Genomic DNA, 144179 nt, shown 5'->3' on the forward strand with positions numbered 1-144179 from the left:
TGCCTTCTTTCCCAGCCCTCCTCATTAACTGGGATATTTTTCAAGTTGAAGAAGAGAAAAATTAGAAATAGTATTCCATTATTCACAAGTTCTTTAAGATCTAACTTTTTCTTCACAATTATTTCTCATATCAAACATGCTTATTTATTATATATACATGCTTACATATGAATTTCTTGGCTAAAACACATGCAACCAACATAAAAAAGCAAATACTAAACCATCCTCACAATCCTAAGAATGCCCTTTTTCAATAAGGCACTCATATTTGAAAGTAGGATATAACCACCAAATTAAATAAGATGTTTAAAAGAAGCCTTTTATTAAGCACAATTTTAATACATTATTAATACAACTAGGAAAATGTCTTTTAATGAATATGATATATCAAAGATTTGAAGAGTTTTCTTCATACCAACACAATAAAAATAATCAGTTTTGAAGAATTACAAACTAAAATTTTAAGGACACCATTGTCTACTAATAATAGGTTAACTACAAGTCTAAACTTACTACATCACCTGGGGAGGAAGGGCAACCGCTTTTTTTATAGAGAATTCTGAAACTCTTATTAGCACCAATCAAAGCTTATTATCAGTTGTTCATCTATAAACTGACAGGTCAGGTAAAGCTTTAAAGCAGGATTTCAGTGCAATGTGTACAGTTCCTTCTTTTAAGATACTTGGGAGTCTATGGTCTCAAATCATGTTAAATAATTATGCATTGGTAGTGGCAAGGTGTTACCATAAAGAGAAATGTGTAGTGGAAAGAAATGAGGCTTTTCCTGGCTGTGAAATGCATTTGAATGTATTATGGCTAATTCTATAGGATGCCGATGTCATGCGGGATTATGAACTGCAGATCTGTGGGAAGCTGGTAGCTATTAGCTCTCGGTGCTCATCATTTCAGGATGTCTCAGCTGCTGCCTTTTGAGACTAACTAGTTTCATCCTGTCTCTGATGTGTTCAGCAGAAGAAGCCATGTCACTTGGACTCCCAAAATACTGTTCAGTTCTAAAAATTGAAACAAACAGAAAAACCCAGTTAAATTAATACACATGCATTGATTATGGTAAATGTAAAAGGAAGCAACAATTGCCATAGAAAGTATCAATATAATATGACCTGTGTGTACAACTTAGTTCATCTGAAGACCATACTGCATACTGTTTATTTTTTGAGCAGTAGCTCAGTAGAAAAAACAAATTTTTTTCCTACACTTAAAAATGAACATTTAATTAATCAATCTTCTTAAACATCCTTGTTTATTTTTCACAACATAGGATTTCTCTCCTCAGGTATAATCACCATAGTTTCCCCACCACCAAAGACCCACAACCCTTCAACATAGTCCATTGTGCTTTCTTCCTCCTCTACCCTCCCCTCCTCTCCCAAATGTCTCAGATCTATTGTGGGGAAAAATCATTTTTTAAAAAGGCATAAAATATACTGACATGTTGAGAAAAATACATTAGTAGTATAAATGCCATATTACATATACTCATAATAATCTCAACAAGCCCACCAATGCAACAGTTGATATTCTGGTTATCAGTTTAAAGTCTACAAATATAAAATTTGAATGTGTACTTCAATGCTAAGGGCTATGCACACCAATTGGCTAACATAGTGGGCAAGTAAAATATCTGTTTGATGTTACAGCATCATTTGGAAAAGTAATCAACGAAATCATTTCATTTTATCCTACTTGCAAAGCCACCGTATTTAGAATCACAAGATCTTTTAGAGATGGAAGAGTTCTTGAATATCACCTGATTGTGAGTTCTTTATTATTTTTCAGATCAGAAAACTAAGTCCCAGAAAATTAAATGACTTTACTGAGATAAGATAGTGCAAAAATCAGAATTTGAATCTTTGTCTTGAAATAGAGGCCATTCAACTTATTTTACTAGGAGGATGTTACAAAAGATAAATCTAAATATGTTTACTGTCAAACAAACTACACATGATAAACAGCTTGTCATAAAAATGGAGTAATAATTTTAAATATTAAAGGTGGAAGTTATGAAATTTCAATATATAGAAATAATTTGTTCTTTGATCTTAAAAAGATGAAGAAACGACACATAGACTATTTGTGGAACAGAGAGGAGAAGCCCAAGCAAAAGTATAAGGGGTAGATGTTCCTATGATGTCCTAAGCAGAATAGAAGACAAACTGTGTGACGACTAGCCATGAAATGCAGAAATTAAGGCTTTGGGGGTGTTCTGGAATGGAACAACCAGAAGCACTCTTATTAATACTGTTACTTTATGAATTTATGAATTAAGAGATTTTATTCCCTTACATTACGGATGTACAACATGAATTTAAGCTACTTCTGAATGCTCAGATTTAGGTATGACTACAAATCTAAGAATACACTATGAATAATAATGTTTCAAGGGAATAAAATTACATCTTCTCAATATTAATTCCACATAATCACTTGGCATTCAAGACACAGTAATAAGTGATACTTACTATGTGTCAGATTCATTTTAAGTAGTTTATACACATTTTTTCTCAAGTAATTCCCCTGCTCCCATAATCTAAGTAAGTATGAACAGTGTATCCCTATTTTAGGTGAAGAAAGTGAAGCACAGAGTGTCAAGTGACTTACCCAAGCTGTCACCGTAAGTGGTAGAGCTGAGATTTCAACCCAAGAAACCTGGTTTTATTTTTTCTTTTCTTTTGTGTAGAATTGGGGTATAGGCCAGAGGTGTGGGGGTGAGAGGATTCAACAGAGACAAAGTCAGGGGGAACAGAACAAGCGGATTTACTGATATACATTACTAAGGGAACAGCAGGAGAGATAGGTGAGATCTGCTGCGACTTAATCCCTATGCCACCAAGGAGGCCCCCAAAACATGGTTTTAGAGTAAAAATTCTAACCATTGTAATATACTGCCATGTAAGGATAGTTGTATTCAATGGTTTCATTTTTCTATCATTCTATCTGAAATAAATATCCTTTGGATTATTTCTAAATTATTCTGTATCCAGACAGAGGTCTAGATTCTCAGGAATGAAGCACCTCTGGTTATTTATTTTTCACTGTAATCATTTAAACTTTACTTAATACTTTGAATTTTTAAAATCCCCTTTTAGGTCTACATTTCTTTTTTTTTTTTTTTAAGATTTGTTTAGGAAATATTGGTTTACAACACAATGTTTCAGTTGTATCCCTCTGATTCTTTTACTAGACCATTTATTTGTAAGAGAGTATATTATACTTTTATCAATGACTCTGAATTAAGATGCCATCATTTTATAAATGAAGAAATAGGATTCCATATACCAATGTTAAAAAAGAATGGGTTGGGAGTCAGACCTGAGACTATATCCTGACTCCATAATCCAAGTAAGTATGAATAGTATATCACTATTTTTAGGTGAGGAAATTGAAGCACAGAGTGTCAAGTGACATTATACTGGCATGTTACAGTTTGATCAAAAGTAATGATGCTTGTTATGTATTATGAGCTCACTAAACACTGGTTGCCCTCCCAATCTCCTTCCCTGAATAAAGATCAAGGTTATCCTATCATCACAGCCATGGCTAGAACACAGTATGTCAACAAGTCAATGATCTTTCTTCTACAACATTCTATCAAGAAGCAATATATTTGATAGCAGCAATTTAAAACTGCTACTACTGGGCCTCCCCTGGTGGCGCAGCGGTTGAGCGCGGGGCTGAGAAGCTGCCCGCAGCCTCTGCAGCGCCGGTTCGATCCCCGCCCACTGGCGAGGGTCCCACAGGGCGCGCAGACCTCTCCTACCGCATCCGCTGCTCCCCTCAGCAGTGTATTTATTTCATCAGTCTGCCTGTTCTGTTCCCCACTCTGGCACTGGTGAATTCTCTCACCCTCCCACGCTTCTGACTGTACCCAATGCTTGTATAAAAAAACAAAAAAACAACAAAACTGCTACTAGTGGTAAGAGCTGAGTTTAGATTTGTTTCATGTTAAACCAATTTATTGTAGAACTGAAGATGGGAAGAACGAAGCTAATTTACTTGCACTTTTTTAAAAAATAATTTTTTCCCTTAATTATTTCACTGTATAACCTCACTGACGAAAAGACAAAATTATATGAACATGCACCATACCCATCCGGATAAACTACAGGAACAGTTAATCTATCCAAAAGTGATTTCCCAACTGCTTCAATTTCATCAAATTGCTCCTCATCATTAATGGCTTCAGGCTCTTCTGGACAGTCTTGCAAAATCTGCAGCAAATAATAGGGCAACATCAATCAAGAAACATGGAAATGAAATAAAATTCATGTAAATTTAGTAGATTGAAGGAGTTTTGTCTTAACATCTTCATTTACACCATTGTACAAGACAGATTTATTATTGGCAAAGCTGGCTCAAGAAATTAAAACAAAATGAGATTTAAAAAAATCCCTTCTAATAACATAATAATTGGGGCATAAAAAACTCTGTAGTGATTTCCATGGAAAAAATTAATACCAGTCTACTATTTGGAAATAAGCTCAAACTCCTTTAGAAGCATTCTTTCATATACTTAATACATGTATGTAATACATGTATATATACTTAATACATGTATATAACTATATACTATAGTATATAACTATATACTAAGCACCATATGTTTATCTGCAGCTCAGGATGTGAAAGTGATATAGATGTTGACCTCAAGGAGCTTACAGATTTCAAAAATGAAAGAAAATACAAATACTAAATGACATACAGTCTGAGTAAAACACATAACTAATGTGATCATTTGATCAAACATCTGATTAATTATTTTAAAAACTGATCTGTTGACTTGAGCTAACTGATACATGCTGATAAAGTTATAATTCAAATGCCACAAAGTTCTACAGTCTTTGTCAAGATATTAATTTTTTTAGAGTAAAGCAAGATGGCAGCAGAGTAATAATGCTGGGCTCACCTCCTCCACACAGTCACAATCAAATTACAAAAAAGACAAGGACAACTGTCCCTGGAAAGATAAATGGGTGTCTATTGCATACACAGGAACAACAGCATGGTATAGGGAAGAGTTAGGAAAAACCATAATTTACTGTGTCTGGAGTGATACCAGTGCAGTACAACTCAAGAAAAAGGGGCACCTGCAGTATAGGAGTCCCTCTGCTATTGCTGACTCAAGGCCACACACATTGGACACTTTAAAAGCCAGGCACTGCCCTGGAGAGAGGGGTGCACAGAGTCAGCAGGTGGGACAGAGAGTGAACACTGGAGAACTACTGCAGTAAGGGTGCACAGTGATGATTTCTAACTTGAGCCTGAAGCTCCCAAACTAGAATAGCTAGAGCCCAATCTGGTGGGAAATAGCCAGATGGAATTGCCTCTCTTCTCATAAAAGAGGCTATTATTTGCAGCCTGGAGCTGAGATTGGTTTAACAGCCACCCAAGGCTAAAACCAATAAAAACTGGATAATCTCACTAACTAGAGGTTGAAGAACTGGGATGTTAATTATGAGAGCAAGGGCCCCTACTTAAAATGCAAAGAGAACAATTACTGACTTGTGACCATCTCAAACACAGTGCCCATCCAGAGAAAAAAGAATTTAAAAAGTGAAAACAGGGCCTCCCTGGTGGCGCAAGGGGTTAAGCAGCGCACTATGAAGCCATCTGCAGCCTCCGCAGCATGAGTTGGATCCCCGGCCAGCCAGGGAGCAGCCCACATGGCACAGCAGACCTCTCCTTCCTCACTCGCTGCTCCCCTCAGCAGTGTATTTTGGTCAGTCTGCCTGTTCTGTTCCCCACTCTGTCTCTGGTGAATCCTCTCACCCCCCACACCTTTGGCCTGTACCCCAGCTCTTGTATGCATAAATAAATAAATCTTTTTTTAAAAAAAAAAGTGAAAAGTCTTAGAATTCTTAGGAATAACTGAAAGAGAAATAACATGTCCATCATAGGGGCTCCAGAAAGAGAAGAAAAAGAGAAAGGTATAGAAAATTTATTTAAAGAAGTAATTACTGGGACCACCTCAATCTAGGAAATGAATCAGACTTTCTGATCCAAGGGGCTCAAAGCATTCCAAACAAAATAATACCAGACTGATACACTCCATGACATATTATAATTAAATTGTTAAAAGTCAATGACAAGGAAAGAATATTACAAACATTAAGAGAAAGAAGAGTGACCTGTAAGGGAACAGGGGAACATGAAGAGCTGCCCATGGACTCCTCAGTAAAAACCTTATAGGCAAGAAGAGAATGGCAGAAGATAATGAAAATACCCTAACAGAAAGATTTCCTTCCTAGAACACTTTATCCTGCAAGACTACCATTCAACACAGAAGGAAGGGTAAGAACCTCAATGAAAAGTAAAAATTAAAAGAATATATCCATACCAAGCCAGATATAAAAGAAGTAAAGGAGCTATCATAAAGCCACAATAAAAAATAGAGGTAAGAGACACCAAAATTATACCATGTAAGGAGGAGGAGAGTAAAAATGTGACCCACTGAAATGAATTTGAGATCAAATTGTCCTACAGGCTGCAAAATGAGTCCATTATAGAATAACATAAGCTCCTTTCCAGAAAGGAAATGAAAGGCCGGAGTAGTTTAAATTTTCACCGTGCAGAGTAAAGGAAAAGGATCTATTAAGATTTGCTCAAATAATACTGCATATTTCATTTTTGGTTTCTGGGACTACTAAACTCATTAAATAATAAGTTGCAGACAAAATCCTTACAGATAACATATGAAAATAAGATTTTATTTTTATATTTGTATTAGTTGGACTGTCTTTACTTTGTATGTAATAAAATTGCAAAGTGCCCTTTTTAAAAGTTTATGATAATTACTAGTAGTTCTTGAAGCAAAGTTTCCTTTCCTGGCATAATGAAAGAGGTGAGAGTCATGACCATGACACCCTAGAGGATGGAGAGCAGGTTTGCTGAAGAGAGCAACCCTGTGAAGGGAGGACTTTGGATGGTTTTAGATTTCTCTAATCACAACCTCAGCACTGATGTGGATTACTAACAATTTAATTTAAACTCTCAAAAACAATATACTACTGCCTAAACCAAACAAACTTTAAACAATAGAACTAATATAAATTTTTGGGAAAAAGACTAAATACATAATTTCATTATTGAAATTAAAATATTTTATAACAAATTAACATATATAATAAATACTACTCAGACTACATTTAAAAAAAAAAAGCAAACCTTTTCAGCATTCGAATGAAATGCAATGGCCATTTCCAGCCTATGTACTCTCTCTTCAGATGCTATTGTAAATTGTTTCCATACTCTGTTCAGTCGAGGAAGTGTGTCCCCAGAGGATCTAGAAGTACAGCGCAAAGACTGGCACAACACAACTGTGGCTTGTAGCAACTGTCTTCCATAGTCATAAGTGCTCTGAAAAAGAAAGTAAACATGAAATTATAATAAAAGAATTCTGAAAAGAGGGATGCGAAAGTGTGTGGAGGACTTTGGTTGCTATTAAATATTACTAGAATGACTCCATTGGCACTTAGTACTAAAAATTATTTGCATGTCTAAATAATAAAGGAGAAGTAATATTTGTCAGTTAGCTTTTAATAAATTTCTTTCTTGTTAGGCTTCCTTCTCTTATTCTGCTTTCCCTATCCGTCTGTGCAATTCATGGGCCAAAAGGAACATCTGCACACTCATTAATCAAAACACAGGGCTGAAAATAGTTACTTGATATTCCATATAGGAAACTATAATTGTTACACTGTGAACTCAGTGATTAGGGAAAATATATTAAGATACTTTTCATACACACACAAAATGTCAGTGTTATGCTAACACTGGTGAGATGCAGAAACTAGGGTTTCTAATTACTAATATTAACATATATTTCATATTAACTTTTATGAATGAAGAGTTGGATTGCCCAAAAAATGTCATAATATAAATCAAAAATCAGCATAAAGAGCATAAAGAACCTATATTTAGGGAAACAAAAACCCTCTCAAGTATATGCAGGCTTGTTTTGGTATACCAGCTGGAATTTTCTTAGTTCTGAAGTACTTCTGGAATAACATAACTAACCTTCTTGGAGTTGGAGGGTTAAGTTACATTATAATCATGCAGAAAGCTATTCAAATACTGAGCTTGTAGGAAAGGAAGATAATCAGTTCTGCACCTGTGCAACATCAACAAATTTTCTATGCTTTTCCAGTAAAACTTTCGTTTCCTGAGCATCATCACCCAATCTGATGTGTGTCTTAAGCAGAGCATCCAGAAGTTCACTTAGCCATTCTACAGCCTAAATGAAAATAAATAACAGTGAAGCTGGATTCATGACTCTTAACTTATTATATCACACATGTTTATAACATATTTATAATAAGAAACATTACTATCCTGTGATTGATTAATCCATTAGTTATCATCTAAGTTTTTAATAGTTTATTTCATTCAATGCCTAGCTCTCTGAATTAATGACCTCTCCACCCCCTCAAAAATTTCAAAATCTAAAGATAAGACCTACTAAAGGAAGTACTCTTTTAAAATTAATATGATTTATAACAGCAAAATCATGTATTTATATATCTTAGTAGAAATCTCAGTACAGATTTATGTTACTACTTAAACTCATAAATTTCCTCTATACAAAACTGAAACCACGTTCTTCGGTGCTAACTCCACAAAGATAGCAAATTGTTTATCTAATTGAAACCCTTCTTGTGGTTTAAAAAGCAATGTGCTATATACATGCCTTTACTGTGGGGCAATGACAACCAAGTCAACCAAATAACCCCAATATCCAGTTCAGTAGAGAATTTCATTAAGAATATAAATCAAATGAGACCAGCCAGGTAACTTGGAATATAAAACTTTATTATTTCATCAGGATAAACTAGAATCTGACTTAATAAATTTGCTTTCTTAGGACAATAAAAAGTACACTTTTGTTTATAGTAAGGTGAAATCAACCTTCTAAGAAAACTACATAATACACCTAAATGATATTTACCTGGGCAGCATCTTCTTCACATTTAAACAACTGTACCATCTGAAGCATCTTTAATCTTCGTACATCTACCATGTCTTCACATCTAATAAAAACAAATATAAATTTAGGAAATCATTATTTCAATTTTGTTGACAATTATTGTAACAATATCACAGGGGGACACATGTTTAGTCTGCCAAAAATACTTAGTCCTACATTATGGAGACTGAAACTATTTTTCATCAATTTTCAATAATTTTAAGAATAGCTGTATGTTACCTAAAAACCTCAAAATACCTGTATGATATTTAATCATAAACCCTCTTGAGAACAACATGGGTTCTGTAAAATATGGAAGCAAATCACAAACACAATAGTACATAAAAATCCCCAAAAATTTGCATTTCCAATTAACATTAAGAAAATTTCAAAGATGAAAATATAGTTTGTCAAATACTAGAGGATGAAGCTCCAAAGAAACAAAAAAATTAATAATACTTTTCATTATGCTACTCAGTGTAATATCTAATTTTTGATTTAAGGAAAGACTACCACTATGTTCATTAAAAGAAAACAAACTACTGATGTCTGGGTATAGGGAAACACAATTCAGAGATTTATTTTATTTTACTGTAAGTTCCTGGATAATATACAGACTAAAGACTAAACTTTTTCTTTTTTTGAGGCATGTATTATTTATTTATTTGTTTGCTTGTTTGTTTGTTTATACACGCACTGGGTACAGTCAGAAGCGCAGGAGGGTGAGAGAATTCACCAGAGCCAGAGCAGGGAGCAGGGAAGGCAGAAGGACTGAAGTACACTGCTGAGGGGAGCAGCGGGTGGCAGGAGAGGTCTGTGCGCCATGTGGGACCCTCCTCCGGTGGCCAGGAAGGAGCCGGGGATCGAACCGGCGCTGCAGAGGCCATGGGCAGCTTCGCAACCCAGCGCTCAACCGCTGCGCCACCGGAGAGGCCCTGATAGTAACTTTAAATAGGAAATCAAAGGAGAGTAAGTTCTAGGTGAGAATGATTCCAATCTGGACATATTAGGCTTGAGGAGTGTATGGGAATGCAGATGTATACACTCACTAGGCAAGTTGAATTAAGGGTCTAAAACACAAGAGAGGTGTCCAGATCTGAGCCAGAACTACTAAATCATAACCATTTTAAAGAAAATCAATAAAGTGGTGAGACTGTCCAGGGAGAACACACAAAGAAGACAATATGGCCTCAGAACAAATCCTGGAAGGAGTGCTAGAGAACAAGAAATAGGTGAAGAAAAAAGAAAAAAAAAGATGCCAGGAGGAGGATCATGAGGGTGTTTACAAAGAACACAACATTGTCAGGGAGTTTTTAAGAAGAAAGAAAAAGTCAGTTGTTTTTAATGGTCGAGTAGTCAAGCGAGGTCTGTACCAAAAGTATTCCTTGGATTTTGTGTAAGAAAGATCAAGTTTTTATATGTGGTAATTACAAAGTCACTGGTGACATCACTAAGAACAAATTCAGTGACACAGTAAGAGTAGGAGTCAGACAGAGGAAGACTGGAAAAGTAAATTGAAGGTAGTGAGAGAGTAGAAAGATTGCAGATTAGACTTTTTTTTTTTTAAGACAGATTTTTTTTTTAAAAGATTTATTTTTTATTTATACAAGCACTGGGTACAGTCAAATGCACGGGAGGGTGAGAAAATTCACTAGAGCCAGAGCAGAGAATAGAACAGGCAGAGTGACAAAGCACACTGCTAAGGGGAGCAGCAGGCGGCAGGAGAGGTCTGCGCCCCATGTGGGACCCTCCTCTGGTGGCTGGGGAGCAGCCGGGGATCGAACCAGCACTGCAGAGGCCACGGGCAGCTTCACAACCCAGCGCTCAACCGCTGTGCCACAGGGGAGGCCCTGCAGATTAGACTTTCAAATGACTTAGCTGTCAAGGTGAGTTCTAGGGCTAGAAGACAAGGAGTTGAAGAGGCAGGTACTTGCATGTGTATATTTTTTTGTTTATTATTAAACAAATTATTTTTGTTATTAAAATTAAAAATAATAATTGTTTATTATTTTTCTATAAGAGATATTTAAGCATTTAAGAGGGAGAGGGATTAGAGTAGAGAATGGGAGTTGATGAAGTGAGGAGAAAAGGGTACATGTTTGATAAGGGAAGAGTATATCATCCTTTGTGACAAGAATAAGCAATGAAAGGGGTAAGCTTGCAGATATGAGAATAGAAGGAATTAATTAATTTTAAAATTACTAGTTCTATATCAAATGAAACTAAACACTATCTTACCCAGAATTTATTGTATAAACCTTTTACAGCAAACATGAGAACACTGTATGTGTGAGAATTTATAAGATGTTGAGGTAAACAAACACATCAATGTAAATGATGGATTTTAAAACAACTCAGATGAATGAAAGAAAAAGTACAATTCTCCAAAAAGCATTTTTTTTCTTAAGGAAAAAAAAACCAGAACCATCATAGAATAAAAAAGGTATATGGATGCAAAGTACTTGAGTGTAACTCAAAGTTTTTTACTAAGTAAAAAGGGAAAAGATACTTATTAACTAAACAAATTGTCATCATTTGTTAGTTATATACAAAAAATGATTACATTCATCAAAAACTTACTATATTCTTAGTGAGGTAAGAACTTTAACTTTGTATTGAAAATAAAAATTATATCACTTTTCATTTTAATTAATATTATGTTGACTTAGCAAAAGTTAACATTAACAGTCAAACTTTGCCTTTGTTTCCTAAGCTGCATATCTTCCATCACTCCTTGTATATGGTCCACATTTTCTTTATTTTCAATGGTTACGTCCTTTCCGTAGGCCCAGGATGCCTGATTGGAGATCTGATCCAGAAGTCCTTGACCTTTTTCTCGCAAACCTTGCAATCCTACATCTAAAATAAAAGTGACTGCATTTAATCTCTTTAACGGCGGGGGGGCTTTCCCTCCCTCATGAAAATCCACTCAGCAGATATTGTACTTGGACTTCAGGAATAACAGCTTTGTACATTAAACAATCTTGGGATGGAGTCTTTTGAACATTTCAAGTAATAAAACCCCCTTAAATGTGACTCAAACAGAGCTCCGACTCACACCAAATTTTCCACACAGAGAATTTCCAAAAGATTAATTTGCATAGATAATACTTTTCAAAACTGAGTGTAGGGAGAAAGTATGAGGATATCCATTTTGACAAGATTGGTCATTTTTTTTTTCTTTCTCCATTATGTCATCCAATTTTTAAAAGAACAAGGCAAATTTTTTTTTTTTTAGGCAAGACCAAAAATAAAAGTATGAGTTAAAAGAATTTAAAACACTGAACCAATGTATTATCCTTATAAAAGGATATAGAACATTTTGAATATAAGCACTGTCCAGTTAAGCCCAACAAGAAGCCACATGTAAGATAGGTTTACAATATCTTAAATTGGTCAAATATATAGGAATTCTTTTTCCCATTTTAAAGAAAAAGTATGACTCAAGAAAATTTCTGACATTTTAAAATAATTTCATATGAAGTATTAACTAGAAAATGCATTATGCATGTCATCTGTTAAAATAACAATAGCTACAAGTAAAAGGCCAGTACAAACATGATTTTACACACCTATTCTCTCAAGTCCTTTTCAATAATTAATTTGGTTTAATCATGTGTCACCATTTTCTACTAAATCCCGCCTTAAATTTCTGTTTCCTCTCTTCCATTCCTCCTTGTACTTCTGTCCCACTCAATACACCGCCTCCCTTTCCCACTTTTATATCCACTACCTGTCTCCCCAGTCACAGCTTAGAGAAATTCAATGTATTTCCTACTGCAGTAAAATATAAAAGGCCTTTGTGTCAAATAAGAGAAATAGCTTAATGAAACTAGCCCACTCTTCACTAGGAGGGTATGCTACCATGACAATATTCCCAATTTGGAGAAATAAATACACAGACTCAAATCAACTATTTTTTTTTACAAGGTTAGGATATAACAACAACAAAAATCATTGCATAAAACACAGTTTGGGGCATACAAGGTTTATCACAGAACACTTCACAGCTAATTACAGTTTATGCATGCACTACAAATAACTGTTCATAGTATATGCAAGACATAGCACCTGTAGATATAGCTGGGCAAACAGGAAAAGCTAAAGGCTCAGTGAAAGTAGGCTGACTGATCAACAGTGAAAAATCAAAATTTTAGCAAAATTTATACCTTTCAAGGGAATAAAACCATTTCATACTGTTTTATTCTGTGTTCCCTATAAATAATCATTAATTCAATATAAGTCGACTTGTCTAATCATGGCAATATTTTTTTAAAAGAACACTTATGTTTCAGCATTTTTAAAATCTGCTTACCAACACTTTTCAGCTTCTCTTCAAGCAGTTTTAAAGTTTGCTGAATCGATGCTCCATCAGCTGGTGCTACATCTACGCACAACATCCCTAATAAGCCATCCAACTGCTGAGACAACTAAAGCAGAGGGACACCAAAGAGATAACCCTGATGTAATCAGCATCTAAAGTGTTTAATGATTAATGAGGTTTACATCTAATGGGGTTATCACAATTATACTTGAAAAAGACTATGCTGTTAAAAGACAAAGATGAATAATTAGAATACATATTATCTGAAAGACACAACACATAGATGCATGCACCAGGAAAACAAAGAAGTATATCCAAGTCAGCAGAATGTAAAAAGATATTAAAACATTCATTTCAATCTATGTTATAAAGCATATACTTGGAGAAACAATCAAAATGAAATATATCTACCAAGTGGGACAGTCTATTTAGATAATAAAAGGTTTGACTGCATGCAGACTTAAAAATCTTAGGGAAAAAAAATCAAAGAATTATATCTCATTTCCCCACCAGTATATTATTTTATTTTTCAAAAAAAATAATTAGAAAACATGCAAACCTGCAAGAATTATATACAGATAAGTGTTTAGATAATTTGAAGAAAGGCAATCAGAGGAAAGACTTACATCTTGGGCAACACCATGGAATTCAAGAGCTGCTTGTAAAAGATTTTGCCTAAATTCCAGCTGACTGGCCTGTCGATAACAAACATCACTAAGCTGTTGCTGCAGTGACTTCAGTTCCACAAGGTCTTCCTCATCCCCAGCATTTAAGAGTGCAGCAATTTGCTGATTAAGCTCCACGTATACTGCAAACCATTCCTGTAATAGAGATGTTGTAAATTAATGATCAAATTAATTTCAGAAAAACTGCATTTTATAATTTCTCCAGACATACTAAGTAGCATACACGAGAATTTTCTAATTCAAAATTTAGTAAATTGAGGATGAAATGTCTCCACCCCCAAATCTTTCTGTTATGATCCTTGCAACTCACTCCTGCTACAGCAAACTCACCTATATCCTCATCCTGGCCTCTAAATGTCCCCTCAACTTCCTCTCTTTTTGCTCTACTGGAAACCTGTCCAGTCTCAGAGAAAACATCCTTGTGCCCCTCTCAACTTATTGCTGTTTTTGTTACCACAAGTCTGAAAGTGGGATAGATGACTGCCTCATTCCTCATCCTCACTAGTATTTCTTCCTCTTCTTTCAAAAACTACATCTTCTTTGAAGTGGAGGCTTTTGATATTTCATCCCTCCAAACTTTCCTCTCATTCTGGGAGTTTAGAAAGTTCACTTCTTCCTCTCAGTGCCAGCCTTCTTACTAAAGTTCATGATGCAGACATCCACTAAACACGTCAACCTCCCAATTCCTTGACTCCCTGTCCTCATGCTACCTCCGCTATCTATTCTAATGCACATAAAATCTTGTCATGTTACCAAACAGCTCCAAAACTTCTCAACTTCAAGAATCTTATTCTCTGACTCTCCAGTTCACTTACTTCAGTTTAAAATAAACTTCAATTCCTTTCTGTGGGCTGAAATCACATGACTTTGTTGGGTCCTGACTCCTTTTCTGAAATGTTATTTTCCATGACTCTCTATCTTGTTCACTGCACTCCAACACGACCAACATTCTTGCAGTTCCTCTATCATAACAAGTAAACTTCTGCCTTGGGATGGTATTTTGCTGCTGCATCCTTGACCTGAATTGCATTTTGCTTGGGATTACTCCTTCCTATCATTTCATGGTTTCTGATTAAATGTCATCTTCTCACAGAGGTCTTGCCAATATGGTACTCCATCCCACTTTTTTTCAACGTGAATGTAAATTCCCTACTATAAGACAGTTACATACCATAGAGACTAGACACATGACATCTACTGTGTGCTCAATGGGTACTAAATGAACATATAAAACATTAGACATTCTAGATTTATTCACAGATAACAAATACTGGCTAAACTGTGCCCTGCACCTGAAACTTGGGTTTCTCATTTGTGATACTAATTTACTGCTTGAACTACTATAGAGTCTTTGAATATTGTTGCATAATTGATATGGTCAGATGTAGAAGGAACACTGAATTTGAAAGTAAAATAAAGGTTTGTCTCTTCTTGCTAAAGGTGTGATTTTCATGGTCACTTAACCTCTCAAAATCTCTCTGTTTCTATCTCTATAGTAGTGATTTTCAACTGCGGGTGATTCTGTTCCCAAGGGAACATTTTGTAATGTCTGGAAACATTTTTGGCTGCCACAATTGAGAGGGATGGATGCTACTGCATCTAGTGGGTGGAGGCCAGCAATGCTGCTAAACTCCCTAAAATACACAAGTCAACACCCCATAAAAAAGATTTATTTGGTCCAACATGTAAACAGTCCTGCAGTTGAGAAATCTACTTGTATAAAACAGTGATAATATGTCTTACCTACTTTATTGATTATTGTATGGATTTAAATCAATATATATATAAAACATTTTTAAAACAACAATTTGTTATTAAATAGAAAAATGACTGATTTAAAGTAAAAAATATGACTGGACTTAAATTATCATTGCAGTGTTCGGAAATAGAAAGGAATTTCATAGTCCCATCTATAGTACTACCATATATTGTGAATCGTCTAAATAAACAGGTCTAATTTTGAAGAAGTATCAGCAAAGATTCAGAGGGAAAAAAAAATGGTAAACTAATGGATTAGAAAAAAAGGGTAGTATTTCTTACAATGAGAATGATCCACATCAGATCACAATCATAAAAATCCTCAAGCTTTACTCCTGACCTACTAGATCATAAATCAGTCTTTGTAGGTGGTACTCTGCAAACGGCATTTTAACAAGCACCTCATTTAACTCTTAGTCATGAAAGCTTAAGAATTACCATCTTAAGCTGGTACTTATACTGGTTTGAACTTCTGAAATATAGGCTCTATTAAACTGGCCAGGGAAGCAAACAATTTAAACTTAGCATGTCTCATGAAATTAACACTTGAAAATAGAGAAACCCACACTACAAACTGAGATTGTCATAAAGAAATAATCATTCTCTATGTATATGGGAATACAGAATTTACAGAATCTTCAGGGAACAGCTGCATTCAGTTCAGTTATGGTCATTTTCTTACCTATCTTTTATGTTTAGAAAATGATTTTCATAGCAAAAAAACAAAAACAAAAACTAATCAACGGCAAGATTTGGGATTAAGGAGGTAGGATGGAGGCAGTCAGGATTACACTGGTATTGTATGAGAATTGTGGGAATAAAGAGTAAGTGAAATGATGGATATTTATACTTTATACTATAAAATAGAAATCCCAATCACTGCCAACTCTCTAAGGTTAAGAGGGAAATTATGCTGAGAATATATGTTAGGAAGAAATGGGTTTTGCTTCTTCATGTATTCTCTTTGAGGAACAGAAGTCAGCACTGTGGGGGATATTGACACCATCATAAAGCAATTTCAGAGATTTGTGTTTCTGCACTTTCCTACTACATATGTTGTTCCTACTATCCACTTACCTCCATCCAAAAGACAGATTACTGAATAAAATACCTTAACATTTGTTATTATAATCATTCTGATATAACTAATACTTTTTATGCTTATCTGGCATTCAAAAACCAAATAAACTTCTACTGACAGTTCCAGTCAAAGAACTACATGTTAGCAGGACATTTTATTTTCTATATATCAGTCCTGAATATCCTAATCAGTTTATTTTTTGCTTTATTTCTGATTTTTATTTTTGAAGAATCTAAAATTTAATACTTGACAAAGTGTTTTAATGCAAAATAGAATGCTAAAAGTTTCTCCATATTCCACTTCAATTAAGCAATCAATATACTATGTCATTATAACTTCATAAGACATGAAAAATTATAATACTTGTGTTAAATTGAATTTTATGAATTTTTTTCATAAATAGAAAATAGTTTTATTAAAAATATTGTATTATCTTAAACATCATATGCTAATACTACTCCTGCATTAATGTATTCTGAAGGTGACAACACAGTGCCACCTATTGGTTAAATAGTGTGATTCACTTTTGTAAAGCTTTTAAGAACACAATTTCAATTTATTCAAAATTAGACAGAATAGTATAATGAAACTTCATGTAACACCTAGGTACAGTAATTATCTTTTAGTGGTGATCTTAATGTATTATATATACATATTTATTTCCAATGATCCATACCTGAAACATACAGCATGTTATAATGCAATGGTATTTTAATTAAAAACAAATTATCGGGCCTCCCTGGTGGTGCAAGGGGTTAAGACACAACCCATGAAGCTGTCTGCAGCCTCTGCAGCACGAGTTCCATCCCCAGCTGGTTTAGCAGACCTCTCCTGACTTGCCCGTTGCTCCCCTCAGCAGTGTACTTTAGTCAATCCTCCTGTTCTATTCCCCACCCTGTCTCTGGTAGAGCCTCTCACCCCCCACACCTCTGGCCTGTACCCCAATTCTTGTATGCTACAGGCCAGAGATGCAGGGGGTAAGAGGATCCACCAGAGACAGAGTGAAGAACAGAACAGGCGGATTAACTGAAGTACACTGCTGAGCAGCGGGCAAGTCAGGAGAGATCTGCTGCTCAGGGTGGGTTGCTCCCTGACTGGCCAGGGATCCAACTCGTGCCCAACTCGTGCTGCAGAGGCTGCAGATAGCTTCACAGTGCTGTGCTTAACCCCTTGCACCACCAGAGAGGCCCAATAAATAAATCTCTTTAAGAAAAAATAAAAATAAATTACCAACTCATGGTAAATTGTTTCATCTACACTTGCATCCAATTTGTTTCCACTACCAATTTTGAAACAACTTCCAGATACGAAATGCCCTTTAAAGAAATGAGATCATCCATGATAAGTTATCAAGGTTCCTTTTCCTTGGGAACAATGTCTATGACTGAATATATCAATAAATATATATAAATGCTTATGTCCTCAAGTATTAAAACTATAAGAATGAGATAAAATGGCATATCGATAAAAGTTAGTTCTTAGGGGGAGAAGGAAGGATCCCAACCGAGTTATTAAAACTGATTAAAGAAATACTGTATAGAAGCAACATAAGGGAATGAATAGAATAATATGTAATAAAAAAGAAAATAATGCCAGATATTGTTAAACTACAATAAATGATAGTGGGTCAACAATTCAAATTTATTCTCAAGAATTCTATGGAATAGCTATTCCTTAATACCATTTATTTAAAATATACAACTAATACTATCCAATTTTTAATTACCACTTCACCTGGGGAAATTGGTGGGAAAAGAAAAAAAAATACAGAATTTCAATGTTTAGATGATCATTAAATCTTATCTAAGCATAGAATATAAGATTATTATTGATCAATTTCTAATGTTGTACAAATACATACCAGAGATTAGGGTATACCTGACCCTTACTTACCCTTGAAAACATGAATTTTTCTCAATTCATAAATCCAATGAGGGCATTCTGATCACTTGGAGATGCCATTTGGCTTCTTTTATTATTTACTTATGAAGGAGATTTTTATTCCTCCTATTTAGTGTAAGGTTACACATTGTATGTGTGTGTGTGTAAACTGATCACTATTTTAAGATGGAAAAATCTAAGAAGACAAAAATTAATGAATTCAAGTTTTATTTTTCCAATTTTCTATTCAATCTATTTTAAATTACCATAAGAAGTATATAACTTGGGGAAGTAATGGGGTGAACTAATTGATCCACAAACTGGATGACTACTTTCTCAATAATGAAGCGCTAACATGGAAGGAGTTTAACATTATCAGTTTCCTCCATACCAAGCTGTTAAATTTTAAATCCTTTTCAACAATTATTTATATAATGTGCCTATATATCAATTTATTTCCTAATTTCATAACTGCTTCTTAACTGTGATTTGTTCAATTATTCCATTCACAAGTACATATGTAAACTCCTAAGTGCACAAAGAATGGAAAAATATCCTGGCATTCTCTGGAATCACTCTCTATCAGTTGTGCTTAATGCAACAATTCTGGAATTATTCTCAGGCATTTAACTATACTGTACACTCCCATAAAGTAGGGACAGCCCTCTCCCTCAGAGGACTTGAGAATCAGTTTCAATTTTAAGACTACAGGCGAAGGTTCTATTTTTTGTACTATCACTCTTCTGTCAATATAATTTTAAAAATTTCACACAGACTGTGCTCCCATTAAAATATATAATTAAATGATTGAAGACAAAACCAAAATCAACCTTTCAATGAATATGTTCTAAGATGGCAAAATGTAACTGCCTATCCCCTAAACATTAAATATACCAAAAGTTTATAACAATTTAGCACCACACATGCCACCAAATATGCACATTAATAATAGTACTGGAACTTGCAGAGAAAAAAGTGTCTCACACTGTGCTGACTCTCAATTTCTTCATGCTTCTGCTGTAGGGCCTGGGAAGCCCTAATGGAGTCTCCAATCCCCCACTGGGCTCTTAGTTGTTCTGATCCAGGTCCTTCAAGCCAGTTCACAACCTATAAATCGAAGTTGAGATGACATTTTAAGATATTTTCAAACTTTCATTCTAATTGATTTTCCCCTCCCATACTTCCTCAAATATTTTTAATTTAAATTCTAGTCTACAGGCAGTAAATGTTCCTTTTAGAACTATGCAGCTATAAACTATAACTAAGCTTTAAAACCTAAAAAATATATACAGTAGCACCTTAGGCTTTCAGTATCTGATCATCTGCCAGGCTAAAACAAATCAAGAATGTGCCTACAAAGGATTAAAAATGACTCTAGGGTAAGAAAATCAAAGATCTATAGGATATAGAGGTGGAAATGACTTTAGTGAAAGTCTTATCTAACACTTAAGAAAACTGAGTTTCAGAGAGATTAAGTGACTTGCCTAGGGTAACATAATCCATTATTGAAAAATGACGTATAAAAGCCACATGTCCTGACTCAGTCTAATGTTCTTCCTGAAGCACTGAAACAACTGAATGAATTAATTGATTAACTAATATAAAGTTAAAATATGATTTTCCTCACTCTGAAAAGAAAATTTTGAACTGCAGAATTATATTATTGTCATGCCTTCTAGGGGTCTTTTCAATCAGATCAACTAGACCTTCAGACCCACAAGACCATCAGAAGTCCCACTGGTGCTGGTTAATTCAGAAGGATGTAGGGAGGAGTCTATATTTTGCCAGGACAGCAGCCTTGGGCATTTCTTTTCTCTCTAAGTCCATGAAACAGTCCAACAGATCTGGTGTAAGAACATGAAATCCGTATGGGACAGATAGGAGAAACAGTCTGGCTTCAGAATCTCATTCCCCAAAGGAATCACTCCTGTTATACAAAGCATGAACTCAAAGATGCCCAAAACTATGCCTCCCATCAAGTACTACATATATGTACAGCTACATATTGCATTTTCCCTCTAATTTTGTATTGTTTTCCCAGGAAAGGTTTCCAACAGAGGCCAGGGAAGATGTTTCTATTCCAAACATCCAAGTAATGAGCTTAACTGTACAATAACCTTTGCAGTGAATAAAACTAATGTAGATGTAGAAATAATTTTTACTACAAAGTTGCCTACTAAGATAGTTGACATTCCAATTTTTATCAGGTTCACATGGGAACAGAATTAAATATTTAGGCAAAGATCCAATTCTCATGCAGAAGGAGGAAGGGTTTTGTTAACTATCCATGAAAAAAAAATACATTATATATACACACATACTTTGAAATTACATAGACACAGTGAGGTAATTTTAACAGAAAAAAATATTATCAGGCTTTCCTGTTATTAAATTAGAATAAGAAACTCAACAACAGATGTATGGTTCCATCCGTAATCTAAGGTTAACACAGTTCCCAAGAAGTGAAAGACGTCTTTAGAGCATAACATAAGGTAACCTTAGAACATTATAAAAGTATCGGAGACCCATATTATTTGTTATTACCAGATTAAAAATAAAATTTTAAAAATCTAACAGTTAATGCAATTTCTTATAATTATATATAAGTCCCACATCATACAGAAAAAATGTTTATTTCTTTTCACTAATTTTTCAAATTCAGTGTTTTTTTATGTCACTCCAAACTTAATTGCTATAACTAATTCTCATAGAGAACAAGTATAATTTCTATCCTGAGATTTCACCTAACATTAAACTCTAATACTGTAATGATTTACCATGAGACTACAACAGTTATTAATTTTTAATGGTTACAAATCCTTTTTTTTTTTTAAAGAAGGCCAGTTCTCCTTGCCTGGCTGCCTTCCTTTCTTCCTCCCTTGCTCCAACCCACCCACTCACCATTATTAAAAAACAATCAAGGGCCTCCCTGGTGTCCCAAGGGGTTAAGCACCGCACTATGAAGCAATCCGCAGCCTCTGCAGCACAAGTTTGATCCCCAGCCAGCCAGGGAGAAACCCACATGGTGAGGCAGACTTCTCCTGTCTTGTCTGCTGCTCCCCTCAGCAGTATATTTCAGTTAATCTGCCTGTTCTGTTCCCCACTCTGGCTCTGGTGGATCCTCTCACCCCCCGCATCTCTGGCCTCTATCTCAACTCGTGTATGCATAAATAAATAAATCTTTAAAAAAAAAAAATTAAGTAACATACTACCTCAAATAACTATGCCTTCTTACTAGACTCCTATTCTTAAATGCTGGGCATGTAAAATATTTCCAAATTCAATTAATTCTATGATGAATATGTATGTGTATATTACACATTTATAGATAAATCATATGCATGTATGTGTATACATAAATTACATATATGTACAGTTACATATTGCATTTTTCCTCTAATTTCATATTGTATTCCCAGGAAAGGTTTCCAGTAGAGGCCAGGGAAGATGTTTCTATACCAAACATCCAAGTAATGAGCTTAACTGTACAATAACCTTTGCAATGAATAAAACTAATATTTTAAAAATACTTCTGTCAACTGAAAACAGAATTTCTCACTAATATTTTTAAATATTAGAATGAAAACAGTGCAAATGTTTGCTTACTAAAAGTATATGATCTTTTACTATTTGGTTCCTCATGTTCCTTGCCCATTTATAATCTAGTGTGTTAAATATCAATGTAGTACTGGCTTCAACCTTCTTTTTATAAGGCTTAATACAAGAGAGCAAGAACTCAAAAACAAAAAATGCCAAAGTACTATTCTGGATTCACTGGAGTAGCTTTAAGTGCTATAACTTTCTTGGCTAAACTCTCTTTTCAGAGTCCTGAGTTTATCTGCAAACCCCTATTGTCAAGTGCTCTTTTGAAAGCAATGTTTTGTTCCTGTGTATCACTAATTGTTAGCCTCTTTGTGCTCCTCACTTCTTCTGAAAGAAAAAACCTAGCTCTTTCTGTCTGCTCATCTTTATAAAGTTTGTTCACATCTGATCCTTTGGTCAGTAAGATTCTTGAGTTTCTTTTTCTTTTTCTTTTTTTTTTTAAGATTTATTTATGCATACAAATGCTGGGGTGTAGGCCAGAGGTGGGATGGGGGGAAGCAAGAGGATTCACCAGAGACAGAGTGGGGAGCAGAACAGGCAGATCTACTGAAATACACTGCCAAGGGTAGCAGCCGGTGAGACAGGAGAAGTCTGCTGCTGCGCCATGGAGAGATCTGCTGCGCCAAGTGAGTCACCTCCCTGGCCAGGCTGGGAACTCCTACTGCAGTGGCTGGCAATAGTTTGATAAGCAGGCTGTCTTTAACCCCTGAACCACCAGGGAGGCCACAGATTCTTGGGTTTCTTAAGGAAGTCCCTAAGCTTTTTTATTCAATACCATTTTTTAAAAGGAGATAAAAAGGACTACGTTTTGGCCTCCCTGGGGTTAAGCACAGCACTGTGAAGCTATCGGCAGCCTCGGCAGCACCAGTTCTATCCCAGGCCAATCCACATGGCGCAGCAGACCTCTCATGTCTTACCGTCTGCTCCCCTCAGCAGTGTATGTCAGTAGATGCACCTGTTCTACTCCCCACTGTGTCTCTGGTGAATTTTCTCACCTCCTGCACCTCTGGCCTATACCCCAGTTCTTATATGTATAAATAAATAAATCTTAAAAAAAAAAAGACTAAGTTTTAGGGAAGTTTATGGAAACATTTTTTAAGCAATTACCCATTTATTTACTGGGACGCAATTATCTCTCATTTATTACTATATTTTACAGATATGAATGCATAAACAAGTATAAATAGGCTGTTAAACATTTTAAACAATTAATATAACTATTTTATTAGACATAGCTAAATTCTAAAAATAAGGACGGAATGAAAGCATTTCAAAAATGTTTAGCTAATTAATAATGTATTTATTATATATATTATTTTTAAAACTTAAGAAAATATTTAAACTTCAATTTTAGAATATTATAGAATCAGATTCATATAAATCATAACTGGGGAAAAATAATTCATTAACATGGAACTTTGGAAGAACTGTAAATCTATAATAAACTTTAAAGCAAAGTCATCTCCTTCATATAAAATGCTAGTTATACTGTCAATGAACATTCAGCTTTAAGGTATACGGAAAGCAATTTTCCCTAGTATGCAACACTATGTATGCAACACATGTATACTGCAAATGTGTGACTATTTCTAATAAAAATGATGCAAACTGAGGTTTATGCTATAGTAAACAAGTCTATTTAAATGCAATAATGAAGATGGTTTGCCAAACTGGGTTATAAAACTTAATTTCAATCAGAATGTCTCTTTGAATTAGTCTGAATATTAACTTACTACAAAAAATAGTTCTATGCCCCGTCCCTGTCTATATGACCCCTCAAACAGTTATATCTGTCTGCAAAATATAACAATATTTACTGCTCTTAAAATCTACCACCACAAATATTTGCTTAGGCCAAAAAATATATGGAATATCCACCATTCTTTCTTGTCCAGGCTGAGTTCTAAAACTGCATGAGAATATATGTGAGATCAGACCAACTACCAGAGAATGTCAACCAAAAGTCCAGGAACTAAAGATTATGGGGAACTGGGAACATAACTTTGGCTGTATATTTTTGTAACTCAGAATGTATTCTATTTTTCATCTATATTTTTTACCTTCTACAAAGGAAAAAAAGCACAAGGATTATACTAGAAATAACATTTGCAGTTTTGGTAATAATTACTGCCATGATAAATAATGAGAATAACAATAACATATTTCAGTGAAATGACATCATTGCCTATGTGAAATCTAATTAGTAAGCAGCAACAGCAACATGGAAATGATAGAGCTATTAATTTCTCTTTCATTATATTTTAAGGGAAAAGTTGGGGGGAAAGCTGGAAAAATTCAATTTCACAACTTTAACACAAGAAAAGATAGTCAACTTTATGATTATATAAAGAAAAAAAATTATTTGCCTCAAGTTTGTAAGACCAAAGACAGTTTGTGTTCTGTGTGTGCTGATACAATTACTATGTTACCATGCAGCAAAATTTAAGTAATCATTTTGGCAAGGGAAATAGATCTTATCCTAAAATGTGACTGGTGAAAGCAGTGCAGGGACAGTTACATAATGAATATTAATATTCTAAGTAATTCACTTGTAATGCTCATAAAGAAAATGGAATTGTAATGAAATTTATTTGTTCTTAACAATAATCTTGTTACTACTATCACTATTATTATAAATATCATTATCTGCTGATAGTTTCTTTCTTCCGTAACCAATGCATTGCTCCATCATTTCCAAAAAACATTTGCCAATACTTCAACTCTTTCTGTCACACCCTCATATAGCAAAGCATACCTGCTTGATGAATTCTATCACCCATGATTTTCCTGCACCTTGACAGTCAGCCATTAACTAGCAGGGTCAACCAACAGGCCAAAAAGTTTCTGTCATAAAATTCAAGATCAACCCTACTTAAAAATAAAACCTTTATGTTGTATTTTTGCTCTTCCAATCCCCACCAACGAAATTTGGAATCACCTCTACTGCATCTAAACCTCTAATTTTCATGCAACCACCAGTCCCAACCCCCTCCCCAAATCTACACAGCCATGCAGATGATCTTTGTCTCCTACTTAAAATTTTCTTATGTTTATCTATCTTAATATATATCAATCATAGGAATTCCTTCATCTCTCTGATGACTGACTTCTATGGAGAAACAAAGGAGAGAAAGAATCAAGGGGAAGGATGAAAGAGGGAAATCAGATCAAAGTACTGGAGGGCAAATTAATATGACCATGATCACACAGCAAAGAGGAGGAACTAGAATTTAGCTCATGGTCTCAGACAATGCTCTTTGACTCAAAAGCCATGAACTTCCCAGTGCCTACTGCTTCCTTTTCTTTCAATGAAGCTTAGAATCCATGCTGCTATTGTTTACTCAAGATGTTCTTTTTCGGACACAGAAACATCAATTCCAAAGAACACCTGCACCCCTATGTTTAAAGCAGCACTGTTTACAATAGCTAAGCTTTGGAAACAACCCAAATGCCCAAAAATAGATGACTGGATCAAGAAGATGTGGTACATATATACCATGGAATATTACTCAGTATTCAAAAAAGATAAACACATGCAATTTGCAGCAACATGGATGGCGCTGGAAGGGAGCATGTTCAGCGAAATAAGCCAAAAAGAAAAAGAAAAATACCGGATGGTCTCACTCATAGCAGGAATCTAGAAAACTTAAATAAGGACCAGGAAAATGAATAACTATAAGAAAGTGAAAATCAAAATCAACAAAAAACTATGAACCAGAGACACTTTTAGGGGGGCGGGGGCGGGAGGGGAGGGATTGGGGTCAGAATGGGGGGGCTGCAATTGTATGGGGAATATAAAAATAAAATTTATTATTTAAAAAAAAAAAAGTACATGTAATCCCATTTGCCTAGAAAATCACTATTAACATTCAGAGATAGTCTAATCGCTATATACCCAATTTTTTAAAATTAAAAATAAATTACACTGTACTGATATTTTTATAACCACCTAAAATATTTCATGTTAAAAAATAAAAAATTTTAAAAAATAATTAAAAAAAAAAAAGATGTTCTTTTTCCTCTTCAAAGTGCTAATGCTCCTTTAAAATCTAAAATAGGTGCCTAGAGAAATCTGACACATTCTTGGAGGACAAGATCAAGTGCTAACTCCTGCACCAAGTCTTCCTATTTTGCAACAAAAGAGATAAACCCTCCTACAAATACCCACAGTACTTCAGTGATGCCCTTGTAACACACTTTCTCTTATTAAGTTTGATAGCAAAAAACAATCAAGTCTACATTTACATCCTGTATAAAACTTAGCACAAAATCTTCCACATAATTAGCACTTAATAAATATTTATCTAATGAATGGATGAATCTAGATAAAAACAGGGTCATTTATAATTTGGAATTTCATAAGTAAAATATTTAAAGATTTGTTTCTTAATTCAACAGATAAAAATCCAGAAAATAGTTAAGTAACAAAAATATCGTCTATCAGTATTGGTGTTTAGTACTTTTAGCCTACTTTTCTTAAAAAAATCTATTTTAAAGAAATTAAAATTCATATGTACTAAATATATTTGAAGTTTTCTCAGCATCATAAAATAATGAAATATTATTGTGCAATCTTATGGGCATGAGCAATCCAATGGACATATGAAGACATTACATGCTATCATTTTACTAGGATAAAAAAACTCTTCATACTGTACAAATAAACAAAGAAAACTAATGTTATTATAAATTAAGAATAAATCAAATATCAATGTTATTTCTTGCAAGAATATACTGAAACCACAGACATTTCCAACAACTAGTTATTAGGTTTATTTTCAAAGAATGACTTCCAAGTCATCACTGTAGAAATATTAAAGCAAACACTATTTGTAATAAAGTACATAATTAAAATAGTTTTAGAATATAACTTGATATCTTGAAGGTTCTTTATCTAGTGTAAATAAAGCCTAGTTAAAAATCAGTCATACAGTAGAAATTATTTTTTTAAAAAGCCCTCAAATTTAGAATTAAAAAGAATCAAATATATTCAAAATAACCACTTACCTGCATCACCTTCTGCTGAATCTCTTCTAACTGTGTACGCTTACTACGTTGTCTGCAAACCTCCTGGTAGCGGGTATATTGCTCTCGCAGTGAATCTAATAATTTCATAACCTGTGGCTGTGCAAGTAGTTCATCATCCATAGGAGACCACGAGACCCCGCCATCTGAGCCATTAAATCGACGCTGCTGTAATTCGGATAACAATTCATGCCCTTTACAAATGAAAGATAGTTGTAATTAATGTCCATAAAAAAATTCAATTCTCAAACTTCTCAACACTTACCCCTTATTTTCAAACACATCTAACAACTCATCTGCCTACATACCAAGTCATAAATACTTAAATATATATTACAACTTGTATAGAAATAAATTTCAAAGCTGGATATAAACATATAGGTTCACATATATAATATATTATATCATAAATATACCACATATGCATTCTGTATATAGTGTGTGTGATACAAATATTTTAATCAAATCTATGTGTATATCTGACCACCTATCACAATCTTGTTTTCTGCTATATTCATTACTCAGAATACCTTGCCAACCAACCCTCTTTCCTATAGTGCACAATTAACTCTGGACTTTCTGTCTGAAGGTACTAATCAATACTAAGCAGTGAGTTGCATGCTTAAAGTTTCAATTCATACTCTTAATCATAGCACCTGAAAGAAAAATTAACAGTGTAATAATGTATTTATGATTAGAATAAGGGCCGAAACTCTTTATTACTGGTACAAAATATGCCTAAATAATCTCTATCGGAATCTCTACAACATACTAACTGAATCATGAAGGAACATACTAGTTTAAAAACTACATCCAATGTGATTCAATTATAGCAAACTCATGTAGAAAATCTATTCATGCATAAGAATTTAAAATTGCAGAATCTGCAATGTCAAAAGTTGCAAGTATATTAATAATTTTAAAACTAAATAAATTGCAAATTCTTTTTCCAGGAAAATGTATTTCCAATTGCTATTATTTAGGGACTAAAAAATATGCAGATGCTTAAATTCTCTTCTTTATTCAAGTAAATGTCCTAAATTAAATGGTTACCAACATGTAGAAATAAAACTTTTATTATAGCTAACAGATATTACTAATTTCTATAAAAATATCCTAGATTATTCTAAACTCTCCATTTTATAGTCTTTCAAGCTCTGCTTTAATAGTCCACAACACAGAACAACAGGATTTAGTGGTATATAAAGTTAATTTAAAATAGAAATTTCAGGGCCTCCCCGGTGGAGCAGCGGTTGAGCGCTGGGTTGTGAAGCTGCATGGAGCCTCTGCAACACCGGTTCAATCCCCGACTGCTCCCCGGCCATCGAAGGAGGGTCCCACATGGCGCAAAGACCTCTCCTGCTGCCTGCTGCTCCCCTCAGCAGTGTGCTTCGGTCCTTCTGCCTGCTCTGCTCCCCACTCTGGCTCTGATGAATTCTCTCACCCTCCTACGCTTCTGACTGTACCCAGTGCTTGTATAATAAATAAATAAAAAATAGCTTTTAAAAACATAAATATATTAAAAAATAAAATAGAAATTTCAAAATGTTTTAATTCAATGGTTTAAGCTTTCAAAATGTTAAACATAAATGTGAAGTAAGTTATAAATCTTGGACAATACTTTTAGTTACAGTTTACTGTACCTGTTATTCATGTAGTAATTCAGAGATAACAGTTATTTCTTTGTTCTCTAAGGAAATAAGATCTATATCATACTGACAAAAACTTAGGACAACTAAGTCAATACAATTCAGAATTTATTTCTTTATTCTTCATTACATTTGGTAATTAGAATAATGGTTTTAAAGATTTATGCAAAGCCTACATATATACTCATGAAAGTCATTAAGATCTGAGTACATTTATTTTTACTACTTTGACAATTGTTATCCTTAAGCTTTCCTTGTTGGAGACTATTTCTAGTAGAGAAGCAGCACCACATAATAATTTCAAAGGATATACTCTGAAATTAAACTGCTTTGGTTCAAGTTCCAGTCTTGCAGTAACTAGCTGTGTAACCCAAACAAGTTACTTAACCTTTTTTTTTTAAGATTTATTTATTTATTTATTCATACAAGAACCGGGGTACAGGCCAGATGCACGGGAGGGTGAGAGGATTCACCAGAGACAGAGCGGGGAGCCGAATAGGCAGACTGATGAAATACACTGCTGAGGGGAGCAGCGGGCGACAGGAGAGGTCTGACACGCCATGTGGGGCCCTCGCCGGCTGGAAGGGATCAAACCGGCACCGCAAAGGCTGCGGACAGCTTCACAGTGCTGCGCTCAACCACGGGCGCCACCAGGGGAGGCCCAAGTTACTTAACCTTTTTAAGCCTCAGTTTCCTCATCTTAAAATTAGGGCAATAGAAGTATATACTTCTCTGGGTTCTGGTGAAAGATAAATGGGTTACCACATGTAAAATGCTTAGAACAGTGCCTGGTAAACAGTGGGATTAGGATTATGAGCTATTATTATAAAAATAGATTAGAATTAAAATTAAGATCTTTTCATTCAAAAGAATATCATTTTTTACTCTTACAATCTGTGAAACCACTACTAAAAATACTGGGGCTGGAATACACATACTACACTGAACATACAATGTGCAAGGACTCGGCAATGTTCTAGGCATTCTTACATACATGATTATATAACCATACAGGTAGTGGCTTTGGATTTAGACATATATTGAGCTAGGGTATACTTACTTGATCTTGAGCAAGTTATTTTATATCTCTAAGTGTTAGCTGGCTTAAGTACAAATAGTGAAAATTATCTGAAAAGGTTATTAGGAAAATAAAATACGAAAATATAGACAATATAAGGCTAGAAGATACTGAGTATTCAAGAATCCTCCTAAATACCCAATGAAACAAATTTTTATTTCCATTTCATAAATAAGGAAATAAACCCAAATATTTTAAGTAGAGATCATTTAATCTTATCATAATCAATATTTTTAATATTGTAGAATGAGTACATTAACACACTGTTAGGTTAAACCAGACAAGTTTGAAAAATTTCCCTTCAAGTTCCTACCACATAACACATGTTCAATCAATATTTATTTCCTGGACCAATCAATACACAACTGGTATGTTGGATTATGATTATCACTAAAATATGTTTTTTCATCTTACCTGTCTGAAGAACTGTTTCAGGATCAACTGATGGAAGAAAATTTAAATCCACAGACCTGGCAAGCACCAAATGAGTAAATTTTAAAAGCTGTATTTTCATCCATGTAACTTAAAACCCTTTAAACATATACATCAAAATGAACAAGCACAAAAAGTGGAAGCAAACTATTCTACTGTACTACTATAATTTCTCTTAATGATTAGAAAACCTGTTCGATATAACTAAACACTAGTAGCCAAAAAATATCTACATGATAAATCACAAAACTTATTACTTGTAAAATGTAGTTTATTTTTATAGATTATAGCATTAATTGCAAATATATTGAAGATACCTATTTTCGTATCTTCCACTAGACATTTGTTTCAAAATGAAATCTGTAGCTATATAATAACCCAGAAATGTAACTTTAAAAATGCCTGTAGTCATCCTCCAATCAAAACTTTATTATCTAGAGCAACTTTTGAGAGTTGCAGCACTCTCTCTGATATTCTTCTATGTGAGTGTGTGAGAGAGTGTGTGTTCCCTTCCTTGTACTGATTCTGCTTTTTTTGCAGTTGCCCTATAGTTTCTGTTTTCATAAGCACATAAGGGAAGTAAAAGATGAAAGGAAGAAAGATAAGGTACATGGCAAATCAAAGCTGAGGACCTTGCTGTGCTGAACAAATCTTGGTCCATATGTTTCACATCTGGCAACTGATCTAGGCCTTCCCCTCTTGAATAGCTCAGATGCTTCCTGAGGATTAACCCAAGGTGATGAAAATTTGCAATAAAAGGAATTTTTATATTATCTGGGGTTTAAAAGAAACTAAAAAATAACACTTGAATTTTACGGGGAGGTATTGGCAAAGACAAGATTTTATTTGATATTTCATGTAACCATACAAATTAGCACTTCCCAACATGTTTCCCAAAACACTGCACAAGATATCACTACTAGGTGGAGAAGGAAAGATGCAAGGACAGGAAGTTCTAAGGAAGCAATGAAAAATATTTGTTTCTTTATTGCACTGTTTTCTCAGAATCTGTAGTCTGTACATTTTCACAGTCAGAGAGGTGTTAACACAATAAATAACATTAAACTCTATGACCATGAACTCATTTTCCACATGCACCTCTTAATATGTCTTTCCTAAAGAACATGACTTCAAGAAACATCAAAATTACTCTAGTAGACTATTCAGAAAGTAATTTTTGTCAAGTAATTTATATGACATTTTCAGTTTCTAAACCAGAGCATATAAGTATGTGACCTCTACACACATATTTATATATGTAAAAATCTATACTTTACATTTTTATTTGGCTTTTATAGGATAATTAATGTTTATTGTAACTTCAACTAGATTTACAATCACACCATTTATCTTCACATTTTTTTGTGTTTGAATCAAGATTTGTTGTTACACTATGACTTTCTCACATTCTCCTCATTGTGCCAGTTGATTGCTATGTTACTAAATATCTGGACTCGGAATAACACGATATATTTTATCAAGGTTCCATTGCAATTTTTTTTTAATAGAGGCATGTTTTATTTATTTATTTGTTTGTTTGTTTTTTGTTTATACATGCACTGGGTACAGTCAGAAGTGCGGGAGGGTGGGAGAATTCACCAGAGCCAGAGCAGGGAGCAGAGCAGGCAGAAGGACCGAAGCACACTGCTGAGGGGAGCAGCGGGAGGCAGGAGAGGTCTGCGTGCCATGTGGGGCCCTCCTCAGGTGGCCGGGGAGCAGCCGGGGATCGAACCGGCGCTGCAGAGGCTGCGGGCAGCTTCACAACCCAGCGCTCAACCGCTGCGCCACCGGGGAGGCCCTCCATTGCATTTTTAAGGTCAGATTCAAGAGACAGACAAGGATGTGTTGATTCTATGATTCAAATTTCCTAGTGAAATATTATTCTACTAGTGATTACTTTGTTGTTGAAAGACCAGAAAGGCAACAGGGGGGAGAAAAATCCAAACCTGGTAAGAGTGTATGGTTCAATGGAAATCTTTTAAAACGAAAATCTAAGTAAGTACATGTATACAACACAGTGAACATTTACTTTATCCAATGTCATAAAATACTAAAGTTGAACCCACGAGTAAACACGAGTAAATACTTGAGTTGAACTCATGAGTAAACACATATTTTACTAATAGGGGAGTTCTACAAGCTAGGCATTTAAGTGATACTGCATTTAAGTAGGTTATAACAATTTCATTTCAATCTCTAGCCTTTCCATGTTCTTTACAAGCAAGGTAGACATTTAAAAAGGTATAAAATTATTTTATTTTGAAGACATATCCCTGCAAATGAATATTTTAGTGTCAGAAAAAGGTAAATCTAATACCATTCATGGGGGGGTTGAAATTGTATGGGGAATATAAAAATAAAATTTATTATTAATTAAAAAAAATAAAGAAAAAATAAAAAGAAAAAAATAATAATAAAAAAGAAATTGTCTTTAGTAAGGAAACTGTTTCAAATCAAATTTTACATGTAAAGCAAATTCCCATGAATTAAAAAATATGCAAATTTCATATGTCAATTTTGATTAGAGACATGTTTATCTTAATTCTTTTACCTTGCATTAAATACAGATAACCTTTATCACATTAATCATGACCAAAGGCAAAACTAAAACTGAGTGGCACTAGGATCTACCTTTCTTTCTCTTGCTGATTTCCTTTATCACTTCCATTGTTAATCAAAGCAAGTTCATCTAATAATGATGTAGATTCCTTTGTAAACTTCTCAAAAACCTATGAGATTAAAATAGAATATTTCATTAACATATTGCGATTAATCACAAATGTTAATATGTATGTGTAAGTTATTTTCCATTAAGAGTAATAGAATTGGCTTATTCCTTTTACCTCCCTGGAAGTCACAGCACAATTCAACACCAGAATACAATAGTGTACATAAGAAAAGATAGCTCATCTCAAAACAATCAGTAGCTTCAATGGATAAAGAATTTTTTAAATATAAACACATTTAAAAAAATTTTTATTGCTCAGTCATGTTTACTTTATTCTTGTGGTTTTTGAGAAACAGCTACACCAAAAATAGTTTTAACTACATGGAAAATATTTAAGCCAGTTCAAATCTTCTAATTCCAGTTAACAAAATACTTCTTTGTGCTAGCCTATCATTAATCAATACTGGTTGCTGTACTATTTACAGAGTTTTACATATAGGAATGTAGCATAAAAATAAGTAAGTTAGAATTTGAACCTGATTTTTAAAACATTTCTAAAAGAGCTTTGGGTAAGTATATTCAAACATAAGCAATAAAGCAGACATTAATTTGCTTGACATCACTATTCAAAATATAATGAAAATAGAATTATCTATTCTAAAATAACCAAAAGTTTGTTATTCTTCAATAAAATTAGCATATGCAATCATTCTTTATTTAACATAATTAATAGTTTCTTGGAAACTATGATTATAAGTGAAAGTAGTTTGGAGGCACAAAAGGAATCACTTTTTATCTGGTTTGTTCTGGGCTGGGCAAGCAATCACAACAGCATTTGACAGGTTAACAAAGAAAAATCAATCAAAACATAAATATGGAGAATTTAAATAGTAACTACTGATAATTATAAAGAATAATTAAACGGACCAGGAATTTTTAGCCTGTACTTTGAGACCTGGGGCATCAAGGACAGAAGGAGAATACACATGACAGACAAGGAAGGGGTGACCTCATCTTTACTCTGAGAGTGAAGATGAGATTCTCAAATAGAGAAGACATGTTACCAATAAACCTAGAACAAGGTTTATCATTCTAGAGGACGAGACCTTTTGAACTACAGTTGTCTAGTTGTAAAAGGGAGAGCAGTGATTGTGTCTTCAATTAATAAAACAGGTTAGGACATGATTATCTCTTGGATTAGGGAAGACAGAAGGACTTAGGCAAAACCAGAAGCAGCTTCTACCCTTCAGGGCACTAAATGCAAAACAATCTAAATTCTTTAAGTAATGGTTATGGACTTCCCAAGGCTCAAAGGCCTTGATTGATCTCTAGTTGCCATACCACGGCAGACCTACTGAAAAAAGTCTCTCTGACCTTTTGGAAGAGACTAACCCCACCGGACTAAATATATATCAAAAGTAGATCCTCAAATAACAGTTTTATTCAGTGTTTGCAGGACTTTTTTTTTCCTCATCCCAGCAGTTTTATTAAACAATGACATATTATACAGAGCAACAGATTTCAGATTTCTTGACAAAGATACATTTTCAGAAAAGAAATCCTTAACCTGTCAAACTTCTCTTGAACCCCAATAAATGTTTAAATATCCTCTCTGAAATCAAGGAAAGTACCTCTCAAGAAATTATGTGACTTTGTTATTCTACTTAAAAGATTCAGAACTTTAAAGAGTAATACTAACGACTAACGACTGTTTACATGAGCTAATTCTTGTGAATTACTTCATTTTTGCAAAAAGGAAAACAATCTACATTTCAGTTGATTAAAATGATAAAGTCATCAAAATATTTATGTTTAATAACATTCATCTCATTGTAGTATACCAACCAGCCTCTTATTTAACCAGTCCATGTGGTCATAGGTGAGACTCCCACCAAAATCTTCTGTTAACTGACATGGCTCTATATAACGAGTCAATTTATTAGCAGACACTAAAATAACCTATGAAGGTAAAAAGAAAATAAATATTTAGTAAATCACAGTTAATGTCCCATGACTGTAATAAGGAGGTAAAATTAGGTTAAAATATGCAGTAGTGTTTCCAATGTGGTTATAGAGATATATTTTTATTTAACTAATAAAAAAGCATTTAAAATCAATTCAATAAATTATGGATATCTTCTAGGAAATAAGCTATCATAAATCATTTACAAATGCCACATTTTAAAAAATAAGAGACTCTAACAGCTCTGTTGAAATATTTCAAAATTTTATCAATGTTAGTAATTTCTCGGTAGTAAAAATCAATTCCTTTCATACAGTGATATACACAGCAAAGAACTTCCATATAGCTTTAAATTAGTTGTACTAAAATGATAATTACAAATGAATACTAAACCTGGCAATCTAAAAATTACACTTTCAAGTTTCTCTAACATGCCTTTTTTTTTAAACCAAAGCAACAGTGTATGATAAAAGTTTCAGGTATGCATCAGGTATATGTATGATATAAATTTCAGGTATGCATCATTACAAATCGGCATCTATATATTGGTTCATTAACAAAAATTCACATCAATGCTTCCTGATATAATTGACCCATTTTTTACCTGATTTACTCAAACCCTCCACCCTTTTATCCCTTCTGTCCTGACAACTATATGTTTTCTAGTTCTGTTCACTGAAAGGTTTAGAAATAACGATCAGTTCTACAGAAATGCACATCCCTAGCATCCAGACTAATATCTCTACCACTTCCCATAAAAAGGAATCATGACTCCTTGGAAAGATGGCCAATTCTATGTCTGGTGTTGGAAATCTGTATGACAAGCTTGGAACATCTCTTTTCCAGATATTAAGAAAATTATCAAAGACTATGGGGGCTGTGCCCAAGGTCCTGAAAAGGCTTCTACTGGCTGGAGATATTAACTATTTGTATATCAAAGAGAATAATAAATGCTGTGAATTGAAACATTAAGCAAGTTAAATATAATGATCTCATATGAATGCCAAAAGAAACGGCCACTACTGAACTCTGCTGAAAACCAGCAAAATAAGTGAAATAAGCATCTATCTGGTGATCAAGCAACACATTATTACCAACACATTATTACCAACTAACCTTGGAGGAAGAGAATCAAATGGGAAATAATCAAATGTCTAAGTCCAAATATCAATATATAGAAATGTGGTGATTAAAAAAGGCAAAAGAATATGTCAAATGATGCCACAAGGGTGCTCACACAATACACAAACTATGAAATTCCTCTCTAAGACACATAACCTGGTTTGATCAGGAAAAAATATGTGTAAGAAAAGAGAAATCAAGATTCAAAAGCTTTATTTAATGGAATAACACAGAAGCCTACAACCAATAAGGAGAGACTTGCATATTCTTTTTAAGCAAGTATGAAACATGCAGAAACTTGGCTGAGCATTAGAGGTCAGGAAAAAAAGTCTTGGTAAATTTCAAAGGAACTAACTAATATATTCTACCACTGCAATGAAATTAAGCTAAAAATCAATGTTCAATCAAATCAGAAATCATAAGTATTTAAATAAGTATTTAAAATCTCATCTGCTTGGAAAGGCAACTTGACTATTAAAAATAAGACAAAGGGCCCCCAATCAGGAGTTGTTTAGGCTAAGCTCCACGTTACCAAACCAAGACTTAACCTAGTTACAGTTTCAGCTCTCCCAGAAATGAAATCTTAAACCAGCCAGGAATCACCAATCTGTCTATACTCCTCTGTAGTCCCCTAAAGAAAAATAGCCTTATAACAGCTAATCCAAATCCACATTTTGTCTGCTATAACTTCCTCATTCCTGCTCCCTTCTACCTATAAATGTCTTTCACTTTTGTACAGTTCCTCAAAGCTCCTTGCTAAAATGGATAGGCTGCCTGATTTATGAATTGTTGAGTAAAGGCAATAAGATCTTTAAAACTTATTCATCAGAATTTTGTTCTGTACTACAACCAATAATAGGAAGGAAGGAGGGAGGGAGGGAGGGAGGGAGGGAGGAAGGAAGGAAGGAAGGAATCTGTATACTTTTTTTATCTGTATATAAAACTTTTATATATAGCTAAATCCTTTTATAACACTTATCAAATAATTCCAAATTTGAAAACAAATGACTTCTTGATATGAAGGAATTGTTTTGTTTAAAGCATGATAATGATATTGGGTTATATTGTTTGAAGAACCTTTATGATTTAGAGATACACAGCAAGATATTTATAGTTACACTGAAATGTCTTCAATTTCCTTCACTATTATAGCCATAGTCTTCCTTGGGGAAAGGATGAGGCAGGATGGACCATGGGTTAATGGCTGTTTGAATTGGGTATACAAATACATGGAGTTAATTATAATATCCTGTTTATTTTTTTTCTGAGCTCACAATTTTTTATAACAAAAATATTATGAATAAAATAAACATAAATCTCTTTCAAGTAATCTTCCCAGAAAGAAAATACCAGTCCCAGCTAGTTTATAAGTGAGTTCTAAAAAACAAATAACAGATAATTTCAATCTTAAACAAATGGTTCCACAGAACAGAAGTGCATGGAAAACTTCCAACTCATTCCATGAGACTAGAATAACATTGATACCAAATGACAAAATGAGAAAAGAAATGATCATAAGGACTTGCAAATTATCACGTTAGTTAGTCAGTAGCAAGTGCTAACAAGGCTATGTATACAAGTAGGAATTCTTATACACTGCAAGTGGAAAATTAGAATGTTTATGTGGAAAACAAGTTGGCGTTATCTTAAAAATTTGAACATTTTGTAACTTATGCCTGCAGATGCCATAAACAGAAACTCTTGTACATGCTTATCAGGAGACATTTATAAGAATGCTTATGGAGCATCATTCAAAATGGTGAAAGAATGGAAAACCACCCAAATGTCCATCAACAAGAGAAAAAGTGAACATATTTCTATTCACTTGGAATAACAAGTGAATATTTCTATTCAATGTAATAACATTCAGCAATGAAAATGAATCAACTATGTGCACTGCAAGAATATGCATTATTTCAACACATATAATGAGTAAAGAAAAAGCAAGTCAGTGAAGACTAAAATCATTGTACCATTTTTATAAAGCTCAAAAATAAATGAAACTAAATATATTGCTTAGGAATAAATAATATCCCAGATGCTGCCCCTATAGTTATAAAAGATTAATAAAATATTAGTACTCCATATTTTTTTCTAAAAATTGCTTCACAGTAAATTTTTAAACACACACAAAACCATTAAGAAAAGATGTATAAACACAAACAAGTTAGGTGTTAAATTGTGGGTTGGATGAATGAGGTCAAGGAGGGACAGAGATATAGTTCAAGGTACAGATGTTTGAGTTCTTAAGTCGGGGAGTAGGTACCCAAGTATCTATTTAAGTTTCATATGTACCTATGTATTTTTAAATAGGTACTAAATACTGTATTAAAAACTAAAAACAGAAAAGAATAAAAGAAGGCAATGACTAACAGAAAGGAAGTGATGGAATCTCAACCTCAAACTGAAGAAAATGTCTTCTGGGACAACAAGAAGGTTAAAGGGAGAACAAAGAAAAGCCTGGAGGTACTGATGACAGGAAAGCAGAGGGATTTCATGTGTCTTTTCCCACTTAAAAATAAGAGAAATAAGATAAAGAACATCAAATTACATTTTTGGTTACTTTAATAATTGCAAACTATATTATGTATAGCTATTTTAAGTGGCAATTTAGTGTTATCTCCAGTATAAGGAGTTTTAGCATATGTCAATTTCACTGCTTTGCTAGTTAGGTAATAATGGGAGCTAATTTAAAATAAACACCTTAAAAGGAAAAAGCACAGAAAATGGTTTTCTCTTATTAAAAAACTTGTAACAGAGGGTTTTACTTATTCCCTTGTTCCAATGTAATGTCGTCTGACTAGCTGTTAGAGGTAGAAATAATACTCAACATAAAAGAGAGAGTTAGGCAACAGAAACCATTTAATCTGCCACCAACTCCTAGGATCAAGGCAGATACTTCCACACTTGGAAGATTAAACATAATCAGATAATGTTCTTTAAAAAAGCTATTATTTGAACAATCAGACAACTCAAAATCATGATCACTTCAAATTAACAATTTAGAGAATTATCTACTGCATCTCAGTTTCCACTGTAAATATAATTTTTACTGAAAGAGTGAAGGCAGGGCCTCCCTGGTGGCGCAGCAGTTGAGCGCTGGGTTGCGAAGCTGCCCGCAGCCTCTGCGGCGCCGGTTCGATCCCCGGCTGCTCCCCGGCCACTGGAGGGTCCCACATGGCACGCAGACCTCTCCTGCCACCCGCTGCTCCCCTCTGCAGTGTACTTCGGTCCTTCTGCCTGCTCTGCTCCCTGCTCTGGCTCTGGTGAATTCTCTCACCCTCCCGCACTTCTGACTGTACCCAGTGCATGTATAAACAAAACAAACAAACAAACAAATAAATAAATAAATAAAACACGCCTCTATTAAAAAAAAAGAGTGAAGGCAAGGAGAAAGAGTAAAGGAGGCTGGGAAAATAGCAATAACTGTTTCTACTTTATTAGAAAATATATGTTTAAAAAACAAAAGTAAACAACATTTTAGAAAAATTTGCAATAGTAGGAAAGAATCTTACTTATGAAAATACATCTACTTAAGAATCATCATTTTGAAGTGAGTCAGGTATGGCAACATAAAAGAGAAGTCCTCCTTCCTGTGCACAGCAAATCTATACTCTGTTAGTAAAAGTGTGTAACCGTCTACTTTCCTTTAGAAAATGACACCACTTGCCAGAAAGCAACATAAATTATAGTCAGCTGCTTCTAAAAGGACAAACGAAGTTTGAACAGACAATTCAACTACACAGACATCATAGTGGGTTGTTACTTTATAAAAAGGGTTTATCCAAATACATAAGCAAAAACAAGGAAATGTTTTTTCTGGGAGAGGAAAGTAGGGTATTTAGGACTAAAGTAAAATTTGAGTAGAGCTACCATATTGGTTAGCATTTTTAGCTGAGTTATAAGCCTAAACAACTGACTGATCTACCCACTAAGCAACTGATAAATATTAAAAATATTTTAAATTAATATATTTGAAATGGGGAATATTAAAAAGATGATTCTTCCTTTAATAATTTACAATTTTGAAAATGATGTGGGAAGACACTAAAACGTTGCTTGGCATACAAAGCTTAAAGGGAGATTGATATAAAAATCAAAATAACACACTTCAAAAAATAGCTTCTATTATTCTGCAGTGACATGAACATTCAGTATGTCATTAATGTCCAAATTTTACATACTACTATCCTATAAGTATATGACTAATGTGTCAGAAAAATTATCTGAATCTTAGGAATTGGCAAGTAAACACCTTACTAGGTACTCTTTCATGTAGTGCTAAACTTTTACCTTTCATTGACTTTGTACAGACTGACCAATAGGACCAACTGTTATAGGAACTGAGGTTGACTTGTACATTTTATCCAAAATAATATGAATAATTATGTTCCGTGGAATTAATTCCTGTCTACTGGAAAAACAGATAACCTCAAAGATTACAATTTATGAATCTGTAGGACATTAACCAACTTTGCAATTTTATCTGCCTATAAAATCCCTAAATTTCTTAAGTGTTCTTTAAACCATCTCACAAGTTACTGATAATGTCACATCAATTAATGAGCTGCAAGTGTCTGACATTCTCATTTTATATTTGCATGGGAGTCATGACTATCTCTATGAAAATTATACTTTAATATATGTTTATTCAGGAATGCAGTGGGTCTCATATTCTGATTTTTATCTAATTTAACTGCTAAATATTTGCTAGTTATTTTCAAATATACATCTTCAGAATATTCTGTATATGGATAATAAATTTTTGAAGAAAAAATGTATAGCCTACATTCAAATTTGCTATCACTGTACTAAGCAGAAATTTAAATTTCAGATCTATCTCCAAAGAAATGTGAAAACTAGTAACAAGCACAAAGGGAGACAAAATAAAACAGTGGAACCACAAAAAAGAAGAAAAGATCTCTACCTATATAAGTTTTTCAAACTCCTGCTAAGTCCTTTCAAAGGAAATAAAAACTGAAAATTTTTTAAAGTCCGACATAAATATTACCTTTTCTTTTATTTTATATATGCTAAAGTGCTTAACACATGACAAATTGAATGACTAGACCCACAATACTTTATTAACTAACACATAACAGTGTTCAACAAGTCAGAAGAAAGATATTTACTCTATTGTCTTTATCAAAACATCTGTGAATGTTTTCTTTAATCTGGAATCTGACTTGAAGAAAGACTCAAAATTTGTTTCTTCATTTATTAACTAACACATAACAGTGTTCAACAAGTCAGAAGAAAGATATTTACTCTATTGTCTTTATCAAAACATCTGTGAATGTTTTCTTTAATCTGGAATCTGACTTGAAGAAAGACTCAAAATTTGTTTCTTCCTTACTCTCACCCTTCCATCTGTAACTAGAACTTTTATCCTTTCCTAATTTTTCAGAATATATTACACTCCCAAAAACCTAACACTAAACCTTTTACTGAGCAGGCACTCAGCTATTTCACTTACGCTGAGAATATGTATGCAAGATCTAGAATGAAAATGTGTCTGTGTGTATTTTTGCATTCTTTAGATAGTTCATGTGTGTATATCTATTTATAAACAAACTATTTTAAGGTATATGTTTGCTTGTATCTGTTTATTGGAGAATTTTTTTCTCACTAAAGGAAAATAACTTTCTGCAAAAATTGGAAAGAGGTCCAAATATATGAGTCAGAAGTATTCTTGGCAGGGGAGGATGAAGGAAGGCTTGGTCCTGGAATTTAACATTAATATAGTCTCAAAAAAAAAAAAAAAAAACCCACAAAAAACAGGATCAGAATAAGAAATTTCTTTTTTTTTTTTTTTAAAAAAAGCAATTTAGAACAGTGGCTGGTTATCATTACCAGTAAGTAATAGATTTACTCTCATGAATGACAATAATGAATAAGAAGGTGGAGATCTTTTGATTATTAATCTCCCAATTTGAGAACAAATTAATGCCAATACAACTTCAATTACATCTTATCTTTAGATAAGCTATAGATACTCTTCTCTAATCAGATATATCTATCAAAGCCACCAGGTATTAAATATAACTGAAAGGCAGAAAGTACTTGAATATAACTAAGTTGCTAAAAAGGAAACTGAACAGCTAGGTTTGTATTTCAGAAGTTGGAGGGATATGTGAAGACACATTTAGGTGAACAATGAGATAGGAATATTTAAGGACTAATGAAAAATATTAGAGAAGTAGACAGGAGAAAGGACATCAGTAAAAAAAAATTAGGAAGGATGATAGAGAAGGAAATGTGAAATTACATTAAAAACAGGGCCATTAGAATGACCACTGGCTGTTTATTTAACATTGTGGATAGCTAGTAATATATCTTTGTTATGGATAACTCTATAAAGTAAAACATAAACTTCTGATTACAAGAAACATCAATTCTCTTAACAAAGCTACACTTTTAAAAATATTTACAGCATATACAGAAATGTAGACTTAATTACAAAAGTCCAAATCATCTAAAATAATACCAAAGAAAATAATTTTAATTAAATATCTACATTGAATTTAATTATATATAGCTTAAGAATTTTTTAATGGCTACTATTCAACTGTTCCTTAAAGTTGAATATTTTTGGCAGTATATTAGCCAGCATTCTGAAATTACTCTCCTTAGAACATTAGATTTTTAATAAGTACCTAGTGCTTATTTGTTTAGGAAAATATTCTAGCTAAATCCCATCAATGTCTAAAAGAAAATACATTGATAAAAGAAGCTTTAATGCTTGAGTTTCAAAACATCAATTGGTGACATAAGATGAGGCAAAAAGAAATTTAAGCACCATTAATTCATACAGCATGTGACCCAAATAGACACAGCATTTCTCAGTAGATGTCTAAGCAGTATGGGAGACTCTTCATAAAAGGAATCTTCTCCCCTAATCAAGTGTTCACAGCTTTATTTTCTCAACCACTGGTTCCTGTTTACTTTGCTTTTTTTTTAATTTAAATTTTATTTTTATATTTCCCATACAATTACAACCCCCTTATTTTGACCCCAATCCCTCCTTTCCCCACCCCCCACCCCCCATAGTGTCTCTGGTTCATAGTTGTTCGTTGATTTTGATATTTTCTTTCTTATAGTTATTCTTTTTCCTGATCCCTTATTTAAGTTTTCTAGATTCCTGCTATGAGTGAGATTGTAACAGGGTGGTCCCCAGGAAAGGGGGAGGTTCCCTGCCCCACCCAAGGGAGGGTGGAGCTGAGCAGGGAGAGAAGAAGCTGCAGAAGAGACTAAGGAAGGAAGCAGGATGGAGCCAGAAGGAGACCTGGAGGAGGCGCATGGAGCCTAGAGACACGTGAAGAAACTGCGCTTGTCTTTTGGTCGTGGACTGGGTGACACAGATGTGGGTGAGACCCATGGGGAGGTGACAATGGCAGCTTTTATTCTGATGTTGATTTTGCTCTTTTCCTTCCGGCCTTGTCTGGTAGTTTCTGACCCTTTTCTGTGGGTCCCCACTGGAAGATGCCTTAGACGTGTGGCAGGCTTTGGGGCCTTGTTCTGGGCCAATCCCATTTGGATGGACTTTTACCCACGAGGGGATGGGTAACTTTGGGTGCTTGATTTAGAAACTAGATTCTTCGCCTTACCTGTATTGTTTCCTAGTTTTATTAAAGTTCCTTTTCATTAAAGTCTCCTATGTTTTGTGTTGATGCGGCGGATGGCAGAACCCATTTAGAATAGGCAGGTTTGCGGGGTTTGGGCTGCCCCTCTCCCTGTCCTATAACAAGACCATCCGGTATTTTTCTTTTTCTTTCTGTTTACTTTGCTTTTAATCAGAGCAATATTTTCTGTATGTACCTGGCCACCAACCACAGACCTTCCTTCTGGTCTAAAAGACTCACTCACCCTGGCCAACATTCACACCTTCTGCATTCAGCTTTTACTTTCTTTCCTACACTTAATTCTTTTCACTGAGATGCATATCCAATTCAGCCATCAAGCTAACGCACCTATCCTAAAGTAATCTAGCAGCCTGGCAAACTTTCCTTATTAGATGCTGGCACACACCCTTCTACTAAATCAGTCATGTCAACCAAAGACAAAGTTGCAAGATAAAAGCACAAACAAAATAAGTTTTGGTTTTGGCTTAGGTTGCAAACGCTGGAAAGAGTACTGCTCCAATCCTTGCAACAACTACCTAAAAATGATGTAAATTAACCTGAAAAAATCACTTTTCTTAAGCCCATCAGAGAGCTAAATTCATAGGAAAAGCCCAAAATCTAAGGAAAGACCAGCATCTTCAAGGATAGATGAAGCTGGAATACCTGCTTATTTGGGGGAAAATGCCAGAATGATACAAGCTAGGTAATAATTTGGCTACAATTTTTCATGATTGCTAAAAGCCAAGTGTAGTCTAGTGTAAGAGTTACAGAACCCCTGGGAGGCACAGACATAAGAATTCAAATTCACTTGCAGGAGCTTCTTCACAGACTTTCCAGGGACTCACGAGAAAAATAGGAGCTGGTTAAGATAAGACACTTCACAAAAGTATTTTTTAGAGTACAAACCTGGGGAAAGGGAACAGCAGTCTCTACTGGGAATGAAGGAAGTTAAAACAGTCCACATTTTTCAACTCTTATCTGCCCTATAGAATAAAAATATTTAAGTGCTGAGGGAAAGCAGCAAGCCCTGGTGATCTTAGGGCACAAATGACACTCCGCTACAGTTGGAAGAAGAAAATATTCTAGGTAGATACTTAGAAAATATTCTAGGTATAGAAGTAGGAATTTATATTATAAGCCCAGACTATTATATCTGGACATCATTCTGAGGGCCTTACTCCCAGACCTAGGTTCACAGAGTCTGCTTCAGACTGAGGCTGAATCAGACTAACAGTGAAAGTCCCTCTAACACAGGCGCAGACAAAAAGAAAAGTCATAGATAAGGGTGGGACAAATGCTGAAGGAAAAAAACAAAGCTCTGGCAAACCAGGCCCCATATTCAATTCAGGTAACTCTGGAAGAATTTGAAGACTGGTTCACTGTGGGAAATAAAAGCCAAGACTAACACAACTCCTGGCTAGAGCAACTCACCCTTACCCTGAATTGCTAAAAGCCTAACCAAAAAACAGGATGGACCCATGTACAGACACAAATATATTTACCTGACTCTACAGTACCAAACAAGATGTCCAAAATTCAACAACAACAAAAAATAACAAGGTACATAAAAAAGCAAGAAAGAAAACAACTCTCTGTCAAGAAACAACGCAAACAACATAACCAACCATGGAAGTACTTAAGATATATTGGGAATTTCTATCACATGTAAAGTGACAAATTATTTGAACATAAGATAATGAGGTATATTATAAATCCTAGGGCAACCACTAAATAAAATTGAGGAAACATAAATTATAAGGCAACAAAGGATATACTATGCAGTTATAAAAGTATTTAATCCAAAAGAAAAAAAAATTAAATCTAGCAAGACAGTTGATTTTAATCTAACCTTTTCTATAGTGTCATTAAATATAAATGGTCTTAAGTACATACATTGTGGTCTTACATACCACAATGAGAATCTATATACCCACTAGAATAATTGTAATTTAAAAGCACAGAAAAATTCTGCCAATACCAAATGATGACAAGGATGTAATTAGAACTTTCATATGTTGCAGGTGGGAACCCACAACAACTCTAAAATCGGCAATTTGTAAGGTCCTTATAAAGCTAAACATCTACGTACCATATGACCTAATAATTTCACTCCTAGGTGTTTTACCTCTCAAAATAAAAACTATGTTCACACAAAAGCTTAAACATGAATGTTTAAAGTGGCTTTATTTGTCATCACCCAAAACTGGAAACAACCTTAAATGTGCCTTAAATGGGGAATGGATATTTTGTGGTACATCTATATAATGGAATACTATTCAGCAATGAAGAGATAGGAATGCATTCAACAACATAGATGAATCTCATCTATGAGATACATATGTAGATTAAAAGAAACCAGACTAAAAATGCTATATACAGTATCATTCTTATGGAATTTTAGAAAAGGAAGAACTATAGGAACATAAAATAGATCAGTGGTTATCAGGGGCTAAAAATGGAAGAGTTGACTACAAAGAGGCCAGTAAGGATTTTTGGAGTAATAAAATATTTCCTGATTTCTTAACTGTGGTGGTTATAAACCTCTTTGTAACCAAACTTTGTATCCTTCAATGCTTCCACACTTTATTTAACCAATATAAAGTTCAGTATCTACCAATTCTCCTAAAGGGAAGAGGTGATTAACTGGTTGTGGAAGGGAAAACATGGCAGAACTGCAGAATTTGTATGCCATGTTAGAACTTCTTTCTAGTCTACAATAACACAAGGAAAGTGAGAGAGTAATACTAATTAATAGGTGAATAGTGGTAACTGCTCATTTATCAATCAAAACCAAACTGCATACTAAAAAATAACTAGGCTCTAACTTCAATTTCAAAACATTTAGAATTTCCTATTGGTTAAATGCCCTGCTGCTAATATAAAAAAAAAAAAAAAAAAAACTTCATAAAGAGATTCTACTTATTTAAAGGAGTTAACAAAGAATGGTATAAATGAAAACAAGTAAGCATTTGCAATCTTCGAAATCCATTTAAGAAATATCTGAATGGCAACTATGTGCTAATCATTGCTTAGCACTGATAAAGCACTGATAAGTGTAATAACATTAGCAAATAATGCTAGCAAAATGCTTTTTTCTAAAGACATAACACACTTTTTTATAAAGTATATTTACCTCAAAGCCAAGTCTATCCTTTTCTTTCCAAAAACAAAAATGTGTTACTTTCTTATCCCAAAATTCATCTGGCTTCACTACACAAACAAGGGAAACCTCCGCTGGAACAACATTCTATAAAATACAAAAATATATATATAAATTATGCATGTGAAATGAATAATTTATAAAGTTATAAATTACTAGATATTCATGATTAGGCTGGGTAATTAAGAAAACTTAGGAAAATATTAAAATAATAATGCAGAAGAAATACTCCAAATTCCAAAGCATACATGACAATAAACACTTGGAAAGACAGTTGATTTAGGAAAGATTTTAAATAAACAACATAACATAGATAGTACATATGATTATTATTGTGTTTTACTGAATTTTTCTACCAGGAATACGTTTAGATTAAATTGCAAGACTTAATTTGTGGCTAAGAGATTATTAACTTGATTTTTCTATGAGATGAAATTTTTTCTAACACCATCACCTTGGAGAATTTCTTCAAGTAACATAAAATCAATTTTCTCACAAAATAAGTTTCTTATTGACCAGTATATAAATAAGTAAAGATTCTACATGATTATTAAGTTGAAGAAGAGGACAAAGTTAATATTTGACAAATATAATTTCACAGTTATTGGATATGGTTATTTACGTTACCTACAAAAGAATGAAAATTAGTATGTATTAATAAACAGCCCACATATATTTTATCAGCAAGTCATAGAGTCCATTTTATTTCCATTTTTAAAATATATATTAAATCTAGCCATTTCTACTACCTGCATCGCTACTACCCAAACTAGTTGGTCTTTTGAAGTATCCTCTTACTAAGACTCCCTGCTTCATGTTTACTTGTGCTCAGAATAAAATTCAAACCCTTTACCAAGGCCTTCCAAGTACAAGTTATTCCAAGCTCAAGGTCCAACTGACTTCTCAGACCTCATCTCACACCTCTCCCCTCCTAGTTCATTCCTCCACCACAGCCACACCAACCTTGCTGCTCCTAGAAAGTGAAATGTTTCACCCCAGGACTTTGTATTCGATGTTTCCTTGGTCTAGAAGGAGTGCTTCCTCAGATTTACTGAGATTCTACTCAAATAGTCCCTATTCAAAGGCTTTATCTCACCATCCTATCTCAAATAGCACCATCTGACTCAGTCTCTTTTTATCACTGTATTTTTATGCATAGCATCTATCACTATCTGTTACATTATTTCATTTTCTCAACCACAGAAGAGTAAGTTAAGCTTCAGACAACTCCAGTAATTTCTCCAAAGTAACACAGTTAAAAAGTGATGGCAGGGCCTCCCAGGCGGCGTGGCACAGCGGTTGAGCACTGGGCTGCGAAGCTGCCTCCAGCCTCTGCAGCACCAGTTTGATCCCTGGTGAGGATCCCACATGGCACGCAGACCTCTCCTGCCGTGCCCGCTGCTCCCCTCAGCAGTGTATTTTGTGAGTCTGTCTGTTCTGCTCCCCGCTCTGGCTCTGATGAATCACCCTCCCACACTTCTGACTGTACCCAGTGTTGTATAAATAAATAAATCTTTAAAAAAAAAAAAAAAAGATGTTTAAAAAAAAAAAAAGTGATGGCAGGGCCTCCCCTGGTGGCGCAGCAGTTGAGTGTTGGGCTGTGAAGCTGCCCGCAGCCTCTACAACGCCGGTTCGATCCCCAGCCATCTGCGAGGGTCCCACATGGTGTGCAGATCTCTCCTGCCATGCCCGCTGCTCCCCTGAGCAGTGTATTTTGTCATTCTGCCTGTTCTGTTCCCCACTCTGGCTCTGGTGAATTCTCTCACCCTCCCGCGCTTCTGACTGTACCCAGTGCTTGCATAAATAAATAAATAAATCTTTAAAAAAAAAGTGATGGCACTCAAATAAAACTGGATCTGACTCTCAAGTTCTACTGCACCATTTCATATGTTCTAGACTAGGGGACAGTAAATTCTCTCTGACAATCCAGACAAAACCTATTTAGGCATTGCAGGCTGTCTGTCTCTGATGAGACTATTTAAATTATACTACTGCAGTACAAAAGCAGTCATAGAATGGGTATGGTTGCGTTCCAATAAAATTTTCTTTACAAACTCCAGGGGCAAGCCACTGCTCTAAGCCACATATGGCACAACCAAATAACAGTAATAATAATTATAATGAAAACAGTAGGTTTTTAATTCCCAACTGTTCTAGGGCATTATCATTGATTATTAATATTTAGGGAAAAATGAAAAACATTTGCATTTAAACATGTCATTGCACACATCTCAGATCTAATGACCAATACAATGACTGGTTGTGATTAAGTAAAACAAATTCAGTGGTATTAACTTTTAATCATGGGGGCTGAGGAAATTTAGGGTAGTTTGAGGCTTTTTCATAAATTGACTTATGGAAGATTATTATTTTTGAATAATTGAATATTAAAATTTTGTGAGAAACCAAGCCACTCAATTTAGAAAACACAAGTTACAGGCAAAGGCAGCGCTGTCTGAGCTCCCAAACAACTGATCCCAGTCTTTTTTAAAATAGAAGCAATGAATAATTTTGTATGTAAAAACGGTTTGACAATGCGTAAAAAACAGATCATTGCAACTTCTGAAAATGTTAACTAATAATAAATCCAAAAGTTGTTAAAATACCTATCAGAAAAGAAATCGCAAGAGGAAATTAAATCATCCTTTGATTGTTCTTCAAAACTGCCACTGATCAAAGTCCAGTTCAAACAGCAAGTCCCAAACAGCTCATCTGTGATACAGTTGATTGACAGAATGAAAGGAAGAATACAGAGTCATAATTAATGGAGTTTTCACCTAGTAGTTATTTCAACTCTTCTCTTCTTTACAGAGAAGAGTTCATCTTCCAGGTTTGAAATATGAAAGTGCTTGGAACACATTTGACAGAAAAAGTTATGGGATCTCAATTTTTGCGACCTTAAAAATTGATCCTATAAAGCTGTGCACATTCCAACCCAAAGGAATGGTTTTCATGATGAAAAGCTCAGGCCAACCATTTAAGAAGAATGAGTAATGGGTTGGGTAGATAACTTGGAGATCACCTCAGATACTTTCCACTGGTAAATACATACTTTGTAACGGACAAAGCAAAACCTGAGGCTTAAGCCAAGCTAAATTCCAATCATGGCTATTTCCCATGTTCAAAATGAGAACCTGACTAAGTTCTCTAAAATCCTTTAGCCTCAAACTCCTTTGGAAATAACAGAACCTGTTTCCCAAAGTTGTAAGGATAAAATTAAATGAAATAATTTATATAGCAAGCTTAGTAGAGTATCTGAACCATATTCAGTACTAAAATTAAAAACTAAACTTACCACCTTGTTCCACCCATCAATAATCCCTTTTTCCTAATTATCCTAAATAGAAGATAAAACATTAAGAATCATTCTCCTTAGTTATCATTTAAACATTTTAATTATATTCCTTTCCTTATATGACCCTACAGCACCTACCAATTATTTCTCCAATCCATTTAAAATTTTGATCTTTCTTCCAATTTCACTGATTTTTACCTAACTTAATTTTACTATAACTGCCAACTTCTGTGTCACCAAAGCTGGACTGTAATCAACTCCACTGTATTTGCTTCACTTTTGAGCTATAGCTAAGTCAATGTCTCTGCCAGGAATGACCTTTTTATTTTCTTTCATTAAAATGAGCTAATCTCTTATTAATTCATTTATTTTACCTGCACTAGGAAGCCTTCTAGGAAACTGTGTTATATAAAAGGAATCTTCCCTCTGCCAATCACTCAACTGTTTTATTTTCCATTTCAGATCATATCATTAATACCCTTACAAGAAACCACCAAGTGTTTACTAGGTGCCTATTACATGCAAGGGACCACCGAGACATTCTGTCAGGAGTACCAAAAAAACACAAAATACAAGGCTGTGATCAGATCAAGAACTTTGTAATTGCAGGAGTTTATTAAATGCTAATTTGTGAGCTGCCAAAATCTCAAAAGAGAGAGTTGTTAAGTAAACTTCTAGATGAGAAATAAATAGGAATACAATGAACCCTGCTGCTTTTGGAAAAAAAAGAGAATGAAAGGGAGGCCTATCAGAACTACCAGAGAAGATTTTTCAGACTAGAATTACCCAGTTCGATTCCCTGGCCTACTTGCTAAAATTACTTAAACATGACATATTATTTTCAATCACTTACAAACCTTTAAGATAGAGATGGAATTTATTTTATTACTCAAAGTCAAGCCCATAAAAATTGAATTTAAGCAATCCAATAGTGATGTGTACATTTCAGTCACTGCTAAGAAACTAGAGCACATGCTAGTAATAAATGAAAGTTATTTGCCATTATCACCTTGATGTGTTGTTGTAAATTAAAAGCCATTCCCTGATAGTCAAAAATAAAATTACCTGTAGCATTAGGACTACTGTTTTCACCACATTCCACTGTGATTTTCTGCCATCCACAATCACAGTAAATCCTCTAGCTTTACACTTTTCACTGAAATGAAACAAAATTATAAAATATTAAATTTCATATTTTATTCATCATAATCTTAAACAAAGAAAATGTATAGCTTAATAATATATGGAGTAGCATTATTCTCACTTGGTTTGGTTTACTTTGTCAATGAATAAAATTCTTCAGTTTTTTTCAAGCAATTTATTCTCTCACTTCAGGAAATATTAACAATTTACAATCAATTTGGCATGGAAAGTCAATGTCTTAAAAAAAGAAGAAATCAAAGCAATACTCAAGTAATTTCACCAGCCTCTCAACTTCTTCATCTATAAAATGGAATCACTGTAAAGGTAGTAACTTTAAGTACATATTTACTTTTTGTCTCTCCTTTCTACCAGAAGTATAAGGTGCGTGGAAGCAATAGTTTAAAACAGATAGTAAACAAAGTGAACTATTTTTAAACAACTGGAAATTTTCAGGGGTAAATGTAATGAGATGAGGCAGCACTTGATTTACATAACTCAAAGCTTGAATACATCTCCCCTCTCATTCTGAATTCTCAGCCACTTGAACAGTAAAATATTGTCTTAAATATCAGAAATTGTATGTATTATATTCAATTACTCAAATATTGACTAAACACTTCCCAGAAATCTACCCCAGAAAAATACAATAATTATATGGAAAACCCCACCCTAAATACCAAAACTACCTTACAACTCAATGTTTTTGTTGTTGTGAAATGCAGCTTGACTAAGCAGAACTGGGATTTGATATTGAGACCTCTTCAAATGCAAAATTCCCCCAATTACGTGATAGGAAAGATAAACAGTAGACCATTTCCTGGTATTTAAAGTCAACACATCAGGGAATTTTAATCCTCCCTTACTGCCTTCAAACATTCACTTTAGCCTTAAGAAAGTTCTTAGGGGAGGCGGCGCAGTGGTTGAGCACTGGGTTGTGAAGCTGCCCGCAGCCTCTGCAGCACAGGTTTGGTCCCCGAGGAGGGTCCCACATGGTGGCCAGACCTCTTCTGCTGCCTGCTGCTCTGCTCGGCAGTGTGTTTCATCAGTCTGCCTGTTCTCTTCCCTGCTCTGGCTCTGCTGAATTCTCTCACCCTCCCGTGCTTCTGACTGTACACAGTGCTTGTATAAATAAATCTTAAAAAAAAAAACTATTTAAAAAAAATAGCACACTTCAAAAAGGATGTTTTTATATGTGAATTATATCTCAATTTGAAAAATGTTTAAATATTCTATATTTGGATTTTACACTATAAAATAAAGGATCCATTCCATATTATTTAGGAGTAAAAAATGAAATCAAGTGAGAACTTCTGGATTAGTGACATCAAAATTTACTGGGAGAGGGGCCTCCCCGGTGGCGCAGCAATTGAGCGCCGCGCTGCGAAGCTGTCCGCAGCCTCTGCAGTGCCGGTTCGATTCCTGGCTGGCCAGGGCGAACCCCACATGGCGCAGCAGACCTCTCCTGCCTTGCCCGCTGCTCCCCTCAGCAGTGTCTTCGGTCACTCTGCTCCTCTGCTCCCCACTCTGGCTCTGGTGAAATCTCTCGCCCTCCCTCGCTTCTGACCTGTGCCCCAGTTCTTTATAAAATAAATAAATAAATCTTTTAAAAAAAAAACACTTGATGGGAGAAAAAATCTGACATCTAACTGTTACTTGTGAGCTCAGCTATGGAGGAAACTTCCAGAGTTCTCACCAAAACAATATCTAGGTAAGACCCCCTAGACTTAAGGAGCATAGAAGCCCAAGAAGACAAGAATAGGCAGTAGTTAGCTGTTGAGTGGTCTTCAGAAAGTGGCAGCAGCTCAGGGACATTACCAATGCATTACAGAAATTTGCAGGAGGGAGAGCTGCCCAGTGGATAACCTTCCTGGTTGGGACTAGAGCCAAGAGAAATGTGCTATCCCCATTTGGTACTCTCTTGTTACTGGCATCTCCATGTCTGATACACAATTTACACAAACAGTTTGTTAACCAAAAACATTTTACATAAACAATACATTTATATGTCAAAGCACATGCTAAATTAATCTGTACATTAAAACAACAAAAGTAATGAGACTTGTAAATACCATCTGCAGTGATTCTAATGGCTTAGGATTTTCTAAATTTATCTTTTAGGATACTTAAAAATTTCTTAATTTCATACCTCTCACCATGTAAATGAAAATACAATGCAAAAATAGTATTGGAAAATTGCCAAGAACCAAGTCTTTCAACTACTTAAAGGGAATAAAAACACATTTAATTTAGAAGCATGTTATAACCTTTTATAAAGTGCATGTTGGAAGAGCTAAAGTGCCATATTATATTCTACTACTACTACTAACATGTTTATTATTATATTTTAAGAACTGTTACTAAAAATAAAAAAATAAATCTATTAAGATGTTGTCTCCTTATTCCTTTAGAACCTTTCAAGGGTGAAAGCAGGCTATGTTAAAACATCTGCAAAAAAGAAGTGAGACTCCTTGACAAGATCATTCATTTTCACTAGAAAGAGAATGACCTGACATTCTATAACTCTATATTTGGATGATCAACATGTTCCCCTTGAGCTAGAAATGCTATGATTTTAAATATACACATACTAAACTGTTGAAAAAAAATGTTAAAATGGTTTTCAAGATTTCTCTTACAACTGTAGTCAGTTATTTTCATATGACAATTATCAACAATTATCAATATATTCAGGTTAAATGTCAATGAATAATAGAAGTTATCAGTAGATATGGCACTATGGTTATAACACAAATGGCTTTTTTAACACAGAAATGAGGAGCCCAAACTTGGAGCCAGATAATCAGGTTCAAATTCTTCAAGTCCTGGTTTGTCACATGTTTTGGTCAAGTCCACTCAGTTCCTTCATATGTAAGATATCTCATAGGGTTACTCACCTAATAGGGTTACTATGAGAATTAAATGACAATTTATCTACTACTTCTTTACACTGCATATCCTTTTCATATATGTCTCTCAATCATCATCCACAAGTAAATCCTAAGGTCCATTTTAAACGTAATGTCCTAAAAGGAAGACAAGACTAACCTAAATCAACTTCTTAACTATCGAAACAGCTTCTACTTAGCTGGCAACTTCTGCATTTTTATTTGAGTTTTCCACAAAATGTAAGATACTCTGAAATAGGTCATTTACTAGGTCCAGGTCAACATACATCTGAGTAAACAGAGCTCTGAAGAAAATGAAGTAACAGGATTAAACACAGGGCAGAAACCCATATCCACTGACCGTGATCATTGACTAATGGTGGGTTACTGCACAGAACTATAAAACAGAAATCATGAGCCACAGTTTCTCCCTTCATGGGATCAGTTAGAAAAGAGAAAGAGTGGGAAGAAAGTATTTTAATTAGCATCTACTTTTTATTCACAGGCATTGTCTTATTTAATGTTACTATGGAAACTTAAACCTTTAAAGTTAAAAAAAAGACTTAAATAACAAATGTAAACATTCACGAATTTCACTAAGCAGATGTGATTAGACAGAGTCGGGAGCAGCAAAGGCTATAGCTTAGCTAACTAAAGGAAGTATCTGTATAAAAACATCAACGCAACTGAATGTGAAAGGATACAGAGCAGGATGAACATGAGCAAAAGCATAATTTATTAACTTGGGAATGTTTCTTACCTTTTCTGATCTTACTTTCTCACCTACAAAATAGGGGCAATAATATTACCTACCTTCTCAAGTTATTTTGAAGGTAAGTTGACACTAGTATGTAAAACTAAGTGTTTTCCATGATAAATGCTCAAGAAATATCAGCTGAAAAAGTGAGTCAAATCATAGAAAGTCTTGGCATAGAAGTTAAAAGAAGGTTGAAATATTTCCCTTCAGAACAAAGACTTAGTCTTTCTTGTCTTCACATGTACAACGTATAATGTCTACACTTGAGATCAGCAAAATGACTACAGAATTTAATTCATTATGTACACAGGAGAAGAGGTGACAGAAAATTGAGAAGGATGATAGAATTGTTGTTTTGGCAAAATTTAATCTTGTATTTATATACAGACTGAGGTGAAAATGGGGACAGAGATTAGCTTGGCTATACCTGTACTAGTCCAGCTTGACAACTCAGCCATCCCTGTATGCAAACTTAAACATATGGGAAGGAAACTAAGCACACAGAAAAATAAAAAATACAAGGCATTGTAAATTTTCAATACATATTTATTGAACAAATGAATATTAAAACAATCACTCATAAATAGGATAAAGCATTTTCCAAGCACTTAGCTACAGTGCTTTTCAGTGACCCCCAAGGTCAACAAAATTATATCTCTTCCATTTACTGAAAGAACATTTATTTATTGAGAAGAGAAAAAGAAAGGCATTGGTCAAACTTTCGTGGAAGCTTAGCTCATATTTAAAAAAAAAAGTAGAGGAGAGGTCTCTCAGTCATCCAGACTGACTATACTAAAACTTCTAAAGACTAAGAAGGAAAATCAATGTTCAATTAGAGGTATTACACTCATATTCAAATTATTTTCCAATTGCTCTGCAGAGTACTGTATGCTACAAGAGGCTCCTAAAAAGTCCATAGGTAGATGTCCATAGATAGATTTCTTAAAATTCTGAACCTATAGACTATAAACACTATAGAAAAATGGCAGTTACAAAACTACATGTATGGGGCCTCCCTGGTGGCGCAGTGGTTGAGCGCTGGGTTGCGAAGCTGCCCGCGGACTCTGCAGCACCCCGGCTGCTCCCCGGCCACCGGAGGAGGGTCCCGCATGGCGCGCAGACCTCTCCTGCCGCCTGCTGCTCCCCTCAGCAGTGTACTTCGGTCCTTCTGCCTGCTCTGCTCCCTGCTCTGGCTCTGGTGAATTCTCTCACCCTCCCGCGCTTCTGACTGTACCCAGTGCATGTATAAACAAAAAAACAAACAAAACAAATAAACAAACAAATAAAACATGCCGCTATATAAAAAAAATATATATATAAAAAATAAAAAAAACCTACATGTATGGGATTCAAATGATAATTTCACGATTTTAAAGAATTATGAATTCTATTGCTGATATATTTCCTATCATGATATAGTTTAGATCATTTCTATGACATTGTTAAATCTGGCTCATTCCTTTAATGTGCATATACTGAACACCTAAAGATTACAAATTATTTTTAGTAGCATTGTGAATATGAAAATAAAAAAAACGGTCCTACATTCAAGGAAACACAAAATCTAATTAAAAAATAGACCATAAAGCACTATGACACCAAGCAGAAGTGACTAGGAAAAACTGTCTAAAAGGTAATATAATGGAAAAAAGGCTGATAAACACTGGTATATAGGTTTGGCCATATGGGTTTTTAAAAAGCAGGCAGCCTCAATTAGCTTGTAATCACATTTCATGTAATAGTATTAAAACAATTCATTTCACACATTGACTATAGATATATTCCTACCTGAAGATTTTGAAAGATGAAATAAAATGATATGAGACAAAGACCTACTTGTGAAGTTTTGTGTTAAACTCAGTATTTAACACATTAGATATTTTCTAATGAAAAGATCCACAAATTAATGTATATATCATGTCTAACTCTATAAGACAATACTAAATTTGATTTTATTTTCTGAATAATGGACTCATAATTTCTGATCCTGTTGTTTATGTCTATACTGTACAGCAGTAGCATGAGAACAAAAGAAAAACTTCTTCTACTTATCCTAAAATTTAACCCTCAGGCTGATCCAAAAGCATCAGTAATGGCTAATCTTGATCACCACAAAGAACTAAACATAAGCAATTATCTGAACAAAAAGTTCAGTGTTCAGGTCAGGCTACAATTAACCTGAGTCTCTCCTTTCCCTTCAGTCCTCTTACTCAAGAGACTGAAACAAAAACAAAACAAAACAAAAAAACAAGCTTAGGGCCAACCTGTGCGAAAATGAATCAGGAAATGGTCCCATTGTTAACTATCCTGATTTACCTGTTTAAAATAGGTATATTTCACAACTGGTCCTTGGTGATTAAAAATAAGCATAAAGTACAAGTAAGAAACTTAGTAGCTCCTTTTCATCTTTACATAAATTTTCAAAGCTCTTATTATATTCCAAATGATATCATGTTCATTGAACAAAGAGATTACTTATAGACATCTCCCATAAAGAGAAGGCCATGTTCACTAGTCACACTGCTGGAGTAGCGTGGAAACAGTTACACGTGAAATGTTAATCTCAGGGGATTAGGAAATACAAACAGGTTACACAAAATATGTAAACATATAAACCTTCTAGACACATGGTGAACCCAATCTGATAGAGTAAGCTTAAATACAGTATTGGGATGGAAAGAGGACTGGATAAAAGAACACAAATAAACGATGAACTAAAACACAAAGTTCGTTACAGACATAGAAGTGATGGGCATTGAGAATTAAATACTGAATGTTTCTTTATACTTCTTGTGTATATCTGGAAATTTTCATAATATAATGTTGGGCAAATTACAATTTAAGAGAGATTTTCAATGGTAGACATTCTGAAGGAGAAAAATCAGTTTTTAAGATTGCACCAAAAAAACTGCTCTCCAAAATTGCAATGAATAGCTCAAAACACTCTAGCTCTCTGATGAAATGGCAAATACTGATACAGAGCTGCCAACTATGTCTTTAAATGTCAAAGTAGTATGATGATGATCCAATAAAAGCAATCAAAGTTTGCACAAATATTTGAGAAAACCAGACTTTAACAAAACAATGATCAAAATTAAGTATCCAGGGCCTCCCTGGTGGTGCAGCGGGTTGAGCACAGCACTGTGAACTGTCCGCAGCCTCTGCAGTGTGGGTTCAATTCACAGCTGGCCAGGGAGATTCCCACATGGCGTGGCAGACCTCTCCTGTCATGCCCACTGCTCCCTCAGCAGTGTATTTTGGTCCCTCTCTCTGTTCTGCTCCCTGCTCTGTCTCTGGTGAATTCTCTCAGCCTCCTGCGCCTCTGGCCTGTACCCCAGCTCTTGCATAAAAATAAATAAATCTTTAAAAAACAATTAAGTATCCAGGTATCTATTTTGCCTCACTAAAATAAATTCTTTGATCTTGCTTCAATTTAAGTTTATTAGTAGCAAGTATATGTGGATATACAGAAACAGACTCATAATTTACACTGGAAAGCATTATATGTAAAAGAGAAAATTTAAATAGTGTAGGCTATTTTGCCTTCCCTGCACTTCCTGTTCGCACTTCCAGAAGGAAAACATAGCAATGAGTAGAAACGTACTCCCTTAGCCTGCCTCTTTTAACTAGAATCTCTAAGTGTGAGCATCCTGCTAGAGTGGGCCCGAATCTAGTATATTTGAGCATGCATTTTCCTACAAAAAAAAAAAACTAACCACAAGGAAACTGTGTCTTTCTTAATTATTTTTCAAAGGGAATTTGACAATCAGTAATTATCGCATTATATTCTAACTTCAGAAACTCTCCTCACATAAGCGTACACTGTACTCTATTCATCAGAAGTATTAAAAAGCTCTGGATTGGTGTCAGGAATTGTAGATTCTAGCCCCAGCTCTACTACTAACTAGTTGTATGAGTCTGAACAAGTAACTTAACATCTGAATCTCATTTCCCTCAGCCATAATTAAGGCACTTGGTGATGACAACAATCTGAGGAGGTATAAACCTATAGCCCTGAATCATATAGTGTTTCAAACTAATGCTACTGCAATAAAAATAATTAAGTAATAGAATAAGACAGTTGGTTCAGGGAGTGTCTATGTTCCCTAAAACATTTAAACCATGTATAAATCCATTTTTTTCATAATTCATTAGCTGTACATCTGACTATTCTTATTTACCTAAAAAGCAGTTATTTAATGGTGAATAACACATACTAGCAATCAACAGCTCAGAGGATTAGCAAGGTTATCAATACTAACGAGCTGACTATGAAATCGAACAACTACCCAGAAAGTGAAAAAATTTGAAATTCTTCACTTGAAAACCTGTATTTCCCCAATAACAAACAAACAAAAAAACGGAACAACAAAATCATTAAATAATAGGCCAATATTGGCAGTACATATTCCAGTCTTATTTTTTTTGCAGACACACACACACTTGGAGTTAAAGGTTTAGTTCTTACATTCTACTGTTAAACCCATACATCCTTCAACACTTTATTAACAAAAGTAACACTGCCTTAGAGTTATAAAATAAAACACAATTTCTCCAAAATTGGGGGGAAACTTAAGTCATTTTAAAAATATGATTTTTAAGCCTGTACTCTACAAGATGGTTAGAAATGAAATATTCTATTATGTCAATAAAATGCAAATTTAGGAAAAGGATATAAAGAATTGCTTACTCTGACTAAAGTGGTAGAAATTCACTATCTTAAAGACATAAAAGAACATCACAAAAAATCTGCCCTCATTCCAAGCTTTGTTGCAGTGGTCTGTAAGTCAGGATGCACATTAGAGTTATCTGGGAAGATTTAAAAAAAGCCTGATGAGCAGGCCTCCTATGAACAATTGCATGAGAATCTCTGGAGATGGACACTCAGGCTTCAGCCCCCAAATATCACATGTGGAAGAGAAAGTTGTGAGGGGGCTGCTTTGTTGTTGTTGCTTCTGTTTAAGTGATGAGTTGGCTCAAACAAATAGAAAGGTTCAAGTTTTGTCTTCACCCAAGAAATACAAAAATTAAAAATCCAAGGACTCCCTTCCCATAAATGACCTTTCCCTTTAGTCCCCAATGTCCTTTGTTGTAGCTGACATTATTAAGATGGTGACTGAAGCTACATGAGTGAGGGTGAGTTACTTAGTCTCACTGACTCTCTCTCCCCCATGTATATAGGAAGTATACAGGCTATTATTAAACTTTTTTTGTTTTTTTAAAGTTCTTTTTATTGTTTTTTTATCAAAAAAATCCAAAAGACATTTGTATTAAAGAATAAACATTTTTTAAATAAAAATATATTTTAGTTCTAATAGCCTTCGTTTACTGTATTAAAACCTCAGATGTTGATTATATCTATATAATGAAATAGCTAGCTAAATAAAAGATGTTTTCTACTGAATTTACTTCTCTAAATTTCCTCAAGGTACATGGCATATAGATGCTCAATCTTTGTGTTCCTTAAAAGTTCATAGTACATACATTTTGGAAATCTGTATTATATTACTCAGTGAATTAAGAGCATAAAGTTAAGTATTTTATCTGATGTAGTAACATAAGCTATTGTTTCCAATGTTATAAATTATGTCACTGCTAATAAATGATAGCAAAGTATACTTTAACAATACTAGGAAACATTAGTAAGTGAACAAAAACATAGTGAAATTTAAGAAAAGACACCTTCAGAGTCACCTTGGAATGCTGAGTAGGTAGTCTAAGGTGACACTCAGCTCATCCATATTTGTCTGCTCAAGGCATAATGGAATTGTCAGAATGAGGCCACTTCGTCTGTCTTTTCCTCCTATTAAAGAAAAAAATATATAAATTTAATATGCAACAGATACTAAAGTACTAAATAAATAACACATATTTGAATTCAATGTTACTAAGCAATCATAACTTTAAGATATCAGTGAAAAACTATCCAATGACTTCTTTATATATTTAATTGCTATGAAGCACAGCAAATTATAAAAAATTTAGAAAAATAAGGGGAAAAATTCATCCATGAAATTTAAACTGAAACATAGTAATTATATTGTTTCATTCTCTTCCATTTTGTCTGCATAATATAATCAATTCATGGAACACCTATTGTGTGTCTAGTACAATAAGCATTTACAGGTAATATAAAATTAATTTCCAATCAACTTAGAAAAATGTTAAGTCAAAACATAATACAATGAAATATAGTTTAGGCTGTGTTTTTAAAAGGGATTTAGAAAATAACTATGAAAAAATTGTGTACAACAGTTAAGATTTAAGAAAAATGAATAGAACTTATAAACCAATTCAAGAGTGTCCTGGGGCCTCCCTGGTGGTGCAAGGGGTTAAGCACAGCACTATGAAGCTATCCACAGCCTGTGCAGACAGGTTCGATCCCCACCCAGCCAGGGAACAACCCACATGGCGCAGCAGACCTCCCCTGACTCGCCTGCTGCTCTCCTCAGCAGTGTATTTCAGTCAGTCTGCCTGTTCTGTTCCCCATTCTGTCTCTGGTGAATCATCTCCACACCCACCCCCCGCTCCCCTCCCCCACCTCTGGCCATACCCCAGTTCTTATATGCATAAATAAATAAATCTTAAAAAAAAAAAGAGTGTCCTGTGATAAGAAATAACCTGAGTTAACTCACACATGTCAGGTAGACATACTTTGTTAATGAAGCAATATAGAAAAAGCCCTGTCCAGCTGAAAAGAGTTTAAGGATCTAGAATATTGAAGTCTGACAGACAAGTGGTAGAAGGCATTTACATTTCTTATATGTTCAAGTCCTCTTCAATCTGCCTTTAGCATTATAATGCAATTAATACCTTTATACACAGATAAATTCTTTGAATGCCCCACAAGATTGATATTCACAATGATGTCCATCTACTGACCCAACTGATTTTTATGGCAATTAGACAGCAACAAATATTAAAGGAAACATTTCTATATGATCTCCAGAAATCTATCACTAAAAATTAAAAGGTGTTTAGTTAAAAAGCAATTTCTAGAATGACATGAATGTAACTCATGATGTACTAGCCATAAATGATCTTCTGCCCTTTATTAGATTAGCCATCTAAATTACTGATATTCAATTGCTTTGTTTAACCAAGAAAAATGGCAGTTTCAAATGGTTAAACTTTATAGTCAATAATGATTTCAAGTGCATAAGTTTTTTGTTTAGAATACAGATGTGTTTGATTTTTTTTTTAATTGACTGCACCCATCTTATTCAAACTGTATTCCCTGAATAATTTTGTTGGCTTGAAAAGATTTTCCCTATTATTAAAAAGCTTGAACAACATGGATGGAGCTAGAAGGAATTATGCTCAGTGAAATAAGTCAGAAGGAAAAAGAAAAATATCGGATGGTTTCATTATAGGAGGAATATAGGGGAACTAAAGAAGACATCAGGGGAAAAATAATAATAGCAATACAAAACACAACAAAACAAAACAGACAGACAGAGACATAAACCAGAGACATCCTGCAGGGGAGGGGGAGGGAGAGGGATAAGAGAGAGGGAGGAAGGAGCACAGGGGACTGTGGTGATGGTACATGGGTGCACTGCTGAAGGAATGCTACACCTGGGGGATAGGGAGAGCAAACCAAATGAAAATGCATACATTGTGCAAAAATGAAAAATGATGTAAGAATTCTATAAAATAAACTATTTAAAAAATGAACAATAATGTATAAAATATTAAAAATAAAAAAATTTTAAAAAGCTTGAAAATTACTGGTTGAAATAATTAATGTTCAAAATCAAGAGGGGAAAGCTATAAGAAGTTTCATTTGCGGGCCTCCCAGGTGGTGCAAGGGTTGGGATGCAACCTATGAAGCTATCCGAAGCTGCTACGGCACGGATTCTATCCCTGGCCAGGGAGATAACCACATGGCGCAGTACACATGGCGCAGCAGACCTCTCCTGACTCACCCGCTGCTCCCCTCAGCGTATATTTCAGTCAATCCACCTGTTATGTTCCCCATTCTGTCTCTGGTGAATCCTCTCACTCCCCCACCCCCATATCTCTGGCCTATATCCCAGTTTTCTTATATGCATGAATAAATAACTCTTGGGAAAAAAAAAAAAGAAGTTTCATTTGCTTCTCAAAATCACTAAGGTTTATTCCTTCATTAAACCAAATCTGCAAAACGGTTCAAATTTGGTCTGTGGCATTCCAACCTACTGTAGAATTGTCTTTAGAAGACGAGTATAACATTCAGGACATTTAACCTCATAACTCAATTTTCACTGAAGGACAATAAAATAATCACAAGTGTAAATGCAAAAGAGGGCAGAAGTCAAGAGGAAAAAGACTTTCAAGATAGGTATGGTCAGCAAAGTTAAATGCAGCCCAGAAACAAATGTCATTTACAAGGATTATAAAAGAACAATAATATCTACTCCTGGACAAATAGCCATATTTTTTTTCTCACACTGGTAAGAGAAAGAGAAATTGAGATAACATTTTTAGAGGGTACTCTCACAAAACCTAACACAAATTTAAATTTAAATTCTCTTTAACACTCTTGCTTATTGGAATTTTTCCTGCAAAATTTGTATAAAATGCACAAGCTGTGAATAAGGATGTTTCCAACAATGCCATTCATATCAGAAAAAAGTAGAGAAAACATAGTGCCAACTAAGAAAAGTTTAATACAAAAAAAATTAAAGAAGGAACGGTGCTAGTGAAATTAGTATCTTATTTTGTCCTTTATAATCTTTACAACCTACACCAAGAAAAATATCCCAATTTACAGAAGTAGAATATACTTTGTAAATATTAAGATAATTCTGATACAACCTAAAGAGACTAAGAAAGAAAAGGCAAGACAATATAGTCCAAATAACTCCAAATAGGTTGGCCACAGTACCTATTTCTAAAGCATATGCAAATTTACTCAGTGATGAAAAAATTCTAGAAAAGTGCTACACCCATTTCACTGCTCTCACACTTGTAGAATGTGTTCATTTCTCCTTGATTCTTCTTAGCTGACATAGACTTTGGTTTAATAACTCAAGGTAAATTCAAGCCTGTATGACCAAGTTCAAATGATAAAAAGTGAAAACCATGTACTGTATTTCCTAACTTCTCCAGCACATTGAAATTTTCCCATAGGAAGAGGGACAACAAAAGCTAAGAGACTGGGTATCATCTAAACTAATTATGCTGTTTTTCAGAAATACTTATTTAGATTCTGGTTCGTCAATATCCATGGCCTGGATTAATTACTGCATTTTATAAAAGAAGTAAGATGCCATGACATTGCCCTTGTACAGGTCACTTTAATCAAATTACAAAACAATAAAAACTGGCTTGCCAATTACCAACAGTGAGAGAGCCCGTTCACACAGCTATCTAAAACAGGTTCAGAAATACCCTGGAAACAAACCTTCATAAAACAATAAAATGTAGTTCTGTCAAACTTATAAGAGCTTAAACAAGTTTATACATCAAACATCAAAATGAAAACATACCTGAAAGGAAGGCAAGTTTTTTCTTCAAAATGGGTAGTATTACTGAGGCCTCCATTTCACTCCAGCAACTTCCTGAACCTGAAATGCCCAAAAGTAAATGTCAATTGTTAGATAATAATTACTGTGAAACACATACTTGTGGTGGCTTATTCCAGAGCTTCTCAATTATCACTGACATTTTGAGTTTGATAACTTCTTTTCCTAAGATTTTTCCTGTGGACTATAGCAGCATCCCTGGTTCCTACAGACTAAATATCAATAGCACTCCCCCTTCTTCTCTGTTGTGATAACCAAACTGTTTCTAAGACATTGCCAAATATCCCCTGTAGAAATATCACTATACCAATGTCAAAATCACAAACAGTAAGAATTACTAGCTTTAGGTTTTTCAGAGCAATCCTTTCAGGCTATCACAGTGCCAAGTATATAGCAGTTAGTCAATAAATTATTTGTTGAATAAAGGAATAAATCAATCAATCAAACAGGCAACCTCTCTATTTGTTTTCTCATTACACAGCTGAATTCCAAATATCTAATTTTTCCATTTCACTATTTAAAGGCTTCCTCTGACTTTTCATATTTTCGTTTCCTCATAACATGTGGTGACATTTTATACAGTATTTACCTCAAGCTATTTCCAACTACTGTTTCAATTTTTGTTCCCACTGTTAACTGTCTCCTACTCTCCATACTTCATATTTTTAAATTCTCTGGGGAAAAAAATCTGATTAACTCAGATGATTCTTTTATACCAGGGCATAATTTATTGTTCTTAGTTTAGTTTTGTAGAATCCACTTGGGTACAGTCAAGGATTAAGAATTAACACAAAAACCACAAGATGGGACCATCCATATTGCAAGGGCTAAGGGCAAGGCAGTTTCCCATAAAAGGGACCTTCAGGACAGCCTGGAAGCTCAGGCAGTCCTTTACACCATCAAAATGGGATCACAAGGATAGTTTATTTGAAAACAAAAGCAGCAAATCAAAGGTTTAACTATCCATCTATTCTTGGTGTCATGACTGATAGGGTATTCTCCATCACATTTATCCCTTCTTCCTCTCTCCCAACCACCAGAACACTATAGTGGCAGTTCCTCAGAATACACTGTGAAATTACACTGTATTTAATAAAAGCATACTCTTCTGAAAACAAATTTCCAGAGAAAAAAACATGGCTCTGTATGAAAGCATATTACTTATCTAGCAAACACTTTCTATGAACCTTCCCTTTTCAGGGACTACCAGCTGTAGCTAAAAACTGAAGTCATAGTTCTATCCTGCAAAACATGTGGTCTTTGAAAACACCCAGATATTAAGGGGGGGAAAGGTATAATCTTAATAATTGAATAATGGCTTAAGTAAGACTAAGGAAACACATACTTTTTTTTAATGTCTTCTCTTTTTTATTTTATATATGCTTGTTGGCCATCATTTTTCATTTTTGCACAATATATGCATTTTCATCTTGATTATAGTCCCCTACAATTCCCACCACCCTTGTTTTGATCCTACTCCCTTCTCTCCCCCCTGTAGTGTGTCCCTGGTTTATAGCTGCTTGTTGATTTTGATTTTTACTTTATTATAATTAGTCTTTTTCCTGGTCCCTTATTTAGGTTTTCTAAATTCCTGCTATGAGTGAGACCATCCAGTATTTTTCTTTTTCTTTCTGGTTTATTTCTCTAAGCATGATCCCTTTCAGCTCCATCCATGTTGCTGCAAATTGTATGAGTTTATCTTTTTTGATTGCTGAGTAACATTCCATTGTGTGTATGCACCACATTTTCTTGATCCAGTCATCTATTTTTGGGCATTTGGGTTGTTTCCATAGCTTACCTATTGTAAATAGTGCTGCAATAAACATAGGGTGCAGGTGCCCTTTTGAATTAATGTTTCTGTGACCTTTGGGTAAAAACCTAGGAGTGGAATTCTTGGATCAGAAGAAAGCTCCATCTTTAGCAGACTGAGGAACCTCCACACAGCTCTCCATAGTGATTTGACCAGTTTGTACTTCCACCAGTAGTGCAGAAGAGTTCCTTTTTCTCCACATCCTCGCCAACATTTATTGTTGCTAGTTTTTTTGATATGTGCCATTCTCACTGGTGTAAGATGGTATCTCATTGTAGTTTTGATTTGCATTTTCCTGATTACAAGTGATGTTGAACATTTTTTCATATGCCTGTTGGCCATTTGTATTTCCTTTTTGGAGAAGTTTCTTTTTAGCTCTTCTGCCCATTTTTTGACTGGGTTATTTACTTTGCTTTTGTTGAGTCTCATCAGTTCTTTGTAGATTTTTAACACGTATATTGTTTTATAGCTTTTGTGTATAGGACTAAAAAAAAAATCACCACTATTTGTTCCCAACTACAAAGAAAACAATTGTCAAATTAAATATAATACATTCTCTTCAAATTTTACTCTTTAATATTTGTTTGCAATTTAGTCATTCATTTCTGTTGTAAATTAGCCCAGGCTAATATACAATCAGTAGAAAGTAAGAGAGGAAAACTCACATTTTATGTTTTTAATCTTAATGATGTAGTACTTAATTATGTAAGTACTTAATGATGCAGGTCAATAGCTTGATCTGACCAGTTTGCGGTCCAGCTTTATAAGAACCAGACAACTCAGTCAAGTCTAGGAGCTTTCTCATCTGACTACCCAGTCAGGGACCAAATTGGAAAGTTTAATAATGATGGTAATAACAAAGATTATGAAAATTAACATTTACAGTGTTTACTACAAACTATGCATTGTTCTAAATGATTTATTTGTATTAACATGTTTAATCTTCACAATATTTCTAGGGGTAAGAATATTTCATCAGAGCAAATGTTGACATACTAAAAAGGGGAAATAATACCTAAGAACTATTATAAAAACAGATTCAGCCTCACAGATGCCCTGAAAGCTAGAAATAAGAGAATTACAGACCTAGACTGTCAATGGGCTGCTTGCATAAAAGAACTTCAATCTCAAGGGAATAATGTGGCTGCAAGAACAATTCATTCATACAAACAGAACTGGCTTCCTAAGCAGACTTTTCCTATGATATCAACACAGATTCTCAGTTTCCTTTGGCTCCTTCTTATTTTATGAATCTATTTCTCCATACTTATCAACTGTATGAATTATATAACATCCTTCCAATAAATCTTTTTCCTGCTTAGGTCACTCGGAGTAGACTTCTCTTCTAGCAGTGAAGAAACTTGATTGTTACAGGAAACAAAATTGCAACTTAGAATTTGGTAGATCATATCTGCAGCCCTTAATGCTGCTACATTTTTTTAAACTGCTGCCATTTATTTGAAATGAAAATGTTCACTAATACACTGAGGTTTTAATTTAAGCCCTGATAAAATAGAACTCAATTCACCAGCACTCAACAACAACAAAAAAAATCTGGGATTCCTAAGATGGCATAAGCATGTGAAAAAAATGGATGCAGGGGGCTCTTGTTACTTAATTTTTGTGTTACCCAAGCTTTGCAAGTCAAGTTATTTAATTTTAAGCCAACAGGTGTCAAATATTTCACCATGGTGTTTTCCACATATTTAAAATGAAAAGGGAAGACAATTTTGGTCTCCAGTCTAGATTTACCTTGGCTACTATAATATGAGAAGCAAACTTATATTTTATTTTTTTATTTATTATTTTTTTAAATTTTATTTTTTATATTCCCCATAAAATTACAACCCCCTTATTTTGATCCCAAGCCCTCCTTACCTCTCCCCCCACCCCCATAGAGTATCTCCTGTTCACAGTTGTTTGTTGATTTTGATTTTTTCTTTCTTATAGTTATTCTTTTTCCTGGTCCCTTATTTGAGTTTTCTAGATTCCTGCTATGAGTGAGACCATCCGGTATTTTTCTTTTTCTTTCTGGCTTATTTCGCTGAGCATGATCCCTTCCAGCGCCATCCATGTTGCTGCAAATTGCATGTGTTTATCTTTTTTGAATGCTGAGTAATATTCCATGGTGTATATGTACCACATCTTCTTGATCCAGTCATCTATTTTTGGGCATTTGGGTTGTTTCCAAAGCTTAGCTATTGTAAATAGTGCTGCTATAAACATAGGGGTACAGGTGCTCTTTGGAATTGATGTTTCTGTGTTCTTTGGGTAAATACCTAGGAGTGGAATTGCTGGATCATATGGTAGCTCTATGTTTAGGTCAAGAAATCTCCACACAGCTCTCCATAGTGGCAACCTTATATTTTAATATTGTCTCTGCAAGGTAAAGGCTTTATCCAAACTGTGCAATAATTTACAGAATCACCTCAGCATGGAAAAATACTAAATCGTACTTTTTTAATGTAACAACTTCTTTTAAAAGAACATCCTGAAAGTGAAAAAAAAATTAATGAAAATGCAGGTTTTTGGGTGTGTAGGTTAAGATCAAATGAAGTAACAGCTACAATATGAAGCAACCACGAGATGAAAGCTGTAGTGCTTATCTTTATATCTTTATGCTAGAGTCTCCTTTCTATCAATCTCTTTCAATGAAAATCTCTAGCTATCTCTTTCATAGAATAGTTATAACCATGTAAAAAACACAAAAAACAAAAGAAAAACCCTGCAAAATAAAACCATCCACTACTATCACTACAATAAAATGTTAATAGCATAAAGGTACCAGCTCATGTTCTTCTCCAATGGTAAAGCCAGTAATGAACATTTACCTGATGCGAATTAATGAAAGTAGCAAAAAAATACATTTTTAAAAACACTTGTCAAGGAAAGCAGATTAAGAAATGAAAGAATTAAACAATTTGCAACATACTTAGTGAAACATTTCACATATGATTATGTAAAACAATACCTACTTTAAGCCATATTTTACCAAATATAGAAGAGGCAGAATGTACAGCAGATGAAGTGCCTTGGAGACTGATGAACATAATGTAAGAAATGTAACCATGACTGCCTGTTACCTTCAGCCAAAAACAAGAAGTACCAATGTAAATTAATATCATTCCTAGGCACAAAATAAATTCTACATAAAACAGAGCCTCTTCACAGTCACTAGATGATTGATTCTGAGAAAAAATATATAGGGAGTCAAAGTTTCAGCTATTGTTTGCAGCAGTCTTCTAACTTGAACATCTTTCCCAAATCTTAAGAGAGCTGAAAGGGGAAAGTCAGTGAAATCAAGTAGTTAACATGGATCTTATTTTCTTAAGATCAGTAACAAAATCTTATTTATATTTATTCACTCATTGAACAAATCTAAAATAAGCACCTAACTAGATCAAGACAAAGCTAGGTGCTGGACATAACTGACTTACAAAAACTATCTGATGAATGGATGGGTAAGTGAACGAAAGTATGAAACAAACAGGAAAGCCAACTCTTACCCTGGGAATCCTAACACTATTACAACACCATACAGGGCAAACATAAGATTCACACATGCACGACTCTCCTTCAAAGCACTTCTTTCTTCTCCCAGATTCCTATTAGGATGGGATGGCCTCCCACTGAACCCAGCAGCTACATAATTGCTAGATACTGGAGAAAGGCTGGTCAGTGATAGCAGTGAGATGGACATTAGTGAGTGTTACCAATAGGCAGCCATTAGAGGGCAGCAGAGGATGTGTTGAGCAGCAGGAAAAAATAATTGCAGGCCTTTTAATCAAGACTAAGCAAATTACAATTTATAAAAGATTGTAATTGATGATATGAGTGGGTGCACTGGTACTCCTCTCTCTGTAAGTATAAATCAACCAGTTTATTTGGAAAATTTAGTTAAAGTCTTAGAAGAACATTTTTAACAACCAGAGAAAACCCATTAGGATAGCCCAAGGCTAACTAAATCATCTCTAATAAGTCTACATCATGTAGACACATAATGGCAATGAACAAAATTAGAATGCAGGCTCCTTAACTTTGTGTTTTCAGAAGATATACTATAACTGTCCTTAAATTCAGATTAGCAATTCCTTCAACTGTAGTTACTAACTACAGTTACCTAGCTGGGGTCATCACTCAACATACCCATAAGTAAAATTACACAGAAATAAACATTACTCAATTTTAGGATGATACATCAATAAAGCAAATTTTTTAAATTATGTCACTTTTTTGTTATTGCTGGTGCCAGGATATGATTATTAATCTGGCTGTACAATAATGGCTACCGTTCTAAAGGAAAGAACAGCAATCCTTTTAGATAGATTTTAAATGAAAATTATACTATAATGCAGATCTAAACAAATGTGCAATTATGCTAAATAAAAAATGAAAGTTAAAGTTATCATTGTATAAAAAAATACCATTTTCCAGCATGGACAAGGACCTAATTTATTCAGTAAAGGAGGGAAAAAGGAAGAACAGGTAGAAGGAAAGGGAAAGAGAAAGATTTTGAACATTCTACCAAATATTAATAGGTGACCTAGAAAGACAGTAATTCTGTATTAAGGAGTCCAATAGGACATTAAAAGTCCTTACTATGCCTGAACTTCAAAAATTCAAAAGTCCACCGCTACTGATAATGTTAAGGTTACCAATTTAAAATTTTCCAAAACTACAATATAAGCAACTACTTCTACACCAGTTTCCTGACCAGGCTGCTGTCCTACAGGTGCCACCAACACTGCTACCTACAACCCAGATCAGAGGGAAGTCAGTTCCTCAAGCATTTCTCTCTACAGCTGTTCTATCAAAGTCTTAGCAGATGCAATGTCCATTTTTGAAAGTCCAGCTTCAAAAATTCCTTAGGTGTACAAATTTTTCAAATCTTTGGCTCTTCTTGTCTATGTTAACTTACTGATAAATCCTCTGGAATTTGAATGCTACTGCAAAACTAAGCAGCAAAAGGAAAATTGCTCTTTAGAAGTGAATCAAGCTTGTGGAATTACAGAAAGGTGAGGAATTTTCTGGCTAGAGCTTCTTTACCTCCTGCCAGAGCTGTCTGACATGAGATCTCAACCAGCATGGCTTCTGGATCATGCACTAAGCTCCAAGCTCCACTTCCTTCACAAGGGCATTGGATATGTCCACTAAGTTCACCTCACCAGGAAGGTTTTCCTCCACCACCAGAAGAGTAAGCAAGTCCAGTCATAATATCTTTACAATATTAAATTGTCTAATTTCTAGACCCCAACTCCTCATGACCTGCGGTAGGTATCTCCTGTCCTCCTCTTCTCAAAATTTTTCTTGGTTATCACCATATCTCTTCTTTCCTGACCATTATCCTAGAAAATGTTTTCCCTTTTTCCTTTTTTTAAGATTTATTTATGCATACAAGATCTGGGGTGCAGGCCAGAAATGAAGGGGTGGGGGGCGAGAAGATCACCAGAGACAAAGTCGGGAGCAGAACAGGCAGATCCACTAAAATACACTGCTGAGGGGAGCAGCAGGCAAGATAGAAGAGGGGTGCTGTGCCATGTGGGTCACCTCCCTGGCCGGGGATCGAACTTGTGCTGCACTCACTGCAAATAGTTTCATAGTGCTGCATCTTAAGCCCTTGCACCACCAGGGAGGCCCTCTTTTTCTTTCCAAAATATACATACCTTCCATTGAGTTGAACTCAGATTAAATCCAATAGTTGTAAGTCTAAGGGATTTAAATAGTTTCAGATGTATTATTGGGTACCTAACTCCAAATAATTGGTTTTAGAATATAAGTGTTTATAAGTTGGATACAACATATATACAAAAGAATACTTTTGTTCAAATGAAATAATATGCATATTACATAAATTGAGATTTTGGAATGATCAGGGTTTGTTTATATAATGTAATATTTGATACACACCAAGCACCACACTAGGAAAAAAGTAAAAAACAGTATTTGAAAGATGAAAGGTATATAAACTAAGTAAAAAAAGATGAACAACTGCTCAAAATATGTAAATTATTATTACACTATCTAGGCAGAAAGTCAGTGAAACATATAAGCATTATTTTCTATTAGACTAAAAGTTTCATTTTAAAAAACAATATATATGGCAACAAAATAAATTCCTAGGCACAAAACTATATATAGTTTTAGGTAAAACTATAATAATAAGGAACATATTGCAAATCCTTTAACTAGCTCTGTAACTAAAATGAATAGCTCTGTCACTTACACATGGACAAAGTAATATAAGACATGTATGAAAAACTTTATAGAATGACCACCTCTTTTATCCCTCCTATGGTCTGTCAGCATTAATAGCTATCCTGGGCCTCCCCGGTGGTGCAGCGGTTGAGAGCTGAGTTGCGAGGCTGCCCGCAGCCTCTGCAGCGCTAGTTCGATCCCCGGCTGCAACCCGGCCTCCAGAGGAGGGTCCCACATGCCGCGCAGACCTCTCCTGCCGCCTGCTGCTCCCCTCAGCAGTGTACTTCGGTCCATCTGCCTGCTCTGCTCCCCACTCTGGCTCTGGTGAATTCTCTCGCCCTCCCGCGCTTCTGACTGTACCCAGTGCTTGTATAAATAAATAAATAAATCTTTTTTAAAAATAATAATAATAATAGCTATCCTTTCCCAGCAAAGACCTTGGCTATTAAAGATCTGTCTCTGCTGTGGGATTCTGTTATAAAAAGCTATTCTTGAAAAGCAATGTAGCACAGTGGTAAAGATCTCGGAGTGGTAAAGTCTTGGAGCCAGCCACTTCCTAGGTAGGTTTGGGCAATTCCTTTTATTTATTTCATGAGCACAATCACTGAAACTAACTTACAGGACTAAGGATTAGGCAAACTAATGTATACCTAGCATTGACTATACTTCAGGATGGTAAGCATTTAATAAATGTAATTTGTATTAAAATTATACTTTCCCCCCCTCCCCAATTACTGGTTAATTATCACTGATTTTTCCACTGAGGCCTTCTTGGTGCAATTTATTAAAAAGATCACAATCGTATTACATGTGACTTACCACACATCCTGTCATTTTTTTCATGTTCCAAGAATATTATCTCAGTCTCAGAACAACACATGATCTTATTAACATCACCATTTTTTTCTGATGAGAAAATCGAGGCACAGAAATGTAATTTGCCCAAGGTCATACAGACATTAACAGATTTATAATTCCAATCACAAACTTGGAATCACAGAGATCACCTACTCTGATTTTTTTCTTCTGTCGATACAGAAATTTTTAGTACATTCGAACTGCTGTAACATAAGTATCATAGTGTGGGTTTCTCTCACAGTTTCTAAGGTTGGTAAGTCTAAGATCAAGGGGCAGGCAGATTCAGCGTCTGGGAAGGATCTACTTCCTGGGTCTTAGGCGGCCATCTTTTACATGTTCTCACATGACAGAAGAGCAAGGGAGCGCCTCTCTAGGGCCTCTTTTATAAGAGCACTAATCACCTCCTAAGGCTCTATTTCCAGATGCCATAACGTTGGGATTTCTTTTTTTTTTCTTTTTTTTTTTCTTTTTTTTTTTTAAGAGGCATGTTTTTATTTATTTATTTATTTGTTTGTTTGTTTGTTTTGTTTATACATGCACTGGGTACAGTCAGAAGCGCGGGAGGGTGAGAGAATTCACCAGAGCCAGAGCGGGGAGCAGAACAGGCAGAAGGACCGAAGTACACTGCTGAGGGGAGCAGCGGGCGGCAGGAGAGGTCTGCGCACCATGTGGGACCCTCCTCCAGTGGCCGGGGAGCAGCCGGGGATCGAACCGGCGCCGCAGAGGCTGCGGGCAGCTTCGCAACCCAGCGCTCAACCGCTGCGCCACTGGGGAGGCCCACGTTGGGATTTCTTTCAACATATGAAATTGAGGGGGGAGAGTCACAAACATTCAACAGAGTGGAAACTGAGGTTTAGAGACACAGATTTGCCCTCCTAAGGCTACACAGCAATAGAGTAACAACATGCAATCCAGGTTCCTAAATCCTTGTGCAATGCTTTTCTCTAGTATATTATGTTGTCCTATAATAAAATCAAAATTAACAACACATGAACAATAGCAAAGAACCATTATTTCATATATATTAATAATTTTAAAAAATAAATGTCCCTACAAAAACTTACATACAAATGTTTATAGCAGTATTATTCATAACACACAATACATGGAAACAACCCAAATGCCTAACAATTAAGAATGAATAAAGTATTGTATATTTATAAAATGAAATACTATTCAGCAATAAAAAGGAATAAAGTATTGATACAGATAATCAAGAATGACCTTAAAACATTATAACTTAAAGAAGCTAGCACAAAAATGTCCTACATATTATATGATTCTATTTATATAAAATATCCAAAATATCCAAATCTATAGCGAATTAGTGGTGGCCTAGGATTGGCTAAGTAGGGGGAGTAACTGATAATGGGTACAAGGAATTGCTTCTGTGTTGCTGGAATGTAATATCAAATTTTATCTCAATAAAGCTGTCAAAAAATAATTTAAGAAATAAACAGAATCACCCATTTTGTAAAGCAGAAAAATCTGTATGAAAATGTTATGCACTTCAAATGTTAAAAAATAAAAATATGTAAGTGATATGTTCCAGAAAGTCAGTAAAATGAACTGCATATGCTGAGCAATTTATCCTGACTTTCCACTATAATTAGAAAATACTACTATGAAAGAACTTCAGCATCATAGTCAAATTTCTTTCAACACTATACATTTTGAACAGGATAAAACAATTTTAAAAAATGAGTAAATAGATTAGAAAAAGGGAAGAAAGGAAAGATTAAACAGCAATGTTATCATTTTTATGTTTGTCAATTGCCCAAACTATCGCTACAAATTGATGTTACAAAGGGAACTGACATTTGCTTTTTATTTTCAACTTATAGGGAGACTAGAAAGATGTTTTCTCTTAGGGTATCTCAAAGATTCACACTAGCACACATAAAAATATCTAAAACTTGGTTAAAAGTGAAATGTTTATTTCTTTCAGTGGTACTACATACTTTTAAACAAATCAAATTTTGTTTTTGAGAAAAGTGAAAAATGTGGCTTTGAACTGAAATACTAAGACTCTTTTGTATTTCCTGAAAATCAAAGGCTTAGAAGATCACCAAACACAAACACTTTGAAACATCACCTAGACTAGAATGTAGAATCACAAATTATCTATGTATTTCTTTGTACTGCTAAATAAAAATATGATGAACATTACTGAAAATGTTCTGTGGATAAACCACTATCCTAATCACTTCATGTGTATTGTTGTTATAACTCACATTAATCCTAAGAGGGTAAAATGGTGTTAACATTGAACAGCTGAGGAAACTGAGGCTTATTGAGATGAATAGCTGCTAACCTACCCAAGATCATGCAGATCATAGGTAGCAAAACTGGCATTTAAAACCTCAGGCTGAGTCTAAAGCCCTATTCTTAGGTTCTAAGTTAGATTGCTCCTCTCAAGTGCAGTTTTATGTAGTAATCTTTTTATTATAATATGAATCATAAAGGTCATTAACATCTCTCAACTACAACTGTTCATTATTTTAAATATGGTATTAAGGTTATATTTTTTAACGAGTACCTCGTCCCAATAAGACTGCTGAGGAGGGAAGCCACCCATTCTGACAAATGCAATAACCAGAACATAAAAAGACAAGCAGGGAGGCAGAAACCCTGCTTTTACCACTCTGTTGGCAATGGGGGCTTTTGTTCCCTGTTACTTAGCCCTTTCTTACTTTGTGACCGTAGTTAGTCATTTTTCTCAGCGGTCTCCTTCTCAATCTATCACCGTCACCACAGCATGTCTGCTTGAAAATTATTAAATTACTAAGAAAAGCTGAAGTTATATCCACAATGTACATTTACTTCGATGTGTGAACAGTGCTTGTTGGTTTGAAGACCAGAGATCTCTTAGGTGAAAAATCAATTAAGTGTCATATTGCTTGACCCAGAAAAGTTTCCAAAAAATTCTGCATGTAACATATTAATAGTTAAGAGCATGTTCCAAATTTAATAACAATTCATTTTACCTTATAACCCATACAGCCTCAAGCTGATTTTTGAAAATTTGAAAAAGGTGTTGGCTGGGTCGCTTGAATGGATCTATTTGCGTAGGACAATGCTTGGCACAAGATCAATATACAATAAATATCCATTTAATCAACTGCTTTCTTCTGATCCTGCCAGCTTGCTCACTTACGTGCCACCAGATAGAATAATTAAGAAGCAAGAGGAAAAGTAAGGAACTAGTAAGCTCAGATAATTTTAAACCTGACAAAGCACTAAAAATAGAGCAAGCATTTGCTTTGAACAGAGTATTAAATTACATAGTTCAGGGTTACTGAAACATCTTGGGACCTGGCCCATAGGATTATGAATGAAGAGAGGCACTTTATAAAGCTTCCTTTATGCTAAGTCAGCTCTAACTTTTGGCTTTTAGAAATGGTTTATTTCTACCTTTATAGCCTAAGTAAGTTTTCATTATCAAAATTTCAACTCCTAGAAAGTCAGCATTTAACAAGATTTTTTTTCCATTACATCTTCACTTTTATTACAGTGTTCACCATCATCCCCTCCTCCACTTTACTTTCTCCTGTTGCTGCTGCCTCCAGTGCTGACCAGCCCAGCCTCTGGATGGGATAGCTGCTACTGGCTGCTGTGGTGCCACCTCAGCAGTGCCACCTGCAATCACCTCCAGCAGCCACTGTTGAGTTGGGTCCTGGTCCACTGATTATCAGTGTGCCCCTAGCTCTCAGCTCTCAGAGGAACAATGACATCCTTCACAAGCAGCTTTGGGGCCACCTTACAAACTATTTCTCTTTTTTCTCTCTCCTAATTTCACCCTTGTCAGTAAATCCTGTTGATGTTACACTCTGTGTTTGAGTCATATCTTGGAAGCATACAAATGAGGACCCAGAAATCGTGACATTCCCCAGATTTCCAAGGTTTCAGATAATAATATAAACACTAAGCACAAATATAATGAAAATAGACATTACTAACAAAAACAAAATCACAAGGGCATTCTACCTTAAATTTTTAAAACATTCCACTATTAAGGAACTTTTGATTGAAATAAAAATATTCAAACCAGGGCCTCCCCTGGTGGCACAGCGGTTGAGCGCTGGGCTGTGAGGCTTCCCGCAGCCTCTGCAGCACCGGTTCGTTCCCTGGATGCCGGCGAGGGTCGAACAAAAAAAAAAAAAAAGAAAGAAAGAAAGAAATATTCAAACCAAAACTACAAATTTTCTTAAAAATGGTGATGCGAAACCAATACATTTAATGCACTACAAGAAAATCTGTAACCCTGAACATTTATGCATGATACAAATAAATTCCTAATTCAAAAAGAACAAAGTAAAACAATGGATAACACAATGATGGAAAAACAGATTTAAAAGAAATAGATTAAAAAAAGAAATTAGGCAAGGATAATCCAGAAAAATCAAAAAGAGAAAGCACAAACATACAAGGGAGAAGACACACTTCAACATTAAAATACATATTATACAAGATCATTCATTGCAGTATAACTGGAATTAGAAATAACCGAATACCCACAGGTTGAAAAAAGTTAGTAGAATCAAAAACTGGTATATCCATATAACGGAGTACTATGCAGCTCTAAAGCCAAAATAGGATCTCTCAAATATGGATATTCCACTTCCACACTGTTAAGAGGAAAAAGAAAAATACAAAATAAAATTTATGGTGTGCTACTTTATGTGTACGAGGAAAAAATAAATGTATACACATTTATTTGCTCATTTTGTGCAAACTGAAACAAAATAGAGAAACTGATTTGAGTAAATGTCTAGAGTAAGTAGAGCAGAATGGGTGGAAAGGATGGGGGATTGGGAAAGAAGAGATGGGAGGGGTGACTAATACTTCTCTTTGAAGTAGTCTCTTCAATAAAGCAAATTTCTATATGGAACTAGAATTTTATCACTTTTAAATTAATTACTGACTTTAGGAGGAAATTCAGAATTATTTTATAATTCTTTGTATATAAGTCATATATAGTAAACCAAAGTAAATTAAGTGTACCTAAAATAAAGAACTAGAGCACCTAATTTATTCTTCCTCAGAGGAAAGGCTTTGTTACAAGAGTTAATTGAATTCTTGTCTTTGATCCTATTTTTTCCCTCTCTGTTCTATATTAACTGACCTCTTTTTTTCTTTCTTCATCCTCTACTTGCTCTTTTTTTTCAGACCTAACTGCTTTTATTATTGAAACTAAAAAGTCCTTTTGATCTTTTATATATGCAACTTCAATGTCAAATGTCCACCAATTTTATCATAAGGCATTCAAGAGTGCCTTATTTACTAATTACTGCTATGTCTGACTTCTCTGCTCAAATAGCAAATTCCTTTTTTTAACAACTAGTTAAACTTGACAAAAAATACTCAAAATCAGATTAACACTTAATTTTTTTAAAACTCTAGTGAAAAGGACAGTGTAATAGGATGTTATCTGCACTGTTCCTAAAACTGTCTTTTTCTTAAAAAAAAAGGCAATAAAGAACTAAAGTAAGTCTTTGAAAGAATACTCTTAGACTTAATTTTTTTAAAGATTTATTTATTTATGCATACAAGAGCTGGGGTACAGGCCAGAGATTGAGGGGAGTGAGATGATTCACCAGAGACAGAGTGGAGAACAGAACACAGGCAGACTGACTGAAATACACTGCTGAGGGGAGCAGTGGGCAAGACAGGAGAGGTCTGCTTCGCCATGTGGGTTTCTCCCTGGCCAGCTGGGGATCGAACTCATGGGGATCAAACTAGTGTTGCAGAGGCTGCGGATTGCTTCATAGTGCGGTGCTTAATCCCTTGCGCCGCCAGGAAGGCCTCTAGACTTAGTAATTTTAAGTTGCCTAAGAAATATTTTCACAAAATGTTGTCTTCTCTTTGCAAATTGTGTAGTGCTTTAAACTACAGTGGCATGGATGATTCATTTGCAGGATATACAACAGGGTTTTAAAAAATCTGCCAATGTAAAAATTTTGAAGGACAAAGTTAAAAATTGCATAGTCAGAAGCTTTTCAGGATAAAACCTTAAAAGTGACTGAAACCATGAGTGTTCACTGACATTTTTGTATAGTCTGACTCTAAACTAGTGGTTCTCAACTTTGGCAAACTATCAAAATCACTTGGGAAACTTTCAAAAATTATATACTCCAGAGCAACTGAATCACAATCACCAGGTTTGGACCTGGGCATAGGAATTTTTCAATTCTTGACCAAAATTTGCAGCTAGGATTCAAAACTACTGGGCAGGTCTTTATAATTGTTAACACAGACTAAAACATTAATATATCATTTAGCACTAATCACATTTTATTCTTAAGTAACAGCCAGTCAACTACTTATAAATCTTTAAATTATTAGGCAGGATTAAAATATTTAAGTTCATTATTCAACAAAGAGTAGGTCCCCCAAAATGGTTTGTTGGTAATACAGATATTTTAACAACTAAAATTATGATGGTTACTTTAAAAAGAATATGGGATAATTACAGCACAGGACATATTATTTTGACAGTTTATAGTATCCAGCTCCAAAATTATTGATGATGTAGTCTAATATCTAATAGTTTGTAAGTTTCAAGGTGATGGGAAATATAGCTTGAGATGAAAGATGGAGCATCTTAGGCACAACAGAATTATTTGGAGACAAACAGAATTAGCTCTATATGGGAAGAAAAGCTAAGGTGTGTATAAACTGAGAAGGTCTCTGCATAACGGGCTCTTAGTCACCGGAGAAGTAGATGGAGAGTGACTGGGATTTTGTTAAAAAGGAATAACAGGATGTCCCACTTCTAAGAAGATGTACTTTTTCCTATTTCTCCCACTAAGTACAACTGAAAATTCTAGACATTACACATAAATCAAACATAAGAAATCTGTGAAAGGTGGAGAAGAAGTCCAATTAGCTAGGAACTTTGGGATGCAAGGAACAAATCTGTGGTAAATTCCCTAGGTTTTGCAATGACTTCACGTATCTCAGACTTACAGCTAAAAAGCTGGGAACCTAGAAATACTAAAAGCTGAAGACAACATAAAGCCCACACAAAAGTCTGCTCTCTTCTGCCAAAAGACCAACAACAACTAAAGTAGAAAACGGGCAAAAATAGGCCTAAATCCCTTTACTATGGAAGACATAGAGATGATAAATATGGACATGAAAAGATGTTCAAAGTTATCTGCCACAAGGAAAATGCATATTAAAAACACAATAAAGCATTACTACACACCTATCAGAATGGCTAAAATTAACAGAGTCAAAAGCCAAATGTTGCCAAGAATGCAAAAAAATGGATCATTCACTGTATTAGTTTGTTAGGGTTGTCATAACAAAATACCAGAGTAGATAGTTCAAACAACAAGAGTTTATTTTCTCATAGGTTTGGAGGCTGAAAGTCCAAGATTAAGTGTCAACAGGTTTGGTTTCTTCTGAGGCCTCTCTTCTGGGCATGCAGATAACCACCTTCCCACAGTATCTTCACACGGGCTTTTCCTCTGTGCATGCATATCCATCAAGGATGTGTGTCCAATTTCTTCTTGTAAGGACATTAGTCTGGTTTGACCTAGGGCCCACTCAAAATGTCTCATTTTAACTTGATCACCTCTTTAGAAGTCCTATTTCCAAAGATTCATATTGTGTGATTTGGGGGTTACAGCTTCAACATGAATCTTTTTTCGGAGACAGCACAAAATTAAGCCCTTAATACTCAAACATTGCTAGTTGGAATGTAAAATGGTATAGCCACTCTGTAAAACAGTTTGGCAATTTCTTAAAAAAACAAACATGCAACTACCACACAACCCAGACCTAGTAACTGTACTACTGATCATTCATCCCTGAAAAATAAAGACTTGTGTTTACACAAAAATTTATTCACCCTTAATTATCATAGTCAACTGGAAACAACCTAGAGTCCTTTAATGGGAGAAGAGTTAAACTGTGGCACATCCATATCACAGACTACTACCCAGCAATTCAAAATGAACAAACTATTCAAATAAAGAATGGCTTAAATAAATATCCAGAGGATTATGCTGAATGCAAAAAAGTCAATTCCAAATGGTCATACACAGTAGATTCCACTTATACAGCACTCTTGAAAGAACAAAATCATACAAATGAAGAAAGAATTAATGCTAACTAAGTGTTAAGGAAAAGAGGAAGGAAAAGGCTGTAGCTACAAAAGGACTATATATACTAACAGAGACAGGTGGAAAAACTCACTGAAGTTTTTTCTTTTCCTTTCTAATATTCATTTTTACAATTTATTTATTTAACATGTTTACATCACTGTATATGATTCCAAGGAATAGGTTCATACTTCCTCAGATATGGATTCCTTTATCCCACCCACTCCAGCGCACCATATCCCTTCCTATCTAATATTTAAATGAAGTGCTCAAAAGTAAATTAAAAGATTCAGTGGGGATGGATGAGGTGATATTAGTTACCATATATGGAATGATTAAGGAAGTCCAGACTGTGGGCTAAGCCAGAATTTTACTAGAGCCAATAGCTATTCCTCCCTTCTTGTCAATCAGTTCGCTAATATCACCCAAAGTGAACAGCAGCATCCAGCAAGAATCCTGCACAGAAGTAAATTAAATTACCTCTCCTCTTCTATCAACATTTTAATTTCCTTAGTAACTGATCTTAGCCATGAATTAAAGAGGAAAGCAATAATTATCTGCTTAAATGATTCATACTAAGGTGTAACTAACTGATAGTCTTAAATAGTCTCACAATGTACAAAAGCAGGTTAACACAAATGACATTGTAACAGAAATCCTATGTTTAAGAAATAATTAAACTGTAGTTGAATTTTTATCATCTGTTTAGTTCAGATGCCCTGAAGCATCTATTCCCCATTTCTGTTCTTGGATATTTAGGAAGCAAATTGGGTACATACCCTAAATTACAAAGTAGTGATTTACATCTCACAACTCAAGATGTATGTCCAGTGAGTGTCTTGTTTTATGGGGAGGAAATATTTAAAATAATGCTTTTAATTGTCTGTAAATAAAGATAATCCACGACCTGCTTAGCTGCCTCTTAACTTCCCTTTCTCTGCCATCCCTAGGGTAACATTCATACTTAACTGTCCCCAGGTGGTCTTCCAGCTTCCCTTATCAAACAGAAAAGGAATTAAACAAAGTCTGTTCAGTCTTTTCACAAACTTACTTTGTAGTTTAAAGCAGTGGAGAGAAATTTTCACCTATTAGTTTAAGGTGGTTTGATTGAGGGAACAGGAGCTTTGTTTTTTATTTTGCTGACTCCATTAGGAAAATTGTTTTAGTATTAATACCATTCTTAAATCAAAAGAGTTAATAGGTTATTTGAGCTCTCCTTTGCCCTCTCCACTATTTTGATAATAAAGCTTAAGGTATTCAGAAACCAAGAGTCTCAAATTCCAAGGATCCAGATTCCACATTCGTGGTGTCTACTGCCTTCTTGGATTGATAGACTTTTTCTTTCAGATGGTGGTCATTTTGGTATCTCCAACTCCAAGCAATCTGTTCTCATGCCCCAGAGTTCTTGGAGCCTTGGGCAAATAAGGAGTAAAGGAACTATGACTGTCTAGGGGAGAGTATGTATAGCACGAGTAGCTGGGTCGTGCTCATGGACTCCCAAACAAACTCAACCTAAGGACCATCACTTCACCTCCAGCCCCATCCAGCTGCTGTAAGGTAAGACTCAGCACCTACGTGTTTACAGTATGGTGGGGGTGGAGGGAATTGGAGCAGGGCAGTTTAATGATAGCAACCATTAAATAGAACACAGAACAGAACATGACGAATAATAATGCACCAATTCACAAAGAACACAAGAGGAAAGAAAAACTTCTAAAACTGAATTTTAAAGTTAAGTGTAATTATATATGAACTGTTTTTAATTAATACCTAATTACAACATAGCATAAGAAATATACAAAAGGTGGAAGAACAGGGAGGAACAAGCTTCCAGTCCAAGGGAGTCATGGCTGATACCCCTCACCAGGCTGCCGTGCTTGAAGCTTGCTGATCCCCTGACAGCTACTCATGATCAAGCAGCCCTGCCCTGCTTCCCCAGCCCCATCCCCAATGCTTGGCTGAGTCAGGGAGATCCACCTGCCGCAGCCATGCCAAGAAGAACTGCCACCTGCACTTGTGGTCATCTTGATGGGAAAGATGGGGCTTCCTAATCCACTCCTGACCTCCTGAACTGAGGGCCGCTGGGAACAAGGAACTAAGCAGAGCTACATAGGGACTTTAAAAAGAAAGAGCACAGCTCTTTTCCTCTGCATGTGGCTCCCCACTTCAGCTCTGGTATGGAAGGAAGGGAAGGACAGAGTCTCCTAGTGTGGGACTCCCATTTGCTTTTTGGTCTCAGCTCAGCAAACACTATCTGGGGGAGCACAGGCAGCATCTGGCTACATGCCGCAGGCCAATATTCTTTTCCTTTTTCTCTCAGCTCCCCTTTTCCTCACTCCTTAAGTAAATAAACCCTTTTTTGTTTTCTCTGTGTCTGTTTTTGGGTTTTGTCCAGTATTCTGAAACACACATATTTACCAACCATAATTCCGGGTCCCCAGGTTGGCCCCTTTAACAATATCATAAAAGATGTGTGTGTCAGATTAACTTCGAGATTTACTTTACTGAAAACTGCTACCTTCCCTTCCAACCCCCACCGCTGCAGCTTCATTCAGTGTTGGCTGTAAATGTAGGATGGTGATTCCTCTTAAAATTTCTTGAAAAACAATTACCAAGACATCAGCTGTCACACCAGAAGACAGTTCAGAAACCTGATATCCCACTTCTCAGACAATCCATTTTGCAAGCACAGTACTTCTAGTCTTACCCAGGTCCAAACGATCCCTTATTTAGTTACCATTATTACTGCCCCAAAAAACCAATTTTTATCATTTCCCAACTGATGAAACACAAATGGTTTTACACTAGTAGCATCAAAATCTAACTATTAAGTGACTCAATAAAAAGATGTCTGAAATAATTCATAATAAAAGAAATGTACCGATCAGCTGGCAAAGATCAAATAATTTGGTAGTAAATTCAATAAATGAACACAGCTGTTTTCATATTACCCCTGATGGGTATGCAGAAAGGTACAAGCTCTATGGAGGGAAATATGGCAATAGCTACCAAAATTACAAATGCAATTACCCATTTCTGGTAATATACCTTATAGCTACCTGTGCTATCAGTGTGTGAAATAACATAAATCAAGCTATTTTTGCAGCAATACCGTAAGCACAAAAATTTAATAGTAATAGCAAACACCTAGAACTCAGTATAGTGCTGGACACTGTTTCCATATTTTCTTATTTAATTCTTGCAACAATCCTTTGATATAGGTGTTATTATAACATGCCATTGCACAGAGAAACTAAGAGCAAGTAAAAGTTGCCCAAGATCATACAACTAATATGGAGCAGGACTTGAACCCAGGTAGTATAGCTCCAAAGCCTGTATTCTTAACTACTACAATATATTAAACCATCTAAAGATATATTAATAGGAGAATAGCTGAATAAAATAAATTGTACATCCACCAAAGGGAATATTACATTTTTCTTGCAGAATTCAAAGGTAATATGTGAAAAAGTTGACAATAATTCAGTAGAAAAATAACAAATTAGTAAACAGTACTGAAATAACTAGCTATGTGCTTAGAACAAAAATCAGAAGGAATTTTTCTTTTTACTTTTTCAAAGATTTATTTATTTATGCATACAAGAGCTGGGGTACAAGCCAGAGGTGTGGGGGGAGGGGGGTGAGAGGGTTCACCAGAGACAGAGTGGGGAGCAGAACAGGCAGACTGACTGAAATACACTGCTGAAGGGAGCAGCAGGTGAAACAGGAGAAGTCTGCTGTGCCATGTGGGTACCTCCCTGGCCAGCCAGAGATCGAACTTACGCTGCAGAGGCTGAGTACAGCCTCATAGGTTGTGTCTTAACCCCTTGCACCACCAGGGAGGCCCTCAGGAGGAATTTTTAAAAACAAAGTTCCTTTAATTCCCATTCCCAGTGAGGGTACACTGAAGAGAGACTCATTTCCAAAAACAGTATATGAAAAAGAAAAATAATAATAATTTTACTATGGGGAAACCTGGCATATACCACCTTAACCAAGAGAGGTAAATTAACATCACCAATGATGTCCTGTAAAATTAGGCATTCCCTCACATGACCTAATGAGAAGATAACTCAACTTGTGGTGTTATTTCTAAAAATTATAGTCCCAATTTAATCATAAGAAAAACAGCAGATGAACCCAACCTGAGAGACACTCAGAGTATCTGACCAGTATGCTTCAAAACTATCACGGTTATGGAAAAAAAAAAAAAAAAAAAAAACAGAAAAGACTGAGAAACTGTCAAAGAAGACCATGCAATACTGACTAAATTTGATGTTGTATTCTGGATGGGGTATGGGAACAGGAAAAAGTACATTAATGGGAAAACTGGCACCAAAAGAACCCAAATAGCAAAAGCAATCTCAACAAAAAAGGAGAGGTTTCACGGTCCCAGACTTCAAATTAAAGAAAATTAAACTATGAAAGTAAATATTTTATACTATAAAATTTAAGAAATCAAAACAAGTATTTTATTGGAAAAAGACACACTGATCAATGGAATAGAACTGAGATCCCAGAAATAAACCCACGGTTTATTTATAGACAATTTATGATAGAGAAACGAAAAGTAAACAATGGAGAAAGGAAAGTCACTTCAACAAATGGTGTTGGGAAAACTGGACAATCATATGACAAAGAATGAAACTAGACCACTCTGTCATATCTTACATAAAATTTAACTCAAAAAAATGGATTAAAGACTTGAAGGTGAGACCTAAAACCATAAAACACATAAAGGAAAACATGGACAAAACACCACAAAACTGGCTTCAGTGATGTCTTTGGTAACTCAACTCCTATGGCAAGGGAAACAAAAGCAAGATAAACGAAAGGGAACTATATCAAACTAAAGAGTTTCTGCACAGCAAAAGAAACTATCATAAAAATAAAAGACACCCTACTGAGTGAGAGAAAATATTTGTACATCATACATGTTACAAGGGATTAATATCAAAGAACTCACACAACTCAACAAAGAAAACAACCCAATCTAAAATGGGTGGAAGAGCTAAACAGACATCTTTCCAAAGAGGACACGCAGATGGCCAACAAGAGCATGAAAAAATACTCACTTGTCACCAGGAAAATGCAAATCAAAACCACAATGAGATACCACCTCACACCTACGAGAATGGCCTCTATCAAAAAGATCATAAACCGAAAGTGTCGGTGAGCTGGTGGAGAAAAGGAAACTTTTGTTGTATGAATGTGGATTAGTCCAGCCCCTGTGGAAAACAACAGGGAGGTTTCTCAAAATATTAAAAATAGGTCTACCTTATAATCCGGCAAACCCACTCCCAGGTATCTACCCAAAGGATGCAAAAATACAAATTTGCAGGAATAAAACACTCCTATTTTCATTGCATCCTTATTTATAAGCACCAAGTTATGGAAACAACCTAAGGCCCATGGACAGATAAGTGGATTAAGCACATCTGATACACACACAATGGAATACTACTCAACTACAAGAAAGGAGATGAAATCTTGCCATTTATAAGAACATGGATAGAACTGGTGGGAGTAATGATAGGTGAAATAAGTCAGAAAGAGAAAGAGAAATACCAGATGATTTCATTCATATGTTGACTATAGAGGAACAAAACAAAGGAACAGAAAAACTAAATCAGAACCATAGAAATCTGATTGCAGAACTGAAGCTACCAGGTGTGGGGATGGGAGAGCCCAAAAAGGAGGGGGTGCAGTGAAATGTGGTGGGACTATGGGTGCTTTTTGGTGGTAGCAGTAGTATAGTAACATATATCTGAAGAGGTGTGAGCCTATACCCCCAAATCATATACTATGTTGTAAACCACTGTCAGCTCAATACAAATAATGCAAAAAAAAAAAACATGTTAAACAACTATCAGTTTTCAAAGGATTGGGTTGTTTCTGATAGTGTTCATCAGAAGTCACGTATGGTGACTTGCCAAAATTGACTTTATGAAGAGCACAAGCTTTAAGAGCCCTCTTGGTTTCTTCCTTCATTGCCTCCTTAGTTAAATATACTCTTTAAACACAAGAACCCTGCTTTCTTACACTTATGTATAGCTCTATCATGTTTTGTGTTTTATTAAAAAAGAAATTCAATGAGAGAGAATTCACATAGCGCAATTCAAGCCTACTCTGATATAAATTCTCTAACATATACATAGGAATTCTCATTCCTATTAAATGCAATAGACTAAAAATAATTGAAGCTTCATATGCCTAGCACAAGGCCTGCAAAAATGCCAAATCAGTATCACTGAATCTGAGCAAATAAAATGAAACCCATAGCAAAGCTTGGCAACCCTATCAAAGGAAAGACAATACTGCTATCTTTCAAGAATATAATCAATTGCTCTTTACAGACCAGCTGACAAAGGCAGGTTCATTTTTCAAATGATTCTGCAAGTCTGCAAGAATACAGGGAATTATAATACAGATTTTTCCCTGCTGCCAGAGAACTCTAACCCCCAGCTATTCCAAATACACATTCACACAAACATCTCTCACTATCAAATAAGCTTATATTTCTTTTATGACCCCTATCTACCCTCTCTTTCCTTTACATGGTCAACTTGGAAATGCAATGAAGTCTAATAAATTATTTAGATAGATTATAAGCAACACAAGTATTAAAAAACTTAAATTGCCACTCTTAAGCACAGACATTAGGATATATTAACAATCCTCTATTTGTATTTTATCAATGGAAATCATTAATAAATAAGTAGTCTTTTCCTACATTGGTTAAATTTTTTTAATACTTAGTATTTCAATCTGCAGTATGTTCTTCATTTGGTATTCCCAGTAAGTAGGGACACACCCAATCATCCCCAGAAGGGAATAGTCATAGGTCATAATGACTAAAAGAACTTGGACAAGACTGGGGGCAGGGGGTGTGGACCTAGGAAGAGTATCTAAGTCTTTATTCATCAATTAAAAGGAGAAAAGATAACCATCTCCATCTGGTAGGATTATTGGGCAAATGAAAGGAGATAAAATTTGTAATGCATATAAAAGAGATGCTCAATAAGTATTCACTCTCTTGCCTTATTTTTTTACATGCAAGGAAACAAGCATCTGAGAAGGTCATTTGTCCAAGGCCAATGGCTAGTTAAGTGTACTACCTTGAAACACTGACTTGAGTCTTAATGTTCTTTCCATTCACCATGCAGTCTTAAAATAGCAGAATCCAACACCTCATGTTCATCACTGTTGGATACTCATTACATGCAAAGAAAAAAACATTAACAATTCAAATAGCTATTACATGCTAGGCACCAAACTAATCTCTTGTAATCACCCTGTAGTAGATGTTGCTATCCCATGACACTAAGAAAAATTAACTTCTACAAAGCCACAGACTAATAAATGATAAAGCAAGATAAATGTAGGTTTGTTTTACTTCACTACTTTCCCCTACTACCCTGTCTCAAAAGAAGGCAGGTATTTAGTTATCATTGTCTACCAAAATTAAATGACTTACAAATTTTTATAAGATCATTCCAGTATATTAAATGGAAATCATCCCTTTCTCCACCATTCTTTCTCCTTAAATTTGTTCTTGTTAAAACAACTCATAATGATGGTGACAAATGTACATTTGAATAGCATGATACAGATTAGTATTACAAATTTTTTCATCTTTATTAGATAGTAACTACTGAGGATTTTCAATTAGCTCAACTCATTTAATACTTTCAAGACTCCTGTGAGGTATGAATTATTACCATTTTTCAGATAAAAAACCAGAAATTGGGGGGGAAAAAAAACAGAAATTTGAAAAGGATAAGTAACTTGCCTAAGGTTGTAAAACTAGTATGTGTGGAAATCTTAGAGAAAAATTCTGTATCACTGGTTCATCTAAGCATTTGCTTCTGTCAATTTATAACTGTGGAGTGGGAAGTATATATAAGAAAAAATATATAACAGGAAAACATAATAGAAAAGAAAGGTTGAAAATTGATAGAACAATAAAAACAATATAAGTTAGTAAAGTCTCAGATCTCTTCCCTCCCCGAGGGTTGACAGGTGATTTTTAATAAATGTTTATACAGCAGACATTTTAAACTATTCCAGAGCACAGAGGAAAGTGTCCTAATTCATTCTTAGAGGTTAGTTTAATCTTGACAACAAAATCAGACAGAAACAGCAAATTAGAAAGAAAACATAAATTTTAACCTTACCCTTTGTGAATACAGATGCAAAGTCAATATATGAAAGTGAGAAACAATGAAATATGTGTAGTGTGGCCCCTTTCTAAATGAAAATCTTTTTGAATAAATGAGTATGTCTCCAAGTATAGTTGAATATGTAAATGTATATTTGCACTACACATAAATGCAAAGATAAAGGTTTGGAAATAAAAACCCCAACCTAACAAAGGTTAACTAACTAAATAACAATGGTTGCCTGGTATAGAAATCATCTTGGGCATAAAGAAAGGAAAGGGGACAAGAGAGCCTCCCTGGTGGCGGAGGAGGTTAAGCACTGCACTATAAAGCAATCCGCAGCCTCAGCATCACAAGTTCAATCCCCAGCTGCCAAGGAGCAACCCACATGGCGAAATAGACCTCTCCCTCCTTGCACGCTGCTCCCCTCAGCAGTGTTATTTCGGTCAGTCTACCTATTCTGTTCCCCACTCTGTCTCTGGTGAATCCTCTTCACCCCCCACACCTCTAGCTTGTACCCCAGCTCTCTTATGCATAAATAAATAAATCCGTTTAAAAAAGGGGGGGGGGCCTCCCTGGTGGCGCAGCGGTTGAGCGCTGGGTTGCGACGCTGCCCGCGGCCTCTGCGGCGCCGGTTTGATCCCCGGCTGCTCCCCGGCCACTGGAGGAGGGTCCCACATGGCGCGCAGACCTCTCCTGCCGCCCGCTGCTCCCCTCAACAGTGTACTTTGGTCCTTCTGCCTGCTCTGCTCCCCGCTCTGGCTCTGGTGAATTCTCACCCTCCCGCGCTTCTGACTGTACCCAGTGCATGTATAAACAAAAACAAACAAACAAACAAATAAATAAATAAAACATACCTCTATTAAAAAAAAAAAAAACCTGGAAAAAAGAAAAAAAAAAAGATCTTTAAAAAAAAAGGGGGGGGACAAGAAGTAAAGGAAGACTTTTAGCTTTTATGCTATATATTTATTATTTGAATTTTTATAATTATAATGTATCATATTTGTCAGTTAAAATATATAAATGAATAGCAGAACCTAAATATTTATTAGCTGTATGCTGTATCTCCTCAACTTATTGTAGTGATTCTTTTATTTATTTATTGAGCATTCATTTATTTAACACTCAGAGCATTACCCCTACGTGTGGGGAATATGCTAAGCATTTGCACTGGCTTTGGGGCTTAGAGCCTATTTTTTACAACCCAGGGACAAATGAGAGTTACTGCTTTCCTTAGGATACAGTGGTGAATTTTAAGTCAAGCTCTAATTTTTATTATTACTTTTTGGGTCACAGGGCCAAGGATGACATATTTTCTTCTTCTGGAATTTGTACTAAATATTCTGAAATACAGTGGGTTTTTTTACAGTTAAAAAAAAGTGTGTATTAATTCACTCAGCAATAGTTAGAGTCCCTGCTATATGCTTGGCACTATGCTGGCCAATGGACACCAAAAAATGAACAAATAACATATGGTGTCTACCTAGCCTCTTAAGGAGTTGGGAATTTTGAATACCTGCTAAAGTTGATAAATAGTAGTATGAAAAACTGAAATATGTATTTTATTAATCCTGTACTAAAAGTGAAGCTGGCAAAATACTCTAATAATAAAAGTTAATCTTAGTTTGACCCATAAAACCCACCTTAACGTTTATGTAAATGTGAAATTTTCAATTATTTTAGTGCTAAAGTGAATAAATTAGTAAAAGGACAGAGAACATAAAAGGTGCAGAGGAACAGAAAGTACTCTCTGAGTGGTGGGTTCTAGCATAAGCTACACCATGAAGAGACTGCTACTAGGTTTATTTCTCTGAATCTGTTTCGCCACAGGACACATGGAAATCCAATCTACCTTATTAGGATAGGAGAAAACAAGGGATTTCTTTGAAAGCATAACAAAATCTGATTATGAGGCTGTAGGGCCCTGACACCTGCTTTTTTATTATTTGATTTGATTTTTTATTTATTTTCTCCCCACTCTGTCAGTGATTGGCCAAACAAATTGTGCAAACACAATTTAACTTCTGCATGCTTCATGAAGTGGAAAGAATGCAGGAAGCAGTCAGAAGAACTGAGTTTACATTTGGGCTCTGCATTACTCTTAAGAGCAAATTATTTAAATTCTTTACACCTTAGCTTCCTATCTTACAGGATTATTTAAAAAGACTATTTGAGAAATAGAGGTGAAAACATCCAGTTAAAAACTATTATAAATTAAAATTTTTTCCAAAGATATACAAATGGTAAAAATATGAAAAAATGTGCAACATTATTAGCCATTAGGAAAATACAAACAAAAACTACAATCAACTGCAATTTCACACTCCCTAGGGTAATAATATCAAAAAAGACAATATGAAAGTGTTAGAGAAAAGGGAACCCTCATACTTGCTGGCAAAAATATAAAACGGTACAGGAACTGTGGAATATAGTTTGGCAGTTTCTCAAAAAATTAAACAAATTACCGTACAACTGGGCAATTCCACACCTAAGCATGTACCCAAGAGAACTAAAAATACATCAGTGTGTCCACGGAAAAACCTGTAAATGAGTATTAACAGCAGCATTACTCAAAACAGCAAAAAAGGAGAAACAATCCAATGTCCATCAATTGATGAATGGATTTAAAAAAATGTGGCATATCCATAAAATGGAATATTATTCAGCCATAAAAAGAATAAAGTGCTGATATAAGTATAGAATGGATCAACTCTGAAAACGTAATGCTAAGTAAAAAAACAAAGGCCATATATATTATATAATGGTGTTCCTATGAAATGTCCAGAAGAGGCAAACCCATATAGCAAAGATGTTTGTCTTATCTCGTGAATACACTAAAACCACTGACCTGTATACTTTAAGATGATTTCTGTGGCAAATGATTTGTATCTCAAATAAAAAGAAAACTTACAAAAAATTTTCTCTGTTACTTTTTATAAGTAAATATCCTACTTTTTCAAAAGTTGCTTCTGCTACTTATAACATCTAGGAAAGCTCTTTGAAGTTAGATGGTACACAATAAATGGTATTTTTAGTATGGTAAAACTACTAATTATGTCAGAGAAACTTTCTGTAGATCATATCAATTTGGTATAATTTTATTTCTTCAAAAGAAAGGTCTTTAGTAATACCAAGTTTACGTTTGTTGGGGGGGGAGCATATAAACAGCATCAAAATGTCTTTATAGCTCACAAGAAAAAAAAGTCAAAAAAGACTTTCTTTTATAACGAGTGAATGTTTCCTTTTTACAAATGCCCACCACTAAACTAAAGCCAAAATAAATACAAATTTGCAACTTCTATTTACCACCTTCTATGATTTGTATGTTTCACCCATCAATTATTTCTTCTGATTATGATTCATATGGGTTAAAGTGCTAGGTAAACTTTTTAAATGAAATCAAATCATATTTCTAAGGGTGGGGGACTTATTAGAGTAGATCCATTTTTTAAAGTCCAGAATGTTGGAATAATCATAGAACAAATTGATTTCCTGGAATTTGGGACATAAATGCAATCTACAGATCTGTGTAATGCTTTTTGATGTCATTTGGGAATTTTTTCATGTTTTTTGGTCATGGGGTAAAGACAGTCACCAACTTTTGTCCACACAAAGTATTATGTATAAAAGCTTCCTGGTTCTGGAACAAAGAAGTATTTTATTGCTCAAAGCAAAAGGAAGATATCTTCCTTCCATTTATTGTTGTTATATTAAAATAGCATACCAATGAAACCAGTTAGGTATCTGCATGACCCAAGCTATGTAAACAAAGATAAACTGTTCATTATTGGGAGTGACTAGGGGGGAGCAGGGGTGGGGGGAGGATAGGAAAGGGTAATAGTTTCTCACACCTAAGAAAACAAAGTTTACCAAGCCAAAGAAAACCATCAGGAATAAGAATTTCCAATATGGGGGAATTTTAAGAGGCAATCTTAATTTAAGGGTTTGCCAATCTATGCTAAGATGCATGGTGGGTAATACTTGGCACAGGAAAATGCGAAGAAAGAGGTGACCTGTCAAACAGCTGCCATCGATCGAATCACTCCCTCAAGAGCACCTCCAACTTCTGGGGTGATGTCTGTGTATGACAGAAAGATGTCAATGCACCAGGAGAACCATGGGGGCTGCTGCAGCAGCAGCAAGTCCAAACAGTGCCTCCCAGGGTGAAATCCCACCGCACCCTCAAGAGCCGGCCAGACCGAGGCTCTCCCCTAATGTGAATCTACCTCCCATAAAAAAAGAGATACATAATCAAGACCCGTGCCAACCCGCTCTCCCTTCCTTTGTGACTCCTCCAAGAGCAGGAGGGATGTCACATCCTGCAGGCCGGGGGTAAGCCGAGTCCCACGCCACCGGGGTGGCGTCCCGGAGCCTGTCCGCAGGGAGGCTGGGGGAGGGGGTCGGGCCGGTGCCCCCCATCCACGGACAGGGCTGGTCCCCCGCCACACAAAGGAGCCGGCGGCGGGCTCTGGACGCGGGGACGGCCCGGGAGCCGGCGCCACATCTGGTCTCCGCACCCCGGGAGGGCGAGACCCGCCGGAAAATGAGGCTTAACGCCCAAACCTGTTGCATGATTCGGGTCCTTTTCACCCAGAAAAGAACAAGGGCGCCTCGGACGGGCGCAGGGAGCGGGCTCCGCGGGCCCCGGCCGCACCCGGCGGGCGGCGCGGAGGCAGAGACCGCCCGCGGGGCTCCCACCTCGGGCGCTTTGTCTGCGGCGGCGGCCGCGGGGGCAGCGGCCCGGGCGGCGGGGCCGCACCGCGGAGGGAGGGGCGCCCCCGCCCCGCCGCCCCGCGGCCCGCGCCGGGGAAGAAAGCCGGGCAGGCCGCCGCCGCCCCCAGCCGCCCGCGCTCTCCGCCCCGCCGCGAGGCCTGCGCGCTCCGCCCGCCCGGCCCGGCCGGCCGCACTCACCTGGCTGGCGCTGACGCTGCGGCCGGCGGCTCCGGGGCGGTGGGAGGACGCGGGGACGCGAGCGAGGCGCGGGCGGAGGCGGAGGGCGAGGCGGTTGGAAGGCGGGCTGGGGGCGGAGCGGGCCCGGGCGGCGGCGGCGGCGGCGGCTCGAGTCGCTCGCGGCAAATCGCGTCCCGGCCCCTCAGTGCGTCAGGCGGGGGGCGGCGGCGCGGCGGCCCTGCGACCTCCCGGCCCCGCGGCCGACCCGCGTCAGCGCGACCCCGCGCGCCCGGGGGGCGGCCAGGCGGGGGCCCCGCCCGGGCCGGCAAGGGGGCGAGGCGGGGAGGCCCACCCGAAATGGGGGCTGGGCGAGGAGGGGGCCCCCGGAGCACCCCGGCGGACGCCGCGGTCCCCACTAGAGTAGGAGCCCCGAGCGCCCCAGCCGGCGGGCAGGGGGGCAGCGGGAGGAGCGCGGAGCCAGAGTCAGGAAGCCGGGGCTTGAGGAAGGACCTGCTACTTGACACCTCGGCAAGTCATTTGTTTGTTCTGTCCTCGTCATGAAATAGGTAGGTTCGAGTATATGGTCTCCCAAGATTTTCAGAAATCTGGCATTGTCATCCACTGTTGGGGTTCTTTAACCCCCCAGTGCACGACCCGGAGATGCCAGGGAAAGGGGGTGGGGTGACTCTCCACGGGCTGTGCTGTGACTTTAGGATGAATGGGTTGCAGCAAGGAAAGGCTGGATTCAGGGATTTATGTTTCCGTTGAACAGTCCAAAATTTATCCAGTGATCCTCGGGTAATGGCTGCTTTCCCATCTTCACCAATCCCAGTTATTTTTCTCCACATTCTCCAAAAATGTTCTGCACAAACATTCTTCTCAAGTTATTGCGCAAATCATTTTTATGTCATTTCCTGATTTCAGTAAAAAAGAGTCATCAGCGAATACACACAAGCCCTGGGCGGCCATGTGGTGCCAACCCCACACCTTTCATTTTACTCTGCCACTCACTTCAGCATCACCCCATTCCATTGATAAAATCTTGCCATTCCAACAACCAGGCAACCAAAGGTCTCCCTGCTGAAGTTCTCTGATTTAAAAACCCATGGATTAATTCTTCCTCTTAATTGTGTGACTAATAATCTGTATCCATGACTTCAACCTTGTTCCTGTTCTTTAGGTCAAGCCTCTCTGATTTCACTTCTGCTTCTATTCCTTATGATCCCCAGAGTATTTCCCCTAAAACACAGAGTATCTAACAAAATCCTTCAGAAAGCTCCCCAGCTGTACGGTCCGTTTCAAGCTAATCACCATGGTGTACAGTCATTTATAATCTGATCCCTATACTTCTTCAGCTCCAGCTCTAACACCCACCACTAAGATTCAACAGGCTCTGTGTCTGCACATTGATATATTCCCCCCATCTGAAATTCATCCCTCACTTAACCAGGTGAACACCTACTATCTTTCAAGATAATATGGATAATGCATCATTTCCTCTTTGGAATCCTCCTTGCCATCCCCTCACCACACCCACATCCTCATCCCAAACAGTAACTCTTTTCCTTTTCCATTGCTTTCATGGAAAATATTACCCATCCTCCATGTTACTCCACTGTGCTTTCTTTTTTCCCCACTGCTCTGCTTTGTGATCTTTTTTAGTAGACAAGGTTCCTTATGGGGATAGAGAATTTTATCTAATTCATTTTTGGCTCCCAGACATAGCACAATGTTCAGTAAAGAGAAGATTCTCTTTAAAGATGTGTTGAAGTTTTGATGTCATTATTCATTCCAACAAATAGATATTGAGCATCTCCTCAACAATCAGGAAATACAGTGCAACCCACAGCCCCTGACTTCCCTGATCTCCCACAGTATTCTGTTCTCTTTCTCTACTATATGGCATTCGCTGCTCATATTTTTAAATCCTCTTCTACTACCGCTCACATTCTTTGCTTGTTTTAATAACTCAAGAACATATGAGGGCCTCCCCGGTGGCGCAGCGGTTGAGCGCTGGGTTGCAAAGCTGACGCGGACTCTGCAGCGCCGGTTTGATCCCCAGCTGCTCCCCGGCCACCGGAGGAGGGTCCCACATGGTGCGCAGACCTCTCCTGCCGCCCTCTCCTCCCCTCAGCAGTGTACTTTGTCCTTCTGCCAGCTCTGCTCCCCGCTCTGGCTCTGGTGAATTCTCTCACCCTCCAGCGCTTCTGACTGTACTCAGTGCATGTATGAACAAGCAAAACAAACAAACAGATAAGTAAATAAATAAAACATGCCTCTATTAAAAAAAAAAAAAGAACATATGAGACAATCCAGTCTAGTAATTCACAAAACATCCCTGCCCTTCCTCTTTCCATACCCTCTAGGTCCACAGTGCATTATCCAGATATTAGATAAGAGATAACTGCTGTAACTGAAAAAACATTAGACTAAATCCAGAGAATGAAGTTTTTCATTCTTCAGTAACGAATGAATAAACATAGCTCAGGCATTTAAATTCACTAGGCCTTGTTTATGGAGTGCCTTTGGTTCTATGATTAGAATTCATTTTTAGTACTTTGTTACCAAGGTAATTATATCCTTCTTTATGTGTTTAAATAGAAAGGACTACCAGCCTCTTGCAAAGTAGAGTTATCCAACATATGCTTGAACTCTGAGTGATCAAGAACCACTTGCTACCTCACAACATAATCATCTGTGATGGTCCTGCTAGTCCCTGTATTGAACTGAAACGTGACTTCCTATAAATTCTATCAGTAGCTGTGGTTTTAGTAAAAGCATCATGGAATTTAAACTTCAAAGCCGTAGGGTCAAGTCCCAGGTCTCTAAACTTCCCAGCTGTGTGATCTTGGGCAATCACAAAACTGTTCCAAGTGTGAGTGCTGGGCTCTAAAAAGGGAAAGTAATAATAGTACTTTAAGTCATTACCATACGCATGGCTACATGTGTATTAATTGGAATCTGTTACTACAGTGGTATAATCTAAAAAAGGGAGTTTTACTCATTCTCTGTCCCACCTAATGAAGGGTGGAGCTGAGCACTGAGGCTGAGCAATGAAGAGGAGCTAAAAAGGACTTGGAAGACTTGGGGAGAGGAGAGTTGGAGGAGGCATGTGGAGCAGAGACATGTGAAGAAGAAACATGCTTGCTTCTTGGCCTTGAACTTGCACCGGGAACTTGGCACACATGGAAGGAGACACTTGGAAGTCATGTAGGTGAGAAACCCAGTGGGGAGGCTGATAATGGCAGTCTTTATCTTGACTTGTACTTTGATTTTGCTCCTTTCCTTCCAGGCTTGCTTGGTCCCTTCTGCCCCTTTCCTTGGTTCCCTGCCAGAAGGTAACTCAGACTTGTAGCATACTTTTAAGCCTCAGTGGCCAATCCTGTTGAGCTGGGCATTTGCCCATGAGGAGATTAGTGACTTTGGATGTTTTATTGGAAACTATTATCTTTTCTCTATTGCACATTAATTCTATTAAAGTTCTTTTCTACTGAAGGTCTCACACATTTAGAGTACATTTTTTCTTTCTGCGGCAGATGGCAGAATCTATTTGAAGCATGCAAGGTTTGGGGGTTTCAGGGTGACCTTCATTCTACCCATGAACAGGACTATAATGTATTCTGGAGAGAACAGCCCACCTTCCCTTCTATACATAGACTTTTAAATATTTAAAATCAGCAGTCTTCTCATACTCACTGCCCCACTCGGTTCCATACACTCTCATCTAAACATACACCCTACATTGTAGATGCCTCTTACAATGTAGCATCTAGAACTGAGTCCAGTATTTCAGGTATAAAGACAGTAGAGAAGTTCAATTTTCTGTATTTTTATGATATTTCAAAATTCAGTTTAATATCACATTAATATTTTTTCTGTCACCTCATACTATTCATAAATGTCATGTTTTTGCCAAATAAAAAGAAATAATACCCCAAAATCTTTTTTTAAAAATAGTAACATATATACATTGTAAAACCATGTCTCTTCCAACCTGTTCCTGTAGACTGAGCGCAGATTCTTTGGAAAGAATACCAAAGTCACTTTCAACAGGTTCCTACATTCCTAATTTCTCCCCTACAACTTCCTTAAGCATTTTATCAAAAGCTACATTTAAATGTTGTCTAAAATTACAATACTTCTCACACTTATCTTGTTTTATTTTTATAATCAGTTGATTTAAAAACACCTTTTATGTTTATGTGTTTCCCATACTTTTTTCACTGGAACCTACCAAAGTAAAACTGATTGGTATTTTTAATGCCTTTTTACTAAAGCTCAGCAGGGCTAGGTAATTTGTTGGTTTGTTTTTTTTAATAAAAGATTTATTTATTTATTCATACAAGAAGTGGGGTACAGGCCAGAAGTGTGTGTGTGTGTGTGTGTGTGTGTGTGTGTGTGTGAGAGAGAGAGAGAGAGAGAGAGAGAGAGAGAGAGAGAGAGAGAGAGGACTCACCAGCGACAGAACGGGGGACAGAATAGGCAGACTGACTGAAAAACACTGCTGAGGGGAACAGAGGGCAAGACAGGAAAGGTCTGCTGTCCATGTGGGTAGCTCCCTGGCCAGGGATCAAACTTGTGCTACAGTGGCTGCAGATAGCTTCATAGTGCTGTGCTTAACCCCTTGTGCAACCAGGAAGGCTGGAAATTTGTTGAACATTCACTGCAACAGAATCCGCTTCTAGGACAAATTTCCCCACCCTCAATTCAGCTGAAGAGGCAGCCCCAGGCAGTAATTTTGCATCATGTAATCCTAGAACCACTGCTGATTATCCCTAGGAGGATACCTGACCTATAAACAGCCAAGTCAAATCCATTCAAAGAGACCTGGGAAGAAACTCAATCCCAAGAAGCTAGTTCAATTGGATAGTTAATTGCAGAAACTGAATTCAAAAGGAGGCACAGAGTGCCCCTGGGAGGGGAGGCCTGTGGCAGATCACCGGTGAGCAGAGGTTAAGTTCAGCCAATGACTAAGCAGAAAACATCAGTTCACACATTCATTTCCTCATTCATTCAACCAGTCTCCTCTGTTTTAGGTGCTGAAGATACATTATGGACAAAATATGCAAAAATCCTACTTCCTGGATCTTGTGTTTTGGTGGCTAAGACAGGCAATAAATACAACAATTAAATAAATCAAATAGTATGTTAAAAGGTGGTGTAAGTGTTGAGTAAAAATAATGAAGAGAACAGGACGAGAAAGTACCAGGGATAGAGGATTACAATTTATAATATCACGAATAGGGAAGGCCTCACTAAGAAGGTAGGGTTTAAGCTAAGGCTTGAAAGAGATGAGGCACAGAGCCTATAGTAAAGAAAAAAGACACAGAAAGTAGAAGCTGAGAGACATATTGCAGGAAAGAACTGCGGTGCAGGCTGGAGGCACAGAGGTGAGAGAACTCACCAGAGATAGCAGCAAATGAATTCAAAAAGCAGACTTTTAAACAGACTGCAAAGAGAAACAGTGAGTGAAACAGGGGAGATCTATTGTATGGAGAGAGGGTCTCCAGGCTCTATTTATAGTCCAGGCATCATTGATTGATTAGGGTGACTAGTCTTGGGTGTGTCCTGGCTAATAATCTGCATCATCTGTTTAAGGGCCCAGTTCCCAGGACAGTCCCATCCACTCCCTTTATCAATTTAAGCCTCCCAAACTTGCTTTCTGGGCAAGGAGTGGGGGCTTAGGTTTTAAATGTTATAAAAATACACAACAGGAGGCAACTTGTAGCAAGCTAATCCCTAAGCAGTCACAAAAAGAATAGCAAAATCAAGAGCAAGGTAATTCAAGTACTTCCCCCAGGGGTACTAGACCAGGGCCTTTGGCAGTGCAGTCTCAAAATATGTACTTTGAAAATGCTTCCAGGTGATTGTGATGTTCCAGCAGGATGGGAATCCCTGGTATACAGGAAAGACCCACACAATCCTACTGAGGCCTTGGGTTCTGACATCCTTCAAACTCTGTGTTCCAGAAACTCAATTTGCACACCTCTCTTCCTAGAAGACTTGGTTGTTCAACTTTGCCATCATTCTTGGGAAGTTTTCTATCATGGTGAGATTTTAGTTATTCTAATTTGCCTATGCATTCTATACAAACTAATAACCAAGAAACCCAATACCCTATTCTGAAACCCGACACCCTGTTCCCTGAAGGCACATGTTTGAATGTGTCTTGCAGCCCAAATCACTAAACATACCACAGTCACAAAGCACTGGACTGGTGTTTCTGCTTTCTGTTTTGCTTTCTTTCTTACCTTTAGGGACAAAACGAAATTGAAAGTTTGTTTGGCATTTTATTACATGTCAAAATCAGTATTTGAAAAATTGTCCAAATGTTTTAAAATCTAAAAATCATGTAACGTTTATTTTCATAGTATACATTTAATACGTTATTGAATTTTCAAGATAAATAATAATTTTATTTAAAATTACTTTGAGTATTCAGTTTATTAGTTTTCACATTTGACATTTTAGTTCCAAGCTGAAAATTTTCCTTTTTCACTGATGCAATTAAAAAGATCAGTTATTTAATTGAGACTACATCAAACTAAAAAGTTCTGCATAGGGGAAGAAACTAACTAAAACAAAGACACCCTACTGAATAGGAGAATATATTCACACACCATACATCTGACAAGGGGCTAATCTCCAAGATCAACAAAGAACTCATGCAACTCAACAACAACAACAACAACAAAAAAAAAACAAATAACCCAATCAAAAAATGGGCAGAAGAGCTAAATAGGCACTTATCCAAAGAAGACATGCAGATGGCCAACAGGCACATGGAAAAATGTTCATTATCACTTATCATCAGGGAAATGCAAATCAAAACTGCAATGAGATACCACCTCACTCCTATGAGAATGGCCCATGTCAAGAGACCAAAAACAAGTGCTGGCAAGGATGTGTAAGAGAAAATTCTTACACTATTGGTAGAAATGTACACTCATTCAGCCCCTGTGAAAAACAGTGTGAAGGTTTCTCAAAAGATTCAAAATTGGGCCTCCCCGGTGGCACAGCAGGTTGAGTGCCACGCTGTGAAGCTGTCCGCAGCCTCTGCAGCATGCCGGTTCGATCCTGGCCGGCCGAGGAGAAGTCCACATGGCAAAGCAGACCTCTCCTGTCTCTCCCACTGCTCCCCTAAGCAGTATATTTCGTCAGTCTGCCTGTTCTGTTCCCCACTCTGTCTCTGGTGAATCCTCTCGCCCTCCCACACTTCTGACTGTACCCCAGTTCTTGTATAAATAAATAAATCTTTAAAAAAAAAAAGATTCAAAATTGATCTATCATAGGACCCAGCAATTCCCCTCCTAGATACATACCAGAAGAATGCAAAACACTAATGTGCAGTTCTATGTTCATTGCAGCCCAATTTACAATAGTCAAGCCGTGAAAACAACCTAAGTACCCAAAGACAGAGTGTGTTAGGAAAAGTGATGTAGTATATATGCACAATGGAAACTACTCAGTTATTAAAAAAAAAAAAAAAAAGACATGGCATTTGCAATATGGATGGAACTGGAAGGGATTATGCTAAGCAAAGTAACTCAAAAGGAAAAAGACAAACACCTGATGGTGTCACTTAAATGTGACATATAGAGAAACCAAAGGGTCAGATAAAGCCAGACTCAAAAACTAAACCTTTAAGGTTGACTATAGAATTGAGGCATTCAGAGGGGAAGTGTTGAGGAAGGAGCAAAAGCAAAGTGGGCAGGGACGGCAATGGACTATGGTGTTGTGGTGGGAGCACTGTACTAACAACACCTGACAAGGGTGATCCTGTATCTCTAAAATATAAACAACAACATTACCTCAATAAAAAAGAAAAAGAAAAAAGAATCTAGCACCTTAGATCTCATAGTTGCCATTGTTTTGCCCAGAGCGCCACATTATATTGATGTTCAATAAATATTTACTAATCTGTTTTTTAATTGGTTATTTTTAGAAATTATACATTCATGGTTCTGAAAGTATAGCAGTAACACTTTAAAGGTAATTTTTGTTTGTTTTGTTTATTTCTTTGACCACATTTCATTTCATCATCTAAGCCAATGTACTTAAGAGGCTTTTTAGACAACACAATATTTTCCAAGGCCAACATAATGTGCATTCACTTGTGTCAGGCAAGTTTTCTCCCCAATCACACTGTCACGAAATATTTGTGGTAAATAGGTGAAAGGAAAGAGGAAAAAAAATTACTCGATTTTTTTTTCAAATTAGCAAAATCTTTTTCTAACAAAACTCATTTCTTTTTCTAGTTGTGGAATCACAGGACTTCAAAGCTGGAAGAGACCCCCATCTATTACAAAATCCTCATCCTTTTGTGAGATGGAAAGGTGGAAGATACCCAATATATTACCAAATCCTCAACCTTTTGTAACATGGAAAGTTTGTGTGATATACCAATTCTAGAGCTAGCTAAAAAAATATCAAGAGTAGGACCCAAACCTCCTGACTACTCATTGATACCTGCTTAAAGTATTTAAGAATTTGCTGTATATATAATCTATGTGTACAAATAGATGACATGCAGATTTAGGTTTAATACAAATATAAATAGTGCTTTAAGCAGAATAATGTAATAAAATTTTCTGAATAATAGAAAATGTAATAAAATTTCAAACTAAGGAAAAGTCTCTAATTTCAATAATTGATTTACTGTCACTCTTAGTTAACATAAACTTTGTAATAGATATTAACAAAGTAGGTCAAGTTAAAAGCAAATTGTTTGGGGCCTCCCCGGTGGCGCAGCGGTTGAGCGCTGGGTTACGAAGCTGCCCGCGGCCTCTGCAGCACCGGTTCGATTCCCGGCTGCTCCCCGGCCACCGGAGGAGGGTCCCACATGGCACGCAGACCTCTCCTGCTGCCCGCTGCTCCCCTCAGCAGTGTACTTGGGTCCTTCTGCTTGCTCTGCTCCCTGCTCTGGCTCTGGTGAATTCTCTCACCCTCCCGCGCTTCTGACTGTACCCAGTGCATGTATAAACAAAACAAACAAACAAACAAATAAATAAATAAATAAAACATGCCTCTATAAAAAAAAAAAGCAAATTGTTTGGGCAAATTGTTTTAAAAGCTTCTGGCAATATATAATATATTGCATAGTAGAACACAGTAAATTGGCTAAGCCAATTTTTATCTTCTCATCAGTAAATTTTCTTCCAATAAGTACCATTAAATGTCAATACAAGGTATACTTAAGTAGGTGTTCCAGCATCAGAACTCATTGGTTCCAAGTACCAACACCAGTTTGAACTGGATTAGGATAGAGGGCCAATGGCATTTCTGTGGAGTACTATGCATTTTCTGGGAAAATATTGAAGTAGCTCAAGAGCACTGAAAGAAGACCTACACTTCTGTGGACCTCAAAGACCAGAACCAGAGACCCCAGCAACATTTGCATCTTTCTCAGTCCCTTCTCTCAAACCTGTTCCTCTCTGACTTGTCTTCAATCTGTCCAATAGCAAACCAGTTCTGTTTTAGACAAGAGTCTGAAGGTATTGTCCAGCTGATGAATTATTCATGTAGAAAAAATAACACTGGTGACTTATTTTTGGTCAAATGAATGTTCAGACTCTGTGGCCAGTAGAACCAGATTGGCCTTAGGCATGGAGGGTTGGGTATATATAACTGGCAATTCCCATCATGGGGAGAAGTCTCCTTCAAAGGACCTCAGGCATTGCCTGTAAAAGGAAAGAAAGGCTACCAGGCTGACAAAAACAAAAGCTATTCGCCGCAAGGTATGTTTTCCCTAAATCTCACAGTAGAATAGCAATTTTTTTGAAATATTTTATTATCCATTCAAATATTAAAACTGTAATGTAATTTACTTCTACTCTTATCATACTAAAAACCTAGACTCAAGCAATTTTTTTTTCTTGTTTGTTGATGTCCCTTAAAATCTTAGCCTAGAAAAATTATTCAATTTATTCATGATTATGATATAAATACAGTTTCGCTTAATCAGAGCATTTTTGCTTATGACTTGCACTATAGGCTTAAAAAACTTAAATTAAAAAAACTTTATTCCAATTTAAGAAGGTAAAAGTACTGATTGCCAAATTTAATCTACATCATGAAATAAATGTTTCTCATTTAAAAAAGAGTGGTTGTTAGAAAGTTAGTTTGTTACATGGTTAATCCAATATGGACCTAGGTCTGAGTTATTAGTAAGACAGAAAAGAATGCTAAAAGCAATCTTGGCCCAAGTCATAAGGCTTACTTTTGTTTTTCTAATGTGTTCCATTCAGCAGCCTGAACACAAAGGTCAAGAACATTTACCTCAGTGGTCAAGCAATGTGTTCTGCTCTAGAATCTCAAAATCTGAGGCAGGAAGTTCCCCTTGAATGTCAATTCTCTGGTGATTAGAAATGGCTTTTTTGTTTGCCAACACTTTTTTTTTTTAAACCCTGTGCTCTTGCATGAAATAGGGAAAAACCACATTTTTAAAAAATGTCCACCCATGGTCCAGGTTCCTTCCACTCTGTCATCCTCTGCAGTTGCTCTGGAGAGGTGGTGAACTGGGCTGTGACTTTTGCAGCTGAATGGCAATAGTGGAGTCCCATTGCATGATGTGGAGTAGGCAGCAACAACACAAAAGCAAAGAATTGATTTGGTTGTGGGATTAAGTGGAAAATGGAAAGAATTGCCTTTTGTATCTGTGCAACTTTTCCTCTCCTTCTGAATAAAACATTATTATGTAACAAAGAGCCTTTAAACAATGTGTTTCTTTTTTGTTTAATTGGCGATTTGACAAATACAGCTTGTGTCATCCTGGGTTAAAGCCTCTACTTAGGGTGTGGAGTTACTTGATTCTGGGCTGTGGATCAGTGCTCAAAACATGTGACACAACCGAGGTTCATGGCTCATTAAAATTATCTTGGATTTAGGGAAAAACAGAAATTAAAATTGTATTTCTTTTTGGGGACTTGAAGAAAGGGAATCACCAATCAGGCCCAAGCTGAGCGTTTTATTCCCAAACCTTAACTTTTCATATAAAAAATTATGCAAATAAATCAATACATGTAACACAATTCTAAAGAGGAAAACAATCACAGTGGAAACTTTTCCACTTAAAGTATGGTAGCAAATTTGGGGCAAAAGTTATTGCTCGGTTTACTTTCCTGAGAAACAATGGATGTCGTGTGATGAAAAGTACCCTACTCTAGAACAACATTTCAATATTCTATGGTGAGGCCTCAACTTGGTTGTAAGTAGGAAGATGTGTCATTTTAATGTAATACTGTTACAGAGGCATCTCCATTGATAGGGAAGTACCACTTTGACCACCTACACAACTTAGGATGGAGCTGAGTGACCAGGTATGTAATACAGAAGGCAGGTGGGCTGGCAGAGAGACATGTGGAGAAGAATGGCTCACTTGCTTCTTGGCTTTGGGCTTACTCAGGGCTTACTCACTTGGGGGACTTGGAGGAGACATGAGGAGGAGAGACATGAGGGGCACTGACTGTGGTAGCTGTTCACCTTGATTTGTTACTTTGGTTTTGCTCCTTTTGACCCAATTTCTGGGACCTGCTTCAGAACTCCTTTCCTACAGTTTCCTGCCAGAAGGTGCCTTAAACTTGTGATGAACTTTTGGACTTCAGTGTCCCTGTTAGGGGGAAAAGGATGTCCCAAAGCAAATTCCATATAGGCTTTGTGGACTCCACCCCCACCCCAGGTCAAAGCCAAAGACACTGGGAACTCCAAATCCCATCACCACCAAAGGGAAGGTGGCTGGGACCTGAGGGTGGGGTTAAGCAGCCAGGTGGATACAAAAGGCAGACACGTGGGCTTTGGGGGGCTCTCCATTTTTGGGCTCTCCGCCAGCTCGCAGCGTCCGGTCAGCTCTGAGAGTGACTTTGGGTTTCCAGGTCGTCGGATCGGGTAGGACGCATTAAAGACTTTATTTCCCTATCTTCTCCCTGAGTTGTACATTTTCCTTATTTCTTTTTCTCTTGTAAATAAACCTTTTATTAACCCTTTTGCGTGTGTCTGTAGTAGAGTATTCATAAGTCCCTTTAAAGCGCGCGGGTGAGGACCCACAGCAAGGAACCCGTTTAATATCGGGGTTGCTCTATAACATCCCTACTTCAGATCAACTCTGGTGGAGCATTTTTACCCAAAAGGGAACAGGTAATTTGGGGTATTTTATTGGGAAAACTGATTAAGAATATTCTTCTCTCCTTCTGCACACTAGTTCTATTAAAATTCTTTCATACTAAAAATCTGCTCTTCTTTTGTGCACATGGATGACTGAATTCCTTTACAATGTGCAAGTTTGAGGGTTCCAGTTTACCTCTTAGTCATATGCTACTAATACAACTAATTTTTAAGCATTTTACTTGGGAAAAAAGAGTAAACAGAAACATGAGAAAAGATGTTCAATGATTTATTTGTTCATGCACCAAGTGTGCAGTGCCAGCACTACATTAGAGACCTGGAGACAAACACATTATGAATCTGCTCTCAGTCTGTATAGAGGCAGGAACCTAACTAGTCAATGCAGTGGGATATATATAAAAATTGTCATTAAATTCTATATACAATGCTACTAGGACAGAGGTAAGTTGCTGCAAGCTTTGTGGAGGCTTCCACAACTGAATCTAGAAGAAAGAATATTGTTGCAGCTGAGAAAAGGGAGAAAAGACAGAAGAAAAAGTGTATACTGTGGCTGAGAGGCACTAAGGAGCCTGCTACTTGGACGAGAAATTTGAGTATTCTTGCTATGGCTAAATGAGCAGAGAGAGAATCGTTTAAGGGAAGATCAAAATGAGAAGTACCTGTCAGTGAGAAGTAGGAAATTCAAAAGCCTGCAGAAGCCAGGCAGATAATTAAAATGAAGCTGAGCAGGCCTAGATATAAACTCATTCACTCTGAGTGCCTAAGCGAATAGTCACCAGAGGACACAAAATCTAAAACATTGCTCCAAATTTTACACCCCCAAATATGAGAGACTGCTTCTTTCCCCATATTCTTGCCAAGAATAGGTAGAGTACCCAATATTTTTAGGTGTTTTTTATATTTTGTAATTAATAAAAATATTTTAAATATTTTTCATTCACTCAACAAATATTTATTGAGTGCCTTCTATTGTGAGGTATCATATTAGGACTGAGGATAGAGCAGTGAATGAAACAAAAATGCCTACCCTCATGGAATTTACAGTCTAGTGTGGGGGAGACAAAATAGAGAAATAAAAATGTGTTGTCATCAGATAAATGCCGTGGAGAAAAATAAAGGAGAGACAACCTACAGAAAATGAGAGCTAAACCGGATTATAGGTAGGACAGATCGAAGGCCTCACCCACAAGGTAACCCTTGAACAGACTGCAGAAGGTGAGAGAAGTGGCTCTGCAGACTGTGGGAAGAGATTTTCAAGCAGAGGAAACAACAAAGCAAAGGCCCTGAGGTGAGATCATGCCTGTCCGGGCAGGGAGATTAAGGGGGGGTGGGGTAAACTTAAGGTCCTTTAGGGAAAGATTGAGGCTTGTGCTCTGAGAAAATGAAAAAGCTTTGAATAGTTTTGAGCAGAGAAGTGATTGGTGGGTTTTGGATTTTTAAAGATTCTCTGGCTACTACTTGCAATTCTAAATGACTTGGGGGAGAGGGTGGGAGCTCAGAGATAAGCTGAGGGGAGAACTGCTCAGGACAAACGCCTTGGGGTCAGAGAAGGGGTAGGAAGGTTGGGTTCTGGTGTATTCTAAAGATAGAGCACCAGGAGTCCCTGATGGTTGGATATGGGGTGTTAGGGGAAAAAATGAAGACGGAAACAAAGCTAAGTTTGGAGCAGGGAACAATTATAGTGATAATATTCCATTCACTATGGAGAAAATTGTAGGAACAATTTGGTTTGGGCAGATAGGAGAGCTGATTAATTAATAATTTGGTTTTGGAAATGTTAACTTTGAGATACCAGAAAGTAAGCATAAATTTAAAATAAACTGCTGAACATATGAGTCTAGATTTAAAGGTAGAGGTCTGGATTAGAAATATACATTTGGAATTTGTTGATGTATCAGTGTATAGATAACGTTAAAACTGGCAGGCTTTTTGGGCCTCCCCGGTGGCGCAGCGACTGAGCGCTGGGTTGTGAAGCTTCCCGCAGCCTCTGCAGCGCCGGTTCGATCCCCGGCTGCACTCCGGCCACCGGAGGAGGGTCCCACATGGCGTCCAGACCCCTCCTCTGCCGTCCGCTGCTTCCCTCAGCAGTGTACTTCGGTCCTTCTGCCTGCTCTGCTCCCCGCTCTGGCTCTGGTGAATTCTCTCACCCTCCCGCGCTTCTGACTGTACCCAGTGCTTGTATAAATAAATAAATAAATCTTTAAAAAAAAAAAAAAAAAAACTGGCAGGCTTTTAATGAGATTCATCAGAGAGCAAGTATAGAGAAGAGGTCTAAAGACTCAGCTCTGGGACACTCTAATACTTAGAGACTGAGAAGATAAGGAGGAATCAACAAAGGAAAACAGCATTGAGGATGTAGAAAAACAGTGTTTCGAAAAGCGAAGGGAGTGATTGAACTCTGGCAAATGCTTTTAGCGGAGCAAGTCTATTAGTCAGGGTTCTCAGAATACAGTGTGTGTGTGTGTGTGTGTGTGTGTGTACACATATATGTATATCTATATATACATATATAATTTTTTTAATAAAGAAATTAACTCAAGCAAATATAGAGGCTGACAAGTCTAAAATCTGCAGGGTAGATCAGTGGAGACCCAGGAAGGGTTGACATTGCAGTTCAGATCCAAAGGCCTTCTGCTATGGAGTTCTTGTTGAGGAAATTGTCAGCCTTCTGTTCTACTCATCTCTGAATAAACAAGCCCCATCCACATTTGGAAGACAGCCTACTTTTTTCAAATTATACCAATTTAAATGTTATCTCATCCAAAGTTAACTTTAACAGAAACATCTAGAGAAGTGTTTGCCCAACTACCTCAGCACTATGGTCCAGCAAGGTAATCCATAAAATGAGCTGTCACAGCAAGTGAGACCAGGTTGAGAAGCTAGCACTATATTTATGAAACAATGCACAGACTAATGGCATTAGGAAGCACAGTTTTGAGAAATGGTGAATGGTGAGAAGAAAAAGTTTTGTTAGAATGGGTTCACCAGAAAAAAAAAAAAAAAAGATCATTTTCTGCTACAAGCCCAAAATGCAACGCACATCTGGGCTCACAGGACACGAGGGAAAGAAAATGAAGCAGTGGGCTAGAAGTTAGCAGGACATGATGAGGAACTTGAGTGGGGCTGCTCTCTCATGAGAGGTCAAAATGACTGGCAGCGGTACCAGGTTACTCCTTGGGATATATGGCTTCACACAGAAGAGGATTTTAGGAAACTTATCCTCCACTTAAGTCCTTCAGATTCCCACAGATTAATATCAACCAGATATGAGTTCATAATCTGTGTTTATAAGAAAAACATAAGGAAGCAAATTCATGAGAGTATTATCAGAAACAATAAATACTAGATCTAATTTCCCACAGGTTTCAGATATTGGAGTTAGCAGACAAAGAATTAGAAAAAAACTATTATAAAATACAGAAATAAACGATAAGAAAGCAATAAGAGGGTATCCTGTAAGATTAGGCGTATTTGCAAACCAAGCAAAGTTTTTAGACTTAAAAAATATTTTTTATTAAGGTTAAAAATCTCAATTGATTCGTTAAAACATATTTACCACAACTGTATAAAAATATTGAAAATTTAGAGGACAGATCTGAAAATATATAGAAAGAATGCAATACAGTATATAAGCAGATGGAAAATATGAAAGATTATAGTCAGTGAAATAGTCGCATGAGATTACTAGGAAGAAAGAAATAGAAAGCCCATTTGCTCTATGGGCCTAGCACCAAGTTGGCAAGCTCAGGATAAAACCCATGGGCTTCATATACACTGACCTGAGTCTGACTGGGTGCCCCCAAATCTTAAACTGATCCAATTAGTGTTTTCCTTTGTGGGAAGCTTTCCTTTGTGGGAGGAGCTTGTAGAAATGACAGAGGCAGCAGAAGTTCCTTATTCTAGTTATCAATAATAAATGTGACATATAAACAGTGGAGCTTCTTACAATGTGCATGTTTTAAATTGGGACTAAAATCTTCCTATAAAACTAATCTCATCATGTGACTTCAGTATTGTCCCAAGGGTACTTTCTTTTGTGCCTACAATACATACTTAAGTTTCCACTAATTAATAAAACCAAATTCAAAGAATTACTTTCATGCTATTATCTTCTCCCCCCCCCCCATTTAGTAACAAATTTCTTGAGGAAAAAAAATCATCCAGACTTGAAATGATTATTTGTTCACCATCCATTCACTTCTTGCTGCCTCCCCACTTAGTCTACTGAAACAGCTCTTTCAAAGTTAACAATGACCACTTATCATATTCAATGAATTTTCTTTCTCTCTTTCCTGTTTATAGCACTTGAGACTGTTTACTACTCATCCCCTTCTTCATTAAATCAACAAATGTTTAAGTTTTACTACTTTCTAAACTAGAAAATCAAATAATTCTCTGAATTCAAGTAGTTTATAGTTTACCTCTCAAAGAGAAAATATGCACATATAAGTGAAATAAAGTGCTAAAGGAAAAAGTGGAACCACAAATAAGGGAGCCATCACTTGTACCTGGAGGAGTCAGGACAGAAAACACTTTGGTTCTCTTGAGAGTATGTGTTGACCAGGAGTATAGGCACAAGTTGTGTCATCATTCAGGGTAGAGGAAGGCATGTGAGCAAAGGTACAGAGGTATGAAGCACCCAGGTGTGTTGAGGGTACTACAAACAACTCAGTATTCCTGGACCTTAAGAGGCAAGATGGACATTAAGGCCAGAATGAAAGGCAAGGCAAAATCATGGAAGGCCTTGAATGCATTCAAAGGAATTTGAACTTTATCTTTTGGGCACTCAAAGAGTTGCTGAAGGATTGATTCTTTCTCCTTTTTTCTCCACCTTCCAACTATATTTGTAATTGAGAATGGACACTCTTGCAGAAAGATGGAAACTGAATTGGAAAGCCATAAAGCTGGAGACAGGAGACCATTTAGGAATCTTCAGTTTTGAGAGGATAAAGCCCTGAACTAGAAAGGCTCAGGCAGGTGTGAGAGATGGTAAACTGAGTGACTGACAGTCCTGTTAGGAGAAGAGCAGGTTTTAAGTTGTTCTCAGGTATGACCGATGTGGCCTGTTTGGGTAACCTAAGAGGTATCTGCTCCAGTTGAAGACCATGGCCCCTCTTTGTTGTTGTTGTACAATATTTATCATTTTTCTTATAATAAATAGCTTTTATTGCAGATGTTTTAAAAAGTCAAAAAAGTTATTATTGATCTGATAATACAGAAATTACAGGAAACTTAAAAAATGTCTGAGCTATGGAGATATGCACATTCATAGCCTATACAATGTTATATCCTGCTGTTAACACTTAAGCATACACTATGAGCACATAATTAGATAATCTTTGAATATATAATTGAAATGACTGTATAGTATTTTTTCCTATGACCTGCACCTTATTTATACGTATTGATAAACACTGAGCTTGACTTCCATTTTGCTATCAGATGCAACATTGAAATTAACATACTTACATATAATATTAGATCACTCTGATAATTTCCTTAGTATAAATTCCTGGAAGTGAAATTACAGTGTCAAATTTATGACCAATTATAAAGTCAGTCCTGATAACTATTGACAATTTTTGAAAAACACTGTCAGCATTGATGCTCCATTAGCACTGAGAATTGCATTATTTTTTTACTTCTTTCAACTTATATTTCCTGAATTACAAATGAATACTTTTATTAAAACTGTGTTTTCTTGTTTCATGAATTATCCCTTCATGTTTGTTGGTCATTTTTGTTCAGAATTTTGCTTTTTCTTGATTTGTGGTAGTTCTTCATATATTAAGTATAGTAATCATTTTCATCTGTCATGCTTTACCACAAATATTGATATTTGAAGTTTTCTAGTTATTTTATAGTTAAATATGTTTGTCTTTTCATTTGAAACTGCTGATTTCTTTCTTGAACAATTGTCTTTCAGTGCCCAAAACATTTTTCTCCTATTTCCTATTTCTCAATTCATTTCTCTGTGTTGTCCGGTTAACATTTCTTCCTCTCTCAAATACAGAGTTTGTCATGGTTTTTGTCTTTTTTGTCAATGTTTGGGATGTAACAGTGTTTTAAAATATTGGCTATCTTGGGCCTCCCTGGTAGCACAAGGGGTTAAGATGCAGCTTATGAGGCTATTGGCAGGAGAGCTGCCCACGTGGCATAGCAGACTGCTCCTGACTCCTAGGCTGCTCCCCTCAGCAGTGTGTTTCAGTCAATGTGCCTGTTCTGTTCCCTACTCTGTCTTTGGTGAATTTTCTGGTCCCCCATGCCTCTGGCCTGTACCCCAGTTCTTGTATGCATAAATAAATAAATCTTTAAAAAAAGTTGACTATCTTAATCTAAATATATATATATATATATATATATAGGGAGCTTAATGTAAATAGTATACACTTGTGTTGAGTCTCAGTGATATACACCTAAATGTTACATTACATAATGTAATGTTACTTCAATACAAAAATTTAAATAAAAAGTAAATTCAGAAGTACAAAACAACATACAGTGAAAAAAATTAGTCTCTTTTTCTCTCTTACCCTGAGCTACACAATTGCTCTCATAGGAAGCAACTACTATTAAAGTCCCTTGTGGAGGCTCCTAAGAATATTCTATGCATTTACAAATATGTGAGTTTATATGGTTATATATGTGCAGTGTGTGTAATTTTCCCCACACAAATATTAGTGTGCTATGTACACTGTCTAACATTAGTTTGTTTTTTTTTAGTAGATTTTGGAAATCTTTTCCTACCAGTATATATGAGTCAGCATGTAGTTCATTATTTGCATATACTGTATCTTTTAAAACCTAGCTTCTAATGCTAAATATTTAGTCTGCATAAAATCTATGACAATTTCGGGGCCTCCCTGGTGGCTCAGGGGGTTGAGCGCCACACGGTGAAGCTGTATGCAGCCTCTGCAGCATGGGTATGATTCTGGCTGGCGAGAATCCCACATGGTGCAGCAGACCTCTCCTGTCTTGTCCACTACTCCCCTCAGCAGTGTATTTTGTCAGTCTGCCTGTTCTGTTCCCCACTCTGTCTCTGGCGAATCCTCTCACCCTCCCGTGCATCTGGCCTATACCCCGGTTCTTGTATAAATAAATAAATATTAAAAGAAAAAAAATCTACTACAATTTATTATAAATTTTTATACTTACAGAAGAAATACTTAGAACTACAATTGATAGGTATAAAAGTATGTGCATTTGTAACTTACAATTATTATAAAACTGCCTTTCATTGAACTTGTACCAATTTATAGCCCTTCCAGCAAAAGTATGTGATCATTTTGGGGCGGGGGTGGGGGGTGGATTTTACTAATGTGATAGGTGAAAGATGAAATCTCAATAAAGTTTATAATTAGGTGAGGAGTAGTGTCTTTTTTACACATTTAGAACAATCTGTATTTCCTTTATAGGAAACTATTTTTCCATAACTTTTGCCCCCTTCACTTCCATTTTACATTGACTACTTGGTATCTTATTAATTTGTAAGAATTTGTTCCTGATATATGTTATATATATTATTCTTCAATGTTAGTTAAGATAGGGTGGTTTTGTTGTGTTTTTGTTTCCTATAGAATTTCTGTGATTATTATGTAAACAAACTTGTCAATCATTTCTTTATGGCTTCTGAGTTTTGTATCATATTTAGAAAGCCTTCCCATGATGGCTGGATGGGGATGTGTGGTGCTTCTAAATGACCAGAAGGTAGAGATATCAGTTTGAAAGCGATTTGCAAATAACTAATAAATGTTATAGAAGGAATAAAAATATGAGACAAAATTTAAAACAAAATTTCCCCATGCTTTATTCTCTTACTGTCATTGCTTTATTTTTATATTTAGAACTTTGATCTAGCTGGAATTCATTTACATGCAAAGTGTAAGGTAGGAATCCAAATTTTCCCCCTAATTGCTATTCACTCACTGCAACACCATTTGTTGAATAATTCTACTCCTCCCGCTGCCTTCTTCTCTAATGCGGAGTTGAAGGTTTAATTTTGATAGTCCAGGCAGGGTGAGGTGCACATTAAAAATGGAAAGGTCAGCATGAGAGGTGTGGAGGAAACTGAGTCTTTCTTCATCTATCCAGGGCAAAGAGTTGCTGTTAGCACACAAGCTTATTGCCTCTCGCTGCTCCGGGGAGGTGGGTATTGGTGCTTCTTCTTCTTCTTTTTTTTTTTAGATTTATTTATTTATGCATACAAGAACTGGGGTACAGGCCAGAGGCATGGGGGACCAGAAAATTCACCAAAGACAGAGTAGGGAACAGAACAGGCACATTGACTGAAACACACTGCTGAGGGGAGCAGCCTAGGAGTCAGGAGCAGTCTGCTATGCCACGTGGGCAGCTCTCCTGCCAATAGCCTCATAAGCTGCATCTTAACCCCTTGTGCCACCAGGGAGGCCCAAGATAGTCAATATTTTAAAACACTGTTACATCCCAAACATTGACAAAAAGAGACAAAAACCATGCCATTTTTATCACTTCCTTATATGTGTAAGGTCTATTTCTAGACATTCCAGTGTGTTCTATTGATGAACATGTTCCAACCTATTTGAATGACTGTAGTTTTATATTATATAGTAGGTAGGCTCTTCTCATTTCTCTTTGCAAACCTTCCTAGCTATTCTTGCTTATGTATTTTTACATATGTACTTTAGAATCAGTTTGTCTAGTTCTAAATTTTAAGCATCCTTATTGCTCTATTGATTGGGATCAAGTTAAATTTACCAATTCATTTTGGCAAAATTGCCATCTTTAAGATGCTAAGTCTTCTAATACAAGAACATAATGTTTTTGATTTATTCAAATCTTTTGTGTCCTCAAGTAGTACCTTTCTGTTTTCTCTATATAAATGATACACATTTACCTTAAAGTCTATTCTTACATGTCTCATATTTTTATTCCTTCTATAACATTTACTAGTTATTTGCAAATCACTTTCAAACTGATATTGCTACCTTATTGTCATTTAGAAGCACCACACATACCCATCCAGCTATTTTTTAGATATTTCCACTTGAAAATTCCCTTATTTCACACTCAGCAAGTTCTTTTCCCTCCAAGCTAAACTGTATCCAACTTTATAAAAGATGCTTTTCATGAACAGTCATGATATTTCAGACAGGATATAGCAAAAAATTATTAACAGTATACAATAACTTTCAAACGCCTCTCTTTAATGGACTACCAACATCAGAAAGCCACTCCAAATCCCAAATAAATTTTTATTTGATGCTCAGGACAGGGAAAATTTAGAGTTAGGGCTGACTAACTATGTTGGAGTCTCAATTCTCATATATTATTTTATTTTATTATTTTAAAAATATTTATTTTATTTTATTATGTATATAAGAGCTGGAGTATATGCCAGAGGTGCTGGGGAGAAGGGTAAGAAGATTCACCAGAGACAGACTGAGGGGCAGAACAGGTAAATTGACTGAAATACACTGCTTAGGGGAGCAGTGGCAAGACAGGAGAGGTCTGTTGTGCCATGTGTGTAGGTTCCCTGTCCTGGGATCAAACTCATGCTGCAGTGGCTTCATAGTGCAGATAGCTTCATAGTGCTGAGACTTAACCTCCTGCACCACCAGCAAGGCCCTCATATATTATTTTAGATAGTGATTATCTAGAAGAACCCAAAAAATATTCTAGTTCAACTTCCAGCTTATTAGTCAGAAAACTCAAAGATTTTTAAGGGCAGAGATATCCAATAAATTCTGTAATATCACTGAATATACATTCTAAACCCCAAATATCCTGTTTTTTTTTTTTCAGAAGCAACATCTAATCAAGTTTCATTCATTGCATTTTGTTGTTCTACTCCTTTCCTCCTATAATCCAGTGCCCCCTTCCCCTTGTTTCTTTGATTTGTCTAGTGTCCAGTTTCAATTATTGTACAGAATACCCATAATATGGATTTGTCAAATTATGTCCTCATAATATTCAGTTTAAACATTTTGGTCAAAAATTTTAAATAGATAATGTTGCATCCTTCATATTGCATTATAATTAAGGATGCATAATTCCAGTTCATTCCATTACTGATGACTGCATTTGATCAATTGATTAAGATAATGTCCTTCAGATCTCCCCATGGGAAGGTACATTTCCTTTTATAATCAATAAGTGGGCTCATACTTCAAGAAGTGGTGAATATCTTTTGCATAAACAACTTTTTATCTGATGACTTTAATGTTCGTGTAATGATTGTTTTCTGAATCATTTTTACATTTGAGGTAGCAAAATGGTATTCTTTCACCTTTGGGAAACAAAAATGTCTGACAAAATCTGATGTTTACTTTAGAAGTTCCAGTAACAAAAATATATTGTCCTTTCTGAATAGAAAGAGAATTAGTATAGAGGGTTTAAATCCAGGACTGAAAATTGGGTAGAAAAGCAGAGAAAAATCTACAGAATAAGAAACAAACAAAGGAGGAGTCTTTTCCTTCTGAGTTGTCTGGCAAGAATAGTCATCATTTCCTACTAAACTAAAGCTGCACTTGTGAACAGTAAATTATTCAAGGAACAAATAAATCCTTGAATGGAAAAGAATGAGGATATAGAACAGAAGTCAAAAAACCCTAGTCCAGGACCAAGTTTGGTCTGCAACCTGCTTTGTAAATAAAGTTTTAATGGAATAAGTTCATGTTTGTTTGTTTGCATTGTCTATGGCTGCTTCTGTACTCTTAACAGTGTATTTGGGTAGTTGTGACAGAGATCGAATGACCCACAAAATTAAAATATTTACTCTCTGGTTCTTTACAAAAAATATTTGTGGGCTCCTGGTAATGAATGTCTGCAGTTGTGTGCTTGATAAGATGTGATACTTTTTCCAGGCCTATAGGGAAAGTCTCCAAGCAAGTGAAGAATGACACTCAATTAAGATGAAGTCCTTTAGAATGGATGCAATAAAACCTATTTCTTACTGCTGACTTTGGAGCCGGGCTGCTTGGGTTCAAATCCTGACTCTATTATTTATTGGCTCATGTCTTTAGGCAAGCTTTTCAACCTCTCTCTGCCTCTTGTTTTTTTATATAATGAGGATAATATACATACCTATCTTATAGGATTGTTGTGAGGATTAAGTTAATGCATGTAATCCTTTTGGACTAGCATCTGGTACATAGTAAGAGCCATCATTAAGTTAAGAAATTCTGGCTTAATTTTGTAATTCCTAAATGTTATATATACTCAGAAAAACTCTTAGGGAGACTTTTACACTGAAAATGTTTGTTAAAAACATTTTGAGCTAAGGGATAAAGGGCCTCTTCATGCTTCTAAGAAAGAATAGAGATGCCACTTACTTAATATTTTCCTATTCACTGTTTTGCTAAGTAATATGACTTTGGAGGCTACTGTTTGCCTGGAATCTCTTCAGGGAGGCCTGAAAAATGAAAATTCTGGACATACTAAATGCAGCTAATAATTGTCCTTTGTAGTTGGATATTTAAGTTGGTGTGTATGACTAAAAAGGAGTTACTTTTTTTCTTATTTGCTATTTACTCAAATCCCTTATCACGATCTATAAACGGTGATAAACCTACAAATTAAGGGCCCGAGATATGCTGGAAATAGCCATTTATTATTGCGTTTTCAATAAAACAGCTCATAGAAGAGTAGAATAAAATCCTTGAGGGCAAGGACTTGCTTTTCTCTTGTTTTTTGATGTACCTACTTTATTTAAAACAACTGTTATCCCAATAAAAGTTGGGGAATAAACTGGGGAACAAACTGACTTTTCTGCATCAGCTAGAGTTGGTCCACCCACTGCCCACATTTTGAGACATTAAGAAAATGCCAACTAGGGCCTCCCCTGGCGGCGCAGTGGTTGAGTGCTGGGCTGTGAAGCTGCCTGCAGCCTCTGCAGCGCCGGTTCAATCCCCGGCCACTGGCGAGGGTCCCACATGGCTAGCAGACCTCTCCTGCCATGCCCGCTGCTCTCCTTAGCAGTGTATTTCGTCAATATGCCTGTTCTGTTCCCCGCTCTGGCTCTGGTGAATTCTCTCACCCTCCCGTGCTTCTGACTGTACCCTGTGCTTGTATAAATAAATAAACAAATCTTTAAAAAAAAAAGAAGAAGAAGAAAATGCCAACTATACAGCAGACCTCAAATTTGCAGCTGGGGATTAGCCCAGCTCTTCCATCCTATACAATAATCACAACAGATTTTAGAAGAATAATTGGAAATAGGTAATCAAGGAAAACAAAGACACTATTTCAGGACTCTCTCTTTCAAAACTTTTCAAAATTTTTTCTAAACTTTTCAAAGTCTTCCCCTCTCTCTCAAAATCACTTTTGAGGCCTATCCTTGCTTGGGTTCACTAGACACAGATACTAAGATGGAAAGTTTCATCTGAAAAGTTTGTTAGGGAGAACTTTCAGGAAATATACCTGTAAGAGTCAAAGCAAAGGGAAGGGTTGACCTGAAGTTGGTTACAAATGAGGCCTTGGCCACTGTTAGGAGGAGGTCTAAATGGAAGTGGGCCAAGTAGAGGGTAGGAGGCTAGGCCACTATGGTCTCATGTAGTCAGTCATGGGCTATTCCCTAAAAAGGTTGCAACCTCAGGGGAGGCAGTTCTCAGCAACCAAGAGTATGTGCCATAGAAAGAAACACTGTGAGCCTTCTGGAAGAAGCTAGGGATGGTATATCAGGCCTGAGAAGAGGGTATGGATGGTTGTCTGGTGCATGCACCACAAGGCCCTACATGACGTGACAGTTCATATCCCTCTCTTCTTTCCCTCTCTAGTTGCACTGACTTCCTTACTAGCTCCTGAAACTGTCATGCATGCTCTCTACCCAGGCCTTTCTGTTCTATTTCCTCTATCTCAACACCCCTAAGGTGATCAGCTGTCTTGCCTTGTCCTAGGTCTGTCATGGTTTGGTGCCAGATACATTCTCTAAGGCTCAGACAAGCTGGGAGAGTAGTTTACCTATATCTCCTCCAGAATCCCCCTGCTTCATTTCCTCACCTCCTTCTAGTTGTTACTCAGACATTGTCTATTCTAACCATTCATTTCAAAATTGCACCACCTTAACTCTCACACACATATTCTTAATTCCCTTCCTTGCTTTTACTTTTTTCCATCGCACTTAATACCTTCAAACATACTGTGTCATTCATGTGGTTTATTTAGGTTAGGAATATGAACTCCATGATGACAGCTCCTGGCACATAGAAAACATTTGCTGAGTATGGGTTGAATAGATGAAATACATAGTAGCTTTAATATTTTATAGAAAATACATGGGTCTCAGGGCCTCCCTGGTGGCACAGGGGGTTAAGCACAGCACCATGAAGCAATCCACAGCCTCTGCAGCACAAGTTCGATCCCCAGCCTGCCAGGGAGAAACCCATATGGTGCAGCAGATCTCTCCTGTCTAGCCCGCTGCTTCCTTCAGCAGTATATTTCAGTCAGTCTGCCTGTTTTGTTCCCCACTCTGTCTCTGGTGAGTCCTCTTACCCCCGCATCTCTGGCCTGTACCCCAGCTCTTACATGCACAAATAAATAAATCTTTAAAAAAAAAAAAGAAAATACATGGGTCTGATTTGCAATGAAATGTAAGCTGCTTTTTAATCATTAGTTAAAAATATTTCAGATTATAATCACTTATCATTGTTAATTATTTGGTAATTATCTGGTAAAAGGTCAAAATGAACACAGAATCATTTCTTTGGTAAGGATTTAAAATGAAATCATTCTATTTGGTGGTTGATGGTAATGGCATGTTATTTTTAAATTATGTGAAATAATTTCACAGATTACTTATTTAAAATCTGGAACTTGAAAAAAACTGACTGGAAAAAATGGGGCAATCCAATTGACAGCATTGCCCACCAAGAAAGTAATACTTGGTAGCAGCCATTTCCTAAACACATTTATAAGCAAATGTTTAAATAGAAGCACAGAACAGCTTTTAGGCTGAAATCCCAACATCTGTGAAGCGAAAGCATTAGATTTTGCTTTATCTTCAGTGATCTATATTTTCTGCAACAAGAAGGGCAGAGAAAAAGAAACTGATATTATTTGGAGAGATAAATATTTATTTGCACTTGAAAGAAATTATTTTAGAAAATAGTACACTCAAATCAATATTTCCATTTTCTAGAAAATGAAATAGATGCTTTGACTCCCATTCCTAAGAAAAGAGCCCCAACTCTAGCTCCTATGTGAAATACAAGAAATATGAAATCATCTCTCACAGTATTTTAATGAACTATTTCTCTTTTAGTTTTACTGTACAATTGACAAATCATTTTTAAATCTTTAAATCTTTATAAATTTAATATTTATAACATAGTATTATTCTTAGGCCACGTGAAATCATAAAATGGAAAATGTAGAGAATTCTTTCAACTTTATTTTTAAAATATTTTATCTTAAGAGAATATAATACCTGAAAACCAACTGAACACACTGCATCATGATAGGGGTTATACCTTTAACTTCCCCACCCTACCTCAATTGATATGTTGAAGTCCTAACTCCCAATACTTCAGCATGTTACTATATTTGGAATCCATCCTTTAAAAGGATGATTAAATTAAAAGGAGACCTAGAAGATGAGCCCTAACTCCATCTGACTGGTGTTTTTATAAGAGAAATTATAGGAGAGTTTTTATAAGAGAGAAAGCAGGTATGCACACAGAATACAGAGGAAACACCATATGAAGACATGGTGAAAGCAGCATTCACAGTCCAAGGAGAGACGTCAGAAGAAATAATCCTGCCAACACCTTGATCTTAGAATTGTGGCCTTCAGAAGTGTAAGGGAAAAAAAATTCTGTATAAGCCACCCTACCTGTGGCATTTTGTTTTGACAACCCTAGGAAACTAAAATAATGACATTTAAAGTGTGGTAGTTGTTAGCCCTAATTGTAATAGTTAAACCATTTTCCTTTTAGATCTTGATTAATATAATATAGTGTTTTGTTTCATGGATCCTAGCCTGGGACTAGCTGAATTTTGTTTGTTGTTACCTTCATCAAGCATCCCTTGCTTCCTCTCTATCCATTTTTTCCTCCTCTTTCTTGCCCTTGGTTCTACGTCAGCACTTCCCTTCCAGTGCTTTGGAAATGGCCCACCTGCTGCAACCATATGTCTTTCGATGTACAAAAAAGGAAAATGTAGTTTTGTCTTCAATGGAGCAAATAGGGAAACTGAAAGGTAAGAGGGAACGGATGGTAGGAAACCTCCTGAAAAGAATCAGGATGGCACCCTTCCTTGTCTTACAAACAAGTCTCCTAATATTCAAATTGATTTCAAATTAAATCGCTTTACCCTCAACCCTTTAATAATTTTACATTTCATTTTTTTTTTTGGTAAACCTTTCTTTCTCTTTATTTTTTTCTATGTATAAAAAATAAATATTCCCAGTTTCTCTCTTTTTTTCTGCATTATTTTTACTCTGAGACTTACAACTGCATTCCTGTACAATTTTTCTCCGTTAGAAATCATGACTTGATAAAAAGCAGGTTTACAACAAATGATTCCTTGATGAATACAGAAATGTCAATTGCATCCTGACATTATCCAACTCTCACCATCCCCTCTGCTCTGGCTCTACTCTCAGGCTCATCATGTCGTTGCTGGATCAGCAGGACCTTACTTGGTATCCCTACTTGATGGTTTAATCTCAGCACAGTAGCCAGTGAGTTTTTGTAAAAAAAGATTTATTTATTTATGCATACAAGAACTGGGGTACAGGCCAGAGGTGTGGAGGGTGAGAGGATTCTCCAGAGACAGAGTTGGGAACAGAACAGGCGGACTGACTGAAATACCCTGCTGAGGGGAGCAGCAGGTGAGAAAGGAGAGGTCTGCCTCGCCATGTGGGTCACTCCCTGGCCAGGGATCGTACTCATGCTTTGCTGCAGTGGTTGTGGATAGCCTCATAGTGCTATCACTTAACCCCTCGTGCCACCAGAGAGGCCCCAGAAACAGTGACTTTTAAAAAGTAAATATGGGTCCTCCCAGGTGGCGCAGCGGTTGAGCGCTGGGTTGTGAAGCTGCCTGTGGCCTCTGCAGCGCTGGTTCGATCCCCGGCTGCTCCCCGGCCACCGGAGGAAGGTCCCGCATGGCGCGCAGACCTCTCCTGCCACCCGCTGCTCCCCTCAGCAGTGTACTTCGGTCCTTCTGCCTGCTCTGCTCCCCGCTCTGGCTCTGGTGAATTCTCTCACCTTCCCACACTTCTGACTGTACCCAGTGCATGTATAAACAAACAAACAAACAAATAAATAAATAAAACATGCCTCTATTTAAAAAAAAAAAAAGTAAGTATGTCCCCAACCTACTGAAATCTGGTCTAGAAGGTCTTACAAAATCTGCCTTCCTATCCAAGTTTAGTCACTCAGCTCCACACTGGCATGTGCTGTTCCATAATTACACTGAGTAGGTTGTCATTTTAGGGTCTCTGTTCTAGTTGCTCCCTCTATGTGGAGTATCCCTGGTATGGGCTGAATTGTGTGCCACCCCTTCCCCTTACATTTATATGATGAAGTCCTAACCCCTAGTATCTCAGATTATGACTATATTTGGAGTTAAGGTCTTCAGTGGTGCTGATTGTGTTAAGATGAAGTCATTAGGATGGGCCCTAATCCAACATGGCTGGTGTCCTTATAAGGAGATTTGGACACAAATGCACACAGTGGGGAAAATTATCTCAAGACAAAGGGAGACAGTGGTACTCTATAACAAACCAAGGAGAGAGGACCCTGAACAGACCAACACTGCCCACACTTAGATCTCAGATACCAGGCCTCTAGATACATGAGGAATTACATTCTGTTATTTAAGTAACCCAGTCTAAGGTTGTTATGGCAGCATTAGAAAACTAATATATCCCCAAGGATCACTCTCTCGCTTTCAAGCATTTTGTTGACTGTTAAAGTCTCAATAAGTTTTACTCTGATCAACCTACTTAAAATTACAAGCTCCTTTTGTCCTCTCTCCATTCTCAACCTCCTCACCCCCACTCACCATCCTCTTTACTCCACATTTTAAAAATAACATTTTTCATCTTGTAACACATTCTAAAATTACTCACTTATGTATTATGCTTATTTTTGATTGTCCTCCTCCCTCTGCTAGTATTTAAGCTCCACAAGTACAGGGATCTTTGTCCTTTTGTTTATTTGTTTCCTCTGTGCCAGACACATAGAGTAGTGTTTGGTTCATGTAGCTGCTCAATAAATATTTGCTGAATATTGAATGTGTGAATCAAGTAGGATACTTGCTTTTTGTGTATAGACAAAAGACCTTTGCTTTGATGAACACAATGGGTTTTCTCAGATTAACTTAACCTGTTTGTTTCAAAATATATCTCCTTTCACATAACACTCTTTGTGTTGTTTTATCCAGAAATTGGGGTGGGGGGGGAGTCAAAAGTCTGTGTTACCGTTTATTGGATACTGACCATATATTTTTTATGGTTTTTATGGATTGTCTCATTTAATTCTCATAAAACCCCTATAAGATAGATTCTATTAAAATAAACCCTATTTTACTGATTAGAAAACAGAATGACAAAGAGATTAAATAATTTATGCAAGGTTCTTGTGGTAGGAATGATGGAATAGAATTTGAAGCATAGCAATCTGATGCTATGCTCACTAATCTGTGCTGTATTTTCTGGGAGAGGGATATTGATTTCTAGGAAAATGTGTTAGGGTCCCATATGCTACTGGCTTCTAAACCCAATTTTTAAAACGATTCCCAAAGTTACAGTTGGAAGTAAAAGCATGTCTCCATAGATACTCATACAGTTTATGTGAATAAACTATAGGAATTTAATTAATGCATGTCTTATTTGAAAAATTCCTTTTATTTCATCTTGTATCAGGGTGGCCCCCAAGAAGGGGAAGGTTCCAGGTTTCCTGCCCCACCCAAAAAGGAGAGTGGAGCTGAGCAGAGAGAAGAAGCTGCAGAAGAGACTGAGGAAGGAAGGAAGCAGGATGGAGCCAGAAGGAGACCTGGAGGAGGCACATGGAACAGAGACACGTGAAGAAACTGCCTGTGCCTTTTGGTTGTGGACTGGTTGACACAGATGTGGGTGAGAGACAATGGCGGTTTTTGTCTTGATTTTGATTTTGCTCTTTTCCTTCTGGACTTGTCTGGTGGTTTCTGATCCTTTTCAATGGGTCCCCACTGGAAGATGCTTTAGACTTGTGGCAGGCATTGGGGCCTTGCTCTGGGCCAATCCCATTTGGATGGACTTTTACCCACGAGGGGATGGGTAACTTTGGGTGCTCAATTTAGAAATTGTATTCTTTGCCTTTCCTGTATTGTCTCCTAATTGTATTAAAGTTCCTTCCCATTAAAGTCTCATTTGTTTTGTGTTGAAGTGGCGGATGGCAGAACCTATTTAGAGCTGGCAGGTTTGGGAGGTCTGGGGTGCCCCTCTCCCTGCCCTGTAACAGATTTGGCACTCAAAATGATCTAGGACAGAGCCATCGTGGTTAGTCAGCCCCATGGGGAAATTGGGCTTCCCTCTGGCACTGGCTACCATAAACGCAAATGTGATTTTTGGTTTCTCTAGTGTGTTTGTTTCATATGTGGATTTGCGGTTGAAAAACTGGCTTGGGCTTTGTTAAGATTCTGTGTATCTGTGTGAAATTTGTTTGTAGTGACTTGCTAAGCGATTTGATTTTGTGAAAATTGTTCTGTGCAACAGTTTTACTCAAAAGATTAGGTAGGTAGTACGTTGGACCATGTGACCAGGTCAAAAATGGTGTCTGAGGCCATTTGTAGGCTCTTGTAAAACTCAGAGGTTCTTTTTGCTAGGGCTTTGGACCTTTTTTCTTTTTGTGATCTCTGCTGTTTTAAGCATTTCTAAAGACAATAATGATTCTTTAGTGATAGTTGCTTTGTATTCGACTACTTCCTGACCTCTGCCTGAGGGATTTTGCAAGCCAACAGTGTAGCAGTGGTGTTTAAATTACCAAATGTATGCCTGGGTGTTAAGGAAAGAGTAACCTTCAGCAGTAACTGCTAATTGCTGGTAGCCTTGATGGATTCTTCGAGATAACTTAAATTTTTCCAAAGTCTGGATCAGAAAAATTAAAAAGATTTTGTCTGAGTCTGAAAGGATTTGCTGCTGTGAATTTTGTCTACACAATTTGTTTTGGGCATGTTTGTCATCTCAATTCTGGATTTAATTGCTGGTATAAGACAAGATTCTAAGTTTCTGCTTCCTACCGAGGAAGGTCTGCTTTGGAAAGCACTCTGTATGATGCATCACGTAACTATACCAGGTTTCCATATCTGTGATGTGGTTGTCACTCCCTAGTGTGGGGGGAGGTGTAATCTGTGCTTTGATGTTCAATCTGCTCATTCAGCTTCTGTCCCAGACTGGCTGTCCCAGAGTGGCTAACAGAAGGAGATGACTCCTTTTAATTGAAAGTTAGATTGCTGGTATATTGCTTTTGCTTTTTCAGGTTCTGTTCCAGGAAACAGAACTTGGTGGCTAGCTTGGTGGCTAACAAGAGATGACTCCTTTTTGCTTAAAAGTTAACTGTTGATTTTGCTCTTTCAGCTGCTGTAGAGGATACCTTAGGATTGGCCTCTAATAAAAAGTCTTGAACACTGAAAACCCTAAAGTGATAAATAAGGTCACTTAACTCTTGTGATTAATAAAACTTTTCTTCCTATTTCCAAAGCCTTAGGTTTGTAGGTTGACAACTTCTTCTAATCTCAATTTTTATTTTATTTATTATTTATTTTTAAAGATTTATTTATTTATACAAGCACTGGGTACAGTCAGAAGCGCGGGAGGGTGAGAGAATTCACCAGAGCCAGAGTGGGCAACAGGACAGGCAGACTGACGAAATACACTGCTGAGGGGAGCAGCGGGCATGGCAGGAGAGGTCTGCTAGCCATATGGGACCCTCGCCAGCAGCCGGGAATTGAACCGGTGCTGCAGAGGCTGTGGGCAGCTTCGCAGTCTGGCGCTCGACCGCTGCGCCACGGGGAAGGCCCTAATCTCAATTTTTAAAAAGATTCCCAAAGTTACAGTTGGAAGTAAAAGCATATCTTCATAGATACTCATATAGTTTATGCGAATAAACTATAGGAATTTAATTTAATGTCTTATTTGAAAAATTCCTTTATTTCATCTCAAATAGCCCCATGAGTGACCTTTTTCACTTTTATTTAACCTCCCCTCAAGAAACACAGTCATGCTCAATAGCATTATCATATTTCTAGTTTTATGTTTTAGAGTGTAGTTTTTTTTTTTTTTTAAGATTTATTTATTTATTTATACAAGCACTGGGTACAGTCAGAAATGCGGGAGGGTGAGGGAATTCACCAGAGCCAGAGCTGAGAGTAGAACAGGCAGAGTGACTAAGTACACTGCTGAGGGGAGCAGCAGGTGGCAGGAGAGTTCTGAGCGCCATGTGGGACCCTCGCCGGCCGCCCGGGATCGAACTGGTGCTGCAGAGGTTGTGGGCAGCTTCGCAACCCAAAGCTCAACCGCTGAGCCACTGGGGAGGCCCTAGAGTGTAGTTTTAACTAATAAACAGAAACTTTCCTATCGGCAAAGAATTTTCACATGAATATTCTTTAGTATAGACATAAACTCACACATTCAGGCCTGGTTCCAGGCAATAAGCACTCATTTATTTATTATATCCTCGTATATTCTCCCTCAAATATTTAGTGAAATCTCTTATGGGTTTGGCATTGAAGACAATGATACACATTAAGCAAGATCACTAGTTTTATGAAGCTTTATGTTTAGGCCAAGGATGGAGGATGGGATTGGAAAAAGACAGTAAATTAGCCAAAAAATAAATAAATTTAAAATGTATTTTCAGATGGTGATAAAAGCTTTAGACTTACAGTATTCAACAAGGAAGGTAAAAAAAATACCAATCATTTAATCTGATATATTCACAACCAAATTTATTATCTGATAAAGTCAAATCGAAGGAATTTATTATCTTGAGACAATAACCTTTGAAAAATTTTAATCTTTAGGTTCATAGGGTAAGGGTGACACCCGGGCTGCCATCCGGGGCTCAGCAGCACTAACCCAAAAGCTTATCAGTTCTCTCCAAAATCAGTTCTTTGTTTAAATACCTAAGTTTGTCACATATGCATTTGTAAAGATTAGACCAGTGCCCCCCTCCTGCAGCCTGGGGGTCTGTTTTAGCCTGAGTATCCCTGGGGAACAGCCATCATTCTATGCATCAGTTGTTGATGGTTCTCTCATTTGTTATTCATCACTTTTTAATTTTTTTTTTTTTTTTTGGTAAAACTTCTCTATTTCAGTTATGCCCCCTGAACCACACTACCTCCCTCTTTGCCTCTAAAGACAAATTTACTCTGTTTACTGGGGGAAGGATTCCTCAATTTTCTGCCCTTCCAAGTAAAGTTTATCTGCCATTCTATTTTCCTGTCAGCTCCAGAGTTTGACCTCTTTTTCTGGTATTTCCTAAATCTATTTCTTCACCTCCTATTCATTCCTCACTCCTTGGCCCCTAGTTGATAAATCTGTCAGATATTTGGCTCTCTTTTTACCTTACTCCCATCACATGGGCCATTCTTAGGTTTTCTTGGTTAGCACCCTCTTCTTTCCTGTTCTCAGTAAATATGCTGTGCCTTGTGTCTGAGCCTTCTTTCAATGCAAGTTCTCCAGAGACAACCCCATCCACTTCATTATTTTAATCACAGCCTCTGAGGATTTCTAGATTAATATCTCTAGCCTGAGCTTCTTTTTGGCACTCAGTAATTTATATTGTCAACTTGCCATTCTCCTGAGTGTCTCATTGAACACATCTCCTAATCTTGCTTATGTCCTAGTTTTATGTCCTAGCTTTGCAATCAGGATAGAGCTCCATCATCTGCCCAAATGCTTAACCTGGAAATCAACTTTAATTCTTTCTTCTCTCTCACTGTCTGTATCCCTACCATCTAATTAAGCAGTAAGCCCTATGATTTTATATCCAAAACAAATCCCAAACCATTCTACTCTTCATCTTCACTTTTGTCTACGAGTTCTAGACCACAGCCATCTCTCTTCAGCCAGGGAGACTCTGCTTCTATTTTTGTTCCCATGTCATATTTCAGGCCCTCATCACTTTTCCCTTGGCCCACTGCCAGGGCTTCTTGCCTTCTTTCCCACTAATCCCTTCTCCACACTGCTGCCAATTAGATGTTTTTAATATGTGAGATTCAGAATCTTTAGCATCGTATGCTAGGCTTTTGCTATCCAGTGTTTCTCTTACTCTCCATCACCAATTCTGTATACTAAATCCACCCCACTTTTATGCATTCACAGTGCTGCTCTCCCAACAACCACCTATTATTCATCTGCCTCACTCTTATTTATGCCTTAAGAGACTCAGCTAAGATTTTATCCCTTGGACCTTCCTGGTGGTGCTGTATAGGGCAGCCCTGATATTGAACAGGTTGCCTGTCTGTGGGTTCTCACCCACGCGCTTAAAAGGGACTTATTAATACTCCACTACAGGCACACACAAAAGATTAATAAAAGGTTTATTTACAAGGGAAAAGGAAATAAGGAAAATGTACAACTCAGGGAGAAAATAGGGAAATAAAGTCTTTAATGTGTCCTACCCAATCCGACGACCTGGAAACCCAAAAAGCACTCTCCGAGCTGGCCGGACGCTGCGAGCTGGTGGAGAGCCAAAATGGGGGATCCCCTCCAAAGCCCACGTGTCTGGCTTTATACCAACCTGGCTGTTTAACCCCACCCTCAGGTCCCAGCCACCTTCCCTTTGGTGGTGATGGGATTTGGAGTTCCCAGTGTCTTTGGCTTTGGCCTGGGGTGGGGGTGGAGTCCACAAAGCCTGTATGGAATTAGCTTTAGGACATCCTTTTCCCCCCTAACAGTGCAAGGGGTTAAGAGGCAACCTATGGAGCTGTTCACAGCCACTGCAGCACGTGTTTGATCCCCGGCTAGGGAGCTACCCACATGGCACAGCAGACCTCTCCTGTCTCGCCCGCTGCTCCCCTCAGCAGTGTATTTCAGTCAATCTGCCTGTTCTGCTCCCCACTCTGGCTCTGGTGAATTCTCTCACCCCCTGTGCCTCTGGCCTATACCCCAGTTCTTGTATGTATAAATAAATAAATCTTAAAAAGTTTTTATCCCTTGTGAAAAATCTCCCTGATTTCTCACAACTGAGGAAATGTGACACTGAGGTTCCCTACCTAACATCTGTCCTGGGAATATTCTGTCTCCCACTTGACTAAGCAATATGAGAACGGAGATCCAAATGGAGCATGGCTGGCCCAGAATCCAGGACCCACTAGAAGTTTATTGTACAAATTAACAGATAAATAATTCGGTTTTGATACAATTAGAGAAATACAATTATAGAAGAAATATCTGGGCACAAAACAAGAAAGCAACAAAGCCATTGACTCTGGAGAGATTGTGAGAGGAAGAGCTGAGTAGAGGAAGAATTTTCATTTTTTTGCTTTATATGCTTAGTTAAAAAAACCAACAGTGGCCTTCTAAAAAAGATATTTATATTTATTTTACATCATTGTTCATTTTTAAACAGTTTGTTTCTTTTCTCCCTCCTCAGGTGTAGTCCCCATAGAATTTCTTCCACCAACCCACGCATGCACCATCACCACAGTCCCCTCATCTCCTCCCTCCCTCCTTCCCTCCCTCCCTCTAGCCCCTCTCCCTTCCACTCCCCTGCAGGATGTCTCTCCTTTATAATTGTCTGTTTCCTTTTGTTCTGTTGTGTTTTGTATAACGCTGGCCTTTTTTATGGGAGTTTTGAGACCGACCGAGACTGGTTGATATGAGAGATATGAGAAATGGTATCTTGTCCCACATTAGATTACCAACTGATTGAATAATCAGTGACAAGCCAGGGACCTGGACTGGGCCTCAATTTCCCCATATGTAAAATTAGAGGTTTGGTTAAATTAGGTGTTCTTTTAAGATCATTCTCAGGTCTAAAATTCGATTTTACAAACAGAGTAAGTCACCAACTTTACAGTACAACTCTGAGGTCCCTTCTGTTTTAAGGAAATTTGTGTCTCTGCTTGGGATGTTATAAAGCTATTCATAATTCCTGATGATCAGTTTAATACTTCAGGATGACACTGCAGCCGAGCCCTGAATTTTCTGTCTGTAGTATCAAAGAAAGTATTCATTTGCTCACTTGGCAAGCTTGACTTTTAGGGCAAAAAAATAGCCTGAATAACTATGTTTCTTTTGAGCTATATTCTCCAAACCAATGTTCCAGGAGTTAGAAATAGGTTACCTCAGTAGAGGTCAAGTAAGTTTAGGAAATTGCTGTGTCCTCAAGTCCACTTGGAGGCTTGTACAATACGCTCGATCTGTTAAAGGCCCAGAGAAGTCCTGCTGTACAGAAATGTGCTTACAGCTTTCCCTAACTGTTGTGCGTGTGGACACTGTTTTCATGGTGATTGTATTCATACATATCCTGTGGCAGTTTCTTCTGACAACACTGGCTTGGGAAATTCTGATTCAGATTAGTCTTTCCACTGTTCCCTTAAGTATCCTGTTCATAAAGTTCATTGCATAAGCAGCTTGACTTAAACTGGGACTGTTTTATGCTTTGATAAGTGTCCTTGATGCCTCTTTTCTAATCTGATCATTATCTCTAGTGAATCCATTTTTCTATCTCAGACTGCCTCAAAGTAAAAGTTAATTTCTATGGAATTTCTTAAAGATATCTACCTACACACCACTTTTTAAGACTTTCACTTCTTTACTACCAATTACATTGGCTATATAATTTCTTCTTTGTGACATTTTGAAATACATTTGGACAGATATACAGTTATAGAAAATTTCCAGCTGGTCTAGTGGGCACTTAAGATTTTCTAAAAAAATACATCATCTTAGAAATTGCTTGAATTTCTTGTTCTATCACACTTGAACCATACCTTATTGGTAGTTAAAGCACTTAAAATACAGAAGAATATATTCTTTCTCTATTCCTTTGCACATAATAGATGCTATTCTGAGAGGTCCGCTGATCTCTGAGGATGGTACATCATCCTGCTTTTAGCAGTATAAACTGAAAATCTGTAAAATGTCTCCTTCATGTTTTATTATTCAAACAAAAGCTTCTCACCTTTTCTCTAGGCAGATCTACTAATGTTTCATCAATTTAAGATCAGAGTTGAGGCCCCAAGCTGAAAAATCACAAAGCTTCAATTACTTGTCCTCTTTTATAGGGATTTATTTTTAAAGCAGTCCAAGAGCAGTTTTGTGAGAGTCAGTCTGTGCTATGGACCTTGTACGCTCAGTGTGACTGCAGACAGCTGCAACCAAAGTTAGCAAGAGGCCAACTTGCTCTGACCTGACCTGGAAGGACACCATTAATCTGCACAACACTGGGGGCTAGAACCAAAGGAGATGACAGTCGTCTCCTTAGGAGAATTTCAAACCATTTCTGTGAGCCTGATTATAACTTGTTTTTTAAAATCCTCTGGTTTCCAATTTTGAGCAACTGAGAAGTTGAATGCAGCTAATCTGAATAATGTCATAATAGCTCCAATGAAACAGTATATTTGAAGGAGCTGTGAAATACTATTTAGAAAGAAAGCAAGGTATTATTATTGGCATTTTTAAAAAAAGATTTATTTATTTATGCATACAAGAACTGGAGTACAGGCCAGAGGTGTGTGTGTGTGTTGGGGGGTAAAGGGGGGGTCAGAGGAGTCTCCAGAGACAGAGTAGGGAACAGAACAATCAGATTGACTGAAGTACACTGCTGAGGGGAGCAGTGGGCAAGACAAGAGAGGTCTGTTGCGCCACGTAGGTTAATGTCCTGGCTGGGGATAGAACTTGTGCTACAGTGGCTGCAGATAGCTTCATAGTGCCAAGACTTAACCCCTTGTGCCACCAAGAGGTCCCCTGGCATTATTTTTAAATAACAGACCAATTCTAAAAAGGAAACTGTGGTTATAGGATGTATGGGAAAAATAGAGTAACCCAAGTTAAAAAAAATGTATTTTATAGGCATGATAATTAAAAGAAACAGTATATTGGTTTAGGAATAGATAAATGGATATAGACTAATGGTTACTATCAGATAACAACAGTAGCATAAATCTAAAGATGATGAAAAAATTATTGAATAAATAGTGTCATGATAACTGGATAGTCACAAGAATAATTATCCCCTTCTGGCTATAAATTTGTGTTTCTAGTAGGGATGGGCATATAAAAACTGGGAAAGTTTTAGAGCTAACTAACTAAATACCATTTAATAATAAGAATTTGCTTATTAATGAAATTGCCAAACACAATTGAAAATTACGTCTATATGCAACCTACGAAGCTGTCTGCAGCTTCTGTGGCGTGAATTCGATCCCTGACCTGCCAGGAAACTACACACATGGTGCAGTAGACCTCTCCTATCTCGCCTGCTGCTCCCCTCAGCAGTGTATTTCAGTCAATCTGCCTATTCTGTTCCCCACCCTGTCTCTGGTGAATCCTCTCACCCCCCACAGCTCTGGCCTGTACCCCAGTTCTTGTATGCATAAATAAATAAATCTTAAAAAAAAAAAAAGAAAATTATGTCTATAGTCTTAATCTATTTGGGGAGTGATAATAGAATACCACAGGTTTGGTGGCTTATAAGCAACAGAAATTTAATTCTCACAGAATTAGAGACTACCAAAATGAAGGCACAGGCAGGTTTGGTGTCTGGTGAGAACCTGCTTTCTGATTTATGGATGGCAGTCTTCCTTCTGTGCCCTACATGGAGAAAGGGAGAGGGCACTCTTGGGATCTCTTTTATAAAGACACTAGTCCTTCAAGACTCTACTTTTTATCAGCCTTGTAAGGCCTCTTTTACTAGTGCCATCAGATAGGAGGTTGAAATTTCAATTTAAGACTCTTGGGGATTCGGTCTATGAGAGTTGCTATGAGTATATGGCAATAAAAATATACAAAATATGGTGTTAATGAAAAAAATGGACCGCAGCATAATCCATGCACCTATGTTACTTAAGATGAGATTTAAATGTCTGAAGAAAATCCTTAATCATAGCAGCTTATAGTAGGTAGAAGCTTACTTCTGTTAAATAAAAATCCATGTGGCTGTCCAGGACTGGTGCAGCAATAGCACACAGATATCAATCTTCTTTCTTAGAGCTAATGTCAAAGAGAAGATGGAAGTATCTGTGTGTCAGGTGGTGAGATGAAAGAAGATGTGAAACGAAAAGGGCAAAGGATACACATGCTGTCTCTGAAGGATGATTCCCAGAAGTTGCCAGGTGACCCTTCTGCTCAGGTCCCCTCTTGCCGGAAACCTAGTCAGGTGACTACTCCTAGTTCCAGAAAGCTGGAAAAAGTAGTCTCTGATCTGGATGCCATGTGCAGCCAAATGTCACAGGCTCCAGCACCACGAAACAAAGAAGAGATTCTGGAGGATAGCCAAAAGTCCATAGTATAATTATGTAAAAAAGAAAAAAAAAGCTGAATTATAAAGTGCGAATTTATATTCTGGAAACTAATGTAGTTTTGTAAACCAATAGTAAATCAATGAAAGTTTATTAAAAAACAAACAAATCAGGGTCTCCCTGGTGGCGCAAGGGGTTAACGTCTCAGCACTATGAAGCCATAGGCAGCCACTGCAGCACAGTTCTATCCCTGGCCAGGGAGCTGACCCACATGGTGCAGCAGACCTCTCCTGTCTCTCCCGCTGCTCCTCTCAGCAGTGTATTTCAGTCAGTCTGCCTGTTCTGTTCTCTGCTGCTCTGTCTCTGGTGAATCCTCTCATCCCTGTCCCGCCCCTGCACCTCTGGCCTACACCCCTGGCTCTTGTATGCATAAATAAATAATTCTTTAAAAACAAACAAAAAAGAGGTAAAAGAATGAGAGGAAGTAAACCAACCGAAGAGACTATCTCATTGGAAGGAAATACACTCAAAATGCATCAATAGGGAAAAGGGGATTGGCTGGTCAGAAAATCATTGTGTGGAAATGCTTTTCCAGCTTCTGTCAGGAAATTTGTATGTTCTTCTGGATACTGAATGCCTAGAAAAAAATCAGTTAAGAAACTGAGAAAATAGCTACAAATATTAAAATTCTCCTCTGAGAATTGAATTTTAACAACCAACAAGAAGACATCACTGGATCCATGGAAGCCACAGATGTCAGGCAGTGCTGGCTGGTGTGGGGTCAAAGGTTAAGGTCAACATTTCTGGGAACAGGACAAGAGCATATAGAAGAGAAGTGATCCTCATCTAACTAGTCAGTCTTTTTTTTGGTTCTGGTCACATAACTATTTTTGTGCTTCATCACTTGTTAATGATTAGTTATTCTGGTGAATAAAAAAAAATGTGTCAATATGCATAGCACACTTTATACAATTCTGTAAGTGGTTCTAAGAGGTTTTGGAAGTAAAATGAATGTTTAAATTAGTGCTTTTGATTCATGATTCTATGAAGTGCTATAAACTTTGCTAAAATATCTGAATTTTAAATTATTTGAACATCATCTAATAATGTTTACTGGTATTTCAGTATTTGAGTATTCATTATAGGATATGAATCTTTGTAAATACTATACTACAAAATACATAGGAAAAATATGTGTTGTTGTGGAATGTTACTATATGAAATCAGAAAATTATCTAAGACCTGAATTATCCAAAGCATTATTGATTTCATCTGCAAAATCAAAATCAGGGTGAGCAGATAAGTATTTTTGTCTTTCAACAAAAAAAAACTTTATGAAGCACATGTATTCAAGTGTTCAACTTGAGGATGCTTTTATATACACATCTCAGCTCTCTGACCAATATCAGCACAATATGGAAAAAAATTTTTCTGTATTGAGCAGACAATGAATTCTTTGTGCATTTTAAAGTTGACTAAGAATAATTTAAAATATTAAATAGTTACAGAATTCTGCTTTTCACAGTTATCTTTATTTGACACTTATGTGTTCTGATGCTTTGTTTATTTTTAAGGTTCCTTATTATTTAACATGTAAAGTGCCATGGAGAATACAATTTATGATTTCAAAAATTCTTGTGACTTTTTATGAATTCTGATTTCTCATATCTGAATCCTGAAAACTGATATCACTTGAGGATTTAGTGAGTCACAGAAGAGCCAGGGAAACCATACAGGAGGAAATAAGCCCCACAAGTTGGGGGGCGACTGACTCCTGCTCCTCACTGGGAACCCTGGTGCTCTAGTTCCCCAATCTCGCTCTGTGACCCAAAGTCCACCTGAAAAACAATTTTACTCTTTCACAGGAATCCCGTTCTCTTTACTGCCACGAATTCTTTACTGTAGTTTATTGGAGTTAATCTGAGTGTGTTCAAAAGAGCTTCACATGAGCAAAAACTTAGGGATCAGTCAGGCTAGGATCGAAGAATGTTACCATTTTCTTTCAGGTATGTATAATCACTGAATAAGAAGTGATCTTATTTTCCCTTCTGATTGAATAGCTTTATTTACATGAATAATTTTACATGAAAGTCCCTCGGATATAATCCTAGGCTCTTCTGTGGAAGAACCTGAACTGCCCCAGAAGCCTGGGACTGGCCTCAGCCTAAAGTCACAACTGTTAGATATGCTGATTAACCAGCAGCACTGTAAAATGTCAGCCACACTAAGTAGATTACAAAATTATTTTTTTAGTTTTCTAGCCATTATCAGAAAAAAAATACCAACCCTTCTAAAACTGAACTCACTGTTGAATATTATGCAGCTGTATGGAGGTCAGGAAGTGTTAAACCACTTCAAGTATGGTTTTCTCTTATATAACTCACTCAGTGGTGTTAATACTTTTGTTATCATCATCTCTCCATAATCTAAATAGTTATTTACTCATCTTCTCTGTCCCTATTTTTTTGAGTTACAGTCAAAAAAGATTTTGTGTCCTAAATCATAATGCCCCCAAATAAAAATGATGTACAGATTCACTCACTTCTATGTATAATTAATGATTTTTTTTATTGAAAGGGCAATTAACTTCATTTTAAAATTAGCTGTGTAACATGACTGTTTTCTCTTTGGAATATTAGATCCTACATGCCCACATAACTTACACATAGTTCATAGTTATATTTTGGAATTCATTTTAACCAAATGTGATTTGATTAAATGTGTTTGGCTATTCACTGTAGGGTTGCAAATGATCTGATACATTTTAGGTAAGATTTCCAGAAACTTTTTATGTAAAAGTGTCAATAAATATCTTAGGCTTTCCGGTTATATAGTTACTGTAAAAATTATAAATTTCTGCCATTGTAGTGTGAAAATAGTCATAGACAAAATATAAATGCAGACACATGCTATCCTCAAATAAGTTTATCTATGGTCGCTAAAATTTGTATTTCATATAATAACCACTATGTGTCACAAAATATTATTCTTTTGTATAGTTTTTTTCAAACATTTATAAATATAAAAACTACATTTGTGGGCCATACAGAAACAAATGCTGGACTGGATTTGACCCCAACGCCCTTAGTTTGATAATCCATCTACTATGGTAGATTCATACACACTATAAATATTTTCAAGATGACATTCCTATTTACTTTCTCTGGTTAAGAATGAATATGACCATGTTAATAGTAGTCAGAAATCCAGTGTCATAGATAAAACTTTAATAGTTTTGAATTTATCTATTTGTATACTCTAATACTGTATATTAGGATGATAGGGAGATAACAACTAGCTTTCATTTGAGTCAAAGTGGCTTAATCATATATAGAAATAAAACTGAGCTAATAATGCTTCCCTCTCATCCTCAAAGGAGAATTGGAAGAAGTAATTAGTGATTTTACATCATATAAGAGGTAAAATTGCTATACAAATATGGAATTTAATAAGGCATGTGGACCTGGCTTTAATCAAACCCAATTATGAATGTCAAGATTCACACAAAGGAGACTGTCGGGCAATTACTGACTTCACTATGGATACATGCTCATAACCCTTTATTCAGCAAACTCAATGAGTACATTTAAAACATAATTTGGTCTGCACACAGTTTTCCCACAATTTATCTAGCATATCAAATCAAGAACTGTAAAAAGATATAAAAATATCTATAACATTTGCGCCCACCCACTCTCTCCCATGCACACTGAAAATCACAAATTAGAGTCTAAAAGGATGTCATCTGGTTCTTCAAAATGATTACTAGAGCCCTGGAAGACCTCCAGCTGTCAGCTTACAAAGATGTTTCTCCAAGCATCAAAGAAGCCGTTTGATATACATGAAACAGAGTTTATTTCTTTAGTGGATTTTTAACATTTAGAAAATTCCAAAATGCTAGAAAATACTCTCTTCACTTCCTCAGTATATCTGTTTGACCAGCCTCTCCCATCTCCTGCGCTCTGCTTTAGTTCCTTGCTTAATTCAAAAACCTTTTGTATTACAAGCCAGGAACCAAACTTCTAACCCTGGATGATTTCACTCCTTTTGCCTTTGGAGTTGCAGTACCTCTAGATACCTGTTGAAGGTGTTTGCTAGGAACAAGATGCTTTCTCTGTGGTAGCACAGTCTTTGCTCCTCTTCAATGTTGCTACTGATTTGTCAAGTGGCACCTCCTGCACATGTCAAGTGTGAGAATAAAGTGACTGTCTGAATCTGGGCTGTGTTCCCCTTGTTCTGATGTGGTAGAAGAGCCATTAAGTGTGACTTGGTAGTTTTGCCACAAATATTAAGGGTTTTAATTCTGGTGGAAAAACCTCAAAGGTTATAAATCTCCTCCCATGCTTCCAATTAGATATTTTGATTTGCTCTGTAGAGTCTGACCCTTTCATTTCTCTTCATTTCTGGCTTAGTTGTAACTAGATCATGCCAATACAAAACTGACCTAGTCTCCAGAGGGATATTAATTTACTTTCTAAAGGAAAATTAGATTTAAAAATTCCAGATTGCCATAGTTTTCCACCAAGCACTTTATCCGACACTAAGGTTTATCTTTTTTAAAGTCTTCACTGGCAAGTAATTTTACAGATGTGAAAAGTATCACAGACAAAATAATATTTCTAAAAATTGTCAGTAACCTTAGAGTTCTTGCATTTGAATAGTTTGATTGTCCTTTTGAGTTGCTTCCTGTCTTAAAAGATCACCTTAAACTGTTATTAAGTTAAATAGAATTTCCTTAAAGCTGAGTCCGATCTCTTTGGGACATTACAGAACATTCCAAAAAACACTATCAGATTTTTTTTTTCTTGAAATTTCTGTGCTGAATTTTAACCTTTTATTGTAAAACTAGAAATAGCTTCAAGGATAGTTTTACTACTTGGAATTTGACTTTTATTTCATATTTTTAATCTAAAATAATGTTTAGTTAGGATTTGGTAAAGTTCACTGTTACATCAACTATTCAGTAGGACTCTAATCCTTTTCCAGATGAAGTCACTTTTACAGAGTGAACTTCAGAAATAGACATAAAAATGTTCTTATATTCAGGGCTTAGACCACTGAACCAAACAATCTCTGTAAGGCATACAGAAAGTGAGGTACATAGTATTTCCTTTAAGTATACTTTAGTATAATTCTATACTTCCCATAAAAATGACTAAGTTCTTAATTTTTAATTTACAGATTAGCACTATAAGTAACATCCTACATGTACCTCCAGATTCAAATATCATTAGACACTGAGTGTTACTAGATCAAGGACCAGAGAACATGATAAATATGAAGGGAAGAAAGGAAACAGTTATGTAGAAGAATCAAAGAAACAAGGAGATGAACAACTTAATCTAGAATATTAAAGTAATTGTTAATCAGAAGACTAAACCACAGAAAGACAGGTAAGAATTAGAACTGTGAGTCCTCAGGGCAATGCAGTTTTCTAAGGAGACCAAGTAGCAACTGTTTTGTTTATTTTCATCAGTAAATAAGGATTTCCTAGACATATACTTATAAGCAAGGATTATATCATATCCCAAAAATTCAAAGTCAGACACCTGTTCTCTGTAAATTTATGCCAGGGTGAGAGATCCTAATCTTTAAGAAGCATCTCCTGCCATTTATAATGAAATACTCTTCCTTGATCAATTCAAAATTTCGAAGGATTTCTTCAATATATTAGCAAAGGTATAGCAAATGTTCATAGAAATTGCTTTGGATATGGTATAAAACATCTTAACTTGCCATGCCTCAGTGTTAAGGATGTGATGGTTTATTGCATTCAGATGTGTAGGTTGATGCAGCTGGGATTAGAAAACTGTTCAGGCGTATTGAGGTAAATTTGAGGAAGAGAATTGTGTACCTTGTAAAACAGTAAAAATACTGTTTATATTTCTGGATACATCATTGAGACATTCTGCTTAATCTCCTGGTGCTTTGATTTTCGCATCTATGAAAGACTGCTTAGAATAAATCTCTAAATTTTCTTTAGAGAATTTAGTTCAGTATACTTAGAGAATTTAAAAATGAGAAGATGGTTGATTCCTTATGTACTAGAACTGACATGAATTGAACAACTATACTTTATATGGTTAAATGACTAAGAAACTATGATAAGCTGAAAGAAAGGAAACAATATAGAGAAGAAAATGTTTGTTTTTAAGGATTAGGAGTTGGACAGAAAACATTAATAACGCCATGATAACTTGCCTAGAGCATACTTGAATTTGTAGAGTCACATCTTAACAAAACAAAACTCTTTGGTTACAAATCCTATTCATGCCCCATCCCATTTCTTTGCTTCCCATTCACAGAAAATGTACACACATGTAATTTCTCATATTAGAAAATTGTACACTGGAAATTCAGAAATTTGGTAAGTGACACCTTTATGCTTGTGATTGTCAAGTTCAACAGTCTGGGCAAAATTCTTGATATTTTTCTTTCATTTCCCCCTTTCTCAACACTGCTCCTACAATGTCTCTTTCAGCTAGCCCTACCAACACTACTTCCAAAATACATCCCAAATGCATTAACTTCACTTCATTTTCACTGTGCCCACTCTAAGTTGCCACGTCTTTGACAAGGGATACAGAGTAACCTAACTATCTTCATGCTTCTGCATTTGTCAATCCAACATATTTTTTTTCATTAAAAAGATCAAGTTTTCATTGTTTTTGAATTATGAATCATACTCTGCATATTTCAATTCTTCTGTCTTATCAATAAATTATGAGATTACATATGACTTTGGGCATCATAGGTTTCTGATGCATATTTTGAAGTCATTGTGCTATAAACAAAGACTAATCTTGCCCTGTTGTCAAGTGCACCTGGGCTGGTAAAGACAGTGGCATAGGGATACGATTAGTGCTGTTTCACTTTGTATCTTCCAGTCTCACCTGGTTCTCAAAACCCTCAAACATTTCTGCCAATTCCTATTTGTGTCTCTTCCATCCACACAACAGCTGCCCCATTCATAATTCATCCCATTTATATTTATTCAATGACTTTACCTTCAACTTCTCATGAAAATAGAAGTGACCTAGTAAACAATTTCTCAGCTTCCCACGATCTCAACTGTAAACTTCCCTTCAATTTCTTTAATACTTTCCTTTTCTGTAGTCTCACTTGAAATCCGCTATAAATGAAATTTTCTATCCAAAAAAATGCTTTAGTTTGGTAACCCCCTCCCTCCCTCCTTCTTGGAATTAATTCTGTCTCCTCTTGAGTCCCTGGCACCATTATCTCCTGATTTTCTAATACTCTGACCACTTCTCATACCTCCTCATTGAGCCCCTCTACCCCTTAACAAGTGTTTCATTCTGGGGTTCTTGTTCTTTTCCCATGTCTACTTTTTTCAGGAAGCCTCATCTAGTCCATGCATTTAACACCCATATGTAGGATCTCTATTTTCAGTAGGGACAAGCAGGTGGCCTAGCTATATTTTGTGGTGACAGAAATGCAAATTCCAACCCTCTATTGACAAGGTTGTTTCCACTGACAATCAGCCCCCAGCCTTAAGTGCATTCCCAAAATCACCTGATTAACATCACAAGAGACATCTGTATTACTTTTACTGCTTAAGAATCCCATGACTTTTGAGATCAGCTTTCATGCTTTTTCTGAACTTCATATTTCCAATCAAACATGGTGATAGAAGAGATCTGCTTACCACATAGTGATGGGCGCCTTGGTGCCAGGAAGGCACAGCGCAGGGTCTCTCTGATCCACGCAGACAGGTAAAGGAGAGCCCTCGGTGGCTTTTCAGGCTTTCATTGAGCTTTTTATGCCATTTGTGGTGCGGCACCCAGGTACTCAGCAGGTGGGGGCTCCAGGGAGGCAGGCAGGCCCCCCAGCCTTACAGCGAGTCTTCACTTTCTGGGCTCTCCCTTGTTCTCTCATGGTCTCTGCTTCTCTGCTTCTCCTTTGCTGGTCTGCTGGTTCTGCTCTCATTCTTTGCTCTTTCTCGTCCTTTGCTGCATCTACCACTGCTCTCATTCTGCTGGCATCCCCGTGACGCCGACCTTCTAAACCCAGTCTCAGCCCAAGTGCACCCTGGGCTACTCTGCATGCCCACGCCCTACTCCAGGTGCCGGCCATCAGCCATGCATGTAGGACCGCAAGGATCTATCATTAATGCTAATGGTCGGAGGGCAGAAAATCCTGATAATTTTCATTTACCCTACAGTTCCCAAAGCACAATTTTCATATGATCTTTTTACTGAGATTTGCCTGGAGAGATCAGTTTTTAGTTACTGCCATCAAACTAATCTGGAGGTACTTAAGACTCCCCCTTGTCAAGGCCTAGTGCTACAGCCTTTATCTTCTAGCAAGTCAGGCAGACTCTATTTGACTTTGCCTAAACTAATAAAATTAGAACTTGGATGAAATTGGATTTCATATGTTCTAATAATAAAATTAGAACACTGGATACAGTGGAAAAGAATATATAGGGACATAATTCCTAATTAAATGTTAGAAATATTAGTCTTTTTTTCCACCAGAATTTTCTATGCATGGAATTGATGTACTCTGTGTATTTTTGCTCAGCAGATTTGGATGAAATTTCTACACTCCAGCCTGCAGTAAATGAGCACATTAGAAAAAATGCAGAGGGACAATGCTGTGCTACTATAAGAAGTCAAAATTCATATTTTGCCCTGGAAGCTGATCACTTCTGACTGGTTGACTCTATTTTAGGCAACATTGGGGAGAAAGTATATATTCTGGACATCAAAGAACAAATACCACACTTCTGATTTAATTAATTTAAAAATGTTTCAAGAATACCCAAAACCAGTGCCCACAAAAGATATTAAGATCTACTACACCAGCATTTTACCTGTGATTCTGATTCAAAGCCTTCACTTACAAAATTTTAAACTCTTTGTCCATTTCTGTCAAAGCACAAAGCAAACCTTAAGATCGGAATTCTTAGAGTATGAGATTTGTCCTCCATAAATGAATCTTCCTTGTCCCAGTGAATGATTATCACTTTGTAAATCAAGAGAAAAATATATTAAAATAGGGCCTCCTGGGTGGCGCAAGGGGTTAAGCACAGCACTACGAAGCTATCTGCAGCCTCTGCAGCACAAGTTTGATCCCTGGCAATCCAGGGAGCTACCCACATGATGCAGCAGACCTCTCCTGTCTTGCCCACCGTTCCCCTCAGCAGTGTATTTCAGTCAGTCTGCCTGTTCTGCTCCCCACTCTGTCTCTGGTGAATCCTCTCACCCCCCACACCTCTGGCCTGTACCCTAGTTCTTGTACTCATAAATAAATAAATCTTTAAAAAAGAATAAAATAAAAAAAGAGAAAAATATATTAAAATAGGAGAACATCTGATCATGTAGAAAGGAAATCCTGAAACAATTTAGTACAATCCTTTAACAATAATTCAAGAAAAATGGAAGGGGTAGATTAATATCTAATGTAGACTGGCAAAGAGGTCTGGTATGTGGCATTAGATTCCACATTTTAGTCCAGTCTGACAGGAAAACTTGAGTGAAATTTGCCTTGGGTGGGGAGTAGGGAATGATGGCACTCACAGGATATTTGCCAGCTCGAGTCTGATGTATTACCATGATGCCAGAAAGATTCTGGAATCAAAGATGAAAGTGATTCTTGAAAATGGAAGGAAAAATTGATCTCATAGCACCTACAAAATATGTAAAACTGGGCCGCCCCGGTGGTGCATCGGGTTGAGCGCAGCGCTGTGAAGCTGTCCTCAGCCTCTACAATGCAGGTTTGATTCCCAGCCGTCCAGGGAGCTACCTACATGGCACAGCAGACCTCTCCTCCCTCCCCGCTGCTCCCCTCAGCAGTGTTTTTGGTCTGTCTGCCTGTTCTGCTCCCCACTCTATCTCTGGTGAATCCTCTCACCCTCCCGCGCCTCTGGCCTTGTACCCCAGTTTCATATAAATAAATAAATATTTTAAAAAATATGCAAAACTTTGGAAATATGAAAGACAAAATCTGTGAAGGAAAGAGATAATTAATAGCCCTAGAAGAAAATTCTACACTAGTGATATTTGGAATTTGTCAACTTT

General features: G+C 36.6%; 1 protein-coding gene across 1 annotated transcript; it reads right to left on the minus strand.

Annotated features, from left to right (window-relative positions):
* Positions 1-883: 883 nt before the first annotated feature.
* On the minus strand, positions 884-64652 carry SESTD1 (SEC14 and spectrin domain containing 1; the record flags this gene model as incomplete). Its single annotated transcript, XM_084235822.1, has 17 exons — positions 64589-64652; positions 60810-60918; positions 51396-51486; positions 47009-47122; positions 35014-35127; positions 33132-33229; positions 30483-30538; positions 27324-27535; positions 19698-19820; positions 13934-14128; positions 13299-13413; positions 11683-11842; positions 8966-9047; positions 8132-8254; positions 7186-7377; positions 4111-4232; positions 884-1013 (listed from the first exon to the last, which is right to left on the minus strand). The coding sequence occupies exons 1-17, from the start codon at positions 64641-64643 to the stop codon at positions 884-886; spliced, it is 2091 nt and encodes a 696-aa protein (XP_084091948.1). The 5' UTR covers positions 64644-64652.
* Between the last annotated feature and the right edge of the window lie 79527 nt (positions 64653-144179).

Source organism: Talpa europaea (genome assembly GCF_964194135.1).
Source record: "Talpa europaea genome assembly, chromosome: 1".
Taxonomy (NCBI): domain Eukaryota; kingdom Metazoa; phylum Chordata; class Mammalia; order Eulipotyphla; family Talpidae; genus Talpa; species Talpa europaea.